The following is a 121,006-nucleotide window of genomic DNA, read 5'->3' on the forward strand; positions in this document are numbered from 1 at the left end:
GCTAGAAAAGTCACATCTTCTGTCACCTCCCTGGGGCCACAATGCTGGGCTCCCAACACTGAAACGTGCCCTGAAGGCTGCTTCGGGACTGCCCTTCCCATAGCAGAGATACACCCCCAAAACCAGCAGCCACATTTGCCATGCTGCTGAGCAAGGCACTTGGTGGGGAACACCCTTGCCAAGGATGCCGCAGAGAAGATTTATGGTGTGATGGTTTAAGGCTGTAACCAGAGCTGAACTTAGCAGGTTCCTGGTTTCCTAAGAGGAGTCTTCTTCCAGTACACAGGAGGTTTCCCTGCCTGGGGCTGCTGGGCAAGGCCGAAGCACAGTTCTGGAGGGGGACCTCAGCACCACATCCAATATACCATGAACCATGCCTCTGGTTTGTTTTCTTTCACATGTGACATCTGTCTGTGGTGCCTGGAGGGAACACAGGGCTTCATGTCCATCTCCACTGGAGAACAACCTCCTTGCTTATCCCCCTCTGAAGAGAGCTGAGCTTCCTGATTTACCCATATCTGGGCTTACAATCTCTAACAAAATAGCTCTGGGCCATCTCCTCAGCAGCTGTGACATAATTATTGTTACCAGAGATTTAAGCAAACCCTCCCTTTGCTCTCCAGGCACTGTAACACTTTCTCACCACTTCTCCCTGCACTGAAGCAGGACCCCTGAAATAGCCCCTTCCAAACTTCTGCTCCAGGGCTGAGGACCTAGGGTCCTTCTCTTGGCTCCTTCCCCTTCCTTGGAGGACTACATACCATGACACCCCTTCTTTTCTCTTTTCACCAGCTTCTTAAACCAATAACCCATTCTCAGTGATGCCGGCTGTTCAGCAATGATTTTTAAAGATACTACATCACTGAGGGTTCCTGAGACCTCCTCTGCTCAGGAGGAGGAGGACCAGCTGTGCTGGCTCCTCTAGGCTTTCTCTTGAGCCTAACCCAGAGAATCCCCTGTGCTGCAGCTCCTCTGGGTCTGTGGAGGTGGAAGAAAAGGCTGAGCTCAACAAGGACCTCCATCATCCCTGTCATCCTGCAGAAACCATGTCTTCCCCAGGCCCTTTGCCAAGAATAAAGAAAATTGATGAAATCCATGACTTTGCCCACATGCTCCTCAGCCCTCCAGGTCTCTAAGCTTCCAGGACAGCTGTAAGTTATTCTAGGAGAGCCTATATCCTCCCATCCCGCTGGATTTTCCTACCTTGGCTCCACTACGTCCCAAAGGGAGGACAACACTAGCACAGATCTTCCTCTGGAAGTCTGTTTACCAGAGGATGGGAGCAATTTTCCAGATGTGCTGGAGGGAAGTGGCTTCATCCAGGGACCTGCCCATCGTGCACTTTGTATCCCTTGCTAAGACATCTTTTCCTTGCAGGGAGGATGCGTGTGTTCGGCAGCCAGCCTGGCTCACATAAACCTGGACCTGCTCCCAGACACCCAGGTCAGGGCCACGTCCGATGGGCTGCACGCTCGTGCAGGCTGCAGCAGCTGCGGGCAGCCAGTCCCACGCGGCGTCGGGGAGAGACCAGCCTCGTGCTGGCCTTGCCACCACACTGCCCAGCTGCTGCATGGACATTTCTCCCCATCCAAGAATGTTTCTCCCCATCCAGGGACATGGCAGCAGGTCACGTCCCCTCCCCAGCCAGCTCTTCTGGCTGGCAGCCACACTAGCAGCATCTCCCACCTGCCTGTCCCAGCATCCCCAGAAATCCTAATGATTTCCCACCAAATTCAACATGCTCAATCACACCAAGCTGCTGAGGGCTGCCTCACGGTCTGGTGGAGGATTGCTCTTCCCAGAAGACAGAGCAAGGAGCCAGCTCCATTTAAAGAACTGAGAATAACAAAAGGAAACGCAATGAGCTGAAGTGCAGTAGGAAGCCAGTGGCTGGGTGCTAAAGACAACAGGGGAAAGTCAATGGCAAACAGCTGGAGTGCAGATGCTGAGCAGAACTGAAAGCGTCGGCTCTGAGGGTGGACTGTGACCAACCAGCAGATGCAGTTTGGGATGAGTAAATCAGTTTATCACTAAGGGAGGAGGTCATTTGTCACCTTAGGCAAAACCAGCGTGTCACAAATGGGAAACTGCAAATTCTCCGTGACATTGCACCGTAGCAGAGAGAAACCACAGATGATGCTGAGAAGAGCAGCCAGGACACTAGAGGAGGAAGCACTGGGAAGGAAAGGAAAGGTCTTGATCCAACCACATCCCATGTTTAGGTTTAAGCAAGTAAACAGTCCCATTCATGTTCAAGTGCTTTAATGTTTTATTGGGCCAAGATTTTAAAAGTGATGAAAAGTCTGCATGGATCCAGACCAGAGGCTCAGCTGAGAGAAGGAGGAACCAATCAGTCAGCACGAGAAGGCTGGAGATAAGGGATCAGTCAGTGACTGGTTTATATCAGTGAGGCTTCACCAGGGTTACTCAGCTCCTCAGCAGAGACAAGCCAGAAGTGGCTTTACATGGACTAAATGCAGTTAGTATCTGTACTAAATCAGGCATTTTAATGGGATTGGGAAGGGGTGAGTGCTGATTTCTTTGAGAAGAACAGACACTGCAGTCTCCTTGGACTTGTCAGTGCTCTAGATGTCATCCCATCCTGGGACAGGCAGGGTCATGCAACAGCCAGGCTCATCTGTGCTGGCTAGGGCTGGACATCCTCAGCTGGGACACCTGGCAGCACCAGCTTGTGCTGCAGCAGAAACTGAGGACTGATACCTCTTCTTTACAGGGAATACAGGGAAGCATTTAGCATCCCTGCAAATCCCAAAGTGCAAAAGATAGTCAGAGACAGTCAGGCAAGTGTCTCCCACTTTTTGCAAGAGATTGTAGGTGCTTTGCACCCAGGACTAGCTCTGCCTGGCCACACCAAGGGGTGTGTGGAGGAAACGGAGACAGCCCTGGCCGTTCCTCTGCATTTTCCCAGTCATCGCTGAGTTTTTGAGGTTGTTGCTGCTCCCCCAGCACAGAGTCAGAGGTGAAAAAATGGTTTCCTTGTGTTGCCTCCTCCTCGCACATCCAAAGCACAGACGCAGATGTGTACGTGGTGTACCAGTCACCGTCCACTCCCCAGTTGTGCGTGTGTGTGCGTGTGACTCAGCCTTTCCATCTCCATGCATGGGCTCAGGGATGTTTGCCAAGGGCACAGGGCTTCCATCCATACCTGCTCTTTTGTGGACATCTGAGTACAGAAGAGAAAGCGCCGGGAAGCAGATGTCGACACAACCTCCTCGTTAGCGATCAGTCCCTCTGGACCGCAGGAAGAGCCGCCCATTGGATAGGTCAGGAGCACCGGTGCCTTTCGGCATTGTCCTACCAGTCCGGTGCCGAGCCGTGCCGCGGGTTCCCACAGCTGCGCCACAATGGAGGCACAACAGGCTCCCCTGGGGACAAAACCCAATCTGAGAGATACCGAGGCTGAGAAAGCTCTTCCTAAAAAAGACGCAGTCAAAAGCTCTTGGATGCCCTGCGTCCACGGATACCCGATACGGCTGCCTGCAGTATGATTACCTCCAGGCAGGCTTTGTCCGCTCCAGCTCCCCTGAATGTCACACTTGTTCCCAAATACCAGCAGAGAACAATGTAGGGGTAACGCAAGGAAAGGCCTCTTCTGTCCCTCCCAGCCTGAAAGTAAATATCAAATGCTGGTGCTGGAGGGGAGGGAGGGGAATGGCGAATGAAGAGATGAAAAGGAAAAAGCCTGGGGTTGAGAAATGCCTCAGTGAAACTGGGTCATGGCTATAGGGTGACAGGCAGAAAAGGGTCTCTGTTCTTGGGGAGGGTGAGCAGACGCCTCTGCCCAGCAGCTCCTTGCTGCTGGTGGCCCCGTAAGCAGACGTGGCTGGAGGGTGCCCAAGGAGAAGGGGAAAGGCGCAGTCATTCCTGCGTGTCTCTCCAGCTGCCCTGTATGGTATTTTGTATGGGCTGAGGTAGTCTGATGCTCCCCATAAAATCCCTTCCAGGCTCTAAGAAGGACAACTGTGGCAAGATTGTGGAAGGCAGTGGGGGATGGTGGGGTTGGCTTCACTCTGCCATGCTCAGATCCTCCTCGTGCCACTGCCACTGTGGCAAGAGACGTCACCTTCCCGGGGATGAAGAGGCTTCACAAGGTCCCCTGGAGGCTCTCCCAAATCCCCCCAGCTTCCGGGCCCTTCACACCACACATGGATCCAATAGCCTCTTCCCCATGGAATGCCCGGACGTGAGCTGGAAACAATCTGATTTTCCATCCTTATCTTCCCTCCCTGCTGCCGGTGAAGTCAAGTCCTCTTCAGCCCCCTCCTTCCTGTAGGCCACACATGATTTCTTCCTTTCAACGAGCCCCTTTGTCCCTTGAAAGGGATGTGTGTCCAGCTGAATGTGCCGCTGGGCCAGTGGGCTGGTCACTGGCTCTCCTGTGTCCTCTCCCAGATGGGCAGATGGTCCTCCCGGCATTCCCATGGTCCCTAGAGCTTGGGCAGCGCAGGCAGGAGCCATGCTTTGTCAAAGGCTTGCTGGAAATGCAAATAAACATTGTCACAAATGCGGTCACTATCAGCTGTGCATCCTCTTCAAGCAGCCACAGAATGTCCCCATCCTCTTCCCTGCCTGAGGGTGGAGGAGAAAATGGGCCAAACACACACACATGTGTGTGTGTGTCAGCATGGCTGCCCTTGCCCCTGGCACCCCAGGGCCACCGGCCCCAGCAGCAGGTCCATGCCTGGGCCAGGGCAATGGGGCAGGGAAACAGGCTTTTCTGTGAGTTCAGGCTCAAGGTCTGACCCAGACTCGTTGATGTTAGAGCCAGTTTGAGTCAGGCTTTGGTGCGATGTTGTAACAAATCACTGGCAACATGGGAGGAGGCAGAGCAGCAGGAGCAGAAGGCAAATGAGCTTGAGAAACCAATTCGACTGAGCACAAGGGACTGTAACGCGTGGCCTCATCCTGAAAGAGACCCCTTGTTCTATAGGTAACGGAAAAAAACCAGTCATATTTCAAAGAAATGAGAGAAATTACTCAATACTGCATAGGATCCTAATGGGAGATCCTGGGGGCAAGGCTGGAAGCATGCCATATTGTCTCCTGGATTGCTAGGGTGGACCGTAATGGCAAGTCCTCTGCCTTGAGCGGTGTGACCCGCTGAACAAGTCACAGCACGGACAACTGCTGAAACTGCGTTTTGGAGACATATAGAAGTTCATACAGTGCAAGAGTTGATAGAAGACTTCCTGCAAAGAGAAGACAACCCAAGGAGCCGCCACATCTGTTGCCAGAGGGCCACACAGGGAGTGTGACCTTGTCTCACAAGATAACGAGATTTATTCTGCTCCTTTTGATGGGACATCGATTAAGAGTTCCATGCTTGTAAGGGCACTGGGGGTTCAAAGGACTGAGGGAACAGCACGGAGCAATGAAAGACAAGACTCTCTTGGCTTCAGTCAGAGATTTATAGATGCTGTTTGTCTTAGAGCAAGATCGGTATGAACATCCAACTGCTGGTGACCAGACCAGAAAGGCAGAATCCATCAAAACTGCCAAACTGAGATGAAATCAAAATAAGCCTCAAGACCCCTGGCATATCAGGAACCCAAACAAACCGTGCTGCCAGTGCTTGCAGGGCCACAGGTCACTTGGCTGCTCTCCCAGCAGTGTGCCTTGCAGTCTAGGAGAGATGAGCTCACCACGCAATGGAGCTGGAGATCAGACCCAAGCCAGGAGGGCAGTCTGTCTGTCTTGTGCTCGCCTTGACAGCAAGCCGGGGCCAGTTTTATACTCATCCCAGAAAAATGGCTGTTTTGAGTGGATGCAGCCGCTCATTCCTCATGCTTTTTGGGTGATGACCTCAGCTAGGGCAACTCAACAGGACTTTGCTGACAGAGCTCTGTCAGTCTGGAAGCACTCCCTTGGAAACAAAGCTCAGCTGCAGGTGCTGGGATGTGGGATTTAGCAGCTTAGGAGCCTTTGATGGGCTGAAATCACCACCACTGAGTGATTTTAACCCAATATTGGGCTCCTAAGCCCTTGCCACCTGCGCATGTGAGGCAGGAGGAGTCGCGGGGCACGTGCGCCCTGCCAGCTCACTGCCTCCAGGAAGCCTTCCCGCACTATTTTTGCAGTGCTGACCTCATCGCTTATATCAGCCTGCCCTTTCCCAGCTTCCTCTCTCTGATATCTGGCTTTTGCCCCATATTTCCTCACGCGGTGAGCAATCACCTTAAGCCTCTCTCCACATTTCTAAGATTCTTGTTTATCTCCCTGTGCGGTGCGGGGCTCTGACGGAGCCCTGCCTTCCTGTCCTGCCTGGCCAGTTCCTCTGTTTACCTATAACAAAATATATTTGTTTGCTTTTCTTTTTTTTTTTTTTTTTTTTTAAATGCAGAGCAACAAGTCGGTACTAGGAGAGATGTTTTCTTCTTTCCTTCCTACTTATTTCTCCATGGTCTCAGCCATTTTCTCTAGTTCTTAGCACCTGCAAAGAGCTTTTCTTCTGCCCTCACCATGGACAATGTCTAAAATTTCTGCTGCAAACAGAAAGTCCCAGCTCAGGGGAGCCTGGATTCCCCCAGAGCCTCTAACTGGTCCCATACTGGCCAGTATTGTTTGCAGAGAGGTAAAAACTTCAATCCTAATGGGACACAGAGGGGAAATGAAAATCTCTTTGCCACCCCCACCTCCCTGCGCTCCCCCACTGACCCCTCTCCCCTCCGTGATCCCACACTCTTCCCTCACAAAGCAAATTCTTCCTGGATTATATTTTAATATCTGCAAAGCCTCAAGTCTGAAAGAAAAACAAATGTGAAACCAGCTCATGAATTTTCTCAATGTGAAAACCAGAGAAATTGGCTCCGTCGCTCCCGAGAGCCTCTGCAGGAGCCGGATGAATGGGTGAGGGTGGGCAGCGCTGACAGCCAGGCGCTCCGTTACACCCGGGGATTGAGACATCAGGAGCTTAAACTGTCGTGCAAGGAGAGAGCATGTTGACAACCATCTCGGGAACTTAGTCCCTCTTTCCCCACATGTTTCTGATTCATATGCTTGGTCATTTATGCTACTGGTGAAAAGTGATTAGGTGGCACCACAGGGTCTCCAGGCTGGGGGCAGCCCACCAGCAGGAACATGGTCCTGCCTCCTGGAGCAAACGTGTCAGCAACAGCATCCCACCCTGCAGAGACTGAATCTGACCTGGGAAACAAAGTCTTGCTGTTCCCTGAGCTTTTCTCTTTTGCTTTTGATCCACTTTCGGGAAATGACAGCTTGGCTGTGCACGGCCCTCGATTAGGGAAGCTCCAGCCCTGGCTGCCCTCAGCTCAGCACATGGGCTCCAGCAGCCCCTGCAAAGCCCTGGTGTGTTTTTCTGTTTTGCAAAGGGATGGGGTTGTTACGAAAGGGAAGCAAGGTGAGCGATAACGATAGAATATGGTTTCCTCTTCCCTCTCAGCTGCCAGTTTGAAACCAGCCCAGGTCGGTAGTGGAGGACGTTGTTGCTGCTGGGTGCCTGTCCAGCGGTGTGTGCAAACCCTGTGCCTGGCTGCCGTCCCACTTCCTACGGGGCAGGTGGCTGCATCCCCTCCATGGGCTTGGCACGCTCCCTGCACCCTGTTCCAGAGGAGCAGCCAGCAACCAGCTTATTCCAGAATAAAAGTCATGTTATTCTGACTGTAAAAACCAGGATAATGATTCTTGAAGAATGTCCTTTCTCCACCAGAGTGGACGACCCACACCCAGGATGCTATTCCTAAATGGAGATTGCAGTTAATTCTCTATTTGGGCAACACTTGAAATAAACCCTAAAGAAATGCCCCTTGTCATCCTTGGATGTGGTCTAAGGTCAGGGAATGGGGGACAAAGGAGACCCTCATGGGACAAAGGACAGTCTCTGTTCTGCAGCAACAAGAGGAGCAATCACTTTGTCGAGGACGCCTAGTCCCTTCCAAGAGTACAAAACCCGTTGCCTCCACCCTTCCTGACACAAACCTTTCTGAGCCATGGGGAACAGGAATAAGGAGTTTCCTCATTTTTTGCTACCAGGTTTTGATGATCACTGACCTAAGGTTTTCCCAGGTGGTATGGAGAAATACTGCACAGTTCTCCGCTACATCTTGGTTTCCCAGCCTACATTACACCTGCTGACTTCTTGGCTCATCTCCTTACAGCAGGATAACAGGGAACACAGGCCCTTCATGAGTCCCAGGGCACCTCACAGGCTGGGACAGCTGCTCCCAGAGCAGCCGGTGTGGTGACAAGGCTGGGTTATTTTCTCCCCTCACAGATAGGAAAATTAAATTCCCAGTGTCTTGACTATGTTTCTTCTTTGTGGTAAATAAATCCAGGTCTGAAAAAAGGTTCTTAGCCTCCCTGGGTGTTGGGAGCATCTTTCCACATCCCTTACCTGGGAACTTCCCTACTGTGTGTGGGACAGGTATAGGGGGCTGAGGCAGGGACATTGGCTTGCAGTATCCATGGGCTGTGCCTGGCCAGCAGGTCCTGATGTCACCTGGGCTTCCCAGGCACCCTGCTCTGGCAGTAACTGCAAGGGCACTGCTCCAAACATCACATGAGTGACCAGTGTTGAGCATCTTGGTGTGAGGTTCCAGCACATGGAGGGAAATGGAAATACGTGTGGGGTGGGGGGCTAGTCCCAGACTAAGTATCATCTGAGAGTTTGTGACTGACTGATCTGGGAAGAAATGTTCTCAGCTCTCCTAATGCCACATGGATTTGTTCTGACTTGTCTATGTTTGGGGGTTTTAAATATTCTCTTCCCAAAAGGATCATCTGTTCTTGGTTAGCTACCACGAGGCCACCCCATAGTGCTCGTGGATTTCAATGGCTAGAAGGACTTGTCATAAAAGACTCTTAGCTCCCCAAAGGCTTTAAAAAAGCACATTTTTAATGAAGTTTAAGAAGTGGATCTGAATGCTTCTGAACAACACAATCCTGAAGCAGCTGGGCTGAAACCTATTCATGTTGGAAAACCGTTTCTGTGTGTGCCAATATTGCAAGAGCAAATACTGACTTACAAGTATTACATTTGCATCTATGAAAAATTCTTTCTCTGTTGTTTAAGTATCAGTTCTTTTCACCTGGAGCCTTTTCTTCTGAATAAATTGCTGTTGTAAATTCCAGTGTTTGTTAACATCCTTGTCCTCAGGGTGTGGGTGTGCTCTTATGGGCTTTCATGGAAACACAAAGAGAAGATCACCCTCGGTTATACTGGGACAGAGAACTGCAGATTTTCTGGGCAATGTTTGAAGTTTGGGTTCCCCATTTCCAGTGCTTTCCATAACTGTTCATGGCTGAGCTCTGTGTGGCTAATTCCTCCTTCATCTGCAGTTGGGCAAAATGCTTCCTATTTTCAAGAGACTGAAAGCCAAGAGCCTTGGGTCTGGAACAATGCAGAGTCTGAGCACATCCCTCACCTCCAGAAAATGCCTCCAGCCACAGATGTCACAGCTCCTCTGCCCACAGGGTGTGACAGCCCATCAGCAATGCTCCTGGGGCTGTTCTGCAGCACTAGTGGAGGCTGGCGCCAGGTTCACTTTGCGATTTGCATTTTGAACTGTGCTACAATCTTTTCACACTAATCTGAAACGATTATGCTGAGTGCCCAAACCCACCAGCAGGATTGCTTAGAAGGCCAAGAGCTGTTCTGACACAGAGGCCACTGAGTACACTGAGCTTGCCAAGTGTAAATTGTATTGCCGTGATCCTAAGTGCTGGGAGCACTCGTGGGGACGTGAGGGATGGTACAGACTTGCATGAGACCAGTGAATCAAATAAGCAAGGCTGGTGGCTTCTTGGTGGTTGCTCTCACCAGAAGATGTGTGGATGGGCAGTGGAGGAATCCCCTGCTGTTTACATTGACAGGGAGACAAAATGCCTCCAGGAGTCATAGATCAGCTCCATCAGGGTCCACCCCCGAAGATGCTGCACTTCAGTGTCAGACTGTATCTGTTAAGTGGCTTTCCCTGCCTATGAAACAGTGCAGCCTGGATGAAGGCTTCCCAGAGGATGCTGCAGAGCAAGTGGCGCTCAGTAAGACGGATGGGGAGAAAGGGAAGGAAGTGCTGGCATTAAACCCTGTGCACCCAGCCCTGTTTACAACATGGGGAGTGACATCCCCTGCAGCACAACAGCAGGGTGAGAGGCAGCAGAGATGCTGTGCCTCGGAGGAGACGTAAGCAAACCCTTCTCCCCCGGAGGGAACGTGCTGAGGCCCTGCAGTGTTTCTGGGTCACCGCAGTCTCAGAGGAGCTATTCAAGGGGAAAACCACATGCACATTCCTCAGCACAATAGAGCCCAGCACCAGATGATGCTGTGGTCCAGGCGCATCCTCCGAGGATGAAGCTGTTCAGGAATACCTGAAAGAGGAAGACTATAGTTAAACTTCCAGTTCCCCCAGAAGGTGGAAGACAATAAGCAGCCATCAAAAAGCATTTCCTCCCCATCTATTGTTTCCCTGCCTGAGTCCTGCTCAAGCTTTACACATGGTCTGCAAACAGACAGGCCTTCTAATTCTGGCACCTGGTGAAGAAGCCATGCACACCCTTGTTTTGTCCATAGCCTTGAAGCAGTCACCAAGCAGCTGGACGAAGGTGTTTCTTGTAAACATTTGCTGCTGGCTGCATTTCTCCATCTCACAGTTGGTCTCATCAGCCTCAAGAGCAATCCCATTCTCCCACTCCTATCCCTGGTGCCTGCACAGCTTCAATCCTGCCAGAGGCTGGTGTGGAGCAGGGGCTGTTCCCTGCCCACTCGCCTGCCGGAGCGTACATAGTGTGTCTTCTCTCCAGGTTAAGGCACCCGACCTGTCCTCCATCTCTGCCTGCCTTTATCTCATCCCATTTCCTGGCCCCAGATTTTCTCTCCTAATTAAATGGTAAAAACACGTGGGATCCAGGCCAGGCACGAATGGTTTTAGCGAAGCAATTAGCCGACGTGAGCGAGGAACAATTAGCGCTGCTCTCTGGAATTCGGCCATTGTGCAGCTCATTGTATATTTTTGCCTTAAAAGGGGGCCAGCATGTTGGGAGGGGAGCGCGGGCCCCCATTCGCAGAGCTGGGCTGACATTTGCACTATGTTAGTCATGCTACATGTCAACATTTTTGTGAGCTTTCCAAAAACAGAAATTCTAATGGGATGTTTTAATCCCGTCTTCACCCCCGCATGTCGTCGTCCCCCCCCCCCCCCCCCCCGCCTTTCCGCCTTTCAACTCCCACCTCCCTCCTTCTCCCTGCCTCGCACAGCACTAATACCACCCTCTCTCAGCTTTGGCTCCCGGAAACCAGGCGAAGCCAGAGCAGCGAAATTCCTATTTAAACTAACATCACATGAAAAATGAACTGTTGCTTTTAATCCCTTTTGCAGGGGGAGTGGGAAGGGAGTGAGCGATTTCCCAGGGGTGCAGTGGGGAACGGGCTTTTGAAGACCACTAAGACAAGGCAGGGGAAGCAGTGGGGGAACATTGACTCGCTGATGCACCTTTGATTCATCAGGACACCCCAGGGGCAAGGAAGAAGCCAGCACTTGGCAATAGCCTTGGCAGGAGTGCATCAGGGCTGGGGTGGCACGTGGATCTGAGCTGGGTGGGATGCAAAGGGTGCGTGCAGGTGGTGCGGGAGCTACCGCTGCTGCTGCTCCGGGACGAGCTGTGGGCACTGAGATGCTCAGGTCCTGGCAGGGAGCTAATACATGCCCTTGATCCTCTCGCTGGCTCCCTTTCCCCAGGAGGTTTTGGAGACCTGGAGCCCTAGGTAGCTGTGGGCAGGAACAGAGTGTTCTTGTCTCTGCTCCCCTCACACAGGACCCACTGCAGTGGCTGCCGAGCGCAGCGCAGGGCTTGCTTGGGATGGGGTCTGGGAGCAGCCTGCCTTTATTTGCTGTTCCTTATACTTCGGTTCTGCTGTTGCTGGAGACTGGACGCTGGGTTCACTGGGCCTTCCTCCAGTCCAGTCCAGCCCAGCCCAGTACGAGACTTGATTCCTGCCGCCTCCTTGGGGTAATCTCTAAATGCTTTCCCTGACATCAGCTTCTGGCTCATCTTCAGAAAGGCAGCGGGAAGAGGCTGTCACTCAGAACAGGAATGTGAAAAAACTTGGGGCCAGAAAGAATGAGAGAGGCCAGAAATTAAAGGCCAGGAGCTGCAGGCTCCTCTGACCCCACCTCTGAAAGTGCTTGGGACAGGCTGGCCGTCATCTGCAGCAAACCATGATCTCAGCTTGTGCTCTGGCCCTCCCTGTACAGGCGGACACGTATGGGCTCTGTGGTCAGCCCATAAGGGAATCTCCAAAACAGGCAGCTGCCCAGGGGACAGGGACCATGGGATCTCTGCCGGAGGCATGTCAGCTCTTGGGAAACTGAGGCACAGTGAGCTGGGCACAGTCAGTGGGAGCTTGCTGCCCCAGTCACCTCTGTCTGGCTGTCTGGCTGCCCACCCAACTGAATACTGCTGAAGTCTCTGGCTCTGCAATAGCTCATGCAGTGCCACCAGTCACTTAAACTCTTATTTAATTATTATTTTTACCCCCTGCAAAACCCACACTGCCAGTTAAATCTGAGCAGTGTGCAACAGCAAGGCTTCAGCCCAGGACAGGTCTAAAGCTCCCTAGTTTGCTGTCAGGGTCGATATCAACTGAGACACCTGCAGCAAGAGACAGCCTGCATCCAGCCCAGCATCCCTGGTGGGCAGCAGGGTCCCCTCTGCCATGGCCCTGTGGGTATATCCATGAAAAGGGGGTGCCTCTGCCCACCAGCTCCGGGATTTTGGGGTGAGAGAGCCAGGTCTGCATGGACAGTCCTCAGCTGCCCCAGGAGCTGCTGTTGGGAGAATAGAGATGCACAGGCTGTGGGAAAGCAGGGTCGGATCCAGCTGGTTTCACTAGTTCAGGTTCCCTTTCCTTCCTGTTTTTACCTTGGTTCCACGGTCTTAACATTAAAAATTCACACTCCAGAGGAAGGAGAGGAAAGCTCCCCTCACATAGCTCACACTGCCAAACCTCCCCTGAGATCCACCTTGACAGTGAAGCCCCAAGAGAGGCATTAAATCAGCGGCAGCCGCCCCTCCAGCCTCCCCGCTCCCCGCATCTACCTCCCCTCCCCTGGGCTGAATAGGGAGCATGAGAAACCAGGCTGGGCAGGGATGGCCCTGTGCCCCTCGCTTTCTTTCAGGATCAGAGCGTCTATGGGGCCACTTGTGTTCCCCCAGCCCCTCTCCCCCCGCAACACTGGGGGCTGTAATCTGGGGGCAGCAGGCTTGGAGATGGAGAAGAATGCGGGAGCGGGGAGGGGGGGAAGGGGACCATCCCCTCCTGCCACTGCCACTGCCAAAGCTCCAGATTCTTAGACCTGGAGGAGTCACCACCAAATTCCATTCAAGTGACAGAAAAGAAATCAAATCCTTTTAAAGAGAGCCCACTTTCCCCGCAAGAATGCTCCCTCGGCCTTTTGTTGCAGGGCTTTGCTTGCTCCCAGCAGCTCGGAGGAAGCTGCTCCAATACATTAACCAGTTTAACTTGCTCGTGACCCCCTCTGCCCAGTGCACAATGAAGCTCTTCGCCCGCTTTTTTCCCCGGCTCCTTTTCAGGAGCTAAATCCCCCGCTGTTCCCTGCTCGCTGCCTCTCTCACTCAACCTTTCTCAGGCCTCTGCTTCAGCCCCAAGAAAATAATAACGTTTTGCATTTGTATAGCCCCCTGGCCCCGTGGGATCTCAGAGTGCCCCTCATGGATCGCATCATGTCCCCCCCTCCCTGCCGAGGGGACCTGCAGTCCCCCGAGGTGGAGGGGGAAAACGATGTAGGGTCTGAGGCCACGGAGGGTGGACGGGGTTTGCAGCAGGTCCCGGCGTAGAGCAGTGCCAGAGCTGGAGCATGTCGAGGGACGATGAGGACAATGGGGACAAGGACAGTCCAGCATCAGGAGATGCATCACGAGCACCTGCTGCAGGAGCTTTAGGTGCTGGGCAGAGAGGCACCAGCGTGCTTCACTCTCTGTAGCCACCCCGATGGCACTGCCAGACCCTCTGCTACGAGGGCAGGAAGGTTTTTTGTAACCAGGGTGGTTAAAAAAACCCAGCAGATGAAAAAACTGAGCCCTCGTGCTGGCCCTGAATAGCAGAGCCCATCAGACAATGGGAAGTTAACCAAACCCGGGCTGGGGCGCACAGAAGTCTGCCGCGGGGCGCTGCCGTTTTCCTACCAGTAATTGATGCAAAGTCTCTTTTGTGCTCTCAGAAAATCCCAGAAAGAAAAAGCGGGGGGTGAGAGGGGGACCGCGGGCAGGATCTGGCTCCCGGGCCGCCCTCCTCCAACCATCCCTCTTGCACATCTCGAAGCAGCAGCTGCCTGGCTGCACGTCGGGCCGAACCCCGTTAAATACTCCCCACAACCCCGTAAAATACCCCCCACAACCCCCTGGCGGGGAAGTCGGCGCCTGACAGAGCTTTTAACCCCTGTCTGACGAAGCGCATAAATTGTTCCAGGCGGACAATGCAGCTTTGCAGCCCCAGCATGGCGTTTCTTTCGGATGACCTGAACACTTTATTAGTGGGGATTTATTAACCATTTTTAGCCATCCTGAGAACCTGGGAGCCTCTTAGGGACCACCTGTTGAGCGCCGGGGTCACGCCGCGAGCGGGGGTGATGTGGAGGGTTTAAACCAATTTAAACCGACCTAATACCATGGTAAGGCTGAGAGGGAGATGCCCCACATGCGGCCTCAGCCCTGGATTGGTGTGGGGCTGAATCTGGCCAGGTCCAGTGGAAAACCAGTACGGGGTTTTGATGAGATTAATTTGCAGTGGGAATGAGCTGGTGGGGTTCCTCTGCAAAGAGCATATCCCTGAGATTTGGGGGACTTGGGCAGTGGGTTCTGGCTCAGACCCATCCCTGCAGAGCTGGACGGAGCAGGGAGCACACCACCACGCCACAGCCACAGCCGGGCTCACCCTGAGACATGCCAGTGGGATGAGTTATGGGCCATATCCAAAATGAGATCCTTTCCAGGGGAGGAAGTGAGATGCCCCTCCTGGTCCAGCCACAGCATCTCTCCTGCAGAGCAGCTGTGACACCATCCCTCTCTCCTGGCCCTTGTACTTATGGGGCACCTAAATTTGTTTGGTGCTAGGGCCACCCCGGGTACGGCTAGGTTCTTTGTACCCAGAAGAGCGGCTGAATGCCAACAAAACTGGGTACAGGGTGTTCCCGAGAGCATCCTCCCCATGGCAGCCTCCTGCTCCCTGCCCCTTGGGTACCATCCTGTGCCCACTGAGGGGTAAGCAGGGCAACTGCTTACCCCATCACCATTATCCCAAGGGGGGCAGTGCCTCGCTGGGGACATCCACGTGGCAGGCGAGGCCCGAGCCAGGAGGCCAGGCGCCTGGAGAGGAAGCCTGTGGGGACGCAGCCAACAGCCGGACAATCCCGGGGGAGTCTCACTAGTGGGACAATGTTGCTGAAAGAACCGCTTCCCCTTGCCGCTGCGGCTTGCTGACCCCGGGCGGCCGGGTTGAGCCGAGTGCCAGCCCTGGGATGGGGGTTACAGGCAGCACCGAGGGGACTGGGAGAGCCCTTGTGCCGGCACTGGCGGCAGCTCAGCAGCTCGGCAGACCCCACCGCATCGCTCGGGGGCTGGTGGCACACAGAGCCCGTATTGTCACTTGCCCCGCGGTGCCAGCCCGGACCCCAACATCTGGCCACGGCGCGTGTCCTCAGCCAGCTCCCGGGCTGCGGGAGTGGGAGAGCAGCTGGTCGGGGGAAAAGTGCCTTTCCTTCCCTTTTGGCTCCTGGAGAAAGGCGTTCTTTCTTCATTCAGGGTTTTGCCGATCGTGCTTTTCAGCTGCCTCTTGAGCCGCGGTTGCTGTGCCATCGGGTTGGAGACAAAGGGCGCCTGAAAAAAAGAAGCAAATTGAGACTGGAAGGCTGGGCTCTGGAGCAATAGCGGGAAGCAGGGAGTGTGGGATTCTGTTCCTGTGTTTGTACGCTCTAACTGCCTTCTTTTTTTTCCTTTTATTATGGGAGGCTTCTTTGGCAGCACAGGTCTCTCCCCAGACGTAGGCAGTACCATGCAAAAACCAAAACCCACAGCCTCCCTGAGCATTTCTAACTTGGAGCCATGGTTCAAGGGCTGACCCAGGGGAATGTATGGCCGAAAACCAGGAGAAGGCAAATGCTGGGACTTGCCTGGGGAAGCAGCTTCCCTGCTCTGTCCTGCCTGGTATTACGGTATTGTTTATCCAGTGCCACAGATGAATGGAGCACGTGACAGCAGGAAAAATGCAAGTTGGACAAGGTCCCTGCCCAAAAATGCAGCAGCCCCTGATTATGGCATTACATTGTAGCCCAGGCCCAAACCCCAACCCACCTCCCTGTAGCTGTGCACATGCTGGGAGAGAAAACCCCAAGACCTCTGCGCCTCCAGAGACAGAGCTAAAGGGGGGAAGAGGCCCCAGGGTTTGGCATCAGCAAAACAGCAGGTTGGTGGCACATCCCAGACCAGATTTCAACCCAGTTTTCCCCTGCAGCCGCCTTTTCTTCCACCGCCTGGCTGGAAAAACGGTGTCTCATTTAACAGGACATCGCTATCATGGTTAGCAATCACTTGGAGGGGTTTGCTTGGCATCTGGGTAGCATTTATTTTTAGACACCGCCGTACCTTGGGGCTGCCCATCAGTCCAAAGCACAGCGCTGCACTGGGGTTAGCCAGGTCTGGGAGCGTCTCTGGGTGTCCCAGAGCAGGGATGGGAACAGACCACCCAGCACCCCGCTCCCAGCTTTACCCACCGAACTGGAGCTTGGTGGAGGCGAGAGGAGTGCTGTGGTTTCTCGGGAGTTTGGGTTGGGGTTTTGGAATCACGCTTGGCCTCGACCGATGGGAAAGTGCCTGGAGTTTGGTCAGGCTGGTCAGCTTTCCTGGCAACCTCTGGGACACGGCTGGGAGCAAGCCTCGGTGCAGGGCTCTGGGAAATGACAGCTCGGGGTGAGCGGGAGGGGAACGAGCCCGTTGCTGCGGCTGGAGCAGGGAGCGATGCTCCCGGCGCGGCGGGGGCGGCAGGGACCCGCGTTACCCCCCCCCGCACGCTGCCTACGGCCCCCCCGGACCTAGACGGGAGGGAGGGCGGCCGGGCACCGGCGGGGGGGGAGCGGGGCCGGGCAGGGGCCGGGGGCGGGCAGGACGCGTGTGGGGGGCTGGCGGGGGGGCCGGGCTCGGGCTGCCCACGCCCCGCGTGGGGGCGGCCCCGGGCTCGTCCCTCCCCGGGCGGGGCGGGGGCCGTTTAAAGGCGGCGGCGCGGCGGGGGCCGGCGGTGGCGCGGCGAGGAGCGAGGATGCTGAAGAGCTGCGGGAGGAAGCTGCTCCTGTCCCTCGTGGGCTCCATGTTCACCTGCCTCCTGGTGCTCATGGTGGAGCCGCCGGGGAGGCCGGGGCTGGCACGGGGGGAGGCCGGCGGGGCGCAGCGGGCGCTGCAGAGCCTGGGGGCGGCGGCGGCGGCCCCCCCGGAGGCGCAGGGTCCCCCCGGCCTCCGCAGCTTCGCCGACTACTTCGGGCGGCTGAGCCGAGCCCGGCGGGAGGTGCCCGCCGCCCCGCCGAGCCCCCCGCGGCCGCCGGCCGAGGACATCTCCCCCCGCGATGTCTTCATCGCCGTCAAGACCACCAAGAAGTTCCACAAGGCGCGGCTGGAGCTGCTGCTGGACACCTGGATCTCCCGCAATCGCGACATGGTAAGAGGCCGGGGCCGCCCGCGGGTGCCAGCCGGCCCGTCGCGGGGGCCCGCGGGGTGCGTGACCCGGCACGTGCCGCCGCCTCTTACCGCCGCCGCCCCCCTCCCCCCGGTATCGCCGGTGTTCCGACGGTGGCCGAGCTGTTGTGGCGCTTTCGGGGCAGAGGTGTGTGTGAAATGCAGCGTTGGCAGGGTGAGGGGGGGGGGCTGGATGATGGGGGGAGCCTGAGCCGGGCTTCTCGCACGCAGCATCCCCCGGAGCCTTTGGGTCCCTCCAGGAGCGCCCCCCGCTGCAGGGCTTGCCCCGAGTTGCTTCCCGCGGGGGAAACTGAGGCACGGTGCAGGGATGCTTCCCGGCCCGCTGGGGCGGCAGCCTTGCGGGTGCTCTCCGGGGCTGCGGGTGAGGTTTAGCAGGGCCCCGCGAGGTGCCCCCCACGGGGTTGCCCGGAGGACATCCAGTTTTAGTAGCCCAGGGCTGGGAGAGCATTGGGATGTGCTGAGGCTCCTGGTCCCTTTGCCAGGAACTGGGCAGGACTGAAGTGGTTGGGGGCTCTTGCAGGTCTGCTCTGGCTCACCCTTGCCAGGGCAGTTCCAGCCAGTCCCAATTCCTGACCTTCCTGATGTCCTGCCCAGAGCCCTGGCAGTCTATTACTCTGTCCTTCAAGTACTGAGGCAAAATTGAAAAGGAGAAAAAAAAAAAAGCTGCTTCCTTAGGAAATTTGCCTTGCCATCTGCTCCTAAGATGCTTTTTTCTATCCTTAAACAGCTTCCCAAGTAAGTTATGCCTGGTCCTAACCTTTTCATCCTACTGTCTTCACGTGTTTCCTCCTGGTCTGGAATCGTGTTTCTCGCTTGCAAACTTTTTTTTTTTTTTAAATCTGGCGTGGCAGAGGAGGGAGGTGAAGGGGGTGGTGGGTGTCAACCTGCCCCTGCCTCCTTCACCTGTGTCTGCAGGACCCTGTGGGGTCTTGGGTCCTGCAACTTACCCCAGGCATTATCTGGCTATTTTTTTTTTTCTGCTGTGAATCTTGTCTTTTTTTTTTTTTTTCTCAGGTCTGCTGGGCTTGGCAGTGGCTCTGCTGTTTCTCCCTGGTACAGTTGTTTAATGGAAACCTCTTTTATGCTCTGCTGTCACTGCGAGGGGGTGGCGAGTGGTGGTGGGGAAAACGCTCTTTGAGCACCTACAGATGATCCTGGGAATGGCTGCTCTTTTTTTTTTTCCCTCCCTCTTGTGAGCTCCGGCTTTCTTCTAGGTTTTTTTTTGTTGTGCTTCGTTTGTCCGTTTGGATTCCCAGAGACCCGAGGCTCGGCTCTCACGCTGTCCCCCTGGGCAAGCTAACAAAGCCCCTTTTCTCCTGGCGCAGAGAAAAGGCTTCGCAGCCTCTTGTGTGGCACTTTCCATGGGAACGGGGGAGCCGGAGCTGGCTGTGTCCAGGTCAGGTTGCCTAGAGATGGGGGCCATGAAGCCAGGGGGGCTGCAGCCCAGCGAGGTGCCCGCCTGACAAGCCAAGGCGCTGAGTGACGGCTCTTGTACAGCACTTGAGGACAAGGAGCTGCCGAGAGAGCTGGATGCGGCACAGACTCCTGCGGAGCAAAGCGAGGGCTGTGGAGGGACACGTGGAGGCAGAGGGGATGAAGCCACGCTGCTGGTGGCCATCGGCTTTGGTCTTCCCATGCTGACCTGCCCACTGTCTCTGGGAAGCTTTGGGGCACCCTGGGCTTCCCTGGATTTGGCACCAAGTTGGGTCGCTTGCCTGCGGAGTGCAGGGTTGGTGCTGTGGGGCTCCTTTCCCTTGCTTCCCTGTCCTAGGGGGCTGTGCAGTTCCTGCATCCTCTTCTTGCCTGGCCCCATGGTTTCTGCCCCGGGAGGGTGGTTTGGTGACTGCGGGGTGCTCGCTGCCTCTGCTCAAACGCCTCTCTTGGTCTGAGTCAGGCCTGACTGCTCATCCTGCCTCTCTTGCTCCTGTTTCACTACCGGTGCTCAGGCACGTGTGCTGCCTCGCAGACAAGGGGGAGTTCCTGCCCAAGGGGTGGGAGTCCCCCATGCCATGTCTCTCCTTCCTCTGATCCTCTTCTCACATCAAACCCCAACAACCCTCTTGGCTGTTCCTTAGCCAGGCAGCTCTCTGGGCAAGAGGGATGCAGACCCTGGTGAGAAGGGGTTAAATTCAGCAGGTAACTCCAGGCTGGACCCTGGCTGATAGGGGGGATAGCCATTGTGTCCTTCCTTGGCTGCTCTTTGTTCTGCCCCCTATAGTCCCTGTTTCCTGCCCTCTGTCCCCTCCGAGACACTGCAAAGGGCACCCCCTTCTCCTTCCTGCTTCTCCCTGCATGGGGAAGGCAGATCCTTGCTCCCTTCTAAATCGGCTCCTTGGGTTGCACAATCCAGGCCAGACAAGCTGCTGTTAGAGGAGAGTTGTGAGTTTTCCCCTCCTTGCTTTGGGGAGAGTTTCCAGCTGTCTCGGTATCCTTAGGATGCTGGAGTGCAGTCTGGGGAAACTTTGTACTGGGGAAAAAAAAAAAGGGGGGGGGGGGGCGGGCGGAGGAAAATGGCCATTAGGCAGAAATCCCGGACAGGAGCAAGTCCAAACCCACTGCTTTCCTGCTGAGTAGGGTGATTTGCAGTGGCAGAGTTGCATAAGAAACATCCCTGTCCCGGGGCACCCCGGGGGCGGCTGGGCAAGGGGGCCTGGGCTGGGATCCTGGGCTGGGATCCCGTGCGGTAATTGCAGGCTTTGAAAAATTCCTTCTCTGGGGGCAGAGGGAATAGGGTTGCCTTCTGGAGAGCGTGCTCTGGTGATGGTGGCTCCCAGATTTCTCTAGCACCTTGGCCAGGGTCCCCAGCCCCGGGGTGGCTGTGATGGAGTGTGGCAGCACAGTGTCCCACCTGGGCTCCCACTGGAGTGGCTGGGACTGGGGGGGCTGCTCATCCCAAACCAGCTCTGCAGTGCGGCCGGCTCCCCCCCGGCCCTGGGCTGTGCACCAGGGCCTGCTGAGCACTGATGAACTCACCTCATGTGTGAAAGGTCCCTCCCTGCTGCCCCCTGGGCAGCCTGTGGGGTTTGGTTTGGGGGTGGGCACCCATTAATTGCCTGCCCCCAATGGTGTCACTGTCCTGGTCCATAAAAGCTGCAGAGCTGGTGAGCGGCGTGCGTGGAGCACCAGGCGGGAGGGTGGGGGACCCTACCCACACAATAAGCTCATTGTTTGCGAGGAGGTTATTAAAAAATTATAGCATTTAAAATTACAGTGGAAGATTCTTCCTCTTGCCGAAAGGAATGGGGGGAGGAAAGGCCTGCGGCCTTGCAAGCCCCTTCCCCGCCTCTGCGGGTCCCAGCACAGACTCACACACACGCAACCCCCAGCATCACCCCCAGCCTGGGGAGAGCCACAGCTGCGTGGGCGTGGGGATGCTGCCACTGAGGGGATGCTGCTACCACTCTGCTCCCAACCTGTTGAAGCAGGGTGGGGATTTCCCCTCCTACCCCTGAAGGCTGGAGGGGAAAACTGCTGCAGGGGACACAAAGCCCTGCTCCAGCAGCACCCTTGCCTCCCCCTGAAGCCCCTTGCACAGATGGAGGTCCAGCCCACCCCACCCCCTCCCAGCACCTCTTTGCTGCCTCGTTCCCCCTGCACCCAACCAAGGTGACTGCTTCCCCCTTGTCCGTGGGGTGGAAGGGGGTACAGCCCCCCCGGGTGCTGGTAGGTGGGTGCTGGGGTGCTCCATCCTCTCCTGACACTGGGAAGTGAGACTTGGCATGGGGGCAGGATTTGTCCTCCTTGGAGCCATGGGGGTGCCTGCCTGGGGTTCCTCTTTTTGGCAGGTGAAGGTGGGGATGACAGCAGGGTCTGCTGAAGGTGTGTCACCCTGGGAAGCTGGCTGGGCCAGGCTGTGGCAGGGTGACCCCGGCGTGGCCCCAGCTGGTGGGATGCCTTGCGCAGCACCCAGCCATGAGCACCCCACGAGCTCTGTCGGTGGAGGGGGAAATGAGTCACCGCAAAAGGAGAAATGAAGGGGAGGGCAGAAAACAAAATAAGAAAAAAAGAAATGGGCCCTGCCCAAGGGTGAGGAGGAGGTGGGGGGCTGCCGGCGGCTGGCTGGCTCCTTGCAGGCAGCTGGGGGGGCTGACCCCATTCCGGCTGTAGGGACCCTGGGTGCCTCTCGGTCCCTGCATGTGGAGGCCGCGCATTGTGCAGGCTGTGTGGAGCGGTGGCAGCTATTGTTCGGGAGGGATTTGGCATCCTGTGTTTCTTGAAGCTGCAGTTTTGAGAACAATGAGGTTTCCTGCAGGGGCTGGGGGGGGCAGTGGGCCCTTCCTCTCCTGCACCCCGCAGGAAAAGTTACTGCAGGGGTGGCCAAGAGGTCCTGGCACCCCTCAGTGCCACAGCTGGCATGGGGGCCAAGTGGGAGAGAGGTGGAGAGGGGAGGGTGTAAGGGATTTGGGTGCTTTCTGCCTGGGAGAAGCTGGGAGGGGTGGTGGGGTGGTGGCTGGCCCTGCTGCTGGTGGGTCTGGAGATGATGGTGGCTTAGTAGGTCACAGCTCAGGGATGTTGGCTGCAGGGCCCCATCCCTCTTGCACCGCTGTAACCTGGGCACTGCCCTGATGGCCGCTGCCCCACACTGGGGATGCTGAAGGCTGATCTATGGTTTTTCCTTGTCAAACGGACACTGTTTTCTTGTCCCCTTCCTTCCTTGGCCTTGTACCTCCTCCCAGGCTTGGCTGGTACCTCTGTTCCTCTCCCCTGCAGCCCTGGGTGAGGGAGCCATGCAGGAAGGGTGCAGCTCCCCTTCTAAGAAATGCAGATGAATTGATTAAAAAATAAAGGCTTTAATTTTTTTGTCCTAATTGAACATCGTAGTGGAGCTGGGAGGGAGGTGGAGAACCTGTGGGCCACTGGTAGCCCCTATCAGGTGACTTGCAAGGCTGTGTGCCCCTGTCTTGGTCACCAAGGTGCCACCTGGTCCACCTGTACCAGGAGAATTACTGGGAAGTATGTGGGGAGAGGCTGAGGGGAAGATGCCTCGTTAGGATGAAGCCTTTTGGTGCAGGCGAGTAATAAACAATTGTCCCTGTGGTCTATTTATAGCAGCTGTGCTGGAGGATTAGTTGCGGGGTTATTTTTGGAGCTGCTGAAGGCAGTTGCTGGACGGCGTTTCTGAGCTAATCAAGCAAACATTTTCTGTCTCGCCCGTGCAGGGGCTGTGTCCCCAGCTCTGGCAGGGCTGGAGCCTGGCAGGGATGTGCTGAGGCATCGTGTGTCTTGGGGTGGATGAGAAAGGACTTGTGATGGGGTTGTCTTGGGCATCCCTGGATGGTCTGCTGCCCTGGTTCAGCTGTACCACAACAGCTACCTGACCCCTGAGCACCTGGGGAAATGGGGACCAGCCCCAAGGTGCTGGCTGGACCCTGTGTTGGTTGGGGGTGACATCCTCCTCCTCCACGCACAGCACTGACCTGCTCCCACCCCAGCAGTGATGTGTCCCTGGGGCCGTGATGATGATCACGGGCATCCTTGGCCCTGCAGCTGATGGCCTTAGTCCCTGTCCCCCAGCTGTCCCCTCCTCATCGGCAGGTCCCCCATCCCCTGAGCCTTTGCTCAAGGCATTCCTGACTCCTCCAGGGGCTGAACTCTGTTGGTCCCCAAAAGCTGGGCTGCACGGCAGGCTGTGCATTTGCGATAACTTGCCTTCCCACCTCCTCCATCCTTATATTTTTTCTTCCCCCCCCCCCGCCCTTTTCTCCTTTTCAAGCCCCAAAGGTCACTTGTAGCCCTGTCCCCAGGAACGTGCCCTCCTCCCCTCCCATTCAGCCTTCCCACAGATCTGGGCTCTTTCCACCAGCCTCCCAGCTCAGGATGGAGCAAACACGGAGCAAACACACGGGCCGGCCGGGTTAACCAGCGCAGCTGTATGCTAATGACCACTGCTGCCCGCTTAACTCTCCTCTGCTGAGTAAAGTCAACCCCCTTATTGTACCCACCTCCTCAAACAAACCACAAACCCCCAGCGTGTTCCCGGGGCTGGCGGGCTGTGGGGTGGCACCCAATTTCCAGCTCACTTGTAATTCATCATCCCCAGCACTCAGGCTCCATCGTCCCCCCTCTGCTGCCTCCTGTCTTCCCCCAGCCCTTTTGTCTTTCTTCCTTTGCCCTTTTGTACACGTCTGGTTTTTAATAGGGCTTGGCAGCTGGTTGTGGTTTCTCTCCTCCAGCTTTGTTTGCTGCCTGCTGATTGATGGCAATGCCTTTCCCACCCCCTGCTCTCTCCGGCTTCTCGCCCTTCCCCAAATCCCAGGCCAACAGCAGCCCCGCCCCCCCCCCCCCCCCCCCCAGCCCCAAATATTCCTTCCCGGGTGGCATATGCCAGGAATTAGCTGTGTAAATAGAGGCGTGCAGCCGGGTGGCAGTGCGGGTGCCCCGGGGAGGAGGCAGGGTGCCCTGCTGGGGTGGGCAGGGAGGGACCGTCCCCTCCTCAGGGCTGGCGAGAGAGAGGCACCCACCGGCACCAGCTCAGCCACGCTGCGGGGGGACAGGGAGCAGAGAGGAGTTGTGGGGGTGTTGTGCAAGTGGCTGGGGATGGCCACGTGCTGTTGACACAGGTGGGGATGTGGTTGGCAGCCAGCACGGCGGGCAAACACACCTGCCTGAGCAGGGAGAGCTGCCAGGCGGCTGCTCTGGCATCCCCGGCCACACGTGCTGGCTGTGCCAGCTAAAGTCTGAAGTCCCTGCTCAGATCGAGCCAGGCTCTGAACCTGCTCCCTGTCACCTCTCCGTGCACCTGCCTCGTGCTGGGGAATGGCCCTTACATCGCTCAGAATCTCCCTGCCTGCTGCAGCCCCGTGGGAAAGGCGAGAGGGTGGTGCTCAGTGTGGGTGCTGAGAGGGGCTGGTTGCACCCTGGTGAGGCACAGCGTTGCATGCTGTGTCCAGCTGGGATGGCTTAGCACCCATCTTGGTCTGAAGCCGAGTATGTCACAGGGATGCCTGGCTCTCTGGTACCGCTTTGGGTTTTGGTGAGGGGGAAGAAATCACCACCAGCATCCCAGAGGGACTAGTCCCTAGTGCTGCCCAGGCATGTCGTGTCACATTAAGAGCCACGTGGCCTTGGCTCCTTGGCCCTTAGAGGTGCCTCGTCTTCTCTTTCAGACCTTCATCTTCACAGACGGGGAGGATGAGGAGCTGAAGAAGCAAGCACGTGAGTCTGTGGCCCTTGTCCCTTTGCATGTGTGACCTGGCCAGGTCCCCTGAGGAGCCCCCGCCTGGGGACCGTGGGTGGCTTGGAGCTTGGCCCTGGAACTCTGACAAAATGGCCAAAACGGCACTGGTTAGACACTGATCTCGGGAGCCCTTGCCATAGGGGCTTGGGCTGAGAATGAGGCAGCTTGTTTCACTGTGCCTAAAGCACCCTCTGCGCAGGAGCCCCACCTGAGGAGGGGTTTGCTTTCCCCTGGTCAGCTCAGTCCACCTCCTGCATGATGCTGCTGGGGAGCGCAGGGGTGAGGGCCTTTGTGTCCCTGGGGCGAGCTGAGCTGGGATTGATGGGCAAGGCAGCCAGGGTTTGATGGGAGCATTTCCCTTGCAGCCCTTCCCCGGGGCCAGGGTCAGCGTGGTCTATTCTCCCGATGCAAATGACTCCTTTTCAGGCTGGGACATGATTGCCTTTGAGCTGGAAAGCAAATAACAGGTGGCCGCTGGAGGGAAAAGGCAGCAGGAGTAGGGCAGGATTTTGGCTATCATGTCCTGGAGCAGCAGCCAGCTGACAGACACCCCCTCGCTCCCAGGGTGGCTGGTGCATGGTCCCGGGCTGGGCAAGGTGATGTACGGATGTATCGTGTAGCACATGGGATACGATTCAACCCTGGTGCATCTGCTGCATCTGCATCCCTTGCTCATCGCTTCCCTTATCTCACATGGACCCAAAAACCATTCCCCCAAAAATTCATTCTTTCCCCAAAATGATGTGGCGTGGAGGCCACCGATCATCAGGGACATTTGTGGGGTTTCCACCCCCCTGGCATACCTGGGGTGTGTGTAGTGAAATGCCACCATTCTAGTGCACGGGGAGGCACGGGATGCCCTGATGCCAGGCTTTGACCCCCGTCTCTTCCTGCAGGAAACGTCATCAACACCAACTGCTCAGCTGCCCACAGCCGCCAGGCCCTGTCCTGCAAGATGGCGGTGGAGTACGACAAGTTCATTGAGTCTGGCAGAAAGTAAGCAGTGCCCGGGGCTGCTGTGGGGGGTGGCAGGGCTGCGAGGGGGGGCACTGCAAGCATTTTTGCATTTTTGGGGCTGTATCTTCAGTGTGGGGTCTGGGCAGCTGCCCTGGCTCGGTGTGACATAGCTGCCACCGCAGGTGGTTCTGCCATGTGGATGATGACAACTACGTGAACGTGCGGACACTGGTGAAGCTGCTCTCCAGCTACCCCCACACGCAGGACATCTATATTGGGAAGCCCAGCTTGGACCGGCCCATCCAGGCTACGGAGAGGATCAGCGAGAACAAGATGGTGAGGTGGGGGCGAGAGGTTGGGGCTGGCTTAACTTGGGCTGGGGTTTGCTCCCCAGTGGGCAGGAGGAGGTCTCACTGCCGCTGCTTCCCCTCTCTCGCAGCACCCTGTGCATTTCTGGTTTGCCACGGGCGGAGCAGGGTTTTGTATCAGCCGGGGGCTGGCACTGAAGATGAGCCCGTGGGCCAGGTAAGAGTGTTGGCGTTGCTCAACCGTGGGGACTCGTCACGGTCCCAGTGGGGCACAGAGCGGCGACATCTTTGGGGATGGACGTTGGACCGTGTCCCACCACTTTGCTCTTTTTGTCTTGCTGGGGGTGTCTGCAGGGGGCTTGGAAACAAGCTGGGAAGGCCTTCAGTTCCTCCTAATTGACTTTTAATTAGAGCTGGGCACAGACTGGGCCCAGCCCTGACCCTGCAGGGTATGCACGTCCCCTGGGCTTTGCTCCTCTGCAGCCCCTTTCTGTCTCCCCGCAGCGGGGGCCACTTCATGAGCACCGCGGAGAAGATCCGCCTGCCCGACGACTGCACCATCGGCTACATCATCGAGTCTGTGCTGGGGGTGAAGCTCATCCGGAGCAACCTCTTCCACTCACACCTGGAGAACCTCCACCAGGTGCCCAAGACAGAGATCCACAAACAGGTATCCCATGTTGTCACCTAAATATCTGGCATCGCAGCTAAGATACCGACTGACACGCGGCCAAACGTCAGCGGAGGGGGAAGGTCCCATCAGCCCGTCCCTGCGGGGTGATGCAGAGTGTGACTGGAGCCTTTGGGAAACGGGGTGAATGTTGCAGCCCCCCGGGCTTGCTCCTGGTGGCCACATCGGCTGCTTGACCCCTTCTGTGCTTCCCCCCCTCAGGTGACACTAAGCTACGGCATGTTTGAAAACAAGCGCAACTCCATCCACATGAAGGGAGCCTTCTCTGTCGAGGAGGACCCATCCAGGTGAGATGGGTGCACCCTGTCCCTCCCGTGCCGGGGTGCCACGGGGCGCCGCTGCCCTGTGCTCAGCCTAGCTCCTCTCCTCCGCAGGTTTCGCTCCGTGCACTGCCTGCTGTACCCCGACACGCCGTGGTGCCCCGCCAACATGGTTTACTAGGAGGCGCGTGTCCCCTTAACCTCGTCCCGAATTTCCCCGGTATCCGACGGGCGTGCGGGACCTGTGTGCGGGTGTGTCAGTCCGGCGGATGGACGGACAGACGTCGTTGCTGTGGTATTGCACAGTGTGTGTGTACTGAAGGCTGCTGTGCGGCCCCGTGTCCCTGCCCGGCTGCCCGCGCCCGCTGCCCGCTCCGGCCAGGGCGGTGCAGAGGGTCGGGTCCTGAGCACTTAATCCTTGGGCACCCCGCGGCGCTGGTGAGCCCCACGCCATGCGTGGGGAGCGACCGCAGTGCGGGGCTCTGCCTCCCCTGGGCTTGCTTCTCCGCCTCCCCTGGGCTTGCTTCTCCGTTTTTGTTTTATTGTTCCCTTTCAAATGTTAAGTTTTTTGGTATGTGTGCTCCCCTTCCCACCCACCCCCCCCACCCCCCCCCCCCGGCCTCTACCCACCCACCCCGCGGCTCCTGTAAGCCCCATCCTCTCTCCCAGCCCCAAAATCTCAGCAGCAAAGCTCCGGCTCCCGATTCACGTGAAGGGTCATCGATGAGTTTTGCTCCCCAGCTCAGGGGGCAGGCAGGGGAGCCCCCCGGCCATGGTGAGCGCTGCTGCAGGGTGCTGCAAGGCTGCTGGCTGCCCGGCGGCTGCACTGGAAGGAGATGGTGGGGTGGGCTGCGAGCCAGCATTGGCGTTGGCTCTGTTTCCCAGAGCTCCTCCTGCCTGGCTGAACTGTTGCAGGCAGCATTGATCTATGCACTATTTATAGACTTAATGTAAAGCCTTTCTATAAATACGGGGGGCAGGAGGAGGGCTTTCCCGGCACTGTGTACTGGGTCTCCCTTCAGTGCCGCCTCGTGCCTGCTCGCCAGCCGGCAGTGGGTGCGGGCAGGCTGGACACGGGCAGCCCAGCACCTTTGCAAAGCAGCACCTCAAGGTCTGGCCGGGGGCTGTGGGGGTGATGCTCCCCGCTGCCGCCGTGGGGCCAGAGCATCCTCCAGCCCTGGCCTGGCTGTGGGTGCTGCTGGGGTGGCCAGAGCACCCAAGAAGTGCCTGGCTGTTGCTCTCGCCCTGCTGGGGAGGATTTAGCTGGAGAGGGAGAAGGACCCTGCATCCCCCTGCGGCTGCCCTGTCTGCTGCCACCAGCCCTGTGCCCTGGGGTAAGCGGGCTGAGCTGGAGCTAAACGTTTCCAACCCGAAGCTGAGTGAAAATAGCCCATAATGGGTGCATTGTAAATATGTTATTGAGCCAGTATTTTTTTTACTGTGCCTTTTTTTTAAGAAAAAAAAACACATTGAGAAATATGTAGATTTTAAAATGCTTTTTATACATTTTCTGTGGATCAGAAAAAAAAAATCCCCGGTCTTTGATAATCTGTTTAAGAAAGAAAAAAAAAATTGCGATGTCTTGTAACTATCACTTACCTTAATTTATATGTTCCAGTATCTGGAACGTCACTCTGTGCTTTTTGTAACTAGGATGTGTTTAAGGCAATAGATGTGGGATGGGGAACCAGCATGGACAGTGTGTTCTCAGGGACTTGAACCCGATTGCTGCCACGGGGTTCCCGTGGGAGCCGTCACCAATAAACCAGCTTTTTTGCTGACCACAGTCACCTGGTCCTGGGCTCTGGCGTGTTGTTATGGATGAGCTGTGCTGAACACCCCTTATTCACCCTGCGGATGTTATCACCTCTAATGAAGTTCTCAGGGATGCATCGAGGAGGGGTTGCGCCTGCATCCCTCACTTTTTCCCACGGGTACCGGGATCCCCTGGCCATTTGCATCCCGGGGGTGAGGGTCCTCTCCTCCTTTCCCTCTCCAAAAGGCTGGGGCATGGCTTGGCGCCTCGGGGCTGGTTTTTCCCAGGCTCCGGGTGGGAGCGGAGGTGGCGGGACGAGGTGCCAGCCGGTTGTTAGCAGGGTGTTGTTAACAGCCGGCCGGCAGGCGTGTGCGTGGGAAGGTTGGGGGCTGTGGGGGGCCGAGCCCCTTCCCTCCCAGCCCTCCTTTGGCCCTCTCCGCCACCATTTCGGCTGACACCCAGCACCCACCTGCCAGTAACAAGCTCCAGCTTCCACGGGCTGTGGCAACTGCGTGAGATCTGCTCCCTCACACTCCTAAAACCAGCCCTGTTTGTGCTGCACTGGTACCAGCTTTCACCTGCATCCTCCTCCCCTCGCCTTCCTCCACACCCAGCATCTATGGGTTTTTTTCTTTTTGAGGCACACTTATTTAATTCACAGTTTTGCTTGAACCTCTGGGTTATCAGGGGTTGGCCTTGCTAAAAATACAACCCAGCAGGAAGTCGGCGTGTACTAAAGCAGCAACCCCTCCTCCCAACACCCGCACACCTTTCAGACAGCCCCCCAAAATCAAAAATCCCCCAAACTCTGCAGCACTTGCGGTGCTGCCAGCAGTGGGTCCTCTGGCTTTGGCCCCAGGAAAATGAATATTGCTCTGACCTGCCCCCCTCCCCCCAAAAAAACAAAAAACAACAATCCATAGGTGGCCAAAAAGCTCCTCAAGGGAGAAAGGGGAGGGCGAGTGGCCATGTTGCCTCCCCCAGCACATGGCTGGGACCAAGGATGGGGTGGTGGGTGCAGGGTTTGGTGCCCCACCGCCCCAGGCGCAGGGTCAGCCAAGGGAAGGGGGTCAGGAAGCTGTGCCACCCACCGCTCGCCCACGCCTTTTCCTATTGCTCACGGGGCTGCGGGTTTGGCAGCGTGGGCACTTCCCGGCAGCGGGGGCCGTCGCTCTGCCTTGCCCCCCCCCCCCGGTGAAGGATGGGGTGATGCAGCCAGGACAGGGCAGCACCCGTCTCACCCCAGGCAGGGCTGGGTGCAGGGATGCTGTTTGCAGCAGACCAACTCAAATCTTGCGTGAAGTGCCCACCAAGCTAGTGGGGAGCCAGGGACTGTGGTGTGGGGCTGGGATGCTGCTGCAAGGAGCAGGAGCCCCTTGGCACGGGTGAAGGCTGGGAGGGTGCCGGGCACGGTGCAACACCTGGACAGGCTTATAAAATAAAACCAAATAAAATAAAATCCACCCACTGAGCCTTTGGGAGCAGGGGCAGGCAGAACACTAGCTCTCCAGTTTGTCCCCCACCAGGGTCCTAGCCTCTCCCTCCTCCCTCCCTACTCGTGGGCCGAAAAGTAAATAAATACACACATTAATAAACACAAGGAAAACAAAAGCAAAGCCTGCTGCTCTCCCACACTTGGCAGGCTCGTCAGGCCAGCCTGCTTTCATCTGCACCCTGGTGCTCTTGTGGGACGTCCTGTTTACTCCCGCCAGCTCGCGGCAGATGATAAGGCAGCTGTACCTTTTGGAGAGTGCTGGTGTCTGGCAGTGGCGTGGGGACAAGCCTGGCTTGATGGGGACACTGCTGTTATGCAGGGACCGCTGCTGTTGACACCATTGTGCCAAGGGATGCTCCAGCATCGTGCCCAACCAAAGGCGTTCCCAGTCCCTGGGTGGTTGCAGCATCGAGGGCAGAGAGTAACACACTGTTTTAGTCCTTTTTGTGGCTTCCCCACTTCCTTCTTCTTCTTTTTTTTTTTAATTTGCATTTGGGTCATTCGCCATCCTGGACTTTGTGTGAATCTCTGTGTTCCCAGCCCAGCTGCAGCACGGGAGCTTTGTGGCGTGGGGACATCCCACTGGAGAGCTGCTGTCTGCAGTGATGGGATGAACACCCCTCCTGGCACTGACAGCGGCGAGAAATAGTTGAGAGTTGGGGCGGGAGGGGGTGTTGGGAGATGACAAAACTTGTGTGAATCAGCTCCAAGCACCACTTCCAGCCTCTCTGGCCCAGCAAATTGGAATATTTGTGGGAAATGGACATAAAAGCAGCCGAATCACAGGGCCTGAGCAAAGCACACAACATTCCAGCTGCAGCTTTGGTTGTTGCCTGTCCCAGTGCTGGAATGGGAGAGCACTGGGTCCCTGTTGGGGCAGGCACGAGCTACACCCACCACCTCTGTGCAGCTGGAGGCCACTGAATACCCCACTAGCAGCATCTGCCTTGGAGCGAGGGGCTGTGACTTGGTGCTGAGGCGTGCAGGATAGCCCCTTCAAATGCAGCTCCCAGCCATCACCCACAGCCTCTTTATTTTTTTTCACCTTTCTACTATTTCCCACCCCTGCATCACCCACAGGTGGTTAAAAGAAATACTCCCCAAGTTCTCCAAAGTTTATTTTTCTCTCCTGACTTTTAAGACCAGCCTTGCATTTATCATAAACCAATTCCCTCCCTCCAGCTGCCCCAGAGCTCCCAGCACCCGCTGCTTCTGGTGTGCCTCAGCTGCCCAGCAGGGCCAGCTCTGCTGCAGCCATTTCACAAGACAAGAGTGGAAGGAGATGAACTGAGCATCTTAAAAGCAGCTGGAAACACTTCCCACGGCACTGCCAGATGAGCGTAGCTGTGGCATCACCCAACAGCCCCATTCCCAACCCCTTCTTCCTCCGTGGTGGATGTGTGCCCTCTCCATCCCCCCCAACCCAGGCTGTCGAGGGCAGGGGACTGAAAGCAGCAGTGACACCGCACAGCAAAGCAGTGGCACTGCGGTGGTGAGCACCGGCTGATGCTCCAGCTATGTTCACATCAGCCTGGTGAGCCCCCCTGTTATTTAGGGGGGCACAGGATTGGCTGTTTAGTTTGAAACCCCTTGGGGAGCCAGGGGCCATGCTGGCTCCCCGCCTGAGCAGCCCATCCAGTGACCCAGAGCAGCCACGTTTGGAGCAGATCATGAGTGACCGAGTGATTTATGGGGTGCAAACGTCAGGTCCCATGGCGTTTTGCTGGTGGGAAGAGGAAGCGGGTGGGAGAAGGGCTCCAGCACCAGCATCTGCAACACCTCACAGTGAGAAAGGAGCTGTACTTCCACCCACTCCCCTCCAAGGACCGGGGAGGGATTTAAAAAATTCCCTGAGCAGGGATTTTTGCTGAGATCATGGTGAGAAACAGTGCCTGCTCCAGGCAAAGTCGTTCTTGCCTGCAGAGCCAAGGCAAACAGCCCTGCGGTCCTGCCTGTAGCAACAGAAGCATCAGCCACAGAAGGAAAAGTCCTTCTGCTCCTGCCACCATCCATACCCTCTCCACCGCGCAATGGCACAAGCGCACAGCAGTGTGACCCGCTATTCCTATACAGGACTTGGGGCTGCAGCTGGACTGGAGCATCTCTCCCCTCGAGCCTCCTGTGGCTGCCTCCATTTGCAAACCCTTCCGACTGCCAAGAGCAGGACTTCAGCATCCCCATGCGGTCAGACAGATCAGAGTCTCCCTGTTCAAGCCTTTTTTCCGAGCTGGTGGGCCAGCGGATGCTCGCCCTGCATGGGATGGCCATGGCCTCCTGAAAGCAGAGGTGGTTTGGCAAAGCGGGAGGGGGAGATGGGGTCATTCCTTGGGGGCAAGGGTGCTTCAGAAGGGGCTAGACAAGATGAGATGCAATTTCAGCTGCCTGCTGCCTTCCCAGACACATGGGGAGTCCGAGTCCCGACAGGACCCTCCCCAAGGACAGCCATGAATCCAGCTCTCAAGTGCACCCAATGGCAGAAGCTGGGCAGATCCAGCCTCAGCAGGCACAGCAGATGCTGCATGCACAGTACCACGTTCAGCAGAAAACACTGCCTGCAGCACGGGCCCTTTCCCACCCCAAGGGGCGACAGGAGATGGGGCACGTAGCCAGTAACTGCATCCCAGCGAGCACGCCGCGGCCACCAGCTCTGCCTGCCGGTTTTCCATCTGCCAGCCCCCGACAGCTCCCAGAGGCAACGCTCCTGTTCGCACAGCTCAGCGCACAGCTCAGCACACGCAGGAACAAATACGTTTGAAAGCACCTCCCCAGGGCATCCCTCCCTGCCTTATCTTCTAGGACAGAGATCTAACAGACCACTACTGAAGGCTGATCAGAAGGCAAGGTTTCTTCAAACACATACTTTGCCCTCCCCTCTCTTTCCCCCCAGCTCTGCATTGCTCAGGAGAGCCCTGCCCTGCTGCTGCTGCTGGAAAAGGGAGCGGTGCAGCAGGCTGAGCGAAGCCTGCGGCTGCTGGGCATGGCTGGCCAGAAAGCACTGGGAACGGGCACTGGGCAGGTGGCCTTTGCATGTTCCCATCCTTGGTGGGAACCCATAAACCTGGTAAAATATTTATGTGCTATCTCTGATGGTGGCTTTATTTTCTTTCATGCCATCAGATTCCCTTGACTGCTCCAAGCCCTTTGCACCAGAGAGCAGGTTTAATCATCTCACATCAGGGTTCCTCCTTTAAGTGGACAAAAAAATAGAGGGGAGGCAAATCGGTCGGTTATTAGTGAAGGGAGGAAAACTGGTGTCTGTTGAGATGCACAGCCATGAGGGTGAAAGGCACAGCAAGCAGTCCTCTGTGGTCCGGCACTGCACTGATGGGCAAGACTCAAGAGCATGGGTGTGGGTTCCAGCCATACAAACACCACACAGCACTTAAAAAAAATTTACAGCATTAACAAAGACAGTTAAATCATTGCTTAGACTACTCCGTCCTTCCAAGGGGACAGGACATACCTGGGCACATATACTCTGACGGGGAGCAGGGCAGGACCAGCGGCACCGAGGAGGTGCCAAGGAGCCCAGCTCAGGTCGCAGGGCTGCAAGATGTGGTCTCCTCTCAGTGGTCTTCAGGCTGGCTCTACCACTATAGCAGTGACATCCAGGACCGTCAGCCTGGTCCTTACAGCACCGCTGGGTAGTACAGGAGCTTTCTGTTTTAACCTGCAATCGGATCAAGAGCAATCAGCACAGCTGGAGCTATCTGCTGTCACCAAACCCCTTCCCAACCCCCAGTTCTTTCCTCTTCCCCCAAAAGACCCATCCACCTGCACGAGGAGCTGCTCTGCTCCTCCCAGCCCTCGTTCTAGGGGTCAAGTTCACATGCATGGTCATCCAGCAGCAGGAGATGCTGTTTGGCTTTACTGGGGTTTGGTGGTGGTGAGCCTCCCAAAGACCCACAGCTGGCCCAGGATGGAATGAGGTCAGGGCCAAGAACAGCGCAGGAGTGGGGCAGGAGACCAGCCCCTCGGTTTGACTGGCAGGATCGGGCAGAAAAGAGATTGAGAGGATTACAGGGAGGTAACGGCTTTAGTTCACTGCTTGACAGAGATGCGGTAGAGCGGGCCCGTGATCAGAGAACAGCACAATCAAAGAAGTAAAAAGGAACCCACGACAGCCTGGGGCTGAGCCAAGAAAGATGAGCCCACGCCGAGCTGCACCGGCTCCCCTGGCTCCCCATGCGATGCTACCGAAGGCACGTACATACGTTTCATCACGTACATACGTTCCATCACCTCCCGAAGAGGGACACCCTCGCAGCGGCTCAGTGGGTGTACCCTCCTGCACTGGTCTTCCACACTCGTACTTCTGCTGGTGAAAATGAACCGCTTGCGTGTGCTGCTGCTCCAGCGCAGCATAAGCAGAGGGGGCCTGGGGGGTACCACCGGCATAGTGTGCGGGGTGGCCATCTCCACGGGCTGATGGATGCATCCCTCTGCTGCTCCAGCATCTTCTGCAGCAGTGCCTGTAGCCCCCCGAGGCCGCCGGTACGAGGACAGCCCTGCAGCAGGTACCAGTCTGGCTCTGTGCCCCCATCCAGGCTCCCCCCTGCCAACCCTCCCAGGCCCCCAGCTCCAGACCTTGTTGGGGAGGGGGGAAGGGGGATAAGCCACGTTTCTAAAGCATGATGAGCACAGCTTCCCCTGGCGGAAACATCCACATCAATCCTTTTTCTTCAGAGGTTCTTTTGAAGCTGTCCAATTCAATTACAACAGCCCAGTCTTCAAATGGGATTAGAAATCCCCAAGCCTGATTTTGAGCAGCCACCAGATCAGGCAGAGACCTACACGCCAAGGAAGAAAGCAGCCCTGCCACTACCTGCGCACACCTCATCGCACATAGCAGCACTGACACCAATAATTTGATTTCTGTAGTACTGGGCACTCACCTTCCTACTCCTTCCACCCTCTACTAGCTGTTAGACTTCACGGCTCCAGCACCCATCCTCACTTCACAGACCTACCACAAGGTATGAAAGGTAACAAAAATTCAGGCAGGTTTATGAGCAAGGAGAGGGCAAGAGAGAAAATAAGAATCAATAAATAGGAAGAGTGGTTTTAAATCATTTATTTTTAAAACATGAAACCCAAGCTGAATAGAAACCACAGAAATTACATTTAGGTTTTTTGTTTAGTATTTGCAAACCAAAAAGTTACAGTAAAAAATAGCTACATTACAATCAATAGAACTACAGAATTAAAAGTAAAGATACAAAAATGGGCTCAATCCTCTTTAATCCTCACAATTTAAAAACATTTTGGGTAAGTGCAGGAACACTTGACAGAAACTAGCAGGTCTGAAGTTTTAAAAAAAAATTATATATATTTATATATTATATATGTATATAAAGTGGTATGATATACAACCATTATGGTTAAGAAGAAAAAACAGAAAAGTTACAGAAAGGCCAGGTACATGTTCACCATTAGGTTTCTGTGCACAGTGTCCAAGAAAATAAACTTCCCTCTGAATGATGTGAATAAAAGTCATGGGGCCTCCCGTTAAAAAGGGACCTGAGGCACACGACGTAACGGCTGGGCAGCTGGACCTAATGCGGAGGACAATGAAAGAAATGAAGCTTTTCTGGGACTTCAGTGGCCTGTGGGCAGAGGCCACCGGAGAAGTCTTGGTGTGAGATTAGAGGAGGAACTGGAAGGAAGGAGCTGGGAATTGCATAGTGAGGAGCATTGTGGTATCAAATATGCAGAGCACCTAAGAGCTTCATGCTACAGTTATCCTCTTTAGGAAAGAAGTATTTTGAACTTTCTGGTTGTACATCAATTTATGTTCCACTTTGTTCACGCACGCAGCCACAGGGGCTGGGTGAGCACCCGGGAGCTTCAGGCCACCAGTAACGCATCCCTTCTCTCCCCTAGCTGGGCATCACTCACCATCACGGCTGGGCAGGAGATCCCACTCCCCACCCAGAAAGCACAGACCACTTGCTAGCCATCTAGGAACTGCTCTCAAAACACCCCACGCTTCTGCTGGGCCTCCTGGAATGACTAGGGAAGCCATCCATAGCATGCACACAAAGAATTTCTAGAAAAGGGGCTGTGACGAAAGAAGCCACCTGGTTAAAGGTACTGATTAAGTGTTTTCAGGTCTCCTCTCTCAAGGCATTAGATCTACTCCTTAGTATCTCCCTGGAGGGCTTTCCCCCTCCCACCCAGAGGTGGTCCCAGAGTTATGCTAACAGACTTGTCAAGTTGGGGAAGACCCTGGCTTCTCCTTAGTCCCCAGGTAGGAAGTACTTCAAAGACAGCTCCTCGCCCTAGCTAGAGGAAAACCCACGCACCTCACCTACTCCTGAATCAGGTGGGGTGGCTAGAATCAACAAGCCAAGACACTTCTCTCTTCTTCAAAGGGTTCAGCATGGTATCTCAGTTGCTGCTAGAAGGAAGAGAAGGCAGGACCACAAGTGAAGCATGGGTTTATCCACACAGGAACCTTTACCTTGCTCCTATAGGTACCCACCCACTCCTGTCTGCTATCACCCTGCAGCACCCAAGGCTCTCATGAGTGATGGCTAAGCAGCCCCCGAGAAACAGTTTACTCTCAGAAAGGCCAAACTTCCCATGTATTTTCAGGGAACTGCTATGGAAGTCCTAACTTAGGATCACTTCAAACCCCATGCACTGTGTCCCCCTCAAAGCACTCAAATGAACATCCTTGCATCTTGGCTGACATGACTGTACACTGAAAATTAACACCTATCAAATGGAGAAAACTTAAAAAAGGACAGGAGGGGAAGGGAGCACTCCATCCTTCACATTCGGATACATGGATGTACGCTAAAAATCTTAGCTTGAACCCTTTTATCAGCACATAAAATGAACTCAGTTTAATAATACATACAGGATACAAACACTACAGTTATATTCCCAAGACAGCACAAGAAATTCACAGCCAAGTCTTGATTCGATTTCCTTTACAATTACAATGCAGTCTTGAACACTGGACACGAGAGTCCAACATGCTATTTACATTTCACATTGTGGAGATGTTTGTGTGCTTGGAAGAGTCCTCAGTTCCAAAAGAAAGTGTCATTCACACATGATGATGCAGTGGAAATAAACCAAGCCAACCAGACAAGCCAATGACCACATTTGTGCTTCTGAAAAAGTAACATGAAGTGTCTTCACCGATGCAGTCACCTTCAACCAGGCAAGCTGCCTTCTGTTTTGCAGTCAATGAGGTTGTCCAGAGGCCAATCTCATCTCCCCAGAATTCTGGACCCTTTTGTTAGCAACCAGTAACACCAGTAACATTCCAATAAGGTCAGCTGGGACACACCAAGTGATATGGCCTTGGCATTTTGTCACGTTAAAAAGAGACACACTGGAAGAGAGAGCAGTCTCTACAGCTTTACCTCCTTCAGCTTGAAGAGTATGGACTCCTTCAACCATGAATGCCATCTAGAACAGATGAGTCTTCGCCAGATAGCACCTGCTGTTCACCCGAGAGGGAGGCACAGAGTCTGGGAGATTTTGGCTTTGAAAGTCCGCTCCTCAGACAAAATGTGACCATATGGATGAGACTGATTATGTCTCAGCCATAAGAATAGGCAAAGGCCATCTGTTCTTCAGCAGATCCGTTCAGACCAGCCTGCGGAAATGCCACGCTGTTGCTCAAGGTTCCAGTAAAAAAGAAAAGAAAAAAAAAAAGACTAATAATAATAATAAACCAAAAGAAACCCATTTGTCTGTGTTTCCTATCCAGCGCTCTGCACAGCATGCAGCGGGGCAGCAGAGTTCCAGGATGCTTTACAAAAGTGCAATATCCATGTCAAGTAAAGGAAGTGCTGGCTGGACAAAGGTACACAGCTCACACTGCAGTCACGTTATGCTGGCCTCCAGAGAGCAAAATGTTATCTCCGTAACGTTCTTTCCAGTTATATTTTGAAGTCACAGAGCACATACCTCCACATTTGTGCCTTGCTGCAAGCCCCGAACATTGTCAGAAGTTGTTCTGGGTGTTAGGAGTGGCACTGCCAGACCTGGGAAGGAAGCAGGTCAAGGTGGCTGCTCCATTAGATGCTGCAAACAAAAAGGCAGAGGCTCGCTCCCCCCGTTATCCATGGTGGCACAGACAGTACCACTGTGACAATTCAGAGCCAACCCAAAGCGCAGCCGCACGCAGGCTCAGGATGCGGTCTGTATACAGAGGAGTCGATCTACAGAAGCACTTGTTCTCACAGGGTTCCCCGCACCCTCCAGCCTTCAAAACACTTGCCTTCAATGAGTAGGACCAGGCCACAGATTTTAGGGCAGCTCCCCTAAAACTGATAACGTAAGTAGCAACCCGAGAACATCCTTGCAAGGAGAGATGATGGCAGAACAACTTAGTCTTAATAAGGATAATATGGCTCTTGCTTCTTTCTTCAAAGCCAGGGGAAGGCTCCCCCCCAGACAGCAGTTGCGTGCTTCAGGCCCTGCCACATGCTCGCACACCCGGCTCTCGCGGTAGGATTTAAGACAGGGTGGAAAACCTGGTGCTCATGAGCCACAGTGTCCCTCCATACCACCTGTGACTACATTTCCCTGCCCTTTTTTATTTGATAACACAGAGGTATGTTTCAGTATGAAGCCCATCAAACATGTCTGAAAGGGCATACTCAAGTCCTGAGCAAGAAAATCCTGCTTCCAGAGATTTATGGTGAAGTGTGACGTTTTCTCCAAAACCTTCTCCTCCTGTCTGCCTGGTGGTGCCTCCTCCCTGTTTCCCTTGCTCCTTTGAACAGCAATAGCTGGCCTCCAGCTTTTGCAGTCTATTAGTGGTTTCTATCTTAAGAGGGGTCTCAACGCTTGCTCTTCCACAGGGCTGGTACCATTTTACAGCAGATACCATCATCCTAGTTAGCTGCCTGCTAGGAGCAATTCCCACCTCACTGAAAGAAGGCAACCAACTTGAGTAAAGGCAGATTGGTAGATTCTGTGCCCCGTACAGCAAACGTGGGGTAAACAGACACAGAGTCTGAACATCACTGAGGTGAAGACTAACTGCCTCTGCCAATGGCTCAACTCCAGTTTGAGAGACGTTTCCCACTTTTATTTCCTCTGCCAGTTATTTAATGTAAAGCTCAGCAGCTACACTAAGATGCCCCTGCTCAGGGGTAAAAAGACAAAAAGGAACATCAAAGTTACCCTACTGAAAGGGCAGTACTCTACAGTACCTCCCAAGAGGCAGTCTCCTCTTCCAGTAGGAAGCCGTTGGTGCCCTTTGCAGCACCGCTCTTCAGTGGAAAGTACAGCACCAATGGAGGATGTTGCCCTTTGCAGGCATCCAGCTGCCCCTTTGCAAGCCTTGTTCTGCCTCATGTCTAGAAAAATACCTTACATGTGCCTTAATGTGGTCAGATAGTGGTTAGCAATGTGCCTTGAAAACCAAAACAAATTAAAAGAGAATACAATAAAAACCTGTTCTGACAGTCACAATGTTCTCCAGATGTCATTTGGCTTTCTGACTCTGGAACACGGAAGGTAGACTGACAATCTCATGAGTTTGTTAGGACAGGCTTCAAAAACCTCCTCCAATGCCATTTCAGCAACCCTGTGCTGTAAGTTATAATCATTTAAAAAAATAAAATAAAAAGTCCAGCAGAGTTCACAGGTCACTTCTGCAGGGAGAGCTTGCATTTGCTATAAATTCATTGGTGCTTCCAGTCCCTCTTGCTTTTGCAAGCTGACTGTCCCCTAAGATCTAGCATCAGAGAGCTGAAACTCTTTAGTGCAAAAATACACCCCATAAAGTCTTACAAGTTTTTTCCTGGAAAAATTTGGCACGAAGTGGGTGGCTGGCTCCTGTCTGATCTGCGTGTCAGCCTTGTAAAGGCAGCACCCAGACTGCCACCTGCCAGTACCTGGGCTTCCCTGATGGAGCAGAGAGGTCAGGTTCAGAGCAATGGACAGGGTAGGTGACTGGTACTGGGACCTCCTGCTCCTCCTCAAGAATTCACATCCTAGATTGAGTGGCAACTGTCAATTTTTTTTTTTTTTTTTTAAAAAGTTAATCAGGGTAGTAGAATGGTTTGCTCTAGAAAAGCCCCAGGCTCCCAAATTACAGTGGATATGCAGTGACACCATGAGGCAGGAGTTTCCCTACTCCCTCACACAGGGCACCGGACCAGGGGACCCCCACCAAAACGGTGCATCGACTCAGCGTTCCCTTGTTGTACACTAGTCATCAGCACTGAGCCCCTGCTTCTTCAGTGTTTGACAGACTGCTGATCCCACTGGAGAAGTGAAGATCTACTACCATCTTTCACCAAGCCCCTCTGGGGAACAGAAGGGGGGAAAAAGGGAGCAGAAGATATTCACCAACTTTTTCTGATAGGCTACTCCAGTAAGTTGCTCCCCAAACAGGTGGGCCCAGTTTCTTGCCTGCACATACTTGCTCTCTCTGGCACATCAGGTACAACAAGGTGAAGGCTTAAATTCAAAAGGGGCTTCCACTCCAGTGGGCAGGTAGTGGGTTTGGAAGGGTGGTCTGGACTGGAGAAACAGGAGGAGCTGCACTGGATTTTGGGCAGAACAGCAGGATTGTTCTACGAGGACAGCACAGGGGCACAGCAGTTGGCACACTGTTTAGTCTGACTGCACATGTGGGTTTTGTGTTTTTTTGCTTTTGCTTTTTCATTTTAATGCACACTGCCAGCATCTGGACGAGGTTGGTTGGTGGCGAGGTATTTGGCTCTCATGCTGGAGGTGTACTGGAGGAAGACAAGACAAACAACAAACAAACAGAACAGAAGATTAAGTCAAAATGACTCACGTAAACGCTATCCGTATTTACAGCAAGCATATCAAGAAGATGCTGGCTCAGTCTGACAAGGAAAGATTCACAAGTCACTGCACAGCCTGCCGAGTAACATACTCGGCCTAATGCGAGGATGCTGGCCAGGTCAGTGCAGATGGGCTAACGATTCATCCAAGTTCTCTACCGAGAAGGAAATCCAATAGCCACAGAGTCAAAATATGCCATACTTCGCTTGGGAGAAGAGAGGGAAATGGAAATGATGCAGATATAAAAACCCACCTCACACCTTCATCCTCTCTTAGTCATGTTATTGCTTTCAACCATGCCAGAAAAGGAGGTTGAGAAGAAAATGGGTGTGCGCTGCATTTTTGCATTGCGTTTTATGGCAATGAGGGCATCAGAAGACTGCATGCATCACAGATGGGCGGTTTGAAAGAAAAAAGTGTGGAAGAATGAATCTCTGAACAATTCAATGCCCAGGGAAGAACAGACCCTGCCAGGCTGGAAACAGGGCGCCAATCCAACAAGACGATATTAGCTAACAGTTATCCGATGGGTAATCTACTGTGGCTTGGGATCCAACCTGCGTACTTGCAGTAGTAGACAAGACTCCAGCTTGGGGGTGAGATGAGCAAGTCAGAAAGATGGAAGGTTACTTTGGGTTGGGGGGGGTTTGTTTTTTCTTATTTTCTTTTTTTATTCTAAGCAGCTCCCAAAAGCTACTAAGGTAACATATGCCATTCAGCTGTGCATAACAAGCCGAAAAGCATGTAAATAACACCCAGAAGCAAGAACAAAAGACTTTGCCTCTTTACACCAATGTGTTCAATGCCTTCATTGGGACCATATTACTGCTTCTGGGATTCTGCTGCCATGATAGTAACAACCAAGCAATGACGACAGACATTTTATTCCTCTTTTTATACCCGCTGGAGCTTGAATAATTCTGTAATACCCGCATCTTACTTCCCAAGAGTGCTCTGCAGCATACTGACTTTTTACCACCTTTAAAACCAAACCACATAAAATAGCCGGTTAAGCTAGCAAAGAGACAACTGAACGGCAGTTCCACACCAGGAGGTATGATATATCCTGCCCACTGGGAAAGAACATTATGAGGCATCTTTAGGCTGTCAAAAGTTCAGCTGTCCAAAGGGGTTTTCAGAGAATTAACAGTATTTTATCAGTTTTCCTCCACAGACTGACCCAGGCTGAACCTCTGCACAACAGAAGAGAGAATTGCTCCTTCAGCAGAGCTGACTCCATAGGCACAAGATTAAGACACCTGTGGCTCATTTGCACACTCATCTTTTAGTGTCTTCCATAACTGGAAAACTTTCTGCAGAACACGGATCTTAATATAAAACTCTGGCCCAGAAATGGCATCTATATTTAGAAGACAAAAGGTACATCTGTTCTTTCTCTTTAAGATCTATTTTTTGTCAGTAAGAAGGGAAAAGGTAGAAAATACCAAGCTGAGCCAGTTTAAGGACTATATTCTATACAGTTTATTAAATGTGATTACTATTTCAGAAATCAAGTTTAGTCTCATGTATTTTAATAATGCCCTAACCCAACAGGCTCAGAGAGGCTTAGAAGTCAGAGAACGTTATGAGAAAGTAGGGCACGTTTCAGGTAGTGCAATGCTGAAATTACCAGACAACCATCATGCTAAGACAAGGGTCTTAGAAGGAAAAATGCATTTGATCGCTCATTTTCCATTTCTGTTCTGTATGGTGACATGTGATAGGAGATGATTATGAATAGAGAAATTCCAGGTGTTAAGGTTTTGTAAGAAGTACTTAGGGAAAATAAAATCTCAGCTCATGGAAGGTTATTGTGCATCTTCCTTGACAAGTCATATAGGTTCAGCACACAACATGCAACACCAACTTTCTTTAGAGCATTAAAATCAAGAAGGGCCACTTGATGAACTGTATTTCAAGGATGTACAAAGTACACCCATCATGGAGGGAGAAGCTGAGAAGACTTCGCTCCTTCCTCCACCAAGAAAACACTCCACAGTTGTTTAAGTGTCACTAAAACAGAGTGGTCAGGAACATGAGATTTGGACAGTCAGAGGGCATTTTACATTCAAACCTACCTGCAATCCACCACAAGGAACCAATTAAGAGTAGTCAGAGTTAGGGCTGATGTTCTCTCCTTAACTCAGGATTTTTGCACCTTTGTACCTTCTCCTGTTACAGTTTGAACCAGATATTCCTTCTGTTGAAGTGTACTTCTAATGACCATGATAAGTACGATTGAAACCTAGAAGTAGAGAGCTAACGCTTCACTGCGCGCCCTTCGTAACCCGCACAGCTCTAGCAGCGTGCGCGGGATCTTCAGTCACTGTATTAGACTCCAGGTACGAATGCTTTGCTCCACATGCTGTTGACAGCAGTCCCTCATCCAAGTCCTTCAGTACATCCTCTGCTGGGAAGCAGAGGAAAGATGCTGTGGTATACACAGATCCCAACATCTGGACAGGCCAGCAGATGAAGATGTATCAGCAGACACTTGCCAGTCACATGGATATGAAACCAAACTCTATTACCCATAGTTAAAATAACCAAGTCTTTAGCTCCTTCAAAAAATAATTCTAAGTACTTAAAGCCTGAGCATAATTCAGAGCTAAGGAGGTTTTGGACTCTGCTGTGAGGTAACCTGCATACAGTGCCTGACACGGCTATAAGGTACACAGTTGCATTTAGTTTCCTTTAAAGAGGAGCTTTCATAGAACGTTAAAGAACATGCACAATGCAGTCATTCATCCCATACTCTCGCTGGAAGTACCTATGTGCCTATTCACCCTTTCACAAACAGCACGGAGGACAAGTTTCAACCCATACCTTCCCCACACTGCTAACTACCCTAAAAAGAATACCTAGAATTCTTGTTACCATTTCTCCTGGTGGCTTGTGCTATTCGACACAGCACGCCTCTCAGTCACTTACCAGTCAGCTAGGACAAACACAGCTGATGCACACAAGTTCAGTTTTGCATTTCTTCAGAGAAAATAAAAAAAGTCTCTCCTTCACATTCAGCCTTGTTGAAGGTATAAACCCTCATAGGTATGGCTTGCCAGCACATACCAGTTAGGTGCTTAAAACTTATAGCCTGTGTATAAAGGAATCACTGGTTGCAAAAAAAAAAGTTAATGGGAATAATCAGTTAATTTTAGAGACCATAAGTTCTACTGACTCCTGTGAACTGTGCAAACCAGGAGTACTTCACAGCTAATTGAGCTATGCTGGAAGATCACTTACCATATGAAACCATGACTGCGAGTATAAACCATTTACTATTTGTGGTTAAAACCCCCACATATCTCTCTCTTCAGCTACCCTGACTTTGATTCCCTGCCAGAGCTATTCAGTTAATCCAATAAAGACCAAAGCTTCTGGATTCAAGTCCTTAAAGGTTGATCCACCTCTCAAATAGCTAGAGCACAGTAAACACACAGGGTTTGGTACCATTATGCATGGGAGGTACAAGATGCACAGGACCAGGCAATTGCAGCCAGTGGGTTCTGAATTCAAAGGAACTTCAGTTTTCCAAGTCAAGAGAACAGAGCTTCTGTTTGTTTGTTTTTAGTGTCTTGGAAAGAATGCTATGCCTTTTTCTTAGCCTTGCAGACAGCCACATTAAACTGCGGGTGTGAGCTTAGGTAACAGAAGACAGCGCAGACTGAGATCAGGTCTTGTTACAGCCCAGAGGAGATTCCAAGTCCAGAATGAAGACACTAGAACTCTCACACGCCTCCCCCAGCAATATTTTATTTCCTGGAATAGACTCACCTAACATCTCTACAATACCACCTGCAGGAACCAAAAAGCAGAAAACCCACCATAAAGCTGACGCCCCAGAGCAGTCTTTGCAAGACTTAAGACTGAAGAAGGTTGTAACCCTTTCGAGGGTGTCAGCACCATGCTTCAAGACAAGTTTTGTTTGCGTTCATGCACCACGGCAGAGGGCATCAAGACACCCAATTCAGACAGCACCCTTCCCAGCATGTCACAAGGCAGGCAGACAAACGGCAAGAGGCAGCAAGAATGCAGACCAAGCAGCAACATGACAGAAAGGAATCCAATGCAAGGCTGACAAAAAGTCCCAACAAGGATGGCAGAAAAAGAAGGAACAGCAGCTTTATGGACATGTGTTTCTGGGAACAGAATGCAAGATACAGGTCATTGACTGCATGAGCTAAAGCAATGGGCCCTCTGTTCCAACTGGAACCAGCACCTTCCAGTTACTGCGTGACTGTCGTTCCCTTGAAGGAGCACTGTCCTTCATACCAGGGGGGTTTGCCTGGGAGCTCTAATTATACCCTGCGCTCAACCAAGCTAGAAAACCCGACGACCTAATGCAGACCACCTACTTTCTGTAGGCACGTGGCTTTGTCATGGACCACTGCAAGGGACAAAACACTGGCTATCTTGTAGAACATCGGCAACTACAGCCCATTAGGAATTCAGACAGTGAAATGGTACTAGGAGAGCCCTGTGGGACATGGATGGGATCATTTGGACACACACAGAACAAACAAAACAGTAAAAAGGTTTTTAGACAGAGTGAAACAGAGCTTAGTGCTTATGTCTGGACCCTTAGGGAAGCTTGGTTTTTTAACTTGCTCCTTTCTGACTTTAAATGCAAAGATAAAAGGAGAAGCTGCACACAGAACTAATAGGCTATGAAGTAACTCTTCAGGACAGGCCACCATTACCAGCTAGGATCTTTCAACAGATTAAAAATCCTACTGAAGAGCTAAAAGCTTGTGGCAGGTAAGTCTCTGAGGTTTTGGGCACATGCTGTTATGACCAGCCAAGATAAACAGAACAGCAGTAGGGCTCAAGGGAAGCCAAAAGCTGCAATAAGACAGCCAGTCCTGACTGATAAGCTGCTAGATTGGTTCTCTTCTAGAAAACGGCTTCTTGCGATGACAGAACTTCTATTCTGCATTTGAAGTGCAATGTTAGTTCCACATTTGAGCAGCACTCAGTACTAAGTGGTCAAGCTGTTTTCAAGTGCGGACTTTGAGCTGAAGCTGCTGCTTTTATGAGGCACGGGCACCTGCAACCCTCACAACGTGCACCAGAAGCCTTTACAAGGTTGATACTGCTTCTTGAGTCTGCACCAGAGCAAAAACTGGTTTCAATTTCAACCCTTGGCAGGAGGGAATGGGGTGGGAGGTGCAGAGGGAAGGCATGTGAAGAAATAAAAGGCACTGGCCTGGGATAAACAGTGCAGGGATGAAGGGAGTGGTTGGGAGTGGAGAAGGGGTTGAGCAAGAAGGACCTTTTTTCCAGTACCTGTTCCATTTGCGGGCGCTGTTACCAGTATGTCCGTGCACTGTCCGAGGGTTTAAGCTGCCAGCTCATATGGCTGCTACTGTCCATGGCAGCCAAATACAACTGTGATGACGCAAGAAAGAGAGAAAAAGAGAGTGCAGCCTCAACGTGCATGAAAAACACAGTGCAAGCAAGTGAAACGCTGTGGTGTGTGTCAGCAACAAGGTGGGCTCTACAACCCTAAGGGAATAGCCCTGTGGCAAGAAGGAGAAAACAGAAGGAATGAGAGAAGGAAAAAAACAAACAAACAAAAAGCCAGGAAAAGTAACGGACAAACAATGCAGCAGGATCATCACATCTTAGTTTTCACCATCTGTTCACAGAAAGCTAAATGGAATACATCAGCTCTGTCCATCCACTGGACATAACCTATCTAGATTGTCATCCCCTTCTCCACCCTCCCAAAAGAGAGACACAGACACATGCATTGGTATTCCCTTTTCATCTTTCTCTTCCCACAGATGATGTGCTATGAAAAGTTACAGTTTCTTCTGCCTCAGTATGGTCTCAGCCACCTGCTATGGAGAGCTGCGAATACAAAAATCCTACAAAAGCCCCCTTCCCTGCTGCTGCCAATATGAGAGTAGAGAGTATTTTTCTTCTCTTCACTGCCCATGTACCATGTCCCTCCAGAAAACACATTCCCCCTGTTCCTTGCCCCATCTAGGGGGATGCTCCCCTTGTCTATCGGTACAGCACTGCACTCTCCTCCTGCTCTTCCCTGTAGCTTGTATCGATGTCTGCCAAGTAAAGTCACTGTAGAAAAAAAAACCCAACAAACTCATCTTTATCTACTCTCAGAAACCAGCCTAAGGCAGCAGGACTCAGATCCCCTCTCAGGGTAGTAATGAGAACAGCTACCGAAGAACTAGGAAACTTCTTGCATAACTAAAACCCCTGAGGAAAGGAGTGTGCTTTTTTTCTCTGAAGCAGAAGAGCTGTAGGGCAAGGGGAAGCAGGACCTTGGTCTACAGCCATCGAATGAACATACGCCTTGGCAGTACCAGAGGGACAGTGCCCTTCCTACAACGGGAAACGCCAGCAGTAAGGCATTTGTCACACGGTACTGTGTGCAGCACATCAGCTCTAATCCTGAGGACCATCTCACTGCCAAGAGCGGATGATGCTCCCAGAGCTCACAATCAGAGTACCACCAGGGATCAGGCTAAACTCTTGTGAAGGCTGAAAGAGGTCTGGCCAAGTACAGAGACAAGAAGCAACTCTCCACTTCTCAACTTTCTCTACAGCAAGATGAACAGGTCCTTTTGAAGTGAAAACATGAATGTGATGTCCTCTTTTCCACCAGAATTCCTACTCCTCCATCCAACCTCCTCTTCCTCCCCTTCCCATGAATTTGAACCATGCACCACAAAGTGTATTTTCTTTACCTATACCTGAAGACTGGTTGATTATTAAGCATGCTATTACTCATCCTCTGTAATCACACCACCAAGTTAGTGAGCACTGCGATGGCATGTTCTCCAAGTTCTGGTGTAAGTAAGGCTTACAGGATCCAGTGCAGGAGGGCAAGATCCATCTAGTTCTTACACAGACATTAAGGCAAGTCCATGTTTTATCCAGCACACAGAAAGGCTGTCAGGACACTCCAAATACCAAAACCTTCCATGAAAGTTTTTTTTTTTTTCCTCCATAGGAAATTAAATACAAAAATAGATTCTAAAGAAAGTAAAACAGTTGTAAAAGAAAGATTTAAAAGAAAAATCTCAACAAAAAAATAATACAGGTTTCATCCTGCTATTTCTTTAGGGCAGATTAAGGAGAGAGGTTCAGCGATAACTCTGAATGTACTGTTTTAACAAGTTTCTTTTTAAACTTGAGGAATCAATGCCACAGACAGCAAGTACACTGCATGCAAGTGAGTCATCCTGCTGAAGTCATGCACCAAGATACTCATGCACTTCAGCAGTGCTAGGACTGGGCCCATAGGATTACCAGTGTTAACAGATTGAGTTTTAGTCTTTTTATGTGCAATGTCCAAAGTAGCATAGCAGGGTTTTATTCTCCATGGCAGGTGAGACATGGCTTGTCTATTCAAATTGCTGCCATTTATGGGCCAGATCCTGTGTTTGGCTGCACAATCAGCTCCCTTGAGAGTATACAGGAACGGTAAATGTGTATTCCCCAAAGCTGCTGAAGCAGAGAGGAGCAGTAAAGACAGACTTACTGAGGGAGGTGGGGACTCCCGGCCAATGAGCGGGGTATTCTCGCAACGGGGGTTCTGGAAATTTGCATTCTGGCTCCTAGGAAAGGAAGACACACATGGTAACAGGGGACACGTGCCACACTTCTCTATGGAAGGTCTCTGATGGTGAGATGGGACTGAGCATATGCACCCCCACAACTACCGTATCAAGTCAGTCTCCCTCAAAGCTTTTCTTACAGGCCAGGTGGATCCCCCCTTTTCAGACAAGGGCACAAAACTAGCATTATTTTCCTCACATTGAGCACTATCTTTACACTCTTACTCAGAAGGGCCCACACTGAACCATGTCAAGTGATTTAAAAATAGGTCCATGTGAAAATCTGCCTCCCTGCAGAATCAGAACTGCCAAGCTGCAGGAACGGAGATAAAATGAGGACAAAGTCTAAGGGGAAGAACAAAATGATGTGCCAGCCCAAAAGAGATAGGTCCTGAAGGCAGTCCAAGTGTGATCAGATTTAGGGACTTTTAGAGAAAGCTCTGAAGATCACACCTGGACTAGGTAGCTCCAGACTGCAACAGATATCAGAGCTGACTGCAAATACTGTGGAAGGACAGAGCGTGCAGATTTTGTCTTGGCTCTCAGTCTCTCAGGAAGCTTAAAATCCTCTGGCAAGACAGTTCTGTCTGAGGAATTACATCCTCTGGTGATCAGAATCATTGTGTAATAAAGATCCCAGACAATACTTTCCTACTTCTTTTCCCTAGACAGATTTCTAAATCCTGCAGGACAAAGCTGTTCACATTTTGGAGCATGCTCTCTAACACAACTCTTTCTACTGCAGCACTTTCAAGCTATTCCCTTCTCCCAGTAGATGCCAAAGACACTCCTTTTGACACTTTGGACAAAGTCCTTTGTCACTTTCTGCTGCTTGGTTGAAAGTGCCAGTCCCGCAGCACTTAGCAACAACAGAAGTGAGAGTGAAGCAACCTGGACAAGCCACAACAGCCTTCTTGTCGGGATACTCACATGTACTCTGTGACAGGAGCATTGCTGACTGTGTGTGCTGCTGCTGGAATGCTGGTCTCACTGCCATAACTACTCCCACAGCTATAGAGGCTGGGCATGTGCACTCTGTAAAGATTATCGTGTGTTTGTCTACTCCCTTGAGCAGCTGATTCTTCTTCCCCTTCATCATCTGAGCTTCTGCAAGAAGGAGAAAAAGTTCCTCCTAGAACCCTACAATCACCCCACATGTGGGGTTTGCAGGAAACCATGGTAATCCTAGGAACCTCCCAACCATCTTCCACACCTCCACATTTATACCCATTTGGGATGCCTCAGGGCGGCAGTGTCAAACACAGCCTACACCACAGTGACTCAGACCTCCCACTGATACCATCTGGACTTTTACACTGCGTGATCCCCTACAGTCTTCTCTCAGGGCTTGGCAGACAGCGCAGTTCTGCAACTGCCCAGTCACACAACCAAAGGATGGACACATCCTGAAATACACAGCACAAACAACAACAACAAAAAAGGCAGCAGGAATATAGTGCCACGCACTCTACAAAAAGCATCCTTCAAAACTGCAGTCTGTGTCCTTCCACTTCTTGTGGCCGTGTCCAAACAGCTTTTAAGGATAAGTCTCTGTAGACTCCTCTGAACTCCTATTCTGGTTACAGAGGGTCTGCTTCAGCTTCTAGCAAAATCTCCAAAGTCTTTACAGAGACTAAGTTGCAATATTTGTGTCTAAAGGCTTTATTCTCTCAAACATGCCAGGATTTTAAGTCAATTTTAATGCAGAGCAGAGCTCTTTGCCAGCTGGTTCCTTCCCCCCTTCCCATAGTACTCTCTTGTCCCTCCTGTATAACATACACTGCTATTCTCTCTCCCCTCGACTATTCTCACTAGTAAAATATTTTTTTTTTTTCTATTCTCTCTAGTAAAAGGCTCTACGGGAAGCACTTTGCTGCTGGGGGAGACAGCATGGCCATGGCTGGAACATCCCAAACGTCACCTGCAGCTCCGGTACCACAAGGTGGCACTGAAGAATTATTCAGTGAATTGCAGCCTGCAGTGTCTCCTGCGGGCAGGACAGTGTGACAGCCTCCACCTCCCGGCGGGAGGCACGGGACGAAATGGTGCTCCAGGGAATGGAGAGGGAATCCTTCAGCTGACAGCAGCAGCCCCAGCCTGCTGGTGCTGGCAGGGCAGGCAGCAGCCCACCGTGGATGGCAGCACAAGACACACCACCGTGTAAAACTTTCCTTCATACAGGCAGACCACCACCCTCGGTAAGGTCTCTGCAGCTGCATGAGGAAGAGGTAAGGCAGCCAGCCGTTTTCTTAAGTGCTATTCTGACGCATCTGCTGGCAACGCAGGCCTGGCAGGCTCTGGCTTCCTGCTATTGTTCAGGACATTCCATCTTACTCTGAACCTTTAGCATGGGCTTAGGCCACGAAAGTCATGTTTCAGGAGCACAGAAGAGGATTTGCTGCACAGTCTACTGCTCTTCTGCAAAAACAGAAAACTCAAAACTATTTTAATAGCTGCATGTGGTGTAGCAGACAGTCAGTGAAGCGAAGGTTTGCTCAAGACTTATTGATCAGCCTGGTTACCATCATTAATGCTAGTTCCAAAGTACTCTGCTGTTAGGTGACTGCCACCAATTTGCAAGTATCTCATCTGCCCGTGCTATTGCCAACAAGATAGTTCCTGGTTTCTATTAGCTATGCAAGTCGGTCACCCCAGTGCAAACAAAGCCAAAAAGGCAAGTGTGAACTGCTTCTCGTTCCAGTTCTCTTCTCCGTACTACAACAAATGCCTCAAAGCAATGCAAAAGAATAGGTATTTTGCAGAGATGGCACATAATTCAAGCATTACCCCTCTCTACAGCTGTAATCGTCCAACTCTGACTTGACTTGTAGTCCTACAGTGTACTGAATACTTTGCACACATAATGTTCCACTGCAATAATACTCCACTGCAATAAGTTTCAGATGTAAGTATTAACTACAGCCAAAGCAAAAGCCAACAGGTTTTTTTCTGTTGGACCTGTGCTTATAAAGCCTCATCCCTCACACTCCTGGGATCATATGGGAAAGAGCTGCATATGCTCGCAGGCACAAATCCAATAGCCAGTCTTCATTAGGAAAGAGCTCTACAGCGCTACAGGATCTAAACCCTCTCTATACCTCTTCTGCTGCCAAGTGTGTGGGACGCTGCACACAATGGAACTGAACATGAGGGCTGTGACAAAGGAGAAGAGAACCAGGTAGATGAGGCCTTCCACTCCATCATAGCAAAAGCCCGTCAAAGCCTGGACATAATCCTGGAGAGAGAAATGAGCAAAATTTCCTGATCACCATAGAGTTAACATTGAGCTCTAATTCAAAAGCCCTTCCCCTAGACTACATTCTCTGAAACAACTTAAGATCGTAGTCTCTTTTCCAGAGCATAATTCCCTTTTAATTTCAGGGACCTCAAGCGTTTTTCATAACTGGTCTAACCCTTATTTCCCCTCACAAAGCCCAGCTCGGACTTAAACATGGAAGTAGTTTCAACCCCATACAGTAAGACCCGAGAGAAAAGAAAAAATGAAAAAAAACCACCTTACTTCATTAAGCCTCTCAGCTCCCTCCCTATGTCCCACTGCCCAAGAACACAAGCATGGACTATCTGTTTCTCTGCCTTCAGAGATACAGCTAGGGCAACATGGCCCTCATAGGCCATGCTATACCACAGCTATAAGGCATTCCACCCCATGGGAAAGGCAACAAGCTATGTGCTATAGAAAAAAATCAAAATCTGAAGGCCCCTGAAACCTTAGGGCTGCAGCTTGTAACGTATAAAGGCGTGTTATCATTTCTTATATTGATCTTTAAACAGAAAGCTAACTTGATCCAAATTCCCATTTTCCTTTCTGCTGGAATCAACCAGCAAAACCTGTTGTAAACTGTTCTGGCACACTAGAGATTTGAAACTCCAAAATAATCAGTATACTACAGGCTCTACACTCGCTCTGTTCTCAGCTGAAGCCCAGTTACTGAGTACTCACCAAATGCAGACTCCGACAGTCTACTAAAGCTGTCAGTTGCTGCAAGTTGATCTCTGTTGAATTTAAAACCTCCTGGATCCGAGTAAGATACTCCTGTAAGAAACAAACTAGTGATTACTGCAAGGAAATAGCTTAGCAGAAGCTGATCTTAGGTTCTGTACAAAGGTAAACCTGAAAGCACAGGGAGATCAAACTTCAGTAGAGTTACCTTGGAGGTGGGATGCTCTCTGCTTGCTGACCTCATGAGTTCCATAACATCATCCTGCATTTCTACCAGAGCCTTGTGACTTCCCGACAGCTTCTGCTCAACACAAAACATGCAATGTTTTAGCAATTCAGGCTACATGCACCAGCAGAACTCCTGGGAAAAAGACTTCAATCCTAATTCCCCAAATACTGAAGCATCATCTGTACGAATGCACAAGTTAATGTCTCAACTGCCATGGGTACAGCTGCAATAGGGTGAAGTTTTTACTTTTACCAACCTGGAAGAAGTACAGACAGAATGAAAAGGGGAAAGGAGGAACCAGAAGAAAAAACCAAATCAACAAAATGCATACACATAGACAAAAACCATACACACAGCTGGGGCTGGCTCCAGGACAGAGGGGAATGAGAAAGAAAAGACACAAAGCACTCATGTTCTCACCACAGAGCACAGCTGGATTTTCCTACTAAATCAGATGGCTGAGAAAGACTTAATGTTAACACTAGAAGTTCTTTGTATTTGGGTGCAGCCTTCACATCCCACTAAAGTATCCATGGGAATTTCACATGCAATAGCATGTCAGAGTATACTGAGCAACCAGAAATGCAACAGATGGCAACGGTGCATCATACCACAGTTTGAAGTGTTCTTACCCACCCTTTAAAACAGAGGAAGACAAGACTTAAAAAATCCTAAATATAAATAGTGAAGCAGCTGGTGTCTGCCAAATGGTGGGTGGTGTGGGCTCATTCTGGCCTCTGATACACAGGACAAAGTTTGGGATGGGCCCAGGTGCTGTTCTTCAGCCCCCACACAAAAGAATAATGACTCACATTTATACTGCAGGATACAAACCCTTCAACATCCAAGGGATTTAAGAGACATGTGTGAGAATCACTCCCTCACTCACAGAAGTGGCTGCATATCTGGAGTGGAGCATTGCCACTGCTTAACCCAAAAGAACCTGCAAGATGAGATTCAAAGCAGGAAGTAGGCAGTCTCCCACCCCGGCATTAATTGCAGGTGCTCCATCTCCATGTCGCTGCTCTTAAGAGTGCGATGTAAACAGAGGTACCACAAAGCCACGGTCCTCACCGCATTGCATGTGGGCCCTTCTAAGAGGGCACCCTGGACCTGAAGCTATGCAGGTAGTGATGAAATTGGAAAAAACTGCTTACTAAATCACAGTGCCACCCCTTGCACAGCTGGAAAGTAGCTACCAAAGCTTTACCAACAGGAGGAGTGCTCCCTAAAGCTAACACCTTGCTGCATGCTGGTATTGAGCATTTAACCTATACTCTGCAGGATGCTGAGAAGGGGTGAAGGAAGCTAGGATGCTTACACTCACCTGCTGGAAGGGGTTGGGGTATCCAGCACTACAGGTAATGTAATAGCGGAGAATATCTACAAAGACAAAAGAAAAGAAAGTCACGTTAGATACACTGTTCCAGCTTTGTAGTATTTTACAACTGCCACAAGGGAGGCGTTAAGTTCTGAAAGCAGTACACAAAATGAAAATGCAATATAAATGGAATCACTTCCCGCTCTCTGTGTAGGATTACAGTGCATGGATGGCACTAGAGAAAGTGATGTAAGTTGCCTCTGGGGAGGAAAGAAAGATCTTAACTTTTTTTTCCCCAACAGTAAAAGGCAATGGGGCTGATCCACTTAAACACTTAGATGAAACATCCAAAAAGTTTCATTCAGAAGTCAGCACCATTCACTGTATAAACATCAGACAAGTACTCAGTCTAGGATAAATTCAATTGGATGTTTAATTTCTGCAACTTCCAAGTGTCAAAATAACACTCTACAGTCACTGAAAGCAACCACAGACTGCTGCCTAGGGCACAGAGACAACTCAACTTCCAGCCAGTTCAGTTCACCAGCTAGGTCACTACACAGCCACAAAGTATTAGCACAGAAGAGTTAGCAGCAGTGTTATAAATACAGGCTGCTATCAAAAATAGCTGTGGAAGCATGCTGTTGGGCCAAAGGAGGTACATACACACATCCTTGTGCTACTACATGATGCTGAATATACTGCTTCCTAAATACACAAGTTCAAACATTGAAAATAAAAAGGGGAAGAAAAAAAGAAAAAAAAACCAAAACAAGACATCTTCACAACTGGAGATTCTTCTGTCATGTTCAAGGAAAGGCTGGGTTTAGGCAGTGTTCTGTAGAAGAATGTAAGTCAGTCCTAATTCAAGAAAATCATAACTTTCAGCAATATAATTTCCTAAAAATGGTACCACTTTGAAAACAAGTGAGGAAATGGATGGATGACAAGTTTTTGTCTTTCTGACATGTATTAGGGTTAAACAAGTAACTAGTAGCCTATTTTCTGATGGGTGTCACTTGCACACTATTCAACTTTGATGACAACTTTAATTAACTTTTCAACTTTAATTAACTAAAAGAGTGCCATTATTTGTTTCGCATCCTTTAAATTTAGACTTACACAAAAAAGGTATTTTTTGGTATTGAGTCAATACCATAGACTTGATCAGGCAAGAAAGCTCTTACCGTGTATTAGGATAAGAGCGACGCGTTATCTGTTCAAGGGACCTCGGATCATTGCTGGTAACATCCCAAAAGTTAGTCTTAATACTGAGTAGCTCTACCAGCTATCGCTGGTAGAGCAAAGACTTACTTGTAAACTTCCAGATAAGTCTGTGACATTGCTCTGCTAGCATCATCAGTTATTTTCAGCTTGAAAACAGTTTTATTCTTCCTCATTCAGATGTTTATGAAAACAGCCTGGTGCCCTCATGCATCTTCCATAACACCACACCAACTGCAGCACGCACGAATTACAAATACCAGGCTTTCCCCTGCCGTTCTCAATAATACTACTGAGGGAGGGAGCTCTAAAATACTTGATTATCCAAACACCTTTAGATTATTTCTCAAACATTTACAGTTCCTCTTCAGATGAAGAGGAGCGCGCCAGCTCAGCAAAATCAAGGGTGACATTGGCTCAGTAAAGACTACAAGAGCCCCCAAACACACATACTCTGCATTTCCCACCCCCACTAGCATCCTTTTCTCCATTCTTTTTGATCTTCTCTTTGTGACTTTCAGTGATGCATATTCCAGGCTGCAAAAGCTATTCTAATCAGTCCCAACTTGCAAATCAGTAAGAGGCACAACGACAAGTGAGCAGACCTGACTGTATCCTGACTCTGCCGTGCTTCCCATAAATATTGAACGCACCTTTCGGCAAGCCAACACACTGGAGACCAAGTGGTAAAACACAGACTCTCAGCTCCTGCACACTGGCAATGCAACCTGACAGCTGTTATTTATAATTCATTAGCCTACTTTGGGGCAGCTTCTGCCAGCTGCTCCATCTCTCTCCCACTGACTCTTTCTCCGGGATGACTTACATCTTCCCAGCCAAGGCTCTAAACAGCAATTAGCAAAGTCTGGGCAGACAGGAGGGCATCAAGAGCTGCTCTGTGCGTCTCACTTTGGGCAGACCACACAAATGACCATCCACAAGTACTGAGCCAAGGAAAGAACTGCTTCTCCCAGGCTCATACATCACACTCGATGGCTACAGAAATATGGATTAAAACGCACCTGCGCTGAGAGAACAACATAGTAACAGCAATCCACAGCATCACACAGGGTGACCTAAAGGAGCTGTGTGATCCTGTCACCTATTTATTTTAAACCCACAAGCCACTAAAGTTTCTCTTAGGCTCTCACAGCAGTATCAAGTTTACATCACCTTTATAAGTGCATTAAGTTGCATGACATACTGCTAATACGCAGCTCTAGAAATGTTTCTTGAGGGCCTTCAGGATCATCCCTGGTGGGCAGATTACAGATGAGAGTTCCCAATATCATCATAGTTGGCAGCTCGTAAGCCCAGGATAAAGATTGCTGGTTACAAGTGAAGCAAAAAGCAGTACAGCGAAATAAGTGCTTCCCTTGCTTCACCCTGGAAGGCAGGATCAACAAGGCTTCACTGTGGTAGCACTGGCTTTGCAGCTGACAAGTATGACAATCTGTACATAAAAAGTGCTTTCCAAAATGGCAAAGCCAGCAGGAGCAGCTTTCCCCTGCACTGAACCCAGCGTGCTAATAGCTGTGGTGCTTGAAAGCTAAACCTACAATAGGCAACAAAGCTGCCTTAAAGTGATCCTGTGCTGCAAAGCCTGGAAATTAAGAGGAGCATGACCCCTGCCTCCCTATCACCAGGCTGGGAAAAAGAGGAAGGAGCAGGAGGCACCTTCAGCAGTTTTAAACCTAGTGGAAGCTATCCTGTACAACACCAAACCTCCAAAAAATAGCTATGCAAACCCATCATTTGCACTCCACTAACAGCTCCAGGCAATTTCCTTCTATAATTATCTTACCAATGCTTTTTCCTCTCAAGGAAAATTCCTCAAGGCTGGATCTGGTTTTTGAAGCCAGCCTTTAGGCAGTCTAGTTTGCAGGAGAAGGGTTAGGCAGGGTCACATTTGCAGCTGCCTATGCCTGCTGTTGCTAGCAGCAATCCTCCTGACCCACTCTCTTGGTACACAAACAGTGTAGGAGCAGAAGGCAAGGAAGGGAACTACCCAAAATGCTCTATTTTCGCAAAATCTGTTTTCCTAGAAAGGAAAGTAGAACTGACTACCAAAGAGAGCTTCAGCTGCTAGAACTACTTACTGCTTCTGCAACCATGGAGACTTACTATTCATTTCAAAGCCCAGCCGAAATGCAAAAACGGCATTCTGCACCCTCCAAAAGGCGGTGAACAAGGTCTGTAAAGCGCCATCAGAAAAAAGATCCTACTTTTAAAAAAAAATTCCTCATACCTAGAACAGCTTTTCCCAGCCCTTCTTCATCTCTATTTGAGCATTCTCTAAGCAGCATGGATTTTACATATACAGCCAGATGAGACTGTCTCTGTGGGTCCAATCATCACAGAAAGTTGAAGTGTATCACCTGTGGTGTCAAAGGAAAATGAATCTTTTGGCTGGCTTTTCTTGCCCAGGTAAGATGTCCTCCCACCAGGAGCTTTGTTTCCCTAAGGCAACAGTCTGACAGCAAAGTGAGGTACCTGCAATAACATCTGTATTTCTCATATATGCTGCTCTTGTACTGGTGAAATCGGTCATTGTGAGCGTTCAGCAAAGAGCTTGTAGCCATCCCACATGCCCTTCATTCAAAGCTTTCGGGTAATCAGGAGCCCAACAAAACCACACAGGAAAACACAGCTTCTCAACACCAACCTCAGCAGGATTCTCGAGCGTGCTTCTCTGAGCAAACTCTTCTGCAGCACCTGATGAGCTCAAGTAATAACTGTGCAACCACCACATGTGGTTTTGTCCTGACCTTACTTCTAGAAAGGAAAGGGAGGTGGTGGCAGTGTCAGTTCTCCAGTTCATTCAGCTCTGGGCTTCCGAGATGAGAAGGAATCAGCGAGAGGCCAATTAGGAGGCTGGGGGCGACAAGAACACTTGCTGCCTGTATCTGAGTTAAGTCTCAGCACCCAACCTGATCACCTTGGCTGGACCCAAAGTAAAAGGCTCCATTATCCATCCCCTGAGGTTTGCAGTTCCTTCAGATGAAGCGAGTGGCTGGTCACCACGCAGATTTCTAGTAAGAGAATCTGGAGAGAGCTCTTCCTGTTGTTTAGACAGATTGTGCCTTTTTATTTAATTTTATGCAGTAAGTCATCTGATAATAACATAATATCAATGAAAATGAATGAGACTAGAAGACAGCCTCCTGCTTGGAAAATAAACATCTTGGCTGCACCAAGTCTTTTTACTAGCAGCAGGAGACGATTATACAGCCACTGTTCAACTCTGTTGGCTTTATCTCAATTAATGAATACCGGGTGAGTTAGGCACATGCATCAGCCTCTTCTACAAAATGATTTAAGTCTCTCTTCCTCCATGAAACCTGCATTAAGGCTCTTTGCCCTGCCTTCTCCCCCCTGCCCTTTTTATAATGCAGCACAATATCTACAAAACAAGGACATCTCTCCAGCTAAAAACCTGACAACAATAATGCACTTAATCAGATTATTCTCAGCTCCATTAATTCTATTTAAATTTGCAAACAAATTAATACACAAACAGGAATATTAACATACTAGTTGCCCAGTATCCAACACAGCTATTTTTCTGCGAAAACTACTATAACCACCAAGAACAAAAAAGCATTGCAAATATGCAAATCCAGATGACTCAGTCCTAGTTTGAATGCCAGAGCACAGGGCTGGGAATACTACATCACATTGCATTTAAAAACAACAACTAAAAATAGTGATTAAAGCGGAAAATTGACCCAGCACTACAAAGCTTCTTGAGATTACTCATTGGCTCTTATTTCCTTAAAAAAAAGATGGCAGCACCCAGCCCGGTATGCCATACCCCAGCACTGGCCAAAAGCAGATACCTAAGCAAGACTGAAACCACGAGTGCCCTCTCAGCTCAACTTCAGCTGATTTCCCAAAGAAGTGAGATTCCTACATATAGGGTAACTCCCAATGGATTCTTCTTCCATGGACTAGCTGAGCCCCTCCATCCACTGACACTTGCTCTTAGTTACCTCTTTTCTGAGCCGAAAAAATGCATAGTTGGGTACACTGTGGTGAAACCAGCTGGAGCAATCTTAAAGTAGCAAATCAGAGAACATGAAGAGTCTATGCACCAGAACCAGAAGCCTCCAAACAGGGCATCTTCCTCCAAGACGACTGCATCAATGTTGGCTCCCAGCTGCCTGCCTTGTCTCCGTGAGCTCATTACTCTTGTTGTATATATGGCTCAATGGATCACAAAGCAGCTGCTACAATTTACAGCCAAGCATATTAAGGGATACCAACACTTATTTCAGACTTTTAAAGATGTTGCCGAGGAGCCATTATTGGGATTAAAGAGTCATTGAGCAATCCTCATTTTATAATTTTCCTCCCTGCTCAGGTGCACAGAAGGGTCCCAACATCAGGGACCAAGAGCTATTTCCGTAGTTTCCTGATCATAAACTATGACACAGCAGTGAAAATCCACATGGGAAGGCAGAACATTCCATCATCTCCCAACCAGCTGCCTAGTACTATGGCAGACTCAGAAGTGAAGACTGATTTCCTTCCGAAAAAAAAGAAAAGATGCTCAGGAACACTCAACGGCTGGGAGCTGACACACCAGCAACCCACGGAAGGGGCCACCCTTCCAACTCGAGCCTGTGACAACACCTGCTCTTCCTCCTCTTCAGCATTTCGCTTAGACCCATTCACTGTTATTTATGGAGCCGTAACAACTGTTATAGCTGGCGGTGCTGCCAGAACAGAGCCCGATTTCACTTGGGGGAGCTGACTGTCCCTGCTGGGGGAAGCAGGAGGAGGGACAGAATGTCAGTCCCACACTCCCTGTTAGCCTCTAAACGAACGATACTGATTAACGAAGAACTGCAGGAGCCAAGCAGACAAGGACAACTGGAACAGAAAAGCAGCACAAAGGGGCCTTCCTTCAGTTTCCCAGGGTCAATCTAATTGTTACCAAGCATGCTCCAGAGCTGATTTGGGTTACCAAATTATTACAGCACGCAGCTGGCATTAGCATCAGATATTTCCCCTTGGCCTCACTGACCCATTTGCTGCCTTGAACAACTAGGAGGCTAGCTTGGTACTTGAAGCTACATCTTTGTCACTTTCACAGCCAAGCGAGGATTTATCTCGTGAGACACTAAGCACTCATTCTCTTCCCTTATTGCATTTCTTTGTTACAAAGATAGCTGCCTGGCTCTACCCTCTCCTTCCTAGGAAATCAATAAATAAGGCATTCCAAAAATAAGCTGTAGAGTGGTAATATCAACCTGTACATACTCTTTTATACTACATGCTGCCTCCAGACATAAACAATTCTCATTGCTTCCAAACCTTGCATCCTCAGCCATAGTTACACACCCGACTTCCTATCAGTTGCACAGTAAGAGGCAGCATTTGGCTAAGCACACAGCCATACACTAGACCTGTACACAACGCAAAGATTCTCTGATTCCACTAAGTAAGAACCAGGAAAAACACAAGAGGCTCCTTTTGCAAATCAGTGTAATTGCTTATTTGCGTTTTATCACACACAGAAATATAGAGAGGAAGTACCAGCAGGAGGGGAGGTAGGAGAAAAGAAAAGTTAATTTTGTTATCTAAGCAGCCAACTCAGTCCTGAAAAATCCTTTTCCTTTTTAGCACTTGTGTTACCTCTGCTGGCAGGCACCCAACCACTTTGTTAACCCACAGTTCTGAATGCCACTTTTGCCCCCCTGAGGTCCAAATCGGAGGCTCCCCTCATCTCACTAACCACTTCAGTCTAAATTAGGAGCAACAAACCCAAAAATCCATCAGTGCTTCAGCTGGATGCCACTGTGATGCAAGCATATTGCTTTAAATGGAACAGGATAAACAAAGCAGTCAAAATCCTGCATTTATGATGGAAAGGGAAATTTATACTTCTTTTCGGCAGCTTCCATGTATTTAGCCTCTAAATGAGCTTTAAAGAGACTACTACTTATAGCCACCATTAAGAGAAAAAGTTAAATATATTTGTTGTTAACAGATATACAAATAAGTATTCCAGATTCAGGAATACAGACCCAAGAGCGAGTTTTAAAAGTGACAACCAACTACACGCTGCTGTTGCCACATTTCTGTTGCTTAGAGAGGACAACAAGATTCAAGAGTGCATCATTTAAAGCAAAATAATCCAGGAACTTCTGTTGTTCCATCTTATCAGTTATTTCCACCTAAGGACCAAGAGAGAAGAAAGGTTCTAAAGGTTCTTCTGACAAAAAAACCAAACAAGTGTACATGTACACTTCTGACCAAGGTATAAATACTGCTTAGGGAAAAACATCGGGTTTCCAGAGCTCCACACACATATGCTTTTCCCACTGTATGCAAGCTCATCTGTTTCAAACGCAGCCTTAAATTCTCAGCCACTGCCATGCTCCTGTATGACAGCTGGAGCCACAGTACCGCATGCCAAAGCCAGTCCCGGCACTTACCAGCACCAAGCACTGCATTCTCTTCTACCACTTTGGAGACATAAGCATCTGGGTTAATACAGAAGTCACTGGAGCCCTAGACAGATGCAAGACAAAAAGGGAAAGGAGTATCAAAGAACACCGGTATTAAAGAGCAGTTGAGCCAGGCTAACATCAGGGAACCCTTTACTGTAGGGGCGTTTCAGATGCTGAAGTGTCTCATTGTCACCCCCACTAGCACTGCTTTACACAACCGCAGCAGTGCTGGAGTGCCAGCTAACACACCACAGAGGAAGGAGGAGCTCTGTACTTTTCATAGACGGAAATTGCTGGGACAGCTACTTAGAACAAGATGTGCTATCAAAACAGGCACAGTGTAACACTAATTTCATGTCTGACAAACCTGCAGCAAGGGGCACTGGGACTTGGATTAGAGCCACTTACCACAGCAACAGCCAACTCCAGACCCAGGGATCCCCAGCTGACAATGAGGGCAAACACCCCAAGTAAGCACACCCTGTGGGAGACAGACAGATGGCAGACGTAAAAGCTCTGATTTCAAGCAGATCCTTTCACAAGTTGTATTATTTGGAGTCCAAAGCAATTACCAATCTCAAGAAATTATCAACCACTGTTTCTTCAGATAAACCATCTCATTTTATGTGTCCTGGACTGCAGCAACAGAAGTTTATGTCCAGCTGTTAGTTTCCACAGTACCTGGCGTGGGGTTGCAGGGGAAGGAAAAAGTTGAAGCAAAGTCTTACCCTGATTCAAGCAGGAGATCCAAAGGCACAAAGACACAGGGGGGCGATAGGGAAGGCAGATGGATGACTACAGTCCCCTCACTTTCCCTATTCCCATTCTGAACTTCACTTTCTGTGTCCAAAGATACCCAAGAAAAACATGCCGTATCAAAAACGCCTACAAAAACATACTGATCCAAAATTGGACAAATCCCTCCTGTTCCTAGCTTAAGTGAGGGCGTCAGGTGTAAGCACTGCACAGCTACAGACAGTGGGAGGGAACACTCAGCCCCTGTCAGGACACCTGACTGGTTCCAAGCTGTGTGCATCTATCTGAACAGCATCTAAGCATCCCACACAGCCCAGGAGAGAGACAGTCACCTGCAGGCAAACAGTTCAGAGCAACACTTTAGGTGCCCACCACTACCACGCAAGTCCATCTCTGCACAGATTTTAATGTTTTGTTCTGACGACTGGACCTCATTACCAGTAGAAATAGGGGGAAGTGTCTGCTATCAAGCAGCTACAAGGCAGATGGATGACAGAACAGTGGTCTCAGTGACGTTCAGCTAGCACACACGAGTGGGAAAGGCTTTTGCACTTCTCCAACCAGCACATTAGCTATTCACCTCTGCTGTCAGTATAAATGCTAGAGATATTTAGGCAAAAGTGCTCCCCAACTCCCTCAGGTACGGGGATGCAGACTAATAGGCATTTTCGTTTTATGTATCCTTATCTTCAAAGTAAAGGAACCTGGGCTTGCTCTCTCAGGGATGCTTTTTCCTTCAGGCTTTGAAACACAAGTAGGTTCCCTCCACCCACACCCTGAACAAAAAAAACACCTGCTTATAACAAAGATATTCTTTATTCAAACATAGTGCAAGCATCTCTGTAAGAAAGGGACATACCTCTTCTGCCACATTTGTCTCATTGAGGACTAGAGCTTTAAAGAAATTGAATCTATGCGTCTCCATTTAAAAAAAAGTATCTATCCCTCGGTTTACCAACTTTAATTCTGAGTAATCCCTATTCTATGAATGGATCTATGGCTCACCTTGCAGAAGTAATGGAGCTTCACAAGACTGACCTCTGTGCAACACTTGAGTAAGACACTAAAGACTTCACTATGCTTTTTCCAAATGGACATAAAAATTATCAGCCATAGATCAGCAAGGTTCTGTGGTTGTGACATAAGGATAACATGGCTTGGTGCCTCCAGCTGAGCACGGTAATCAATAAGACACATTTGCTGTTCTACTTTAAATAGAGATGACTGGGTCAGTAACTGACTGTTTGGCTAGAAGATCTAAAATTGGCATTTCACCATCTTGCTTGGCTGTGATACACTTGCTTCTTTATGCCACGTGCTCCCTTTGGGGAATGCCTTAATATGAACTTCTGGCTAACAGGGAATGAAATTCTAATTTAAACCCTGGGTTTACCATCTGTGCACACACTTGGACTTTTGTCTCTATAACCTGCCAGGTATGAAGTCATCTGGCAAATAATAAATCTGAATATGCATTCCAATTATTAATGGCATCACCATGTACCAGGATAAACTCTTGGCCATGTCAGTTGTCAAACTGTCACTATGTTTATGATACCAGTATCTTTGCCAAATATGCCAAGCTACACCAAACTACAGGACAGGGAGAGCAGTATTTTTTTTCTTGTAATGAGGCCCAAGCATGGTAGCATCTGTAGTGCTTTTTCAAAATAGACATATGTTAGTATTGCAGTACCATGGCAACGAGAATCCTCCTCATAACTGTACAAACTATTGCCTGTTCTGTTTAACATTTCTTCAGGTGTGCCAGCCAAAGGTAAACAAGAGCAGATCGTGACACAAAAGGCAAAAAGGCATGCTACCAGGTTGTGCAGACACATGCAACGCTTATCGTCAACCAACAAATGCCTTCACAGCTGTAGAGAACTAAAGCAAGATTTTTAAACCCTGTAAATTTAAGGGTGGATGTTCACATTTGGAGGCTACCGACGCTAACCTAGTGGAAAGCAAACTACCGACATGAGTTCTTCACCTTTGGAGAGAAAGCAATGGACACCAGTACCATTGCATTTTATAGCCCAAGAACCTTCCTGTGAACATCTCTCATACATAGCCCTAATCCTACCCACAGAGCTACACTCTACAAAGTCTTTCTACATGGAGAGGCAAATTTAATATGTTCAGTTCTGTAAGTCCTTGATATCAACTGACAACAGTCCAGAGGTTTAAACTAGCAGGGACCTGCATTCAGTTGGCCGCCTTTAGGCACTGTGCCTGGGTCAGGACTTACCCCATAAGAATGGCCCTGGAGTTTCTAATGAGCCCAAAGAGCACCAGCAAACATATCAGGACATGGAACAGGAGCAGGCCCAAGTACCCCAGCCACCTGCAGCAAACAAAAACATAGTCTGCAAAGGAAAACTGGTGTATAAATGGTGCAGGTCAAGAAGCTAGTGGGACTCATGGGAAAAATATAGCCATATTCTCCAAGTAAAAGGCACCAGTAGCAACTCATCTTCAGAGAACCCTGGATATTTGCTGGCTCTGGAGTCAAGGCAGGTAAAATCATTTACACAGTGCACCCAGCATACACAGTTGTTGATAAATGAGACTACTAGTATTGTTCTAGTGTAAAGTTACATGCAACTGGACACCATCAGGTGGAGAAGAGGCATTGCAGCTTCTTGAACTTCCTAGACATTTATTAGAAAATGCTTCAGTTATTTATTCCACATGTATGAATAAAGGTTTTCTTTTGTGGAGTACAGCTGATGCAAACTTTTATTATATATGTTTAACAAAAATAATGTGTCATGCAACTACAACACACTTACTAGGACCCAACAGTACCTATCTTTGTGGCTAGTTTTTCCCCCCTTAGTGTTAGAACACAAGCCACAGATTTTGTACATTAAGAATAAGTTTCCCTTCAGCCGGTAATAAACACAGTTAAGAAAATAGTTGTTATGCAATTGGATTTAAACCAAATGCAGTTTTGTTGTAACAAACAAATCAGCTGGGTGGGCCAAGAGCACCTGCAGTAATATAGAGAGCCTTTGGCTCAGCCACTCAGAACACACACATAATTGTTGCAAAACAGGCAAGAACAGATGCTACAACCACTACACTACAGCATGCTACACACCTGTACCAGTCATAGAGGTCAATCTGAATTGCGAGCTCCTCCAGAGACAGCTCTTCATTCTTCCAGAAGGGGATCTCAGTTGTTTGCCTGACTAGATCATCCAAGAGACCCTGCAGTTTCTGGATAACATGCAGGTAGTCTGTCTGCTTCGTGAACATCTCCTCCAGGACAAGCAAGTTTGGTTCCACTGTTTGGTTCAGAGCCACTGCAGTATCTAGTACCTATGGTATGGGAAAGAACAAAGAAAAAAGAGAAAAATAATTGAAGGACAAGGAAGTGAAGATAGTAGAAGAGGATTCACTCTTACTAGCGAGTCATGGACAGCTTCCAGATTACCAGTCCTCTGTCTTAAGAGGCTCAGACTACTTACCTTTCAAAAGCAACTTATAAGCATCTATAACAGATTGTTTGCAAGTAGTCCAATGATGGCACCTCAGCTGAGCCCTTAACACATGTACACATTTTGCAGCCATCAGGGTTGCAGTATGATACCACGAAATGAGAGGTAGCACACGAACAACTGATTGTACTAAAATGATACAATTTACTAAGATTTGTCTGCTTTGGCCTGCCTCTTCTTCTGGGTGTGGAAAAGAGATGATCGGAAGCTGTTTTTAAACCTAGCAAAGAGAAGACTTCATTTAACAAGCTGTGTTTGCTTCAATATTTTTAGAAGAGTTGAAGAAATCACCATTCTGTTAGCGGAAATTTTAGCACATCTTTAAGCCCAGAGACTAACAAAAAATAGGAAGAGATACCAGCACAGCCAGATCCAAGAGAAAAGGTGCTGAGCAAGTCTGCTTATTCCCACACTTCCTATTTTCTAGCGTGCCTCTACTAGTGCTTACCCGGTCTTGGACACCTGCCACAGTGCGGTTTGCATGGCGTAGCGAGTACGTCAGCCGGTGAATGCCGTCACTGGTCTCTCCATTGCCATAGAAGCCAACAGCAATTCCAGCACTGCAGGGAAAGAAAGCAAGAAAGGGTAGAGTTAAAGCTAAAAGGCAAGCTATTTAATGCATGGTTTACCACTGCAGCACCCTTGGTAGTCACACCAGCACTTTCCACAGAAAGGGAAGCCACATGCCTCCCAAAGGGTAGCTGGGGTAGTTGTGCTCCTCAGCAACCACTAAAAAAATTCACCTGTAAGTGTACACCTGTGTTCTCCACACAGCCACCGATTCTCTGTATAGCATCCATAAAATGAACAGCAAAATACCACCCCTCCTCAACACGTATGTTTCATTTATGGTACAATAACGAAAATGTGTTAAGAGAACTGTTAAGAGTTCAGATCTAGCCATGGGTACCAGAAATCCAGCCAGCCAAGCCACTCTCCAGTGGCTCCTGCAAGAGGCTCCTCATTGCTGTGTCAGGAGACACATGCCTTCTCCAGACATGAAATACAGATTGTTTCCTTACATTTTTTAAAAGCAGGACACAAAGAGTGCACTGACTACTTGCCCACGGTGGTGGTTCCTCTAGATAGATATTTCACAGTGTAGAGGAGACGGCATGGAAAATGTATGAACATCATCTACACACCAATTAGAGTACTGAGAAAGAAGGCTTAATAACTTACTGGGACAAAAAGCTTACTTATTTTTAAAGCAAGTAAATTTCAGGCTTATAGACACAATTCAACTCCAGCTGCTTAGCAAATTACCACCTATCAGCTGATTTGCCCTAACTGTCCACACATATCAGCCTGCCCCAATTATGAAGTAAACCATATTAGCTTAAACCTCACTTAAAGGAGGAAGATCCTGTAAATGAGTTGTAACTAGGAGGTTCTCATGCACATCAGTGATACCTCTTCTACTAACACATCACCGCAGAACTCACAGTTCTTCTTCCCAAGTCCATTTTCCCTAATAATAGAAGGGAAAGAACTTGTGAAGGGGTCACACAACTAAACTCAGGGCAAACAAACATCACCAAGGTACAAATTCCCTATTCTCATGTCATATTTATTAGCTTCAGAGCACCCAGGATCTTTTCCAGGAGGATTCTCAAGACACCAAGGTTGTGTTTGTGGTAGTGGAAAGTGGTGGTGGTTTTGGTGTAAATCTAGAGTTATTCTGGATAAAACATTTAATTTCTTCCCAACAACTTCGTGCTTGGGTTATAGCACTGCCCTCACAGAGTCGGTTTGAAGGAAGAGAGGAAGGAAACAAGCCAAACAGCTTTCAGAACAAGTAAGCATAGTGCCTTTGTTTAACAGGAAGGGTCACTAAAGGACATGAGGCATTCTTCATCACCATCACCACCCGGCTGGGAAATCAACCCAAGCAGACAGGCCAGAGCAGGCTTTGTCTAGATAACAGACCCTTGCACAGATTTGCCCTGGCATATATATCAACCTGCAGTCCGAAGGACTGTTTCGGCTCTCACTTCCCTCCTGCAGGAAGACACCAGTCGTCCTTTCCCCCTTTCCTGGGCTCATCTACTTCAGGAAGAATAAGCACAACAGGATAGTTCACCTGGTTGCATTTCTACTTTCTCCTCATGCATACAAGAAGCAGAGACCATGCACTGGAAATGAATCCATTATGAAAATCTGTGTCAGATTTTTCCAACAACTGAATCCCCATAAATTATAGACAGCTTGGCCCATAAAAGCTTCAGCTGAAGAGTTTCTTCCAGAGACAGTAAGCAGCCTACATCATTAACAGGAAGAGAGGCAGCAGATATGTAACTCTTAATATTTAGTGTTAATACTAAATCAGCCGCTTTCTTCATGAACGCCATTTCTCAAACATTTTCCTAATGCAAATGATACTGATAATTAAAAGGAGAAAAGCCCTCTGCATTCTTCCCTGGTTGCAGCTATTACCAGAGCCTGGTAACGCATGCCTAGGATGCACAGGGGTGGAGGAGATTAAAAAAAAAGCCACACATATACATATACACACACACCCCCCAAACTAGAGAGATTACAGATCCAGAGCTATGCCCAGCATAAAGCAACTCAGCCTCCCATGGTGGCAACTACAAACCTGTGGCTTGAATCTCCCCTTGGCTTAGAGCAAACAAATTCAGAGACCCTTTCACTCTCCTGAGCAACAGAACACTAGCAGTTGTTTCTACTATAGACACCAAATAAATTCCAGAACATTCCTGACATTGAATAGCGAGCAATTTTTATTCAGCCTGTTACAGCTACTAGAAGCCCATTCTTTCAGCAAAGACTTGGTTAGCGCCCAAAACCTGCTGCCCGGCTCTCAGTATTCCAAGCACAGCAGCACTGTTTTGGTGGAAAAGTCTCAGAAACTGCACTCTGAAGCAGCAGCAGTCATCTTGTCCTTAAAGCTGCAGCACAGCTAGGCAAATTAGCCAGTTTACTCAAAGGTAGGGTTTATGAAGTAGTAGCAATGACAGAAAAGTGACTTGAAACTCGTTACCCTATTCAAGGCAGAACTACTCCAGTAGGCTTCCTATCCAGCCCCAGAGGAACCACAGCTTCGACTGCCCTTAAGCCTCCAGGCATAGTCCCTACTCCAGAAAGAAAACACTAGAGCAACAAGAATTGAGATAAAAGCCATTTAATTCAAGTCATAAATTCCTCTAGACACGGGTATCACACATTCGCTGGAAACTACGCATAAAGCATTAATTATTCCATTACTGCCCAGCAAAAGCCAGCTCTGCTTGCCCTGTGCTAGCAAGGGCCACTTGCACAGCCATTCCTGCTCCTAGGAGCAAGCTGTACATTTGTGTGGCAGTCCCCCCCCTTTCTATCACACTAGAGGGGGAAGGAAACCATCCCTGAAGCCCAGGCTGGGGGCAGCTGCCCAGACCCACAGTGTGACTTGGGGGGACAGAGCTGAAGGGCAGGCAGCAGGGGAACTGCGGCTGGGGGAAGAGAACTGTTGCTGTTCAGTTGTCTGCTTGCATTTGGCTTCACCTAAAACCAACAGTTGTTTCAAATCCCTGCCTACACACACCGGTGTAAGTCGCTATTGTTTAAAGCAGATTTAAGGATTTACACTGGTTTTCAGCCACCTTTTATTTGATTAAAGGGAAACAGAGGGGCTCCTCCTACTTAAGCACGTTCTTTTAAAGTAAAAATAGATCAACTCATCTTAACCCAACAGTGTAAGTCCTTGAGGTCAGGACAAATCACGTGGCTTCTTGCACAAACCACGGGAGTCTCAGCAGCCCAAGATACAAGAGATCCATCTCCCAGTATGGGATAACAAAATCACCACCCAATGGGGAAGGCTGCATTTCTGTCCTGCAGCATGGATACAAGAACAGCAATCCTGAATGACACAGCTTTTTTTCCACCCTAGCACCCTCTGGAAGATACTCCAATGCATTCTCAATGTTTCTATAGGAAAGTCATCTCCACTTCTGCTATTCTTGCTTCTGTCACACTCCCCTCCCTAGCACTCACACACGCCTCTCCTGAATCCACAGCATCCCATCCTCAATTACTCCTCCAAAATCGACCTTTGTCAGCCTCCTGTTGCTTCCACTACCCCCGCCTCTCCCCTGTCTTCCTTCTCACTCACGTTTTTGAATAAGAATATTTTAAAAAAAATTTAAATCATCCATCAAGGTAATTTAAAAAGTTGCCCCTGCTGTTCAACACTGCATTTCAAAAGTCACTTGGCTACCCAGTCATTTCGATAAGTTTTAGAAAACCCACTTCTGTTAAGTCAAGAAAACACTGCACACCTGAACTTAACACTATCACCACCAGTGTACACCCACAGAAACACCCTAGAAAGAGACAGTGTGCTATACCAGCTCTTCAAAAAGTTGCATGATGCAAGACGGAGGAGCAGCATGCTATGATTTCTGTGTACTCCTACAGGTACAACAGTAGGATTTAAAGTACTGCAGGCTCCAGGAATTCAAGTCTGGAGAACAGCTTCCCTGCTGTTTGCATGCAAGAGTCACATGGGCTTAAGACGTCCCTTGATAAGGAACCAGAAAAAAAAAAATAAAAGTGTAATTCCAAATTAGCTTGCAACATGACCTACAAAAAAAAGTTTTCTGGGTGACAAGGTATACATGAACAGCAGAGCATTCATCTGATACAGAGAGCATATACATCCCCTCTGGTGGCAAGATGCTCCCATTGTAATACACATGCACACAGTAAAAACCCCTCTGGGTACCCAGTCACCAGTCTGAAAAGGTGAACACTAGCCATTCACATCACATCCTTAGAAATGAGTAATCTAACTACACCAAGTCATCTTTAATTACAGGAACTTCATAAGGAGAGCCCTTTTTAGACTTCATGCTCTCCGGAGGAATGTTAATTTGTCTGACTAATTACTACCTTGCACTTTCGCACGAGGGAAAGCGCTATTACTGGCACTTGAGAAAGCAAGTTCTCACCATCTATTTGTACCCATTTCTTTTAGCTATCCTCTACCATAAAGCTTCCTACCCACCTCCAGAGCTGAGCTCCATCCTGAGAGAGTTAGGGACATCTAGTTGCTGGATAAGATGATTTATAAGACAAGTCCCCACACAGAAACCTATCAAAATTGGACTAGAAATTAAATGAACTAAGTATTGAAGGAATAATCTGGGCAAGTAATTCCTGAAGCTTTGTGGCTAGAGAAACCGGGAAGACCCATTGGAGAAATATTTTGTTGGAGAGCTCCTGATAACCAGTTTTGTCTTCCTGCTGAGCCAGCAGGAAACATCAAGTCATTAGGAAGCAGTGATCCACAGTACAAACAGCCCTCTGGGATTAAGTACTACCTAGTTAAGCATGTACAAGGCACAGCTGGACTTAACCAGAGTTAACTAGTTCTCAGCTACGAAGACACCAGTCCAAGCTGTGTGGTGCGGTCAATACGCTGGACGGAAGCGAGGCCATCAAGAGGGACCCTGACAGGCTTGGGAGGTGGGCCCATGTGAACCTCATGAAGTTCAACAAGTGCAAGGTCCTGCACCTGGGTCAGGGCAACCCCCAACATCAGTACAGGCTGGGCAGGGAATGGATGGAGCGCAGCCCTGAGGAGAAGGACTTGGGGGTGTTGGTTGATGAGAAGCTCAACATGACCTGGCAATGTGCGCTTGCATCCCAGCAAGCCATCCGCATCCTGGGCTGTATCAAAAGCAGCGTGGCCAGCAGGTCGCGGGAGATGATTCTGCCCCTCTGCTCTGCTCTGGTGAGACCCCCCCCCTGCAGTGCTGCATCCAGCTGTGGGGCCACCAGCACAGGAAGGACACGGACCTGCTGGAGCGAGCCCAGAGGAGGCCACGGAGATGCTCAGAGGGCTGGGGCACCTCTCCTATGGACACAGGCTGACAGAGTCGGGGCTGTTCAGCCTGGAGAAGAGCAGGCTCCGGAGAGACCTCACAGCAGCTTCCAGGGCCTGAAGGGGCCCACAGGAAAGCTGGGGAGGGGCTTTGGACAGGGGCATTTACTGCTAGGACAAGGGGTGACGGCTTTAAGCTGAGAGAGGGCAGATTTAGATGAGGTATCAGGAAGAAATTCTTTACCGTGAGGGTGGTGAGGCACTGGCCCAGGCTGCCCAGAGCGGCTGTGGGTGCCCCATCCCTGGCAGGGCTCAAGGCCAGGCTGGATGGGGCTGGGGGCAACCTGGGCTGGTGGGAGGTGTCCCTGCCCACGGCAGGGAGTTGGAACTCGATGGTCTTTAAGGTCTCTTCCAACCCAAATCATTTTGTGATTCTATGATTCACAGTACTCTTGACAGATAGGACCAGCTGCTGTTTGGAAACTCTTGCTGCTTCAGCATCCAAGCTACCTCTCTCCTCCTGCATATGATGCTACAAACTGCTTCCCAGGTCATCCTGCTGTCAGGCAGACATTCAGAACAGCCTTATGCCCCATCACTCTGAAACATAACAGCATCTACTGGTCTGGCACTTCTGTTATATGTAGTGCACAGCTAGGATAGTATATATACTGTGGACTAATCTTTACCTGTTGGCATCTAACTGGGACTTCCTGCTAGCACAGATTACATTCTTACTTGTCAGAAGCCTTATCTGCATTCCCAGCCAGATGCTGAGCACAGAACACCAAGAGGCACCAGTCAGAGTGCACTGTCACATCCAGCTGCTGTTAAGAAGGGCAGAAAATAGACCTCAGCTTTGCAGGAGAGCAGCAGCACTAGGGCAGCACTTTCACTCACAACGGACGGCAACCACCTGCTATTGCTCAAGCACGCTGACTTCAGAGTGGAAATTTAAAACTTAAAAATCCCACAAACATTCATCCGGTATCACTGTAGATTCAGGTAGAATATTAGTTTTAAGGATACTCCTGCATTTAATACTTGCAAAAACAATCAGTACACCAAGGAAGAGAACCAGTGGCTCCCATTTTGAGGGAGCCTGATAGGTTTTCCAGCTTGCAGACTTGACTGGGAGTCGCATCAAGTTTACCAGAATTTATATGCTGACCTTCCAACTTTAAATTGTCTCTCACATGCTCTGAGAAATGTGCGAAATACCTCCTTCTCACCCTTTCTACAATTAAAACCAAACACGGCTACCACATCCTGCAGCAGCTGTCGTGGACACATATGCTGCATAACAATAGCTAACAAGAGCCTGCAGAAGCAGCACCTATAAATAGCATCAGCTAGAGCTTCTGTAAGAAAGGGTTAGGACCACAGCACTATCAGTGAATTGGAAGGGATGCAGCTGAAGCTCTTAAGATCACTTAAAAAAAAAAAAAAAAAAAAATGAAGGAGGCTGAGATTTCTTCCTTGCAAGTTGTTCTCTGGTTTGCTTTCCCATGCCAGGCACCTACTTCCAGTCAGCAAAGCAGAAGAGCTCCCTGCCAAGATGTCAATACTGGCTAGTGCACTAGCTCTCCTCAACACTGAGCCCCTGCCTCTACAGGCAGTTCCATCCCCAGCTGCTAAACTCACAGCACAATGTGTGCTCTGCAACGTTTGTTCCAGTACGTCAGGGGTTTTCTATTCTCTTAAGTATGTGCCACGAAAGAGCAAACACACAAACGCATTAGTAGCACGATCAGCCCTTGAACAGCTCAGCCTTGCCGGCACAAAACATGCTTCCAAACAGATCACACACCAGATCCACCACCTACCATCCGTTGATATGAAAAGTGAACCACAAGATGCTGCAAAACCACAGCTGTCTCATTGTTTTCTCCTCTCTGAATAGGGGACTGCTCCCAGCCCTGCAGAGAGGCAACTAATACCCATCTGGAGTCTTGGGCAAGAGTAGACAATGCTTGGAATCGTAAGACACACAGTGCTCAACCTCTGGGCACACATCTGTAGAGTACAGAGTATTCATTCTGCCCAAGTCAAACCAAACTAAGTCTAAGGCTCCTTCCAGAAGTCTGCAAACATGTCACTGCTTTCAGATGCCCCATCGTTAACTTTCTAGGAAAGATGATCCTCATTTGTGTTGACAACAAAAACCAAACCAAACCCAAACGCCAGAAAAACAAAATGTAAATTTTTCTTGGTTTTCAGCAACCCTTCTTTTCACCTCACCTCCAAAAGCTTCTATTGCTCAGTCAAAACATGAAGTGTTGCCAACACTAGCACCATTACTAGCACACTTTGGCGATGGCATATTAATACAGATAATGAAACGCAGCAGTGACTTCCACAGACTGCAAAATCTCAATACCCACTCCCGTCAAATACCAATACTTCCAAACCCCAAAAAATCATCTGTGCCTCTTTCTTCCTAATCTACCCTCCCACGTATTCATTCTTTTTGGACACCACATTTTATGAAAACTGTCTAAACCTGATAAATATTTCAACTGTATCCATCCTATTTCAGCGATAAGCTCCCAAGTGTCCTTGATTTACCACTTGCAAAGTACCAAAGGGGAGGACAGTAACTCTTCACATGGATCAAACCATGAGGCAGTTCAGCAAGTTGTAGGAAGTAAGAAAATCCATTACAGATGTTTAAAACATACCAACTGGAAAGAGGGATTACTGCCAACATTCATTAACTACAGACACAGCATACCAGGTATGAAAACACCATCCCAAACAAGAAGGAAGATCTTTCAGGCATTGACCGTACCTGCACACCAGGGTTGCGATGATGACACACCATGCCGTACAGCAGCAGTCAGCATTTAGATGCTCTTCACTCTTCCGATGGCGGCAACACAGCCAAAATGAGTAGAACAAGAGAAAAAGCAGGTCCAGAGCAAGGCAGGAGAGTGCGACGCCACCCAACAGCAACAGGGCCTGCGGAAAACAGAGATGGGCATCACATCTGGCCACGGCACAGCCACAGCAGGGGATGGGAATCGGGGCCCAGATGTTTGAGGGCTCTGCAGTAAGACAGCACTTCTGAAAGCACACCTTGAAAGCAAGTTGTTTTGTGGGTTTTGTATATTTTTAAAATGCAATCAGGAGATTTTTAGCCCCATTTTCTCCCCTCTGGATCACACTCTATGAAACCATGTTCTGCACCTAAGCAATAAACAGCCAAGCCATTTTGTTCATCCCAGTCTGCAAATAGCCTAAGTGAATCAGAAAGGGCTTCCTCTTTACTCCTGAGCGGAGGTCAGCAGATTTAAAGGGAAAAAAAAAAAGTTCAGCCAGCTGCCTCTATCTGTACAGTTCTTTAATCTTCATGAATAAATATGCAGGCTTATTCATTAGAAATCCAAGTGCATGAGTGGGTTTGAAAGGGGGTGGAATTTATTATACGTGCGTGAGATTGATTTTAAAAAACCAAATCCCCATGCAATGCTTCTGTTCAAGGTAGACCTAGAATAAATTCTAAACCCCTCCATATACCATCCACATATATAGGTACAACAAACGTGGATGCTACAGACATACTGGCTTTAAGCTGAATTACTGTGTTGTACTTATTTCTACTCAGATGTTCCCAGGAGGAAAGGAAGCAGTGTTTAATTCCATTCCAATTTTTTTTTTTTTATTCAGATAATCCTAGGTGAAATAAAAAAAACCCATGCAAAACAATTTTGTTAAAGTAAAAAAATAATTTAAATCCACTCTAACACCAAACCCAGCCACACTTTCCCATGTGAATAGAACAAGGACATTATTTCATCCATAAGCTTTTTTTCATAAATCCTTGGTAGCGGTGACAAATGTCAACTTATTAGAAATTACTCAATTACCTGGAAAGCACCTAAGGCACCTACTGCTGCCCCAATATTGGGAAGACAGACATAGATCTGTATCACCAAACCTAAACCAAAGGTTTGGGTTTTTTAAAATCAGTATCTCTTCTTTCCCCACACAGAAATTTCTTACAGAACATTTATACACTTCCTCCCGATTGAAACAACCACCTCCTCCTGGTCAAAGAAATAAAACAAAGAACGCTGCAATTAAAGCAAAATTCTACACAAAACTCTAACTGTTAGACTGTTTCTAACAGGGTCTGGTAGTAACTTGCTCTTCATAGGCTCTCCTTCCCCTTCTTTGCCCCAGCTCTGCTCCACAGGTACTCCCTGCTGAGTTATTATCCTGGCAAACCATACGAGCCATACAACATACTTTCCGGCCAAGAACCGTCAGTGCGTGCAGGCTGTAGGTCCCATCAGCCATACATAACGAGATCCACACCAGTTAAACCTAACGGCTGCATCAGAGATACTCCACGTAGCCACGTACTGTTTGCTTTCCCAGCCTTAAGAAACCCACCCAAAGCTCATCAAGCCCACTGGGATGGGGGGAGCTTACAGGTGCCACTTTCCCAAACTAACCAGCAGAAACTCTGTCCCACTGTAGAACGCAAACTGTGGGATCTTGAACAGAAAAGAGTGGAGGTGGAAGGGAAAAAGCCCTATCCCCCTTTCCCATGATTACGCCAGATGGTGTGCACACTATTCGAGTTCCTGAGCAAAAAGGGGCCATCGAGAGGGAAGCTGCGTTCGCAGCCCCACGTTCTCCCACTTCTGAAGCCTTGCCATGTATGAGCACTCAATGCTAATTTAACACATTGGCATACCAAAGCTCCTCGGGGATATTCTTTATTTTTTAAACATGTCAGGCTGCTGTAATGCAAAGCTTTCCTGCACTGCTTGCCTGCACTTCTTTTTTCACACCCTCAAACCTTCCTGCACAAGCTAAAAGGCATTACTGCTGGAAAGACGAACTCAGCTGAAAACATCCTCCCAGCAACTCTTCATCAGCAAAAATTCACACTGCAGCTCCAGATGTAAGGGAACAGCCTCCATTAAAAGGAAAAAAAAAGAAATACTAAAAAGAAAAAAAATAATTAAAAGACTGCCACGCAGCAAGCAACCTGAAGTTCTCATTTTGAAGGGACACTTCATTTATGCTTTAATTTATGCATCTGGCCAAAGGGACTTGGCTGGCCACTACACCATGATCTGTGTTTCATTTTCCAGAGAATATTTGTTTTCCATTAATGGATACGTGCCATGACAACAAGTGAAATCATCCAGCAGAGCAGTTATTAATCTTGCTGACTGATGAGTCAGTTTAGGACCCAGAGACTGGCTGGCAGTGAAAGCCTGGTCACAACCAAAGATATGCCGGTGCCTGCTTGTCAGGATTAAACAACAGTATTTAGGAAAAAAGGGGGCTGAGGTTGGATAAATCCTCAGACACTCCATTCTGCAATAGTAAATCTGAGACTCTGTTATCCAAGCCCACGTTATCCCAAGTAAATGTAAAACTATGCACTGGGCCTTTTGCCACAGAAGAGCATCACTTCATCTTCGAACATTTGCTGAGCTATCAGAACCTTTATAGCAAATGATGCATGAACTGCCCTTACAGGAAAATGGGGACAACTTGGAGGAGCAACATTTTACCATCATGCTGACGCTAATGGCAGAAGTAGAGACAGACCAGTCCCTGAAAATGAGTGTAAATCCAAGTGGTATCAGCCAGACTGGCAGGAGACAAAGCTACAGTGTTAGGAAGCACTTTCAAAATAAAAGTTAATAGCAGTACACAATGAAGTAACCACACGCAACATTGCTAGCTTGGAAAGGCTCCATGAAACCTGAATACATTCAGTCTTGTACAGGGACGGTGTTCGACAGCCTGCTACAGTGTTAATAGACTTTCTCAACTCTAGCATGGTTGCCAGAATTCATGGTATTTACTCTCTTGCTGGGAATAAGGCAGCAAAAAAGGGGCAGAAAACATAGAGGTCCCCATGCACAGAGAGAGGCACCACCACAGTAAGAAACACTGTGAATGGCAAAAGCATCCCCTGGAAAAATACCCAGGGGCTGGTTAGTGCTTCCACATAGTATGAGGGCACCCATAGTTGCTGATACTATACCTAATGATACACCCATAGATCAGCCTACAGTTAGCAAAACCCCTTGGTCTCTGAGACCACACCTTACATTACTGCGGATCGATTAAACCAACATACAGCCTTGTCTACTGGATGAAAAATGTCTATACAAAGGATACAGCCACTTTCAGCTTGCAAGTTCCAAACTGTGATCCACATCATTAGTTCACTGAATGCATCTGTGGACTGCGGTCCTGGAAGGCTAATTTTAGGTGCTGAAACTGCACTTAAGGGATGTGTGTATACTCCATTCCATCCCAGCAGCCACAAAGAGAAGCTATCTACATAAGAACATGAAAAAAAAGGGATATGTAAGATACATTTGAGTCTATTTCCTTAGAAGGGAAAGCCTAAAAAAAAAAAAAGCCACGACACAGTAATGCAGGAGGTAAACAACCAGCCACACCACTCATGTGGAAGGTAAACACCAGGTTGCATTCACAGTAAGTGTCAAGGCTTAGCACTGCCTTAAGTGCTCTTTGTTTGTCACTCAGCTGTAGAGAGGAGTGTTGGCTTGGGGACCCTTCCTCACACTACCGTGCCCCCTCTACCACAAAGGTTACTTGGTACAAGAAGTCCTGGCAGCAGAAGAATTTTATGAAGTTCATTCCGAATACACATGGGCTCAAAATAATCCACGTATTTATGAAGTACAAGTTTTACCCAGCTCAACCTATCCAACTTCCAATTACCACATTCTTTAGACCTTAACTGTACTAACAGCAGCACGGCATAGTGAGCAGCTCTTTGCATGTAATAGATGATAGCGATTTCTGGACAGTACTGCTATTTTACTATAGTTAGAAAATCTACTAAAACCTCATTAAGAAATTTGAGAGCAAAGCTGAGGCACTCAGGTGGTTCCTGAAAAGCATCAGTTTTGCTTTTAATCTTCCACCAATAGTTTTATAAGGTATTTCACCTTAAAACTTTGTAATTCTAACCCACAGGACAAAATAGCTACAGCTTTTGAGCATTGCAACAACACAGCTGCCTTAATCTTTGCCAGACTGAGAACTGTTTGTAGTTTTACCTCAAAGTTAACTTTTGCCAAAAGTTAAGCTTTCCACTGAATCTGCAACTAGTGTTCCTTCTGGATTTCCATGCAGCGACTTGAGATTGTGATAATAAAACAGAGAGAAGAGGTTAAAGGAGTGTGGGAAGAGAAAAACGTTCACCCAGAAGAACAAATGAAGCAAACTGGGCTGCTGCCAAAGGAGCACTCATCTATTTATTCCATGAAGGACGGAAGTCATCTTAGCAAGAAGAGAAACTGCTGTGGGATAGCATCATGCCTACACTACTTCCTACACCATTTTTTTTTTCCCCCCAGACTTCACGACATCTTTAGGAAGCCTACATACTTATAGATGATGCGTAACTATGTCCTACCAAACTGATTTTTTTTTTTTTTTAAACATTGGTGACATGACCCCCTCAACTTGTTCTGAACTTACTGTGTGTTCAGAGACTTGATTTTCAATTCTGAAAAATGCTGTACTTGGTGGCTGTTGAGATGCTCAAGTGTCTCAGGATGCCTTCCATCCCACAGACTCCACAGAAGGATGCAGGCTTTGGTAGGGAATGAAGCCAACTGCGTATTGGCAAACATAACGTGGGGGAAGGATGTGGAAACCGCTGCTGATCTCAGCACTAAATCATCCATATCTCCTCCGCCCGGGGGACAGGCCTTCCCAGGCCAATTACTGCACTCAACACAGAGGAGCAAGGCTAGGCAGGAAACATGCTGTGGAAGAGGTTTTCCCACGGTACGGAGATGTATTCTCCTTCATGAGGGATCCCTCAACAGCATGGAAGAGCACCATGGAAACAGGGACAAGGTTCTACCATTTCTTCTCCTTGTACAGACATCTCCCAGAGAAAGCACACCGTTGCAGTAGATATATATATATATTTAGGGCAAGTCCACACTAGAGCAAGCAACATAGGCCAACATTTTGCCTTTAGCTTTTTTTAGCTATTGGTTTTCCTTTCTGGAAAAAGAGAAAATGCCAGATATTATGCCATGCTTTTTTTTTTTTTTTTAAATCACCTTAAAACAATACAGCAGACATAAAAATAAAACAGATCTACAGTTGAAACATATCCTAGCATCACTAGACAGCTCAAATCCATTTAGCCAAGTTGGTTAAACCAACAGGCTAGCCTCCTCAACACTGAGAAGCTATCTACACAGGTAAAGGCATCCCACAGTTAATTAGTATTAGAGCTGTGAACTAAAGCCACTTTAATTACAAATGAGTGTTCACACAGGGTTTTAGTGTAGTTTAACTAGAATGGCCTTAATTCAGTGTAGTTCAATTCACTTTAGTGCATTTAAAGTGGTTTAACTAATCTGTTTTGAATTTATTGTTCCAGTTAATTCAGATTAATTTCTCAAGTGCCCTTGTGCAGGCAATGACTGAGAAGGAGGCTAGGATGATTAAAGATTCATCGTTTCCTCCATACTAACATTCTGACCCTTATTTTGTAATTAAGTACTTTCAACACTGCTTTTATATTTGGTCCAATTCAGAGAAGCCAGCAATGCAGTGGCCAAAAAGACACAATGTTGCTGATACTCACTTTATTGCAGTGACCAACATGCCATACAATCACCACCAGTTTGGAGAGCTGTGGTTAAATGGTGTGTAGCACAGGTACATCTGCATACTTCAACTTCCACAGGTTACATGGGGGCAGGTGCTAGAATTCATCAGAGCATCTCACATCACAAACCAAAGAGAGATGGCACACACTGAGCAGAAAGGATTTGCTTAACAATTGGGTTGGATTTTTTTTTTCCTGCCCACGAATGCAGATCTAAGCCGTGCTAATCAGCAGTGAACACTGAAGTCCTATTGGGTTGAAGTCAAATAACAATCCATTTATTCCCTTAGCTGTTACCAACTCAGCAATCTCCATCTTACACAGCAAGGAAACGTTCCCAGAGGTAAGGGGGTCCTCTAAATTGGATGTTCTTATCCCTAGTTTCTCCATAATGCTGGCTGAAAGCCTCTATGCACTACAGTGATTAAAAGAATGAGACACTCTCACCAAATTCAGTTTCCACTGACAGGTCCCCACAGACTAAATCTTTATTAAATGAGGCTTAGCTCAGAACTGGCAGCTTGTCAAATGAGCATTCTCACTGAAAAGGCGGATTTCCTTTCTGGGGATTCTGCAAATTCTCTTGCAGGGCTCCATTAAAAAAAAAGAAAGAAAGAAAGAAAGAAAAAAAAGGCGGCCATCACAGATGCATCAGTGTTCATGCAGGTCTTTGCCCCAAATCCCAGAACAGCCAAATGTGTAAGGAATCCTTCTGGGAACAAGCCTTCAGCTTTAGAACTTTACTCCTTCTAGTATTGCCAGTTGGACAAATTTAAGACCATTAGTTAACTTTGTTTAAAGGCAAGAAGCAGATAAATATTTGGAACACTGAGGTGAAGGGCACCGAAAGGATAGCTGGAAAAATTCAGTGGGTCTCCTGCACTGCTTGTGTCCACGCTTAGCTTGCCCAGCTCACCTGTGGCAGATCTGCACAGTTTCACCAAGACATTCCTTTCCCACAACAGATTAGCTCACACATTCCCCCTCAGCAGTAGCTCCTCTTCCTGAGGTCTTTTAGAAGCAGCTTTATTTCCTTGGTTAGAAAGCTGTATCATCCATTAAAGTCTTAAAACACAATCTCCTTGCAAGGCAATTTTCCAGCAAACTGGATAATGGAAAGAAACCCCGTGCTATAAGGGAAGTATGAATTTAGTGCTCCTACAACTCAAGAATAAGCAAGCCCTGCCTGCGTTACCTGGCTCAAGCCCAAGTGCTGAACAAATTCCCATGCCACGACAGTTCCCCATCCCCGGCTCTGTGGTGGGAGTTCAGCTATGCTCCTGCTGGCCTGAAACTCCCTGAAGGCAAGACGTGGCACTGCCAAGCTGCCTGTTGCACACAGACAGGGACCAGGGCACGTTTGCACAGCCCAGCATGTGAGCTAGGCAGTACTGGTGTATTAAAAAAAAAAAAGGCAGGAAATGCTTAGGCCTGAAGCCCAGTGACTTAATCCAATTTCCATCCTTTTTCCCTTCCCCCTCCTACAAACATGGGCTCTCGGAGACAATACACTTCATTTAGAGGGGACACCCCCACACACTCTCCTCTGTGCCTATCCTTACACACTATCAGGCAAAGTGCTGGGATGCTGCATATTTATCTTTTATTAAAACTACCTATGCTGACCGTGCATACTCTGTGGACGCCAGCCTCAAGGATTTTCTTTCAGGACTCCAGCTGTAAGAACCCTGTGCTTTATTGCAGGCTAGATGCTCTTTAGCTGTTGCTGGTTCTTATTAGATATGGTTTGAAACCCAAATATTCGTACTGCTCTTGTGCATTTCAAGAGTTCTCCACAAAGATAGGGTCTTTCAGTAGAGATGATTACATGCATCATCTACAAGTCTACCGTTCCCTGGCAGGACCTAAACCTTATTTCCAGGGCTGGATAGGTAAGGACATGGCACTGGTTAAGATTAAATGCCTATTTAGGCTCACAGCAGCTTCTTAATCATGTCCTCTTAAACCAGCCAACCAAGTTGGAAGAGATCAGCCACTACAAGGTCTGAAGACACTGAGCTCAACCCTCAGCTCTGATGTGCAGAGCAGGAAAAGTCTGGCAGGGAGGGCACTACAAACTGCATACACCATGCAGTACCCCCTTAGCAGGCAGCCAGGCTGCTTCCACACATCATTTTTATTTGGAAGGGGATAAAGGTGAGACTGAGAAGAGAGGGGAAGGTTGCAGCGGATATAAGCAGAGCCACCCCAAAGTGGAACAGAAAATTAAAACTTGTCCCAGTTGTGGAAACTCTTCCCAAAGGTACATCAATCCATCAAAAGGGTTAGCCCATCCCATCCCGTCATCAGGGATGGCAGTATTTCCATAAGCATGGCTGCTGTAGATAATGCAGTTCTGCTTGCTTCTACCATTATTTTGAACTTGCTGTTTGTCTTCAGTGATACAGTATCATACCACTTATATTAGTTAAGAAGTTTTGCTGGGCAAAGATTTATTTGGATTTTTTAGCAGCATATGCATTTAGTTGAACAGGATGCAAGCACAAGCATTCTTCCTCTCACTATGTTTTTCTGGCATCTTCTCTATGCAGCTTGTGACTTGCAGGCATATCAAAGCAGCTCAGAGAAAACAGTTTCAGCAGGGCCACCCCTCGTCTACACCAATGTTAGGGCTTAACCCAAGCCAGCAACTTGGCCCCACACTGCCACTCGCTCGCTCCCCTCCACTGGGGTGGGGAAGAGAATCAGAAGAATAAGAGTGAGAAAACTCATGGGCTGAGATACAGACAGTTTGGTAGTAAGGCAGAAGCCACACACACACACAAGCAAACCCAGGAATTAATTCATCACTTCCCATGGGCAGGCAGGTGTTCAGCCATCCCCAGGAAAGCCGGGCTCCATCACGTGTAACGGTGACTTGGGAAGGCAAACGCCATCACTCCAAACATCCACCCCTTCCTCCTTCTTCCCCCAGCTTTATATGCTGAGCACGGTGCCGTATGGTCTGGGACATCCCTCGGGTCAGCTGGGGTCAGCTGTACCGGCCGTGTCCCCCAGCCTGCTCGCTGGTGGGGTGAGGAGCAGAAATGCCCTTGGCTCCGTGAAAGCCCTGCTCAGCAGGAACTGAAACATCCCTCTGTTATCAACACTGCTTCCAGCACAAATCCAGAACACAGCCCCACGCTCGCTACTGTGAAGAAAACTAACTCTAACCCAGGCAAAACCAGTCCACCCAAGTGATAAAAAACCCACACCGAGTTTCCAGATTTGTCTCCAAAAAATTAATTTCATGTGGAAATTTAAGAGAAGATATTTTTAACCATCACACTTGGACTGGAGTGATTCTGGAAAGCTAGGGCATGCTGCCTTTCATGGGTTTTCACTACAGGACCGTGCATGGCACCCCATTCCCTTCGTGACTCACTGCAACCTTCTGCTGCCAAGTAATTCTGACGGGACCGTAACCAGGATCTGCTTAGGCATGCCCAAACAGGTAGGGAAGCTCATTCACTTTGGGGAGAAATACAACAACAAGACTAACAGAAGCAGCAACTTTACCTTTGTTCCCAAGCCCTACGTGTAAATAACGTACTCCAATGTCTACTCATACTGACCAAGCTCATTTTTAAGGAGACTGTTCAGGGTAGAACAATAATTTATGGCAAGACCCTGATCTGCAAAGAACATTAAACACTTAGTTTAAGTCAGCTATACCCAGAAACAAGGAATTAGTACTATCAGAAGGACTACAAGAGCATCCTGAACTGTACCACAGAGGAACACAGACAGTATGAGGAAACCCAAGAGATAAGACAAACACAGAAAACATGATCATCACTGGGCCAGTGGGGCTGTACCCGATTTGTTTGCAGAATGACATCTTGCCCAGAAAATTCTCAATGGCAACATCTCTGCAGGCACCATTTTAACCACATTTATGTCTTAGGAGTTTTCTGTGCCATGCATCTAGTGCTGCACACGAAGAACTCAAGGATAACATTTGCTGCACTGAACCACAAGCAATGCAGAATGACTTGAGAGAGAGTCCAAATTGGCATGGAAACTCCAACATTAAATTGTTACTAAGATTAGCCTTGAAAGGGACCTTAAGGTGCCTGCTAACATTTGTAACTTGTTGCATATTATCAGCACTATGAAGAGGTCTTTTCCTAAACAGCAGCTAATTAGGAAAAGGTTTAAGCTACAGCAAGAAGCTCTAGCATACACTTTAACTCAGATGCCTTCAAATGCCAAAAAAAAAAATTAATTAGGAAGAGATACTTTCTGGCCAAGATAACAAACCCACCACAAATGGCTTCATAACCTGCTTCTATTATCACTGAATGGACAGGAAAGTAAGTTGCTGTAATTGGGCTTCTGGTTTTATACAGTAGTGATGGGAATAGGCTAGGCTGGTGCTTTAACATGGAGATCATGTCCAGTTTGTGCTCAGTGTGCAACCTGAAGTCAATCTTCTGACTCAAGAGCGAGAAGTTTGGAAAAACAAGAAAATGACAACAATAAATGGGACACTGCTTTTCCATTGATACTTACCCCATTCAGCTTCATTGGCATTTGTCTACACAACTGAAGCAGGCCAAAATGCTGTTTACACAGCAAAAACTTGGTGTAGTTCACAACACATGTTAAGTCTATGGCAGGGCAAGAGAAACAGCACTCTTGATGACATTAGCAAATTACACTGTTCTAGCTGCCCTGACAGCTGACCTCTGGAAGGGATAAAGAGCAAAACCAAAGGCAAACAGCCCTACATCTTTAAAAAGTCACAGCCCATTGTGCTACAGCTAGCAGTCCATATGACAACTTCCTTAAAATAATTTGTTATTTGAAGTCAGCTTTAATGCAGTATGTCAGTCATGCGGAGAGGCTGCAAAGAACTAGAAAGGGGCAATATCCCATAGGGATACCTCCCGTAAGCTGGGAAAGGGGGAAACACAGACCTCTGACCCATCTATTGACTGTGGACCTGAGCTGACCTCCTTGCACAAACAATGCAAACATGCCATTTAACTGTCAGAGGCAAACAAGTGCCACACTTCTCACCATAAATTCACTCAACTTCCTCTTTGAAGACTGCTCCAGTCAGGGTTAAAAAACCCCACAAACCCAAAATAAAAAAGCAACCGAACACAAAAAGAAGGAGAAAATCTCTTCCTTCAATTTAAAGCTGTACATTTTCCTCACCCTAAAAGAGGCTCATTCATGTGCAGGAAGCATTTCCACATTGAGTCTTCCTTGGTTTTATTTTGGGGTCTTTCCTTTTCTTTCTTTAAAGAAAAAAAAAAAAAGCTCAAAAAACTTCAGCGACAAAGACAACCAATATTCACTATTGAGAACCTTCAAACCCAGGGGAAAAAAAAAAATATACCATAGAGAGCCTAACAGAGGAAGCAGATCAAAAAGCTATCCAAGTTAGCCAAGACCCACCACAGTCACAGCTGGAGCCTGTGTTTCTGCACCACTGACAAGGCTGGGAGCGTCATTAACCACTTCTCTGCTCGGCGCTGCAGCCCGCACGAGGGAAGCAAAGAAAGGCCTCACGCAGGCTCCTTGCCAAATGCCGAGAAGGGATCAGGGCCTCCGGCAGCTATACTGAAGGGAAATAGAATTTGAAGAGAGATGCTTTCTTTACAGCTCTCTCCCTATTAAGCAGTGCCGAGCTGCAGATGGCCCTCTCAGCAGCCAGGGTAAAGTCAGATGCTTCCCCCTCAAGAGCAGCGTTCTGGCAAGCAGTCGCAGCCTTCCCCCTCCACTTCTGCTGCCCAGTTGTCACGCTGATAAAAAGGGGAGCATACACTTTTTAAATTCACCTCCTGAAGGCCATTTATGAGAATAGGGAAACAGCTAACAGCAGATGTGCGTGTAGACTAAAACACCTGCAGTTACAAGTCAACTATGGTGCCACAACGTCCATGTCCAGAGGGCATCCCACTTCGCAGCTTCAGGTCTGAGCAGCTCTTCTCACAGTTTCTCCATTTCTTGACTGGGTCAGGGGAAGACAGGCAACTGTCTTCTTTCAACGGAGCAAAGCTGTTCAAGACTCTTGGGGCTTGTCTGCCTGCAAAGCTGGAAGTTGTCATGGACCATTGGCCTACAAAACTTTAAAGTACTGGGATTGTATCAGCTATTTAAGGACAAACACATCTCACTTTCAGCTTCCATTACCACCAAGTTTTGGGAATAAGGAGGATGCAGGGCTATTTTGCTGTAATAGCAGTTACATCAGTTAAGCAACAGGTATTTGCCCCACTGTGTCCATTTTTTTTTTTTTTTATTAGCTGCTCTGCTTTTCCCAAAACAGTCACATCATTTCCACTAGAAATCAATGCTCTTTATAGGTAAACTAATACACACACAGCCCTCCTTCAGAGATTCTTCTATCCAGCTCACGAGATCAGTGCTGGTGGGATTCCTCAAGCTCCTGCATAGGTATCCATTCATTCACCAATTCTTCTGAATTGCATCTTGAGCCTGATTTTTCAAGAAAGTTCCCAGAGTTCTCTTAGAGGTTCTGCCTACACTAATGTCACTGCTATATTTAAGAAGGAATCACACTAAAGTGGTTTATAACATGCTCTGGCACGGCAGTGTAGACATAGCTAAATCCTATTAAGCTACTTAAGTTGCTTTCCCCCTCTAAAGTCATCTGTCAAGTGCTGGCACTACACACAGCAGCCAACTATCAAACTAGCTTATCAAGAGTCATGCTTAACACACCAAACAAAACAAAACAAAACAAAATCAATCATCACATACATAAGGAGGAGAAACTGGGGCAGTGTGCCGCTCCAGTAACCTCCTGGGATCCCAGAGGGTGGAGAAGGCTGATGATTAGCTTTTCATTACAGTTAGATTGTAACCCACTTGCACACCACTGGACTTTAATAAAGATGAAATAGGAATAACTGTTTCTTTATGTGTTTGCATTGACTATTTTGAAAGAACTATATGAAGAATATGGGAATGTAAGGCATACTGTTTAAACAGAGATCACACTAGTGGTGGGGGGTAAGTCAGAAAACACAGCACCGTTCAGCCTTAACTCAGCAACCCACAGAAAAGGGGGAAAGGGAAAGCAGTATTCAGTTGTCTAGTCATCTCATCTCTTTTCCCAGTAACTTGAAAATAGGCACCACAGAGTCCTGAAAGATTAATTCCCATAAATGTTAAATGCCCACATTTAAAGCTGCAGTTTTATAGCATTTGCTCCCCTAAGACAACATGTTACTGCTATGAGATCTCAGAGACAAACCTCAATTTCATAGATGCCATAAAATAGAAAACAATAGGCTAGAAGAGACCTCTGGAGGTCACTATAGCACAACCTGCTGCTAAAAGTAGGGCTAATTTAATAGATGGGGTTGCTCAAAGCTTTGCCCAGGCAAGTTTCAAGTGTCTCTAAGGCTAGAGTTTCCAAAGCTTGTCTCAGCCTCTGCTCCAGCACTACAAATAAAAAGCGTTCATAAGTGACTGCATGAGTGCCATTTCCCATTGCAACTTCTGTGGTTGTCACTTGTCCTTTTGCAGGACACCTCTGAGAAGAGCCTGGTGCTGCCTTCTCCAAGTCCCTCCTTCAAGTGTATGAAGGTTGCTCACAGATCTGTCCTTTTGCCGCCTCCTCTCCAGGCTGAAAGGTCCCACCAAGCTTCCCTGCCTCTCTTTACATGCCAAGCTCTAGCCGTCTCAGTGGCCTTCCCCAGGCATGCTTGTTCATCCACATCTCTCCTGCACGGGGGTCCCAAACAATTCTGCAGTTACACAGCATTCATGCTGCCACACATAACTAGAGAAGAGCCCATGCACACGAAATGGCTGATGACTCCATTTTAGGGCTATTTTCAGCTTGCTTAGAGGGCTAGGCAAAGCACAAGCCTTCAGAGCTCAGGTTTGCCTCCAGTTGCATGACCTACCCCGCCTGACAGAGTCACAAAGCACCAAAAGGTGACAGATCTTCCCCCACGCTGAACAGCACGGACAGTCGCTCTGTGGGCGTGAGAAATGCAGCAAGTACCATTTGAGACCAAGTGAGAGACAACAGCATGGATGTTATTCCTCAAAACAATAAAATGAGACAGCTGAGCTGGGAGGAAAGGAGAGGTAAGGAAAGGAGAAAAAAAAAAGCAGCAGTAGAGAAGTTACATGCTTCAGACTGAAAACAAGGCATCTCGGGAATTATTCGGCAAGCCCAACTGCATCGATGCTCATGCATCCCATTGGCTGCTGCCTTCCAGAACTGCACAGCAACGAGCCCTGGAGGTGGGATGCTGCCAGCACGCATGAGAGCTCCCCGCTCAACCCCTCCTCTGCATCCCCACAGCCCAACCCGACGAGCACGAGCACGGCTACTGCTCCCGCGCTCCGGCTAATCGCAATATTGATTGACCTCTCGTGGGGGAAGCGCAATCAGGGAGAGACAGCCAAAGGAGGCAGGACCTTGGTTAAATGAATGACAGGGTTGATGCAGAGCAGGCACACGGGGTTATTTCAACAAAAGCAGTATAGGACAATCCCATCTTCAATCTCAGTCCACAACTCAGGTTCTCCTTGGTGAGCGGGAAGATGGTACTGCAGAAATAGGGATGGAGTAGAAGGGAAAAGGTAAGATGTGCACTTGTGCTTGTGTCTGACACAGGTCAGAGAAGTGCTGACACCCAAGAGGTATTAATACTCCCCAAAAGGCAGCACTGCACAGCACAGGTGCTGCTCTTGTAGGTGTTTCACCCCATTAATTTAGGAAAGCGAGGGAGAAAGTGTCACAACAGAGAAAGCTACCCAGCCCCAGCTTTCCTACAAAAGGGGCTCCAATCCCAGGGTCCTAAACCATACCGACATTTACAAAAGAAGATCACAGCTTCTCACAGAAGGACAAGCAGGACAGTACAGAAATTGGCATCATGTGGAAAAGCAGCTCATCCAGCTGTTGAGCTTACCACCACTGCAGCCACAATCAAATCAAGCATGCTATGCATGTGGAGGTGTAAAGCTAGTTCTGGTGTCTGAGCACGACAGCTCACAGCAGGAAAGCTTGTTACAGCTTTCCTCTAGCACAACCACCTAAACCAAATCACCATTAGATGCAAGCAAAAAATAATTTAAGACACACACAAAAAAAGTGGGCTCTAGCACAAGGAAAGTCTGAAATTCTTTCCATCCAGACCCAAAAATCATTATCTTCCAGAAGCACTCAGAGTTAGAGCCAAGCAAAGGATGTCCTGAACTCCTCTGCCCCACTTCCCAGCATGTACAGGAGAAGCTTGTCTTCTGAGCAGTCACTTCTGACCAGGTGTATCTTCACTGACAGCGCCTGGTTGCAGTGCTGACTCTCAGCTTGGAAAAGCAGAGCTAACAGAAGGAGAGCAGCTGAAAACTGAACAGCAAAACAGCCCAACTTCTACCACTTCTGAAAGAAAGCAAGTCAAAATTCTGTTGTCACATTCCAGAGTTGGCCACTGAAAACAAAATCAAAAACCACAGCAAGGTCTTAGGGCAGCATAGTGAACGTACAAAGAGTGTGACAAGTTGATGCTGGCTACTACTGAGGCCTGTACAAAATCCCAGGTAAGCTACAAGCATGTGGCAGGGGAAGATGACGGAATTTTTTGAAAGAGAGAAAGTATTTCAGAATATAGGCACATACAACTCCTAGATTTTTACAATGGTCCAGCTGCTACAAACCTCCGGAGTCCCACACACTGTCACCTTCACCTCTACCCTGGCAAAGAGAAGCATGTTAGAGGGTGCAGAAGCACTAGCATCCCTCCCCTTTTGCCATCACACAACTGTAACTACAGCAATTGTTTATGCAGCCTACAACCACTGCCTGCTTCCCACTATTTATAAACCAGAAGTCAAACCACTGCAGAAACAGCTATGGTTTATGTCACTGCCTCCCCTGAACCGCCTGCCCCTCAGCTGATCACACTGCACTCAGGCAGATGAGAAGCACTAGCATGAAGGCAAACAGGTAAGCCTGGCTCCAGACGATCAACCTCTGCAGTGAAATGGGAGGCCCTTGAGGCAATCCATGTTGCCAGCTCTGTTGGGGATAGAGCAAAGAGCAGATTTAATATCTTAAAGATAAAAATCAGATTCCCCGCATGCACACATACATAACCATAGCAGCAATGGTTTTGTGTCTCAGACAGAGAAAAATCTCCAAGAAATACAGCACCTTCCCCATATACTTTGTCAGAGAAGCAGTAGCTCCTGCCAGCATACCCAGTACAAAAACATTCTTAAACCTAAGGGACAAAAAGTACAAATTCATTTGAAAATCTGTCACATCTTTTGTTAGGTCCCTTGAATTACATACAGCAAAACTAGTTGTAAAGACATTTAATAAGCAGACAACTAAGGATTAGATTTCTTTATTACTTGGCAGTAGTCAAAAAAGGTTTGTAATCATTTATATGGGCATAGTTCTCAAGCTTATAAGTTACTGGTTTTTTCTGAATCAACTTGCTTTTACTTCAACAAAAAAAAAAAAAGATGTAAGAAGTATAGTTTTAACAAACAAGATCTTCCCAGTATTGACAAAGTACTACTTTCCCCATTAACAACTGCTGCTATATATGGTGTCAGATTTTTCTTTCTCTTCTCCAGCATCACAAATTGAACATTTACCAACAGAAAAAACCAAGAGGACCAACGTGAAAAGCTGTGACAATTCAGCACTGTGATGGGTAGGCTGGCTCTCACTGGGCTCAGACAATCACTCAACATGCCACTGGTAGGGTCTCCAAGCTGTAGGCAATGCCACACTTACTAAAACAGAGCCAGGAAAATAAGGGAACAGTAGGCAGCATTGCTGCTTCTAAAACTCATCATTTACCCCATCCACAGGAGGAAGACAAGGTTTTCCTCCATTTTCCTCCCATCTTACAAAAAGGCTATAAATCCCTATGTCCTCAAATGAGAGTCTGACTTTGATAGCCGCTACACAAATACTAAGACTTGTTGTTTAAGCAAGCTATCCAGAGGTCATCATCTATCCATTCTGGCCTGCTGGAGCAGCAAAACACTGCAGACACAACTCCACCCTAACAAGCAAGGCTATTTTTGCTTTTGTGCTTGAGGATCAAAGCTTTTCCCTAAAACACTATGATCCCAGGGGCTAAAACCACTTCGGTAACAGCTAAGACGGGAAGAAAATCCTCCAATTTCAGGATATTTAAGACTCAATCAAACACCAAGTTCAGGATAACAAGCACCATGCAAGTTATGCATTAAACTAGTATCATTGATAGCATAGCAGCAAGAATGCCCTATTAAAACCTGTAACCAAATCAAGGGATTCCAATATTCGTAAGAATTTAAAAGCACTACCCTCTAGGATACTAGAGAATTTCCCCTTAAAAGACTGCTCACCTCATTGACAGTCATGTTGCTTTTCATAATCTTGTCCACAAATTCAATCAGGCTCCAGATAAAAATCTAATCAAGTTGGACAGGCTGAATTGCAAGGGCTGTCTTTTAAAGTCCTTTAACAGGAGGTCAGCTCAAAGTAAGTCTCTGATGTCCCAGGACTCAAGCCAGCTTATTTCATGTAGTTCATTGCTGTAGGCACCAAAGACCACCTTGGCTCCCCAAACTATTTTTAATCCTCACTCTAGTGGAGCATGTGATTTCTAGAGAAGCTAGGTTTAGTCTTCTGTCCTTTTGGCCTTAGTGATTTCTCCAGGTACAAAAATGGCTCTCCTAGGTAGAGGAAAAGCCTACTAATTGCAGAACTCCTTTATTATAATCGTTCTTCAACTTAAAAAGTTTGTCCCTCTGGAAAAGACGGCCATCCCTGAGAACTACTGCCAGTCTGAAGATCACAACCACCCTAAAGCAAATATAAAAGCACCGACAGATTGCCAGGCAAATAATTTACATCTAGGAAGACCTCATAATTTATATTTAAGACATGTTGGTCACCTCAGCCTATCCTTCAGAGACATCCTTTTTCTTTTCTTCTCCCCCCTGCCCCCCCCCAACTGAAAAGACAAACTTTAAGCCATAGCCAAGATATAAATCCTTTGCCTACTCCCTAGCAAATAGGCCTTAGGAAAAATTTACTCCCACAAAATTAAGATAAGTCCTTTTTATATTTATGCACTTCAGACTAAAGCATTCAAAAGTATCAACGTAACTAATGACCTTTAAAATAAAGCAATTCTTTTGAATATTGATTGTCCTGTATGCTGATATTTTAATGGAAAAAAAAACTATTCAAGATGTTCTTTGTCCTAAAGTTAAATGAAAATTTCATCCATGGAGCCCCAGGTATAACAGCATAACATTTAAATACTGTAAGTGACCAATGTGACATTGCAAGCCAATGTGACTGGGGTTAAAGCATGCCCAGCCATCTCCCATGCGTAGGATCATCCGAGTGCCGTTCTGTTCAGCAGACATGTAGAAATCATTGTTCAGACTAATATTCCTGATGCAGATGCAAGGCAACTCTATCAGTCATGTTGGGGGATAAAGTTTTATAACCATTGTAGCCACAACTTTTACTGTAACTGAAATCTTACAAAGACTACAGTTTTTTTCCCCAGCATCATACTTCCATGGATAGGAGAGAAAAATGCTCCCACTAGCCAAATTCCTAACATTTCAGAAGTAATTATTTCTGAGCTACTGAATAGATAAACAGAACTAACAAGTTTCCAGCCAGCAAGCCACTCCCCATCTTCCTCTTGTTCAGCATGTGGAGCTCAGGTCATTTCCTATTTCAATTCCAGCAGGAAGAGCTATTTCAACCAGAGCACAGAAATAAGATGCCTAAAAGCCCAGACTTACTGACTCTGCACTGTGTTAAAAAAGCACTTGGAAAAAAGGCTACTGATTAAAGGAAGGGTGCCGTTATCTTCAACACACCAAACATTTGAAAGGATGTTCCCTCCCAGACACTTCAGTTTATGAAGTTCGGTTCCCTTCCTTTTTTTTTTGTTAAATAAAGTCTTCATAGAAGCAAAATAAACTGTTTGTTCATTTGACCGTTTATCCAGCCAGCTTCAAACTAAAATATTCCTGCCCTGTCTCCACTCCAGGTTGGTCCCTGGTGAGTATCTCCAATATTTTATTTCTCTCTAGAAAGTAAGCTCTAGGGAGAATGAAGAGGCTCAAGCATATTTATTAGACTTGACACTTTCTATTGGTATGCAGCACTAGAAAACAATTTCCCTGATAGATGGATGAGCCTGAACTAGTCACACAGCCCTGCACCTTGCTTTCAACCTCATTATTCTTTTAAAGAGGTACAACTCTGCAAAGGGCTCCAAAACAGAGATAGACTTGCAACAGAGGAACTTGCAGGGAAGGTGGGAACTGCAGCTACGTTACAGACACACAGCTGGACTCCAGGGGTCTAGCAAAGGCAGTCATTTCTGTTACTGCTTCTCCAGCTGTAAGGTGGCATTACACCACCCCCTTAGACACTCAATGTCAACAGCATGGCTGCCTGTTATGACACAGGACATGTTCAAAGCTTTAACGCACTTTGAGGAGGAGATGCACACACACCACACCACCCAATGAGAGCATCTCATTATACATGATCTACTGCTGTAGAAGTGAAAAACTGATCAGCTGCTCATGCAGCAACAAGAACAGCTCAAGACCCCTACAATGATCAAGAGATCTTTAGGTAGAGAAATGAAGAAAGAATAAGCTCTGGAAAGGATGGGTTGATGCTAGCATTTTAATAGTAATACTCCCTGTTCAGCTACAATTCTGCAGGTCACAAAGTAACCAGAAATAAAATGCTATTACAGACCCCTTTCGCTAGGGGTACAGTAGTTTGTTCTACCAGCTTTCAGCATTGTTTCTGGCTCCAAACCAGAAAGAAGCCATAAAGGGCAGGAAACAGGTAATTTGTAAGCCAAACCAAGAGGTGTGTTTTTTCAGTGATGGTTTAGAAAGAACTATAGGGTCACACGGAGACATAAGTCAGACAGGAACCTTTTATTTCGCTCCTGAATTCTGCTTGTTGACTCAACACCCCAAAATATTCCAAAAGGAAGATAATTCAACACAAGCCTTGCGTGTCCCACATTTTCCCATTCAACCCTTAGCACTGAAGTACTATGAGGCAGAGGTACTTTGTTCCTGCCCCAGGTTTATGCCAGACCAAGGTCACAACTTGTCTGACAAGAGGAAACATTGTTTTACACCTGGATCAGGTGCTCCATCTGGTTCACTGGGCAGCCATTCAAATACCCTGGCCACTAATTAGCAGGACTGCTTCTTCTTGCACCAGGGCTAGTTAAACTATAACTTGAATCAGACATACCTCAGCACTGGTGTTGAAACCTGTTTTCAGTCAGGTCAGTTCCTTGATTTAACCACTAAGCAGCTCCCGAGTGCAAAGTGTCCCAGCCACTCTCCTGGACCACAACCTCAAGAGCCACAAACTTCCACTTCAGACAGGTATGATTAAAGCTGCAAACTTTACAAGGGATAGAACAATCACACCAGTTTTAGGATTCCCCAGGCTGAGGTCCCATTTACACAGAGGCATAACGCCGCAACTATGGTTTGCACTATGTCTCCACTGAGGTCTTGCCTGAAGAGGCTTAGTGCAGACAGACATCCATGTTCGCAGCTCAAATCTGATTTTAAATCATGCTCAGTGTTAGAATACAGTACTACCAAACTCTTTCTCCTGTACAGAAACATTGTGACACAAAGAATATGCATATATATATATATATATTCCAAATGGGTGCTGGAATCAGTTTCACCAATGCACTCAGGTCTTAGCGCTGCAACAGTGATACAGCTGCTGCCATTCCCCAGGCGTTCAGGAGAGAAAAAAAAAAAAAAAGTCTTTGATGCCATTAAGAAGAAAAAATAAAAATTCAGCTTTTCAAGGCTGCAGCTCAGGGCCAAGTTCTGTGCAAAAGACTTGAAAAAGCTAATTAGAAAAAGCTAGTAAGTAGACTTTAAGCACACAGCTATGGATAATGCCAGAAAGCACTAGTCAGAACCTTGCTCCTCATCAACCACATCTGGCTGCAAACAGCTTCGCACTGCAGCTTGTGCACTCTTGGGCAGTGTTCACCACAACCTTCTTTGGAGATGGATACTAACTTCCATTTGCTTTTTGCTTTACTTGTTTCACCAACAAGTAACTGGGTGCGTACTACCTTTGACTTCTAGGCAGTTTAGGAAATGCCAGCAACAGCACACTCCACCCTCGCTGTTTGCTGCCGCCTTCCAGCACATTTGAACTGAACACAGTTACAGAACCAAGACACTCAGTTCAACCACAAGCAGAGGTTACCTGTGTGCAGTGCATTATCACTTTCTCCTGTGCATTATGCAAGCACAATTTCCAACACAAATTTCAAAATCTGTCATTGCCTGCCTGGCAGAAGCAGTTTGTGGATGTCTAGAAGAGATCTGCCCCCCTTGTACAGAAATGAACTCATTTTGCAAACATTCAGATAACAAGTACAAACCATGCAGCAAAGTTTGGACTGCATATAACTATGGTATTTCCTGGGTTTTACGTGTACAAATTGGCAAAGTCCATTTGTTTGCATGGACTTCCACAATATAAAGATAGCTTTTTTGGTGTTTTTAAACAGCTTCAAAACTTATGTCCAATTTGTACGGAAAGTGGCAATAGTAAGTTTTCTCTTGGACTCTTTAAACATATCTAAGGACCATATTGCAAAAAAAGTGTCAATAAAAAAACACCACCACAAAAAAAACCCCAACTGCACAGGGCTTCAGAACACCCTGTTTTTCTGGTTATTAGCAAGAACAGTCTTTCCAAACGCAGCACAAGGGAGGAAACATTGTGTAATGCTCCACAGTTCCCAGAACAAAGAGCGACCTCTTCTAGCACCAACCCCAGTCTGTGCACTGCAGGCTTGGATGCCACCAAACCCTTCTGCAATTTACAGATGCAAGAGAGGAAGTGGTGACACTTCAGGCAGCCAAAACTTTCCTATTAAGTCAACGATTGAAAAATGTGCAAGACAGCAGAATTCTAAGTCACTCGGTCATAATTTTAGCAGGAAACACTCCGCTCTTATCAGCATTGCTTCAAGCCACCCCTGTTATGCTAATTCAGTAACTTCTGAACACTGAAGCGCCCTTGATAGAGAGGGTCGTTGTGAAAAAATAAGTCCTTCAACACTTGTTTTCATAGCAGCTACATCTGGGGAAGAAATTACTGCAAAGCATCTACCTCCCAGCAGATCACTACTTGGATCGCTTTTAGAGGCAAAGGTACCAACACCATACGCTCTGCTGAAGCTTTACCTGCTTAGAGCTTCATAGATCCATGAAGCCTTGTCAGTATGTGCCACCCCAGCCCTCTGTGCGTGTGTCACTGGGACGCAGCCATCGAGTATGCTTCATTACCTGGGATTGCTGCTCCAAAGCCGACCCCCCCCCCCCCCCCCCCCCCGTGTCAGCACTGAGATAACAGCAAACAGCTCCCCTGTTATTGTCACACCTGATAACTGCAGAGAGGCAAGCCATCATCTTGACATGCCTTCATCTGCCAACACTGTTCTTTTAAGACCATTCCAAGCATAATTTACATACTACTACTGATGCAGAGGTGCACTACATGCCAACTTTTGTCTAGTAAGAAAAGTGATCCCTGCAAGCTAAAAGCAAGATTTGTGCCTTTTATAGAAGGTGCTGACTGCAAATTTATTGCCCCACTTGTGATCAACCTACCCCTTACAACCTCTCACCTTGTAGTTCACTGGGAAATTGTTGCCACTTTGGACACTTGCCGTTGATATGGAGACTTTCTGCATTTCTCCACCCACCAGGCGGTTATTCATCTCACCACTGCAGATCTGCATTTTGAAAGCATCACATCCTCCCACCAATGGGCAGTCTGACTAGTCAGAAGCCCTGTGTCTTTGACCTCGAAAAACTTAAACACACTGAAACTTTCCTTCAGATAGCGACAGCAACACTACTCAGAGGACAAAATTACAAAGAAGTACGAAGTAGTACATTTTCTTTCACATCCTAGTTGATAGTTCCCTCCTCACAGCGCAGTCCTGAGCTATGCTTCCCACCAACCCCCGTTTCTTTGTTCTCTAGTTCGGTATACTGCAATTACTGTGCATTTCCATGTATATACTGCATTTTCCCTGTCTTCTCAATGCTACCTTCTCAATGCTTAATACCCAGTGCTTGAGATGAACCCTTTCTATCCATGAAGAACCGCGACAAGCCAGAAGCACTACAGCTGACTTAACAAGTCAAGTCCAAGGTGTTGCAGGGCCATCTGGCAGACCTCAAGGGAAAGGCTTCTTCACTCAAAACAGCTGCTGTGAACGCACCCCTGTCACAGTGTCTGCTTCTGGCACACGAGTAAGACCAGCCACCAGAGCAGGACTCTGAGTGGTGACACCAGCCCAGCTGAAGAACCAGGCTGCGGCGCTCCCTGCTCACCAGGTCCTCACGTGGCTATGTGAGTGACTATCGCCTAATCACAAACCAGGCTCTTTTCCTCCAGCAACTTAACTACTGACTGGCAGAAGAATGACAGATTTTTTTTAATACAATATCTTTCAGGAAGAAAAGCCAGGAGCACACACTTTTCACTGCTGTTTTGTTTTTAACCACACATCTGGTGTTGGAAACACAGTCCCCGACATTCAAACTGGAAGTACAAGGAGGGATCCAGCAAAGGAAGAAGAAATACAGTGGACAACTAGCTGCTTCATCCACTTACTATTATGCGTTTGTGTACTGCAGCATTTTGAAGCTAGAGAGTGAGGATAGATTGCTGGCCTGGAAACTCTTGGAAAGGACTATTTAATCTAGTTGCCAGCACAACATCCAGGCCACAGCCACTAGCAGCTAGGCAGTGGGCCATTCCTGCTATGAACCATCCTTGTGGCACCTCTGACCTTTGGTTCGGCAAGCCATCCAACATGCACCTTGTGGTGCTTTACGATGACTTCAGTATGTTTGCAACACCACCAAGGTGGGCCACTTCCACTAAACAACAAAAATAACATTTACCAGTCCTCCAGGGAGTGCTCTCAGAAACTTTACAAAACCCCAACAACTGGGCTGTTTAAGAACAGCTGTTACGGCTGCCACCAGACCAGCACTCCCAAGTTAGAGGTTCCCCAATGCTGAATGATATCACCTTTTCTGACCGTTGCAGTTCCTGAAACATTTGCATCAGATCTACACCAGGAACCGGTGCTTAGTTACTTATTTGCTACTTGCCAACCATGTCCTGCTTTGTTTATTTTTAATTCAGTGTCTTTCAGTTCACTACTGCGGCTGGGTGGACTTTTAGCCAGCTATCTTGACTGGTGAATCACATTCCTTAGTTTTATAATAACCTTCAGCATTAGTACCTACATTTATCTTCACAGTTAACTTTGCATTTGAAAATGGCTCTTCCAAAACACCAAGCACCTTGTTACCTGCGCAGATCAGCAATTTGGCTGTTTGAAACATTGCCACAAAGAATGATTCACCAATATGTAAGCAGAAATTCCCCAGGCTGTTTATGAAATCTCCAATAAAAGATGCCACAGAAGGGAGCCAGGTGAATCTTTTTATAAATATTTTTAAGCCAGGTTGCACCAGACATTCAACTTGCACTTGAAAGATCTCAAACTTAAGATCCACCCTTCCCTACAAGGAATTTTTCTTTCTGTTCCTTGTAGACAAGTATTTTAAGCCTCATTTGTGAGCTTATTTTCAGAAAGCATCCTAATCAGGAACAAAGAGAATCAAAAACTGTAAGCTCCAGTGTAGGACTCCCAGTATCTCTTACCAAAGCTTATTCTCTAACCAGGTGGGGCTGGCAGACCTCACTAATTACAAAAACAGTAGTAAAAATACATCCACAGCAGATTCTCTGAAGTTATAAAGCAGACATGCCCTTCCTAGCTCCATCACCTCTTTTTTGTATCACCACCAGCTATCACCATTTCCTTGCCACAACGGCAACTCACAAAAGACACCAACAAGAAAAGTAGCTTGGGCCACAATACAGAGTTAGATCTGCTCCAGCCAATCACATTAGATTAGTGGGGAATGTTATCTGACTCCCAGCCTATACAGAAAACTGGATCTTGGACAAGACTTTTTACAGCACTTTAGGACTGGCAGCAATTGCCAGGAATTCTTCACCCTTTTAGCAGGTGTTAAAGCTTCTGGGGAAGAGCCAGGCAGTACTTTTGACTCGCTGAAGCAATCAAACCATTCGTTACATCACCCAAAGATGGCAAAAAAAAGCAAGAGCAATTCACTAGAAAAGTTTTAAGCAGCCCCAAGATAAGATAACCTCAAGCCACAAAACAAATATCTGCAATAACTCTCATGTCTTCATATTGCTTTTTATTGAATGAAAGCAACTGGTGCATAAACTGCAGAGCAAAGTAGAGCAGAGCATCTGCTCAAACACTCTTACAAAGCATTCTGTAACTGTTCTCACTTAAATCTATGCAGCATAAACCCCACCACGATTCCTCGGGCAGTAACTGTGTGCAAGTAAAGTAGCTCTTTCCTTTATAGGTCTGCAGAAGAATGTCACTAGACATCATTAGTCTTCACTGCAGATGGAGCCAAGAGAGAAGCTTTCAATTTTGCTGGTTCTTCCCATCATCTTTAACAATAAAATAGCCAGCTCAAGTTTTTACTGAAAAGAGAAAGCAAGTTTAAATGTGTATTGAGAAAGCATTTTAAGTCTATAGACAGTACTAGTGGGGGAGAAAACACAGTACTCCGTAGCAGACAAACCTTACTCTTCCAGACTGGAGAAGGGGGTGTGGAACGAAGGAAGATGGGTAGAAAGACAGCCAGAATATGTCCCTGGTGCCTTCAGGATTTTAATCACATTAGCTCAGACAAGGCAGCCTGCTGTACTTACACCTTGAGATCAGTAACAGCTCTCTGTAGGGTTTACCTTGGCTTGCTAACAGCCTTCTTAAGACCTTCTTACATTAGTTTAAACCTCATGCCACACACATGCATATGTGCCCTTCCTCCTTTCCTGGTTTCCCTGTGACAGCCCCGAGGTGCCACGCAGCACATGAAGCGGGATGCTCCTCTCTGCACGTCCCTGTATTTAGCCTCCTCTGCTCCACATTAATGAGGGTATTTACATGAGGGGATACTTCCTTCCTAAATTCTTTGTGCCCTTCGTCCTTACTAGGCACCATAATCCTGTTTACAATGCTCTGGTTGCTATGGAAGTGATTATATTGTCACTAGATTATACCTTCAGGTAGAAAACCTGTAAGTGAAGGAGCTTGAGCAGGTTTTTGCATATATTGGAAGACATGATAGTGCAGTCCCACACATAATGGCTAGGAGCTTTAACAGTAGCTTCTGGATGCAGAATATGACCACCAGGAATAGCATAGCATCTAGTTTTCAGTTTGTTTTCTCCTGTCATTTTCCCATCACTGGCTCCCACTATTTTACACAGTGTCCTTTCAGCTAAACAGTACGGTCCCAGCCACTTCCCTAGGACCCTGAAAACTCTTCTATATCAAAACACTATCTCTTTAGTCCAAAGATCAGGGTGAAAGAAGTGACAAGATCACATAACCAAGCTCCACAACTCTAACTGCCCTTTTGTTGATTACTGCCTTTTATAGAGCAAGGATTTAGAGAGCAGAAGCAAGAGAGACAGTCTCAAATCTGCCACGCTCTGTGAGACACATGACTAACCCAGCTTGAGCTAGCAGAACAGGACAGTGTACGTGCCTAAAATGTGTAACCCCACGTGGAAGCCTATTCACCAGGAGCACAAGCATAGGGGGTTATCTGGGTGCTGCTGGGAAGTTAAATACACAACAGCTAAGAGTGCAGCATAAATAGCTTAAAGACCCCATTCCTTGCAAGTAGCTGGGAATCAAACAAGACACTTCCCTACCTACTGAGACCCCACTCAGCAGCACTGGAGGAGCTTTAGATCTTCAAAGTCAGGATTGTACAAGGAGCCAGCACCCCAAGGACAGCATTGACGCTCACATGCAACAGCTAGCATCGTTCCCCCAACCGATGGTGTTATGTATGTACACATGCATGCCTCTGAACTCCTTCTCACTTGCAGCGCAGTTTCAGCCATCAGGACGCTTACCTAGATCAGGCAATACAGAAATACTGCAGTAGAACCCAAAGAGCCATTGTATAATCCAAACCACAGCTGCACCAAGAACAAGATTCTTATCCTAGTATATTTAATGTTTGGACTACAAGAAGAATATATAACTTGCAGTTAACGTCAAACCTTGCACCACATAATACTTCTTTATTGTAGGATTAGAACAATGTGACAGTTCTGTTTCACACGTCCTGTTCTAACAGGGGAATAAAAAAAATTCCTCACCAAGAATAAAGCCAAGGACCATGCTGTAGTTTCCAGAAGCTCTCAGCCCTGCTTACAGTTAGCCTGTGTTCACAGCACATGGGAGAGACTGCTCACTGACCAACGTCCAAGTGCAGCTACACACAAAATACTCAGGATCTCTGTTTTCCCAGGAGAAGTGACCAGTGACTCGTCAGAAGACAACATGTCAAAGGCTAGCTGAGTACAGTTCCAAGGATCAAAGTCTTGTAGGACTAGTTTTAGTATGAAAGAAGTGGTGGTGTATGTGTTTGCGAGTAGGAAGAAAAGAACTAATTCGCTGCTGGATCCCATCTGAGGGCATGGATGTTAGAAGGAAAGCTCAGCATTCACTACACCAGACATCAAATAGCAAATTTCAGCTTTGGAGGGGAAAACCAAACAAACATGCCTGGTTTGAACTCAAACTTTGATGAGCATTCAAGGCCTATCCTTGAAACTGGTTCTTTCTTAGGAACCTTATATTTCATTTATTACACCAAATAATCCAGATCACTTACTGAAGCCAGCACAAGTAAACTAAGCCTGATACTTAAAGTCAGTGCTGGAAGTCCTGGTCATAGGTTATTCCTGCAGAACTACATTTCACCTATTGGAAATGCCCCTGCTATGGTACAAGAGGAGTATCTTCTCCCAGGCTGCAGTGCAGCTGACAGCAGCAGAAGGTGATTCAGATCTACTCACCAAGCCAACTTGGATCTGCAGTCCTCTTCAGCACTGGGAACATATTAAGAGGTGGCTTAATCACAGGCAGAAGACACAATAGCTAGCAGATAACTATAAAAAGTCTTATTACTGCTCCCAAATACAAGAAGCAGCTTCTCAGAGCAACATTTTCTGGAGAACAAAATTAACAGCAATGAAACGCTATAGCAGCCAACTAACTTTTAAGAGTTGCAACAAATACACAAACACCAAAAAGGCTGAAAGGGCACTGGATTGAGACACACATGTGACCCAGCAAGCAGCTGCCCCTGGAAGAATTTCAGACTTAATTCTTCAGGTCCATGTATTTGTCTCTTAACACACCAAAGGGGCATTAGGGTAACAAGATCCCCACATGTTCTCATCATCTTCTGCTGGGAGAGGAGGCAAGCTCACAGTTTGTCCCTTCCTCCTTCTTCCATAACCTCCATGTCACCCGAGGCAAAAGCTAAGCTACACTAATAAAAACAGCAGAGCTAGCCTAAACTGTCCAATCTTGTTATTTACACCTCAGCAGAATGCTCCCAGCATCTACTATCACTCATATGGCTTCTCCAAGGGCTGCCTGTAATGCACAGGCATTGGAAGTACATCCCAGAATACCATTTGTTCACACAGAGAATTTTGTCAACAGCATTAGACACATTTCACATTCATCACCTTTAGTTTACCGTTTAATATTAAAGCATTTAAAATGCTGAAGAGATTTTAACTTGCAGCATGTCAATCCAAAAAAGGTCGAAAAACAACTCCTGCAGCGATCAAGAGGGTCACCCTTAGAGCACTCAAACTGCTCCAGAACATGGTCTCCAGGACCAGCCAAGAACTTTACCAGGATCTTTACCTGGTTGGTCCTTATGAGAATGAAAGGCTATTTTAACCATGTAAATTTGTTGCTTCCACTAATTTGTCTACTCAGGTTGATTCAACATCCGTTGTCTAGCCTATAGATGTATATATCCAAAATTCTTATAAAGAACAGCCAGTGATCCAGCATATTTGGCCTCACAAAGGATGAAACCCTGTCCTACTTAAGCTCTATGCACTACTCAGTCTCATAAGCTGGCAGTAGCTCAAAGTGCATGGGGAGAGGAAAAGAAGGACAAGCAGAAGACATCGGTCACCTTTTGAAATACTAAGGCACACAGGAAGCATTGTACAGTGCTTTGAAAATAGCACTCTCATCTAAAGACTTCTGTTTTGCTACAGGAAAAGTGTCAAGCAAATCATTCCATTCTCACTGGATGCGTTATCTGCGCTTTCCACTAAATTCAGACAGAAAAAGACCTAAAGCACAGCTGATCCATTTTTTTCCCCTGCCTCCTACTACAAGTGAAACTGTTTCCCTCTTAAGGGAGCATGAACATTAATACTTGCCATTGACTAGAAGCACCTCCAATCTAGTCCTGTGCAACAGCTCACATTTACTCAAGTCCAAGGCAGTCTGTCTAACCTTACTCAAGTTCAAATCCTAAGAAAAAAAGGCAAGCCTGTCTTTCTATTTGTATCCATGCAAGCCTACTGACAGCCAGCAGTCTCCATCCCTAGCCTTTCCCTAGGTCTGTGCCTTTTGATATTGCTTGCACCTGACAGTCTGTCAGTCCAAAGCTAAATGGAGATGATGTTTTCAGGGTCTACTATTGCATCTACGGGGATCGTAACAAGTGAGTTGCAACAGGGTAGAAATAACAAGTCCTTCCCTGAAGTCCTTTCAGCCTTCCCTCTACTTCTGGGGTGGCGGGAAGTCACACAACTATTCAAGTATTTCAAAGATACCAGAAGTAGCACAAACTTCTCTCAGAAGACCCCAGTCATCTGTTGCTGGGGTTTACCCACATAAATTAGTTCCGAAAATTACCTTCCTTTGTATTTCAGAAACAAGAAGAGATTACAGAATAATAGAAGTTTACTATTCATTTCCCCCCTGCCTCCCACCCCAGAAGACAAAAAAAAAAAAGTGTACCTGGTACTTTCAGCTGTTCCCCAATTTCCCAACAGCAGAAGGGGCCCTGTTTGCAGAGCCTGCAACTGCTCCTGTTACATTCTTACTCCAAAAGCACAATTCCCTCAGGTGCTAAAATTTTAAGAAAAGATGCTTGTGTAACTTTTCATTAGATTCTCCTTCCTCTTTTCTCTCCTTGAAAGTTACATTATTACACCTCCCTAGGAAAAGAAATATTTATAAGCAGGACAACTCCACCCTTTCCTCTTAGTTAACACCACAAGGCAAAATACAGCCAGAAGTCAGCCGCTACACACTCTCGGCTATTGCTTCATTTCTCTGCCTTTCCACGTTCCTCACCAAAAGCCAAACCGAGTAAAGGCTCGCCACATCTGCATTCGCCAAAAATCTACGATTTGTGCAACTGATGCAGCACAGCTTATTACAGCTGCATAATTATAAGTCCATGGCTGGGTATCTAATTAAAGGAGGAATGAATTAATGAGTTTTACCAAAGGCTTTTGAGTCACCATTATAATTCTCACCCTTAATCAGCAGCAGGACACTCAAAGGACAGCGTGAGCAGGATCAAGAGCAGAGAGGGGGGATAAACCACCCCCAGCTGATGCATCCCCCATCATGTTCCTGTCCAACGTGTCACTGTCATTCAGACCCTGACAGCCAGATCAAACCCAGCAGGAAAACGCCTAGGCCTTTTGGACAGCTGAATACAAAAACGCTTCCTGAAGCTGCCACAAAGCACACACCAGCCTTTGAACGCCGAGAAGCAGCGAGATGCCGGGCGAGAGGCTCTGCAGAGCGCTGACTCCACGGCTTTCATTCATCCACGGCCCCAGCCCCCACCCAGCGCCAACAATTACAGTTCAGTCTCAGGCTCCCAAGGAGGCAGAAATTGAAAACACGTTTTCATTGAAGCACAGCTTGAATTTCATGAATTCCATTACTCTCTACTTTCTCAGCATTTCCTGGAGTGAATACTGTAAAACAAGGGAGAAAGGGGGCAGGGGGCTGTATGCGAGGAAGCAATCATATGCCACCCCTCTGACCGTGCCAGTCTGAGAACAGAGTACAGAGGCACTTGCAGCAAGGAAGCAACATAAAGGAGGATTATTCCTAAACTGAAGAAAATAAGTATATACTAAACATCATTTTAGGGAGGAAGGAAAATAACAAACTGCCAGAGGCCTCAGAACAGTAACATCATCCGTTACAACCAGCACTTAAATAGCAAGGCAACAGCCACAGCCTTGATGCAAAGCACAACAATTTCAGCATTGCAACAGAAAGCATCTCTTTGGTACTACAGCAAGTATCAAAACTACCGGTTTATCAGCTACAGGAACTTGAGCACACAGTTAGACTGCAGGAAAGTCTACTCCAAGAGCATGAAGTACAGTGAGGTCATACTCTGCCCACCACATAATTCTGAAATCTACTATGTAACACTAAAGCAATTATAATTATCAAAGAAAACAGGCAGTACCAAGCAATGGGTCATTTTTTCCACATGTACAGTTGGAACCCAATCACCTTTGGAATTACTCGCGTTTGCTAATAACACCCTATGGATAGCTCTGACACCAGTACCAATACTCTTGGTTCCTTCACTGACACCCTCTTCTCTCTCTCCCCCCCAGCTTGGGCCTTATCTTCAGGAGCATTACATCATCTACTGCACTGAGCCCTCCTTGTAACAGACACTATTATGCAACTGAAGTGCCTCCATTTGGATTTTGGCATTATTTTGAATTTCGGTGTTGAATAGAAGGCTTGTTTAAATTCCCTGCATGAACAGCAGCATTTTACAGACTGAAAAGGGTGTCCATGCACAGACACCAACACTGGCACAACAACGTGTCTGAATGTGTTATACATTTGTGAAACATCCATTCCCCACATTCCCGTTTCCCCTCGTCCAGGAATAAATCCAGCATTGTTAGGACTGATTAGCAATATCTTTCATCCCTAATTTCACACTACAAAGGACTTTCATGCATATGCACGTGTGGCACCATTCTGAGAAGTCTGCCAGAAAAAGCATTTAGCACCTACTGAGGAAATCACAATCTGAGGGTGCAGCTCCAGTTTAAGTGAGGGTGAAGGGGACTGTCAGTTCTTTTCCCTGGATGATTTCAATGCTGCTCTTACTATTGGAAAAAAAAATGTTCATCTGTTAAAATAAAAAAAGAAGTCTGGCACGTATTATATCTGCTGAAGCAAGCAACCCGATAACCACGTGAAAGCACACATTATTACAAACGTCACCCTCATATCCAAGTGTTTAGAGAAGGAAATTGGTACAGGTAATACAACTGAGTTACACCAACTGCTGTGTCTGTGTACTGCACGCTAACCTACTTTTTTTTTTTTTTGAAAGAGAACAGCCTTGCAGCTGTAAGCGCACAAATGACTACTTTGGAAGGAAACACACATTTGTGGCTTACCAAATGTTAGCTCTCACAATTACAAGATCAAACTCAAAAATGACAAGTGGCTCGTTATACAGAAACGTAAAGAAGTTTGAAATTAAAGGTTTGCAGTGTTTTGTTCTTACTATATTAAATTAACTGGGAAAAAGAAATAGCATCAGCATGGATTGCCCCACAGTGACAATCCACTAGGTACCTGCAGACCCCTTCACCACACAGCAGAAGTTATTTCTGGCTTGTGGATAAACATAACCAATTCCTGTTTTTTCACCACTGCAATACAACTACTGTCATCTGAAAGTGCATCTCCAGGGCAAAAAATCTTGTGTGAACTTGATCCTCCTTGATTTTGGCTCACCTGTCTTGTTAATTGTCATCATCAGCTAAAACAAAGAACTGGTAGGATGACATACCCAGAAAGTACAGACAAGCCTTGCTGAGAGAGGAGCAGGGTTACTGGGTTTTGATTTTCTTATTATTAGAGACAACTCTCCAGCATATATCAGCATGTTTGAGTATTTTGAGTCTTATCTATGTCTTAAAAGTGAGAATTAGAGTTCAGTACAGAAGGTAATCCTGATATATTCCAAGTCTCAAGTTACTCAAGTCTCATCTGAATCTTAGAGCAAATAAATTCCCAGACATCACGTCCCTTCCCCCAGCTATGGGAATTACATTCAGTTGAAAACAAGCCAAGTTCTCCTACCCACTCAAGGGGAATGGGAAATCTCAGCCTAACTGGTGGAAGGTTTATTACTGAAAGATAAAACAGAATCAAGAGGAGAAATGACAATCATCAAGAGCTTAGTTGCAAACAAGATGCTGACTCCCCTCCATCTCAAGACAATTACGAGTGAGCACCATCTTACTCAGTGCTTGCCTGCAGCCACCCAAGCATATTCACTTGACATCAAAGAAAATAAAGAACAACCTCAGAAGAAGCATTAGCCATCACTGGTTAGTCTCCAGCGTGCTGATCCCTACAGGTACAGAAGTGTCCCCAGAAAGGAGCTGACCAGGCAAGCTCTGCCACAACAGTCTTGCCACATCAACACAAAGAGCATGATCACCGATTTTAGACTTCACCCTTTCCATCAGCAAGTGTGCTGATGGGGGGGGGGGGGGAAGGGCTGTAAAACTAGCCTTGCCCTAAAAGGAGAAAAAAAAACAAAACAAAAAAAAACAAAAAAAGGAAAGAAATGCCAAGGGATTGGAGGGTGCTTGTCCTTCCAACTGTCCGTTCTGAAGACACTTAAGAAACCTGATGTGACAGGGGCACGTAACTTTTGTATCTCTCATTCTCAACAGACAGGTTTTTGTTTACAGGCTCAGAATTAAAACTAATACCAAAATACAAGTAAGCGATCAAGACTACTTGTGGCACAGCTCCCTAAATCCACATTCAAAGCTTTGGGATTGAATCAGAGGAAAGCACCTGACTTCCCATCCTTAATCCCCAGTCATGCCTAACGGGATATGTTTTTCTAGGTAAGAATTTCTCACTTTCCCTAATAATGAAAAATACGAAGCATTAAAACTCCACACCAACATCTGCTTGAAGCACTGCTTGTTTTATTGAATCTGCATTTAAACAAAGGCTTTTTGTTAACCTGAAGAGCGAGGATTTTTCCTCTATTCAAAGAGGCATTAAGAATTGAGGGGAAGGGGGAAAACAAAAAATATAAGGGGATGAGATGGTAAGACTAAACTAATTTTGAATAGTCCTTTCTCCAGAACACTAGTGATCAGGCTTTGCAGCTAGACACCAAGATAAGCTTCTTAAGTACCTGCATCATTTTGGTGGCAAACTGAAGGTTACAAACCCTCATCTGCATTTTCAGTTCCTGTTTTGACTCCCTTTTTCCAAAGCAAATACAAAACATAAGGTTCTTTAATGTCAGCTCCTCCAAACTGATAAAAAACACTTGTGTACATACAGGGTAAGTGCAACATTCAGGTAGCGCACAGAGGAGGTACGCGCTTACCCCAAGATTTACCTGATAACCTCCACACCAGGAGACATAAGCTGTTAAACTCTCATTAAAAAAAATAAAATAGGATTTAAGAGGACAAATGTCTTGGTGCAGATGCACCAAGGCGTCAGTGGCAGGCCACCACCTGACCAGACTAATGTTTTTAACTCTGATTCTGCTCTTCCAGCTAAGACCAGCATGATACCTTCAGAGCGCCATATGCCGCACAGAGGTCTCCCAAGACTGAGAAGCTCACCAGGCCTGGCAAAAGCACCTTCTCTGTGCAGGATTAACTTTAAGGATCCTACCCAGACAAAGCAAGCATGGTTTACATCTTTGCACACTCACTTGCATCTCCTTCTCTCCTCCCCCTACAACGTGTTTCACATTTCTCCAAGTCACCTTTTACCCCTCTGTGTGTACTTTGGTCTGCTAAAACCTTACACTGAGAACAGTTAACTTTTTTTGACCAGAGTAAGGTAATCTACAGTCAGGGTTTCCAGATACTGCCAGTTCTCAGGAGACCATCTGAAAACGTAGCAGCACAGCACGGGTCAGCAAAAAAGTAGGGCTGCAGACAGAAAGCTGGCAAAGGTTGATTTTCTGCCTGTCTGCATACCATATGCTGCTACATGACTGGATGTATGGTCAACAGAAGCCATTGTATGCCCATCTTTGGTAAAAAAGAAATTGTCTTTATTCTAAATTTTTGGTTATCCATTATGCTGCAGTTCCCTGTTAAAGGCTCTTCCAGATCAAGGAAAAGGAATCAGACTACAGCACCAATTTGCTGATAAGAGGCATTACTGCGTGGTTACTCATACAACCGAGACCAATGAGTAAAGGGAAGAGGGGATTTACTCTCAGTTCTTAAAAACCTAAAAGCAACTTTAGTTTAATTAGAAAACATTGCATTCTACTAACCAGGGTCACCCAACCCTTCTGGAAACATGAGCAAACTAGTGCTACAGCAGGATAGCTGATCAGACCTTGGAAGTGGTCCACCTATTCTTGAAAGAGCCCTTCATTCTAACCCCTTTAAGAAAGGCACATTACCCTCTGACTTTAAGCCAACTAGACAAAAACACGTCATCCAACTTGACTAATACACATGTTTCCAATTTACAGAAAGACTCTGGGTTTCAAAATTGAAGTAAGACGCCAGTACAGTAGAGGAAGTTCTAAAACAATCTCTATAATCCAAGTTTTTTGGCAGTTTAGGCTCCATCATGCTTCTCCAGCCAAGAAATACTTCCAAAGATGACATTAGCTGTTATGTGTAGGGAAACAGCCTCACAGAGCCAGAAAGTACCTGACAGAATCGATTCCTTGCTGAACCTTTGGCTACAGGTTCAAACACACATGCCTTGGATTAGAGTCTGCAAGCCAAAAAAAGGGAAGCATCATTGGGCTTACACAGCACCTTTCACTGCTAGGTCCCCCCCAACACACATATAGCAGTAGAAAAAAGAATGTTACAACACAAAAGCACTGACAGATGTATGATAGCAAAATAGCAAACTCCTGGGTGACAACACTGAAGAGACCATCTCAAAACCAAGGACTAGAACATACCCCTGTTCTTATCAATGCTTCCTTTAGCTTGGTTCTGCATTTTAATTAGCATGAATCAATCATCCAGTCTTTTTCCAAAGCACATACAGTTGCCATTACACCGACTACCCATGCATTTGCAGTTCTGACTCACAGAAAAAGCATGAGTGTGGTGCAAGGAAACAATTTCACAGATGCTGGATAATTTTGCTTTATTCTAACCCGATTCACACATAACCCATGTGTTTACACAGATTCAGGTCAATGTTGCCATTTTCCAGCAATCAAGAAAAGCAGAAATTAGAGTCAAGGTGCTCTGTAGCTTAGCTTTTACAGCCCCTTCTTCACTGTTTATAGTACACTTTCCAGCATACAGTGAGACTTAAGGGCTACAATAAAATGTTGTAGGCTCCTTTTCTTTTGGTACCAAAAACAGAGTCTCAAGCAGATATTCCATTACCTGTTGTTGTGCTGAATTAAAAAGCTATTCAGCTTTTCTATTTCTTTCCAGCATGTAGCCTCCACACTACCTCAAGGCTCTTAAGCAACCCTACCCTGAGAAATGAAGTGCATTCAATGCCATGCAACTAAGTCACAAGTCGAAGTACTTGTATTACTAAACAGATTAAACTAGCACAGCAGCAGTCTCAGGGCCATCTTACTGTTCCAATTAACCGAATTGGAAAGTAAGTGGACAGTACTGGTAAGATCATCATCATTTATTCAGCAGGAAAAGGCATGGAGACCAGAACTGGTATCAGCATGATGCCATCAGAAGGAGCACGAGCTTTGCTCCATTTTTACATTCCCTTCACTCCAGTTTGTGACTCACTATACAATGAAAAGGCTTTGCAGAGCACTGCAGTATGACTCAGATGAGAATACAGCCAGAACAAAACTGTTCATATCAAGATATCTTCAACCCAAATGATTCATGGGAGGATTAGGAAAAGAACTGGTCTGATAAGATCCTCTATAGGGATGACCCTATGAAGCAAGCCCTGCAAGAAGCACAAGGAAGCAGCTCTGACAGGACTCACCAGCATGCCAACCCCCCCGGTGAAGAAGGATCACAACCCCAGCTCATGCTACATTGAAGCTCACCTCCATTCTCCCAGAAAAAGGAAACAACTAGTTGTACTGCTGTCCACAGCTTGCCATGAGAGAAGTGAAGCATCTGAAGAACATACATATACATAGACATTTTTAAAGAATCTTGTCCAGAAGGGAATGATCTGTTCTGTTCCTCCACACTTGCACACACTGTTCCAACCTAACATGAGAAGATAAGTAGTAAGTAATACCAAGAGAGCATTTTAGAGACCAATTCAGGTGAAAAAGGTATGCAGCCAAAGCCTGCAGCTGCATTGATCTCAGCCCCTGGCAGCAACATTGCCATAAGTTTTTCTCATGCTCTCAGACAAAAGAAGGAAGCCCCTGTAGGTTGGTACACAATGGACACAGCCACCTTGAGGCAGGCTTGTACACAGTGGGTGTCCCTCCTGCTCTGACATAAGAGACTACATGTGACAGAACATCATAACTAGCCACTAGATCTATATCCTTCTGATATTCCCCACCATCCAGGGTCCCAGAAGACAAAACAAAGACCCAGACTTCAAAGACCAGCAGCATGTGCTTATCTGTGAGCTACATGTGCTTGAGGCAGGTTTCAGGGGACAACAGCATGTCTGCTGCTTCAGTGGAATAGGGGCTTGCACATTACAGTAATCCTTGCTAGGTGGAGGTGGAAAGGCTGTTAAATCAGCAGCCTCTTCACCTGTGGGAGCAACAAGTGATATGACAACATTCAAATCCAAGCCACTGTATTTCACTTTTTGTTGAAATGGGATGTTCAGTTGATGCACGAGTTCAAACCCTATCATCAAAACATGAGTACAAGGAAAAAAAAAAAAAAGTAGGTCTTCACGAAGATGTTACTAAAGAAAACAGTTTCCTAAGGAGAGAAATGTTTTCTCTTGGTCATGGGTTGGGAAATCTTTTCTAGAAGCAGTGAAGAATCAGAAAGGACACACTGCTTCCTTCCCCATAACAAATCAGAGTAAAAATGGACACTGAGCCCTGCCATATGCTTATTTATGACAACAGTCTAGCTACTCAATGACTTGAAGTCATGGAAACTTAAGAGGTATTTTCAGTTTAGTAAAGGTAATCCTTCCTTACTAGGGACACTCTGCCCTTTCCCATCCCCACAAGCTCCCAGCTAGCATCCCCCAATGACATCTCTTCAGCCACTGCAGAACCCAAACACAAGCATGCAGTTTAACAGTTTATACTTAAGAACCAAGGTATCAACCACTAATGGAACAGAAAACAGAAATACACACAATTTGTGCCAATAAGACCTACAAAGAAGAGAAAAAATAAGCATAATTTCAATTAAGAAATAGACTTTCTTATTTTCAGGACAGATACGATCTTGGCCACTAAATACAAAAGGTTCCCAAAGAAAAGGGGAGACTATGCCAGCATAGGCTGCAAACTAGAGCAAGAGATGAAAAATCATAACAAAGCTAATAGAAAATGCTAGAATTTAAACCAAAAGGCCTTCGGACCAATTTAAAGCATGAGAGAGCATTTAGCATTACAGTTCCCGCTCCTGGATTAAGTTTCCCTGTTTCACTGCATTAGAATTAATCTACGTGGCTACGAACTCCCAAGTCAACTTGCAGAGCCACAGCAGCTTCGTTATGTAACCGGCGACACCGATACCACGGCTGCGTTACTGGAGCTTGCCTGCTGTCCCCTCACCGACGCCGAAACCAGCAAAGCTGCTGCTGCTCCAACAACCCTCCTGACAACAGACACTTTGGTAACCCAGACGTTCAGGGTTGGATTTGATAAGACATCCTCTTGCAAGCTGATGCTAAGACTTTAAAGGCCATCTACTGCTGTGCAAGAAGTCCTTAATATCATCAAGGGAGGGGAGGCAGCTACACAGAAGGACAGCAGAAGGCTTTAAGTCAGAAAATTATAATTGTAGAAAAATTATCGGACAAACGAACACAGCCCCAGATTTCTGTGAGGAGCACCTTTAAACAATTTAAGTGAAAAAAACGTACATGCTCTCTATTCAAAGGTCAATGAGTGTTTGTTTCACGATAACACGCTCCCAAGAACATCTTTCCATGACCTCTTAACTTGTGATCTTCAGCATCTCATATCCCTTGTTTTAAAGGCAGCTACCCTCTGAGGTCATGGAAATACGGTTAAACTGCTGTGCAGCGTTACATCTGTGTGTGGCCATCTTGAACTCTGCTGAGCCAAGGGAACTAGAAGACATTAACAAACTGAAGCCCCAAATACAAAAGTTAGGTCAAAAGCCTGTTTTGTTTACAGGTTTAAAGATATTTCTTTGCATCCCCCATTGGTCTTTAAACACACCGCTCATGTTTTGCTCTAGCTTCAGCTCAGAGCTCTGTTCACCTGCGTGAAACTAAAAGGCAAACCATGCTGCTTCCTGAAGTATTTTCAACACCTTTTACTTGTAGGATAAATGAGAACTGTTCAGATGCCCTGGCGTTTCTGCCCACGTGCATGACAGCGGGCTGCGTATATAGGACACCGCAAATATGTTCAGAAAAGCAAAATGGTGTTTTCAAAACCAGAGACCGTGGCAAAACGAGGCAGCAGAGCCACTGCAGCTCTGTTCCAAGACGACAGCAGAGAACACAGATGTCAGAGCACACAGATTCACTCCACAATCATTTTAATTACAAGCCAAGCCAACCAAGCACAGGATACAGGCTAAGCAGCATTTAAAAAAAAAAAAAAAAAAAAAAAAAGGCTGAGCGGCGGCACATAAGTGTTGTGCGAGCACCTTCCCGTGCACTTGATGCTAACGGCGCCCCCGGGCACCGAATCCCCCGCTGCCCGGCGGCAACAGCCGGTGCTGGCGCGGCGCTGCGGGCCGATGGCGGGAGCCGGTTACGGGCGGGGGCTGCGCGGGGCCCGGCCCGGGGGTCCTTTCACCTTCTACCAAGAACCGGGGCTTCCAGCAAGCAGGGGGCAGCTCGGGGGGTCCCGCTCACCCCGCCTCCCGCCCGGCGGGGAGCCGGCCCCACACCTGCCCCTCACGGGGCGGGCGACTGGGGGGCCACGGCGCCCACAGACACCCACCCGAGGGGCCCCCCTCCTCCTCCACCGCACCCCCTGCCCCAGGCGGCCCACGGTTGCGCCAATAGCCCCCCCAGCCCCCGCGCACGGACCCACCTGCTGGTACTCGGCGTCGTGCGGTCGGAAGTCGGCGGCGGTGAGCTCCCAGCGCAGGCTGAGGTGCGGCAGGCGGTGCAGCAGGCTCACCCACCAGGGCGGCGAGTAGCTGACGCCCGCCATGCCGCCTCGCCTCACCTCACCCCGACCCACCGGCCATGGAGCGCCGCCGCCCGCGCTGCTCGTTCGCCCGCCCGCTCGCCTCCCTGTTCAGCCGCGGCCCGGCCGGCGGCCCCGCATGGCCGGCACCCCCCGCCTCCTCCCGCCGCGCCGCTCGCTCCCTCTTTGTTCGCCGAGAGGCTCCACCGCCCCCGCGCCCGGCACCGCCCGCCCGCTCCCATTGGCGCCGCCGCGCCGCGCCCCGCCCCGCCCGCCGCCGGCCCTCAGCACCGCCCCGGCCCCGCCGCCCCCCGCGGCCGCTCGGTTCGGCCCGGGCCGCGCAGCCCGTGGTGCCGCCCGCTGCCCCGGCAGCCGCGCCTCGCCGCCACCGCCACCCGTGCTGCGACATGGCGGCGCGGGGCCGCGTGTGGCGGAGGGCGGGCGTCCCCCAGCCGGCGTCGGACGCTGCCCCCTGCCCTCACGGCAGCACCTTCCCGCCACGGTGGCCCGAGGGGGAGCCGGCCCCGGGCGCCTAGCGTGGCAGCGAAGCGCTGCTCCCGGGCCTCCGGTGCCAGCACCTTGCGCCTCTTCCCCCGGCGCTGGCTCCCTCTGCGCTTCCCCAGACGGTCCTGGCTTTTCCAAAGGGCGAGGGGGAAATTTCTAGAAGTACTGAGGTGCCTAGAGATTCAGGCGGGCGCCTCGGGGAAGGGGTGCAAGCGCACGGGGCCTTCCCTCGTGCCACAGAGCCGTCAGGCATGCCGGGCCTGCCCCCAGAGCCTCACCCAAGCCACTTGTAGCACTTGTCGGCTTCAAGGGACTTGGGACTGTCGGCTTGTTTTGACAGCTACTGCAAATTAAACCCCTCAATGCTGAAGCAGCGGCAGCCTATTGCTGCATCAGGCCCTGCCTGCCGTCATGGTGCGAGCACTGCTCCTTGCAGAGCCGCGTGGGAACAACTTTCCCAAGGATTACACTCCGACCTGAGGACAAAAACTTTTTGTTTCTTCTTAATCAGAACATAACCAAACTATTTTTAGACTTAAAGGTAAAAAATACAAGCGTACCCTCTCAGGGGCATGTGTCAGAAACCAGTAAGCGGTACATAAATAGTTTGGATAACTTTAGGATAGCATTGTAAAATAGAAAAGGTAACAGTAAGCAGCAGCAATCCCAAATTCATTGGCTTCATTAGAAAGATTGTACTGTTTCTATTACAACTGAAATGTGTAAAAATACTTGCTGTTTTCTTTTAAAAGGAATACATCAAATACCTTCAGTCCAGCTCTACGTAGTATGGCCCAGCCCTAAGGCAGGAGTTCCAGCTTGGTCAGTCCGTTCATCCCTGGGCCTTTGCTCTCTCCACAGTCATACAAACCAAAGTCACTCCATCCCAGCACTGCAGCCGCACACCTCACCCACTGCTGGTTTGACAAACTGAAAGCAATGTGTTTTAAACATCACTGAATGCAACTCGGAGTTGGAAGGGGGAAAAGGACCATCCGGCCTTCTAACAGACTTCAAGCAAATATCTGACAGGTCTTACAGGCTTGAGAAACCCCCATCTAATTAGCACTGTTTAGAATTAGAAGCCATATAGCCCATGAAAACACAAAAAATAGCGGAGCGCTATGTATCCCACTGGAAAAAAAACACGGTAATACCAGCTGCTTTTTCCTCCTAAATGGTGGCAGGTCAGCAGATACTGTAGAGACATCTCTTTTGCAAGTCTGATTTTCTTTTCCCAAATGCAGCTAGGACTTTATGCTGTCCTCACTGATACATTTTATAAATAAAGAGAGCAAAAATGCTAAAATGAGCTATTTAACACATTAGGACCAAATCAACGTATTTCTGCTTATGTTCTGAGATGTAACATCATCTTTAATAGCTTTTGGCTAGGACAGGATTCTTGTATGAGTATTATCAACATAGCTTAAAAGAAATCTTATCATTCACAAATACCATTAAGACACAGAGATTTCACAGCCACGCACTATGTGCAAAAGTACAAGATATAAGACCTCAACTCCCTCCAGCCTTCTCCAAGGAAAGTTTTTATTTTTCTGCAGGAGGACAGCTAAATGACAGCCAATTTTGTTTTCTTCTTTTTCCTTTTCTTCTTTTTTTTCCCCACAGTGCCAGCAAGGATGAAGAAGGAATTATTTTAAAGCCCAATGACCTAACATATTTCACCTCCGGTTCAAACAACCCGAAGACAAGGAGCAGAGGCTTGGGGCAAGAGATCTCTCTGCATAAGCCACTGATGCCACAGAGTTCATGCGGTTTGGCACTAAAACACTCAAGGCTGGAATCCATCCTGCGGATGTTATGGCTGCCACAGGCCTCTGGATAGAAAAACCCACCAGGCTGCAAGTCCAAGTACCTTTGTCAGCAAAGTGATGGACACGGAATAGAAGCAGATGCAGCAAGCTCTCCGCACTGAGATCACGTTTGACAGCATTGATGTAAATCAAACCAAACAAAACATATTGGAATAAATGACAGAAAAAGCTGGATGCTATTAAATGGGGGTATAAGCACTGGAGTGTCAGCACGGCAGTTTGAGGTGCCATACAGGGGACAGGGGTAAGTGGGAAAGGGAGCAGGCTCAGCAGCACTGGTGTGCATGTCTCTCTCACAGCCATTTGCTGCGGAGGCAACTGGATTAAATTATAGTTGAATGAGGATTTGGGATTAGAGAGAAACAGAGGCATCAACAGTTTTAATTTCACCCCCACAATTACTTATAATGATATGAGAAAATATGAAAATAAAAAGTAAAATGAATTCAGTAAACTAGGCATAAGAGACAAACCGCAGGATCTAGACTAGCCATACTTCCCATGGCAGGGCACTTCAGCCTGTTGCACCACAAAGCAGTGTTTGTATTTCTCAGACGCTTGGTATCTCTCATTTGATCCTTTGAAGAAGGACACTGACCTGCTGGAGCGAGCCCAGAGGAGGCCACGGAGATGCTCAGAGGGCTGGGGCACCTCTCCTATGGACACAGGCTGACAGAGTCGGGGCTGTTCAGCCTGGAGAAGAGCAGGCTCCGGGGGGACCTCACAGCAGCTTCCAGGGCCTGAAGGGGCCCACAGGAAAGCTGGGGAGGGGCTTTGGACAGGGGCATTTACTGCTAGGACAAGGGCTGACGGCTTTAAGCTGAAAGAGGGCAGATTTAGATGAGGTATCAGGAAGAAATTCTTTACCGTGAGGGTGGTGAGGCACTGGCCCAGGCTGCCCAGAGCAGCTGTGGGTGCCCCATCCCTGGCAGGGCTCAAGGCCAGGCTGGATGGGGCTGGGGGCAGCCTGGGCTGGTGGGAGGGGGCCCTGCCCATGGTGGGGGGGTGGAATTTGATCGTCTTTAAGGTCCCTTCCAGCCCAAACCATCCTATGAGTCATATGATTCTATTCAGGTAGTTCTTGATTACATGACAAGACAGTTATTAAAGCTCTCATGTTTAGGATAGTGTTTTTCCCTCCCCACACAAACAGGTACACTCTGTTTTGCCGAAGTAAAATGAACAGAGAAGCCACTGCTGTGACATCCCAGGAATAAAAACTAACAGTAAATCACCCTTGCGTGGAAAACTGTTCTACAATCAACCAGAGCAAACTGCAAATGTCAGCTTGTTAGCTGGTAATCCTGCTGAAAAGTAACCCTAAGAGCCGTATTAGCATTTGTTAACTTGCTTTGACAGTGGCTTTGCTAAAGAATTGCTGGACAAAATGGGCAAATGAGAAATGTTCTGAATTAAAGACAATGAAGATAAAAAGTCTAGTTTAAACCTCCAAAATAAGGCAGGCAGTGCTGTCCCCTGTCCCCCTGACACAACCAGGCAGTCTGCAAAAGCACTCCTAGAAATGTACCATTTTTCACTCCTCACAAGCTTCTCTCTGACTCCAGACCATCCTTACTGCTGACACGATACTTGCAATGAGAGCACCTTTTAGAACAGCAGTCCCATACCCCTGGCATTTTTGATTCACTATGAAATGAAATAATTCAGCTTTTAAAATACTGTGAAGTGAGGAGTCTTCTCCTGACCGTCAGACCTAACATGCGTTATAAAAGGTTTTAGCCAACAATACAGGTTTTTTTTTAAAAAAGGCAAGTTTGAACTCCAGGTCCAGCAGATGGATGAGGTACCCTCTTGAGACTAGGGACTAAATTATGGACAGTCAGAGGGAGGTCAGCAAGACAACTGTGTCTCAGCACTCAGCTGCCACTGTTAGGCAACACCTCCGCCCTGCTCGCCTCTGCTGCTCCATAAACTCTGCCCTTACATCAAGCTGTGCCTGCTTCCCACTGAGCTGGACTGTGCCTCTGTTAAGCTTACCATTCCTCTCCTCCCAGGGCTTCCTCTGTATTTTTGTGCTAAAAGTCAAAGGAAATAACAAAGCCAGGGCTGCTCTCCAGCCTCACCCAGATTTTGCTGCTCCCTCCACGACAGCTCAGTCCCCTGCCTTCGCTCTTCCCAGCAAAGTCATGTTGCTGGGCATCTTCCCAGTTGAATTCTCCCAGCGTGAAGGATTTCCCCTGGGTGGAGGTGGCTGCAGACAGGAACATACGTTTGGGTCTTCACTGCATTTCTCTGAAGTTCTCCTAGGGACTTTTGGGTTTAAACAAAGAATAGCCACAACCAGGACCAGCATAAAAAGCACTTTAAGCAAACTCAAACAAATCATAAGAAAAGGTTAATTCTGTCATTTCCAGTCCTGAGGCAACACACTCTCTCTCTCTCATGTTGTATCGATCTTTTTATACTTGGTGAGTTCCAGGGAAATGGGTGGAAGACATGGAAATCCTATTGCAAAAGCACCTGCCCGCTCCTTTCCTTTCCCCAGAGAGCAACGCACTGAACATTCTATTATTTAGTTAATTGCAAAGAAACAATTACAAAGGAACTTGGCAAATTCTCTCTAATCACAGCAAGACCCATTGCAGTTCAGTAAGTTCAGCAAATTAGCAAATAAGTGAATAGAACAGGGAAAGAATAACACAGCTCAAATTGCACTTTGTTCATTTGTTTTGTCACTCATAGTTTCTACTTAATTATTTAAGATATTTCTTCATAACATTCTAGTACATTTTGTATAATAAAGGTTTACTAGCATAGAAATGCAATACGTGGCTATTAAATATCTGCCAAGAGGAGAAAGAAAACTGCCAATTCTGCATGTAAACTATAGACAGCCTGTTCAGGCAAAATTTCCAGGTCAGATAAATAGAAGGTTCTGCCACAATATGTGCAAGATACAAATAAGGATTCTTGCTAGATAATGACAATGCCAAGTGATGTTTGGACAGAACATCATAATTTGTATTACAGGCGTTCATGATCAATCACAGAATCACAAAGTGGTTTGGGTTGGAAGGGACCTTAAAGGCCATCAAGTTCCAACCCCCTGCCATGGGCAGGGACACCTCCCACCAGCCCAGGCTGCCCCCAGCCCCATCCAGCCTGGCCTTGAGCCCTGCCAGGGATGGGGCACCCACAGCCGCTCTGGGCAGCCTGGGCCAGTGCCTCACCACCCTCACGGTAAAGAATTTCTTCCTGATACCTCATCTAAATCTGCCCTCTCTCAGTTTAAAGCCGTCACCCCTTGTCCTAGCAGTAAATGCCCCTGTCCAAAGCCCCTCCCCAGCTTTCCTGTGGGCCCCTTCAGGCCCTGGAAGCTGCTGTGAGGTCTCTCCGGAGCCTGCTCTTCTCCAGGCTGAACAGCCCCGACTCTGTCAGCCTGTGTCCATAGGAGAGGTGCCCCAGCCCTCTGAGCATCTCCGTGGCCTCCTCTGGGCTCGCTCCAGCAGGTCCGTGTCCTTCCTGTGCTGGTGGCCCCACAGCTGGATGCAGCACTGCAGGGGGGTGTCTCACCAGAGCAGAGCAGAGGGGCAGAATCATCTCCCGCGACCTGCTGGCCACGCTGCTTTTGATACAGCCCAGGATGCGGATGGCTTGCTGGGATGCAAGCGCACATTGCCAGGTCATGTTGAGCTTCTCATCAACCAACACCCCCAAGTCCTTCTCCTCA

At 48.1% G+C, this 121,006-nt stretch overlaps 2 protein-coding genes across 4 annotated transcripts; one reads left to right on the plus strand and one right to left on the minus strand.

Annotated features, from left to right (window-relative positions):
* Nucleotides 1-17,262: 17,262 nt before the first annotated feature.
* Nucleotides 17,263-28,916, plus strand: LFNG (LFNG O-fucosylpeptide 3-beta-N-acetylglucosaminyltransferase). The gene is made up of 8 exons (XM_055804477.1): nucleotides 17,263-17,695; nucleotides 24,840-24,888; nucleotides 25,807-25,906; nucleotides 26,050-26,203; nucleotides 26,307-26,392; nucleotides 26,680-26,845; nucleotides 27,068-27,153; nucleotides 27,241-28,916. Exons 1-8 carry the CDS (start codon nucleotides 17,303-17,305, stop codon nucleotides 27,305-27,307), a joined length of 1,101 nt encoding a protein of 366 aa, XP_055660452.1. The 5' UTR covers nucleotides 17,263-17,302; the 3' UTR covers nucleotides 27,308-28,916.
* A 6,520-nt stretch (nucleotides 28,917-35,436) lies between these two features.
* On the minus strand, nucleotides 35,437-115,122 carry TTYH3 (tweety family member 3). 3 transcript variants are annotated; one of them, XM_055804473.1, is made up of 15 exons: nucleotides 114,875-115,122; nucleotides 74,831-75,000; nucleotides 66,658-66,769; nucleotides 65,810-66,030; nucleotides 64,955-65,050; nucleotides 62,356-62,428; nucleotides 61,933-62,008; nucleotides 54,272-54,327; nucleotides 52,924-53,016; nucleotides 52,716-52,808; nucleotides 51,853-51,989; nucleotides 49,685-49,861; nucleotides 48,679-48,754; nucleotides 46,455-46,556; nucleotides 35,437-41,095 (listed from the first exon to the last, which is right to left on the minus strand). In XM_055804473.1, the coding sequence occupies exons 1-14, from the start codon at nucleotides 114,995-114,997 to the stop codon at nucleotides 46,476-46,478; spliced, it is 1,584 nt and encodes a 527-aa protein (XP_055660448.1). In that variant the 5' UTR covers nucleotides 114,998-115,122; the 3' UTR covers nucleotides 35,437-41,095; nucleotides 46,455-46,475. The 3 variants fall into 3 exon arrangements, with proteins under 3 accessions (XP_055660448.1, XP_055660449.1, XP_055660450.1); XM_055804474.1 differs by lacking the exon at nucleotides 46,455-46,556 and having other exon boundaries at nucleotides 114,875-115,120; XM_055804475.1 differs by lacking the exons at nucleotides 46,455-46,556; nucleotides 48,679-48,754; nucleotides 49,685-49,861.
* Nucleotides 115,123-121,006: the final 5,884 nt, after the last annotated feature.

The sequence above is a fragment of the Falco peregrinus genome, chromosome 5, assembly GCF_023634155.1.
Source record: "Falco peregrinus isolate bFalPer1 chromosome 5, bFalPer1.pri, whole genome shotgun sequence".
NCBI classification, from domain to species: domain Eukaryota; kingdom Metazoa; phylum Chordata; class Aves; order Falconiformes; family Falconidae; genus Falco; species Falco peregrinus.

Bases quoted from the DNA above. Each gene is read 5' to 3' on its own strand.
- LFNG (XM_055804477.1), top strand. From the start codon at position 17,303: ATGCTGAAGAGCTGCGGGAGGAAGCTGCTCCTGTCCCTCGTGGGCTCC. The intron at 25,907-26,049 runs GTAAGCAGTGCC...CTGCCACCGCAG, and splicing joins TTCATTGAGTCTGGCAGAAA to GTGGTTCTGCCATGTGGATG. The intron at 27,154-27,240 runs GTGAGATGGGTG...TCTCCTCCGCAG, and splicing joins GTCGAGGAGGACCCATCCAG to GTTTCGCTCCGTGCACTGCC.
- TTYH3 (XM_055804473.1), bottom strand. From the start codon at position 114,997: ATGGCGGGCGTCAGCTACTCGCCGCCCTGGTGGGTGAGCCTGCTGCAC. The intron at 62,009-62,355 runs GTAAGTGGCTCT...GCATCTGTCTAG, and splicing joins TGGAGTTGGCTGTTGCTGTG to GGCTCCAGTGACTTCTGTAT. The intron at 52,809-52,923 runs GTAACTCTACTG...TGTTTCTTACAG, and splicing joins GAGAGCATCCCACCTCCAAG to GAGTATCTTACTCGGATCCA.